The sequence below is a fragment of the Mytilus trossulus genome, chromosome 1 (genome assembly GCF_036588685.1).
Source record: "Mytilus trossulus isolate FHL-02 chromosome 1, PNRI_Mtr1.1.1.hap1, whole genome shotgun sequence".
In the NCBI taxonomy this organism is placed as follows: domain Eukaryota; kingdom Metazoa; phylum Mollusca; class Bivalvia; order Mytilida; family Mytilidae; genus Mytilus; species Mytilus trossulus.
This window is the reverse complement of record NC_086373.1, coordinates 111,071,608-111,187,893: the sequence shown is the minus strand read 5'-3', so window position 1 is coordinate 111,187,893 and position 116,286 is coordinate 111,071,608. Positions and strand designations below refer to the sequence as shown.

General features: G+C 32.4%; 2 protein-coding genes across 2 annotated transcripts; both read left to right on the top strand.

The window, feature by feature from the left end:
* The first annotated feature begins 35,287 nt into the window (after nucleotides 1-35,287).
* LOC134705939 (hemicentin-1-like) lies at nucleotides 35,288-97,588 on the top strand. Its single transcript, XM_063564655.1, has 31 exons — nucleotides 35,288-35,336; nucleotides 35,572-35,856; nucleotides 37,630-37,950; nucleotides 39,244-39,555; nucleotides 40,044-40,346; nucleotides 40,630-40,935; nucleotides 41,126-41,431; nucleotides 42,859-43,164; nucleotides 43,423-43,722; nucleotides 47,469-47,768; nucleotides 54,532-54,828; nucleotides 60,759-61,067; nucleotides 62,381-62,686; nucleotides 64,378-64,677; nucleotides 65,571-65,876; nucleotides 66,290-66,586; nucleotides 66,829-67,125; nucleotides 70,145-70,441; nucleotides 74,554-74,859; nucleotides 76,280-76,582; nucleotides 78,244-78,546; nucleotides 80,697-81,002; nucleotides 85,088-85,387; nucleotides 86,198-86,494; nucleotides 87,712-88,011; nucleotides 88,600-88,905; nucleotides 89,970-90,224; nucleotides 91,947-92,234; nucleotides 96,344-96,595; nucleotides 96,767-97,030; nucleotides 97,527-97,588. Exons 1-31 carry the CDS (start codon nucleotides 35,288-35,290, stop codon nucleotides 97,586-97,588), a joined length of 8,739 nt encoding a protein of 2,912 aa, XP_063420725.1.
* Nucleotides 97,589-104,888: 7,300 nt separating this feature from the next.
* LOC134697596 (uncharacterized) lies at nucleotides 104,889-112,914 on the top strand. Its single transcript, XM_063559882.1, has 5 exons — nucleotides 104,889-104,925; nucleotides 105,868-105,912; nucleotides 108,810-108,845; nucleotides 111,198-111,272; nucleotides 111,529-112,914. Exons 1-5 carry the CDS (start codon nucleotides 104,906-104,908, stop codon nucleotides 111,740-111,742), a joined length of 390 nt encoding a protein of 129 aa, XP_063415952.1. The 5' UTR covers nucleotides 104,889-104,905; the 3' UTR covers nucleotides 111,743-112,914.
* The last annotated feature ends 3,372 nt before the right edge of the window (nucleotides 112,915-116,286 follow it).

Here is a 116,286-nt window from a genome sequence, read left to right as displayed (position 1 = left end):
ATCTTTTTGTTTTTTATCATAATATGGTTTATAGTTATAATGAAAGAAAGATATTTAATAAATAACATATAAGATATGACTGTACAACTTCAATGTGTGATTGTACAGTCATATCTTATAGGTTATTTACATATGACTGTACAATCACACATTGAAGTTGTTCCACAAAAGAATTGTATATTAATTCCTAAGAATTATATATTTATGTCTTGGAATTTTGTATTCTTGGTGCAATGTATGTTTTGTTCGTGTAAAATGATCATTATACTCGATTGAGATACATGTAGTCGTTTATTCAGTATAAATGGCGGGGACTTGAAAAAAAGTTCAGATGTTTCCTCCAAGCCATGACTAATTTTAACTACACTCCATACCAGACTTAGTTTGAAAATGAATTAAATAAACCATCAGCCCTTTCTAATAATAAAAAAAAATACACCACTCTACTTCATAGATATAAGAAGATTTGGTATGAGTGCAAAGGAAACAACGCTCAACCAAAGTCACAATTTATAAAAGTAAACCATTACATGTATATTTCGTTTCTGAAATTATTTTTTTCGCTTATTTCAAAACAAGTGCTATTTAATCTTGACACTGGAATATTTGAATATACAGACTCACAGGACATAAATCAAATAAACTGCTCATAATTTGAAATATAAGGAAAGTTTTTACATTGAAAAAGTAAAATCACTAACATACTGAAATCTGAGGAAAATTCAAAACAGGAGTTCCATAATCAAATGGCAAAATCAAAAGCTCAAACACATCAAACGCATGGACAACGAATGTCATATTGCGGACTTGGTACAGGCATTTTCTTATGTAGAAATGGTGGTTTGAACCTGGTTTTATAGCTAGCTAAACCTCTTACTTGTATGGCAGTCGTATGAATCAAATTATATTGACAACGATGTTTTAACAAAACGTACAGACATAATACTAGTAGGTAAAAATGGCAAAAAAGGGGTACAGCAGTCAACGTTGTGTTTATAATCTTAATCACTATAAAACAAACAGATGTATAAACAAACATTTACCATGAAACAATAGCACAATGACGGGATGTATAAGTACAGAGCCACGTCACATGCTTGAAAAAAGAAAGACAAAAAGGCACACGGACAAAGCCCATTAGCAAAACGAAAGACAAGAATATACAGAAATAATCATAGAATGATACCACAATGCCGGGATTTTTAAGTACAGAGCCACGTCATATGCACCCAAGAAACCCAAAACAGAATTCAGAAAAAGCATAAAACAAAAATTAAAGCCTGACAAAAATACATATATTGAATGCAAACTTTATTAGGAATAACATTCCGTTTCTTTTCGTATGCATTGCATTTTATTAAAAAATGAAACTCGTCTTCCATATGTCTTATAGATAATAAGTAGTTTAATATTTCAAAAAAAGGGGTTGTAAAGCCTGCATTTATATAGTTTCCTATGATTAAAATCAAATTGCTGGAAGGCCCTTCTAAATAAATTGTTTTGACAGTTTTGATATTGAAATATAACTAAACATCCAGACCGCTTTAATATCAATTTCAAATCATATATAAGTAAAACCATATAAAACTGGGCAATGAACGAGCAAGAAGAAATCTAGAAAAATACACTAAAATCAGGATATTAATTTTTATTTGAACGACTAGCGGCCAGACAAACGTCAACTTCTAAAACCAATCAGAAAACTTTCATATCCACTTACATATTCATTCATATTAATTTACAATTTTTTTTAATTAAAAAATCAATGTATGTAAAGTTGACCTTGGAATGTCACATATTGACAATAATTGTTTTAAAGGTATAATCAGTTACATCAAAGATCGGAAAGACTAAGTAGTGATTATTGTGACTGATACCCTGTTTACTTCAAAGATCAGAAGAAAATAACAATAGATATTCGAAACACCTCGTAAAAACGTGGGTATGTGATGAAGTATTATCTGTCATCTGTGATATTTCGTTTGGCTTTGAGACAAAATTAAAATATCAGGTCACAACTTTTATAATTACTTTGTATCAAATATCAATGAACGGTAAACATGTCACATTTCCGGCTCACCTTATCCATTAAAATACTCCAGTTTACCCTCAAAAGACATCCATGTGTATGATTGTCAACGTTCAATAAGAACCCGGACTGTATATATAGTTTTAAGTTACCCAAAGTCTAGTCAAGCTGCCTATGTAAAATGTAAATACTAAGCATCAGATGTAGTCGGAAGGCTACCCCCGTTTGGGAAAAGTGAAAATACTGATCAGTTTAACTTGTTTGAATATTATCTTGATTACTTAGGTATCTGATATCAAACGCCTACCTTTCGAACTAGAAATACATATATAAAAAAGAAGATGTGGCATAATTGCCTATGAGACAAGAGACCAACATGACACAGACATTACAAACTGTAGGTCGCTATTGAACATATGCCTAGAAATAACCTGTCGGTATGAATTAATGTAAAATTGTGTATTTCCCTTTTAGTGCGGTTGCATGGTAATATCATGAAAAGGAGAGGAGAAAGACCTAAACCACAAAACACATGTAATAATATTTGAAAGATTGAAGGATGTTAGCCGAATTACCAATCTTAATATTTTTTATACATGTAGATGCATTTTGTATGAGCCATACACTTCTTCATATACAATTCACCAGTATGCAAAACTTTTTCAAAGAATTTGGAAAGTCTTAGAAATTCTACATAATGTTTATTTCCTTTCATATAAGTTCAGAATATATTTGCGCTTATATCTAATAGATTACAGGTTAGTTTGTAAACGGTTGAACATTTATTTGTTTATCTTCACACAACCAAGTGATATTGGTTTATTCATACGGTAATGGGGTTTTTCATATTTAATAATGCTGTATAGGCGCAATATTTCTTCTAAATTTGCATTATTATAATTTTTATCAAATATATTATCTTTTAAATTTAAATAAACTACACTTTTCTGGAGGTAAGTTTAAAGCATTGTATTGCCATCTCTTAGCGTCTCTTTCTAATTGCATTTTGAAAAAAAGAGATACATAATAATAGTTTTTCCCCTATCCTTATGCTTTCCAAATTGTTATAGAACTCGATAAATTATAAAGAAACTTTTTTCTATGGAGAAGTTATGACAACTTTATGGTCGTATGGAATTGAAAATCGAAAACCTAATAAACATCTACGGAACTCGGTTGGTCTCATACATGTAAAGAGTTGTCGATTTCAAAGTCCAGCTCTAGAATGTTAAATCAAGTACTGTAGATCAAAAGCCAAACGCTGCAAATGTACAGTTTAGCGTTGTACATACACCACAAATATAGCGGATTTTTAAATGTCTAGCATTGGAGATATAAAGTTGAATGTTTGTATAAGTTAAGCCAAGCACTGAAGATATAGAATCACGTGTTGGAGTCCAGCACTAGAGATGTACAATTCATGTTCATCTTGAATGTTCAGCGCTGTATGTGTTGATTATATCGTTATATGTAAAGCCAAGCCCTGTAGATATACAATGCAGGACTAGAGATGCAATGTCCAGCGTTGAAGATGTTGGATCTATCACAGACTCCATCGATACTAATATATACGTATGAATATCGCCGTAAATATATAAAAAATATAGCGCTGGAATATGAAGTCTTGAGTTGGAGATGTAAATGCATGCGTTGTAGAATGACTTTACAGTTCCAGCGCTACACTTTTAGATATACAGGTCTTTATATTTCAAGGACCTTGTATCTTTTGCGCTGAATTTTAAAGTAACAGCACTTGATTTTAAATCTACAGCCCTAGACTTTATATCTTCAGCGCTTGACTTTTATTACCACAACTCCTTACCAGTACGAGATCAAACAGAGATCAAGAACAAATCTATCAAATCGTTCAGCTGTTTAAAAATATGAATTTGTTTGACAGATATTTATATTTGTAAATATCATTTCTTACACAATTACTTAAGGGCTTTAAATGATCATAATTAAAATGTCAATACTAAAACATGTAAACTATGCAAATCATTTAAAATTAATGAACCACGACTGAAAGTGCACCTTGGTCGAAATTTAAAATGCTAATGCTGTTAAACTACAAAACTAATACCATCGCAATATACTTTAGATTAACATGTCTGCTTATATTAACATTCACTCGGAAAACATACTGTCCTGAACATGCATGAACTATTTGCCACTGGACTTTACGCAACCTTTACGTTACAAAATAGAAGTAATTTTACTAATCACACAGTATGTGCGTGTATGTGGTCCGAGATCACAACTATTTCGTAGTGCGTTTCATTTAGAACATAAACGAAAATTAAAGAAATCCCCATCTGCGCTTTCTCAATGAATTTTAGAGTATGTTGTACTACTTTTGGGACAAATTATATCAAAATAATAGAAAACTTCATCGGCTCTAACTCAAAATATGGACAACTTTATGTTTAGGGCGTCTTAAAATCTTTTGACAGCTTCCGAAGTGCTAATTTTTAACCTTTTTCAGCTGGACCAAATCACTACTTTCCTTTAAAATTCTTTTTCTACAGTGTAATGTCATCCCCCCTTTTCTTGCAATTTGAGGAATTAAACAGGGAGAAATAAATTTGGAAGGGGTGAAACAAAATTAATGGCAAGTACCCCGAACAACGAAAAATTGTGGTCTTGGACCATGTGGCGGTTTTTTGGGAGGGGGTGTTACGCGACATATTAGTTGAAAGTCTGAAAGTTTATGGTGAACCTATGATACCTCTGGCATGCAGATTAGTATGATCAGGTTATATTTAACTGGACAATATGGAGGTGTGGTATACTTTCCAATTAGACAACTATCCTCAAGGGACAAAATGACGTAGGTGATAGCAACCATAAGTCGCTGTAAAGCCTTCAACCGTTAGAAATTTTAAAACTCTTAAATTTATTGCATAGCACGTTAAAAAATACCTCGAACAAATCTTAAGTGGATTACTTTAGATGAGAAAACCACAGCTTGATTAATGTCCATAAAAACATACAAATTTAAAATAAGCACCAAACAACTATCTTTGAATTAAAAACTCCTGACATGAGACAAGCAAATATAGAATGTGATGGGGTTAAAGAAAGACAATCCATTTAAATAATGTAAATATACAAAAAAAAGCAGATGTGGTATGATTGCCAATGAGACAAGTCAACTGTCCACAAGAGACCAAAATGACACATAAATTATTAACTATAGGTCACCGTACGGCCATCAACAATAAGCAAAGCTCATACCGGCAATAAAAGGGCCCGAAATGACAATGTAAAACTATTCAAGCGAGAAAAACTAACAGCATTGTTTATGTACAAAAAATGAACAAAATAAACCAACATATATGCAACACATAAACAATCGACAACCACTGAATTACAGGCTCCTAACTTGGGACAGGCACATACATACAAAATGTGGTGGGATTAAACATGTTAGCGGGATCCCAACCCTCCTCCTAATCTGGGACAGTGGTATAAGAGTACAACATAAGAAGGAACTATAAATCAGTTAAAAAAGGCTTAACTCATCGAGTCCCCTATGAATTTTATTCACCCTCTATGGATCCGTAGGGGGTCAGTAGTTAACATTATAACGAATTTATCGGACGCTGGACTTTTTCTGCGGCGTTTTTTTAAAAAAAATAAACAATGAAACACAATAACATAAATAGATGACGTCGCCATTAACGCGTCACGAACCCCATATGAAACTTACTAACCCCATACGGTCTCATAGGGGGTCACCACGTGACGGCGTTTAACCAATCACAACGTGATAATTCATCTGTGGTCCGATAAATAGATATAGGAAGGTGTGGTATGAGTGCCAATGAGACAATTCTCCATCAAAATAACAATTAATAAAAGTAAACCATTATAGGTCAAGGTACGGCCTTCAACATGGAGCATTTGGTCACATCGAACAGCAAGCTATAAAGGCCCCCAAAAATTACTTATGTAAAATAATTACAACGGATAAACTAACGGTCTAATCAATATAAAAACGAGAAACGAGAATTACGTATGAACTACATAAACAGACGACAACTACTGTACATCAGATTCCTGAGTAAGTACAGGTGCAAACATTTGCAGCTGGATTAAACTTTTTAATGTTTCCAAATGTTTGTCTTGGTTGTTTGTTAAAATCTTGTTTTGGCTGAAAGTGATTGATGAAGCAGTTTCAAAGGAGAAGATGTTTTTAAATAAACAATCTATATGAACAAATTGTGAAAAATTGTCTTAAAAGGGCAATAACTTATTACGGTGTCAATTGAACATTTTTGTCACATGAATTTATTTGTAGATCTTACTTTGCTGAACATATTTGCTGTTTACAGTTTATCTTATTTATTAATAATATTCAAGATAATAACCAAACACAATAACAATCCTTAAAATTCCCAATTTAGTGGCAGCACATCAACACTGGGTTGTTCCATTCGTCTAAAAGTTCCAGGAATGAGACAACATTACCTAATGGACACTTAAACACCATGTCAGATTTGCTCAAAATGCGTTGTTTTTTCAGTTATTAGCCAAAAACTGCATTTTACCCTCTTTGTTCTGTGTTTAGCCATGAAGGCAATTTTTTTGAACAAAAAAAAAAACCCAGAAAATAAAGCAAAAACATTCATCTAGATATCATAAGGATTATTCTGATGAAGTTTGTAAGTTTCTGACATCCATATATAGTGAGAAAATTCACGAGCTTACTTAAGGGCATACGATACAGTTACAGGGAAGGTAATGACGTTGCTAACGTAATTTGTTATTTTCGCGAAGTCAAACTGTGACATATCGGGAAAAGATTCATTGTTCGACTGATTTTTATCATTCAAACTGATTTAATTTGAGAACGAGTTCATGGACCCCTATTTTTCAAAACGGCATTTTGTTTTATTTTGCAGGGAGATTATGTGACCAAAATTTATAAAACTGTAAATAGAGGATTTTTTTTAATTTTGATAAGCATGCAGTAAAAATAACGTTTTTTCCTCAATTCATGAACATTTGCACAATTCAAAATTTGGTGACTATGTGGATCACATCTATCCCATAGAGTTGGAGATAAAGGATACTACAGATGCAGTTAAGTCGGCTTCATATCTTGACTTACATCTAGAAATTGACAATGAGGGTCGGTTGAAGAAAAAATTTTACGACAAAAGAGATGATTTTAGCTTTCCAATTGTGAACTTTCCTTTTCTAAGTAGCAACATTCCAGCAGCACCTGCATACGGGCTATATATCTCCAAATTGATACGATATTCCCGACTTTTTAACCAAAAACAATTTGTGTTTATCTTTTGTAACAAAAAAGTTATGTCTTTCTTTCGAAAAAGAAATAACGGCCACAAATCTGAATTTTGAGCAAATATACAAAATTTTACGGAAGCCGATAAGGGCCATTCAAAAAAATTATTTTATGTCGTAATTACGACATAGCATGTCGTAATTTCGACATAACATGTCGTTATTACGACATCGCTTTGTCGTAATTTCGACATAACATGTCGTTGTAACGACATCGCTATGTCGTAATTTCGACATATCATGTAGTAATAACGACATAACTATGCCGTTTTAACGAACATAGCTATTTATAAAAGAATATGTATTATGATTGGCAAGAGATTAAATGACACAGAAATTAACAAATTTATGTCATCATAATGCCCCCAATAATAAGAAAAGCCCCCGCATAGTCAGCTATAAATTTTTAAAAGAGAGAGGAAAGATACCAGAGGAAAAGTCCCCGAAATGCTGTGTGGCAGACAGTGTTATTATTTAATTATTAGCTCCCTTGGTAAAACTCTAAATTTCATATTCAATTTATTTTTATTCAATTTACATGACGCTTAATAAGTATAATTATATTTGTTAATTGCATAGCTTTTTCAGTTTGAATTCATTGGTTAAAGATTTCTATTTATATTGTAAAGTTTAATATTTGCATCGTTGCAAAATCTTTGGTTACCTTCTATGGATACCTTCAGTGAGAAACTTATATATTTCATAGATTCTCTCTACAGTTTTGAAGAATAAGAATAGATTTTAAACTCTTGTAGAATAAAGATAAAAAAAAACCTCTTGTATACTAAAATCCAAACTATAGGAATGCTTTAAATGGGCTATAAAGTCAGACTAGGTCATAAACTTCTAAAATATTGTGTGGATTGATATAAAAAGAAGGGACTGAAATTGCAAGTCAAGCATCCTATCTTCCTGTAAATAAGCGCAAACTACGTGGCTTCTTGTAATAAGGGTGAATTGAAGTATTGATTGATCAATTTCTACTTTTAAACGTTGGGCACGATGTTCCTACAACACGTTACACTTAAAAAGCGGTGTCGAAGAGGGTTTTTGACTTCGATTAATTTTTGCAAATTTTTTTCGGTTTTTCATATTGTTGGTTGATTCTGGTTTTGTTCGTTTTGTGATGTCATTTTATCAAAAATTACCTTGAGTTGTGGAAATCGATTTTATTAAGTTTACCCTTTAAGTTATCTTAACTAAAAATGCAGTACTGTTGCAAGTAATGTAGGAAGGAAAGATGGGACGGAAGTACATGTATACGGTTTTCCATATATTTTTTTTAGCTTAGGATGTTTAACTTTCAAGGTGCATATCAGTCCCTGTGATATCATCTGTCATTTCAAACTTTCTATATCTAAATTCAACCCCGATTCAAATATATCTGACACTCTGCAAGTAAATCGAACATTTCTACCCTTGGTTAAATTTGAATAGAATTGTATTTTCCCTAGCACATATGTTGCAGGGACGGATCAAGCCATTTTAAAAGGGGATCCTAACCCAGGACAAAGGGGGGTTCCAACTATATGTCCCCATTCAAATGCATTGATCGTCCAACACCCCCTCCTCTGGATCCGCGCCTGTGTTGTCGAAATACACCCCTTCAATTACTTGAACCATAGCTTTAGAATAATTTCCCAAGTCATCGTCAGATATATACATTTTAAAATATAGTAATCTACTCCTGGATTGTCCGCGAAAACGGTAAATATAATCCCGGGTTTTTATTAATTCGATGAAACGGGTTTCGTCGCTGTTTAGGAGTCGTCTTTCAATTACCTCCATTTCATGCACAAGTTTATATTGACGAAAAGTTCCGGCTTCGCTAGTACAGGAATTACTTTCAGTACGACAATTATAACATGAATAGCAGGACAAATTGGGAAGTAAATCATTCCGTTAACTGGTATACAGTCTTTTAATATTAGTGATTGCACCTTTAAGTTACTGAAGTGACGACTTTAAATGATCTATTTCGGAGTACTTCCGTAACATAAATTTCAATTCGCATTTTACATTTAGAGGACTGTCTTGGTGTCTCCAATTTGTCTTTGAAAACGTTGGACGAAGTTCATGTAATGGGATTTTTCCCCGTTTCCAAATTCTTATATACGATTAATAAAATTTTCAAAATTTAACCTGTGTCGAACCTATGTTCCCGGGCGGAGTCTATATCAACATGCACTATTCTTTTTTTCGGCAACAACCATGAACCACTTTTTCCAAATTTCATAACACGATTTGTTTTAATTACAATGTATCATGAACATTTAATTCAAACTTTAGCACATGTAACGTCGGAATTTAGCGTCTTTAGGATTATAGACGTTTTCAGACGTTTGGACAAATTGGCTACCGTAATGTAATGTATGGAAGCATTCTATTCCTTTAAGACTCAAATGTGTAGTTAATAAGAAAAGAATCGTGGCATTTTTTACTCTTCGTGTATAACTTTTGTTTTGATCAATTATAAAAAATACGCGTTAATTGCTTTGAAAAATAAAATATCAACTTGGACAAAATGACTACCGTTTGAAAAACGACTGTGGAGAGACGATTTTTTTGAATCAGCAATATTTGAACTCACATGAGACAAATATTTGTACTTTTGTTAGATATTATTATAATTGTCTTACTCTTTTTATTCATTTTCTGTTATATCTACTTTCAGTCGTTGAGTTTACGAAAAACGTCGGACAGTTTTCTTATTCCAGCCTAATATGCAACCACCGAGTCAAATAAAATTTGGTAAAATAACGGCTTTAACGCCACAAAAAATCGACACATGTCGTTGTTCCTGCCAAAATCAAGAATATCAGAGAATGAGAAATAGGATCACTATACATAAGAGTTTAAAAAAGTTTTTTATAAATGTAAAGTTGGACATCCGTTTTTTCACATAGCTTTCTTATTTCAATCCTCAAATATACTAGTTATTACTTAGGATATGACCAATAGCTGTAAACACATAATTCAAAACATTTGTTTTAATATTGGTTAGTGTGTTCTAACATTTTTATTTTGTTTTGCGGACGAAATTGTGAAGATTCTGTTTAAAACCCTAGGGGTTGTAGAAACATCGTGGCCAACGTTTGAAAGTAGAAATAGAGCAATCAATACTTCAATTTACCCTTTTTACAAGAAGCCATATAGTTTGCGCTTATGTATAGGGAGGTAGAAAGAATGGCTTGCCTTGGTAGGATAAGTTCAGTTCTCTAATAATTTCACATATGAGGTTTATATCCATCATGATTTGCTAAACAGCTCTTATCGGTATCTTCCAATCATAACAACAAAAAAATGGAAGATTTTAACGACCTTGAATAACTCTACAGCCCTTGCACGGCCTGCCCTGGCTTGAACCACATTGGGTCATGTGAATATTGTTTAAATCTATATAGTTATTACCTTTTGATGACATCTATAGAATATAAAATTCTCACTGAAGGTATCCAAAGAAGGTACCCAAAGATTTTGCTACGATGCAAATATCAAACTTTACAATATAAATAGAAATCTTTAACCAATGAATTCAAACTGCAAAAGCTATGCAATTAACAAATATAATTATACTTATTAAGCTTTATGTATTTTATTTAACAATAAAATACATTACATATACAATTTGGAGTTTTACCAAGGGAGCTAATAATTTAATAATAACACTGTCTGCCACACAGCATTTCGGGTACTCTCCCTCTTATATATTTCCTTCCTCTTTTATAGGTGACTATGCGGGGCTTTTCTAACTATTGGGGGCATTATGATGACCTATAGTTGTTAATTTCTGTGTCATTTAGTCTTTTGCCAATCATAAAACATATTCTTATATATATATAGCGATGTCGTTATTACGACAACGCTATGTCGTTAAAACGACATAGTGATGTCGTTATTACGACATGATATGTCGAAATTACGACATAGCGATGTCGTTATAACGACATGTTATGTCGAAATTACGACATATCGATGTCGTAATAACGACATGTTATGTCGAAATTACGACATGCTATGTCGTAATTACGACATAAATTATTTTTTTTGAATGGCCCTTATCGGCTTCCGTAAAATTTCGACCTCATTTTAATCAAAAAGTAGCACATGAAGGTATATTTTTTTTTATTACATATTTGATTTAATCAGGTAAAAAATAGCCTATATGCAAATTTTCATGAACTTGTAAATACAGGATAAAAAATGTATCGTATGCCCTTAATGAAGACATGCAAACGCCATACGACATCGCAAAGGGTATGTTACTGTTGAGAAATAGAACGTTGACAATATGAAAGTTAAACTTATTTGTCAAAGGTACTATTTAGAAGTCGTTTATCTTTGTCAATAATGACGAAAGATCAAGACTCAGAAATGTAATTGTGCTGGTTAGTCTTTCATCCTGTTCATAGTTAAACGTTTGGGGTGGTCTAGAGCTTCGTTGTATATTGAGTTGTGATTCAATACATGGTATCTCAATGTCTGATTATTACTTCCAAGCGGCCATAGTATTACTTATTTTGTCGTCTGTAGCATCGACATTTTTATTTGTAAGCTTAGTTGGAGAATATGATTGTGTTGTAGAAAAGTAGAACCGTTTGTAAAATATAAATAATGAATACTTAAAATGATATTATACACAAACTTTTTAAGAAATAACCATAAATAAAGGCAACAGACTCAGTAGTATACCGCTGTTCAAAAGTCATAAATCGATAGAGAAAAAAACTAACCCGGTTAACAAACTAAAAATTAAGGGAAACACACCAACCAACGGAACAACAGAAACACTGAAGTGCAACAAAACATATCATATAAACTATGTATTTTTCATGATTGATGTTTAAATGTGTCCAGTTATCTCATTTTAACTAACTTGTAAGAAACAGGCGACACTTGAATTTTGGAAAAAAAGTTTGGAATACATAGCAGTGATGCAGATAGAAACTTGAAGTCTTACCTTGCTTATCACGACCAAATACTTGTTTACATAGAACGAGATGCAATACACAAGAGATATTACAGCAAAATCTGAGCATGAACTACTTGCCGCTGTATATATGTATTTTGAACAGATTATATATCATCATTTAAAACCATGTTTAAAAAATGTATAAAACCAATGGCACTTTAGAAATACTAAATTTGACTTTCTGATATATCACCATAGATTCATCTTTGTTATTGATGGAATACCACGATTAATTTCTCCTACTAGTGTTTTGTAAAATTTGAACTTGTCAAAAAATTGTGCAGACATTATCGTTGACTCAAATAAAGAAACCAGACCTGTCTAAAGTTTATCTTGTCCTGTACCATAGCAATGCATATAAGAACATAACCATAACTGGAAGTTACACAATCAATCGTTCACCATTTTTATACCTGTGTACAAGCTTTAGTAACCTTATAACCTCAAGTTTCCAAATTATTCGATAGAAATACCAAATGCATAAGTATTATGCTTTGAAACACCCAAGATATATGTATATGACCTAGAAATGTTTTACTGTAATGAAATGTTGGATGAGTTTCCTATTACTGTCAAATTCACAAGAATATATTTTTCTACCCTATTTCATATTAAACCATATGTGATCTTTGTATAAAAGTGAAACCTGATATACACGTATTTTAATATCAATCCGAATTCCAAAAGCAGAACATCTTAATCGGAAGACTCCGTATAATACTACAAAATTTATGTATTAGTATTTTATTATAATTATATTACAAAATATTGATTACATGATGTTAGTGTTCATAGACTTGCATTTGCTTTACATCAATCCTATGATTTGGAAGTATAACACATAAAAGCATGTTCAAAGCAGAAATCATTAAGCGAAAACAACAAAGAATATCATCTTTTCCCTTTTTCCTTTTGTACTACACTGCGACCTTGTAACACAATACATCATTTTGCAATTGTTGTTTGGTTATAAATATTTCACTTTGGGATACGTTACGAAATATTTTGTTAACAGTAAACGAAAAGAAAAGACATGCTACACAGAGGAACAAAAAGAGGGACGAAAGATACCAAAGGGACAGTCAAACTCATAAATCTAAAACAAACTGACAACGCCATGGCTAAAATTGAAAAAGACCAACAGAAAAACAATAGTTCACATGACACAACATAGAAAACTAAAGAATAAACAACACGAACAAGTTATAAGGATGCTGGAGTTTCTGATAGGCAACATAGTTGTTGAATTTGAAGGTAGACTTTTTCAACAAATTGCCGGCAATTCCATGGGAACGAACTATTTACCCCTCTTTGCCAACATCTTCTTTTTTTCGAATAACTCAGAGTTTTCTTTAGACATGTAAAAAACAAGAAGTTCTAAGAAGCCAGGTCAGAGAATTTCAAATTCAGATATATTGATGATGTTCTTTCCATTAACAATACAAACTTTTCTGATTGGGTTCCACTAATATTTCCTCCAGATCTAGAAACAACAGAAACAGTTACTTCTGCCTCATTTTTAGACTTATACCTCAAATATGATATACGCGGTCATCAAGTACTAGAATATATGACAAACCAGACGACTTTAATTTTAAATTATCAATTTCCCCCAACTTTGTAGTAATATATACCACTCTACGTGTATTTTGGATATACATTTCTGAACTAATTCGGAATTTGAGAGCTTGCATAATTATTATGCTAATCAGACACTATAAAACGTCATTAGTGTCTGAGCAAAAAATGATGATATGCCAGGGTTATTTCAATGAAAGTCGCGCGTTTTTCTACAAAAAGAGTTTATCGGCAGATACCAAGATCTGGATGATGTATATTCCGTTTCATTTTCAAAAAAAAAAAAAAACACACGATGAGGTTGAAGTATAGATTCTAGGTACTAACATTGTTTATCATCTAATTACGTGTTATGGTGTTTTTTTATTTGTTTTTGTTAATTATTTCACTTTACTGTGGAGTCTAGTTTTGGTGATATCTATTTGATGTGACTCGGAAATTGTACATTCGGTAATAACATTATTGTGCTGTGATAATGTTTGTATTCTTGTCTTTGTTTTTGTTTATGTGCTTTGTCTTCATGTCTTTTTTATGTCTATATTGGCATATATGTTTTTATAGTGATTAAGATTATAACACATTGTTGACTGCTGTACCCCAATATTTGACATTTTTACCTATTATATAGATATAAAAGTATGCGGCATATATGAGTGCCAATGATACAACTCTCCATCCATGTCACATATATATATATAATTTATGTCTGTTTGTTTTGTTCACACCTGTTGTCGATATTATGAAATTTCAAGCGACTGTCATACAAGTGAGAGGTTTAGTTAGCTATACAACCAGTTTGAATCCATCATATTCTACATCAGAAAATGTCTGTACTAAGTCAGAAATATGACAGTCGTTATTCATTTGTTTGAAGTGTTCGAGCTTTTGATTTTGCAAATTATTTTGGAACTCTCCGTCTGAATAAGCTATATTTTACACTCTCTAAAAAACAAAAACGATCAATGAACCATTAATCAATATTTGAGACACGTTACTATTTTAACATGTATATTCATAACCTGAAACATACCATATTTATACCATATTCAATCTAGATAGCAAATGTCGCTAAAATCGTTTTACAGTTTTGTTTTGATAAACGAATAGAAAGTTCTGAATCGTTAGGCTAGTTGGAATATAATACAAGCAAGAATAAAAATGAGCATTTGATTTACGGAGACAGCTCTGTTGTGAAGTGTGTTATCGTATTACTCAATATCATCGTCAAACATAGGCGATTGCCGATGAACTTGAAACTAGGTATCCTTGATCCGATCTTCATAGGTGAAACGTCAATTGCAAAACTTCACCTGACGATAACAGATCAGTTAGATTACTGCCCTGTGCCTTGAAAGTATTTTAAATCGTCATTAAAGCTCAGTTAAATGGTGTGTACTATATAATAAGACATTCCTAATCCCAATCAGCAAGGATTTCAAAAGTACCTTAGTTACGTAACTACATCATTTAATTTACATGAGGCAATTTATCATATACTTAAAATATTCAAAAAGATTTTTTTTTTTTTTTTAAACAGAAATAAAGCTGTTGATACATTAAAGAACACATTATATGGAATAGGTTTAACAATAAAATACTGTCAGTTAGAAAGGACTGTCATATTCATAGTATGAGTAAGGTTCTACTGAAGCAGTGTCAGTGTAAGTTCATATTTTGTTAAATGGGTTTGAACAAGGACGGGTATTTTTTGATAGAACATGAAAAAGTAATCAGAAAAACGGTTAATATCATGTGACTAGTTGCTCTCCTGATTTTACTGATAACTTTTAATTTATTAGCACAACCAATAGATTTCGAAAAAGAGTAGGCTAATGCCGCCACAAGGCAGCACTCGTACCCTCAAAGTGAAAAGGAATTAATATAAGTTGCAATAACTTGTTTCAAAATCCACTATCAATAAATATGTTTAAACAAAATATAATCCGTTCATAATTAGGTAAATCAGCCTTAGTATTTCAAAAATTCACAGATTTGTAAACAATTAATTCATAATTAAGAACCTTTAAATGATTACTCAAGTCAACATAGAAGTGTTGACTTTTCAGCTGGTGATACCATCGGGGAATGTAAACTCCAACATCGACACAGTGGTTGTAAATAAACTCATTATAGCTAACAGGATTGAAATTTTATATATGCACCACACGCGCGTTTCAGATACAAAAACTCATCAGTGATGCTCAAATCAAAATATATTAAAAGGCCAAATACAGAACGCAGTTGACGAGCATTGAGGACCAACAATTCCTAAAAATCTTGCCATATACAGCTACATCTTTTCGTGAAGTAAAAAAGCTTTTGCAATTCAAAAAGTCAAAGTTCTGTAAACAACAAAAAAATCGTTAGTGATGCAATTCCCAGAACCCAAGAGAAGTTCGATTACCATACGATTAGCATCTTGTGAACAGTGTTCTTCTGTTAGCTGAATATGATACCCTATCTAAATTAAGATCGACTGAAAGGAGCTAAAATGCATAAATGCTGGAATTAGTTTTGCTCTTAACAGTGCATACGAAAAAAATATATTTCTTGTGCATCTGTCACGACTCTTTCAAAGACACCGAGCGTAAACGTTTTGGGTTCATTTTAGTTTTTTTGGATAATTCGTACAAATATTATCTTTATGAATATATGATACCTCCCTCGATGTCATCTATTAATGTTGTTGTTTTTCATTGTTTATTTTTCAAGAAAAAGCAGCAGATAAAGGCCAGCGTGCGATAATTCGTTATACGGTTAACTACGGAACCCTTATTGATCATAGAGCATGAATAACATCCATTGGGGACTCGGCATCCAGTCTCACCCACTATAGATTTTACCCACCCTTTTCGGATCCGTATGGGATCTGTAGCGAACCATTTATCTTATAATAGACTAGGATGCGTTTTATTAGAAAAAACTGAATAGAATAGTAAACGTTAAATCGCTTAACAGGTTATTTTGCATACATTTTATATTTCCATGGGTCATAACGCTTTTGAAATAAAGACTATCGGCCACCATTATAAAAATTGACAGAGATATTGCTAAACACATATGTTTTTCTGTGATGATTCATTTTTTTGACATCAACAAACAATTCAGAATATGAACGTCTACAAACGAATCAGCATGGACACTTCTACAAATGAACCAAAATATACAGGTCTACAAAAGAACAAAAATATGAACGTCTACAAACGAATCAGCATAGACACTTCTACAAATGAACCAAAATATACAGGTCTACAAAAGAACAAAAATATGAACGTCTACAAACGAATCAGCATAGACACTTCTACAAATGAACCAAAATATACAGGTCTACAAAAGAACAAAAATATGAACGTCTACAAACGAATCAGCATAGACACTTCTACAAAAGAACAAAAATATGAACGTCTATAAATGAATAAGAATATGAACGTCTACACACAAATTTGCAGAGACACGTAGACGCAAACGAATCGGAATATGCATGTTTACAAATGTATCAGAATATGCATGTCTTCAAATGAATTAGAAGATTGACGTCTACTTATAAATCAGAATATTCACGTCTACAAACGAACCAGAAGATGCACGTCTACAAAAAGATCAGAATATGCACGTCTACAAATGATTCAAAATATGAACGTCTACAAACGAATGAGGATATTCAAGTCTATAAACGATTCGGAATATGCAGGTCTTCAAATGAAACAGAATATACAAGTCTACAAACGAATAAGTATATGAACGTGTACAAACGGATCAGAATATGAACGTCTACAAACGAATCAAAACATGCATGTTTACAAATGAATCCTGACATGCATGTCTACAAACGAATCGTACTAAAAAAGGCTACAAACGAATCGTAATATACACGGCTACAAACAAATCGTAATATACACGATAAAAGATTGAATGTATCCACGTCAAGAAATGAATCAGAACATGCACGTCTACAAAAAAATGAGAGTACGCATGTTTACAAATAAATTAGAATGTGCACGTCTACAAATGAAGCAACATATGCATGTTTACAAATGGAATGAAATATGCACGGCTTCAAGTGAATCAGAAGATTCACGTCTACAAATGAGTCAGAATATGCACGTCTACAAATGAGTCAGAATATGCACGTCTAAAAATGAATCCTAACATGCACGGCTACAAACGAATCGTACTATACTATGCTACAAAGATAGAATGTATCCACGTCAAAAAATGAATCAGAACATATACGTCTACAAAACTAGAGGCTCTAAAGAGCCTGTGTCGCTCACCTTGGTCTATGTTCATATTAAACAAAGGACACAAATGAATTCATTACAAAATTGTATTTTGGTGATGGTGATGTGTTTGAAGTTCTTACTTTACTGAACGTTTTTGCTTCTTACAATTATATCTATAATGAACTTTGCCCATTAGTAACAGAGAACTATATTTGGTAAAAATTTACATAAATTTACCAAATTAATGAAAATTGTTAAAAATTTACTATAAAGGGCAATAACTCCTGAAGGGGTCAATTGACCATTTAGGTCATGTTGACTTATTTGTAGATCTTACTTTGCTGAACATTATTGCTGTTTACAGTTTATCGCTATCTATAATAGTATTCAAGATAACCAAAAACGGCAAAATTCCTTTAAAAATTACAATTGGAGGGCAGTAACCCAAAAACCAGTTGTCCAATTCATCTGAAAAATTCAGGGCAGATAGATATTGCCTTGATTAACAATTAAACTCCTTGTCAGATTTGCTCTTAATGCTTTTGTTTCAGAGTTATAAGCCAAACACTGCATTTTACCCCTACGTTCTATGTTTCTTTGTCTAATATGTTCTCCTATTTATTTGTATTGTAGTCCTGTTATATTATGTTGTCATTTCAATGTTATATTTAACATTGCCATTTAAGTGCGAGGTTTGGCATGCCACAAAACCAGGTTCAACCCACCATTTTCCACCTTTAAAAATGTCCTGTACCAAGTCAGGAAGATGGCTATTGTTATAATATTGTTCGTTTCTGTGTGTGTTACATTTTTAACGTTGCGTCGTTTGTTTTCTCTTATTTTTTAGTGTAAATTCACATTGCGATAAGACGTGTCACGGTACTTGTCTATCCCAAATTCATGTATTTGGTTTTGATGTTATATTTGTTATTCTCGTGGGATTTTGTCTGATTCATGGTCCGTTTCTGTGTGTGTTACATTTCAGTGTTGTGTCGTTGTTCTCTTATATTTAATGCGTTTCCCTCGGTTTTAGTTTGTTACCCCGATTTTTGTTTTTTGTCCATGGATTTATGAGTTTTGAACAGCGGTATACTACTGTTGCCTTTATTTAGCCGTGGCGGCCATCTTGGTTGAATGGCCAGGTCATCGGACACATTTTTCAAACTAGATACCCCAAAGATGATTGTGGCCTAGTAGTTTCAGAGGAGATTTTTGTAAAAGATAACTTAGATTTATGAAAAATGATTAAAAATTGACTATAAAGGGCAATAACTCCTAAAGGGAACAACTGACCATTTCTGTCATGTTGACTTATTTGTAAATCTAAATTTGCTGAACATTATTGATGTTTACAGTTTATCTCTATCTATAATAATATTCAAGATAATAACCAAAAACAGCAAAATTTCCTCAAAATTACCAATTCAGGGGCAGCAACCCAACAACCAATTGACCGATTCATCTGAAAATGTCAGGGCAGATAGATCTTGAACGGATAAACATTTTTACCCCTTTTCAGATTTCCTCTAAATGCTTTGGTTTTTGAGTTATAAGCTAAAAACTGCATTTTACCCCTATGTTCTATTTTTAGCCGTAGCGGCCATCTTGGTTAGTTGACCGGGTCACGCCACACATTTTTTGAACTCGATACCCAAATGATGATTTAGGTCAAGTTTGGTTCAATTTGGCCCAGTAGTTTCAGAGGAGACGATTTTTGTAAAAGCTAACGACGACGGATGACGGACGACGACGACGACGGACGCCGGACGCCAAGTGATTAGACAGGCTCACATGGCCCTTTGGGCCAGGTGACCTAAATGAAAGTACGCATGTTTACAAATAAATTTGAATGTGCACGTCTACAGATGAAGCAAAATATGCAGGTCTACAAAACAACAAAAAGTTAACGTCTACAAACGAATCAATAAAGACACGTCTACAAATAAACCAAAATATGCAGGTCTACAAAAGAATAAAGATTTGATCATATACAAGCGAATCAGCAAAGACACGTCTACTAATAAAGCAGAATTTGCACGTCTACAAACGAATAAGAATATGCATGCCTACAAACGAATCAGAATATGCACGTCAACAAAAAGTTCAGAATATGCAAAATGTAAATAAGATGTTTAATTATGATAATATAACTTCTAATTTAATTAATATTTTCATTGTGTGCTTACATCTTTAGTATAAATGTGCGTTCGGCTGTGTCTTCAAGCTATAGTAACGAAGATTGGACATTTAAATTTGGTTTGTCTGGACTATCCATTGTTAGTACTCATTACGTTGATCTCTAAGATATGTGGCCTTGTATCATTATATAACGTTTTAACAGTTAGTCACAATTTAGTTATCTATTTTTCAATACGGAATACAATGTCCATAATACAAAGGTTTGTAAAATTGTATTTGAAAACTAATTTTATATTTTTAGTTTATTTATCTAACTAATTTCAGATTCTATTGTAAAAGTGATAAGATATACTACAAAAGCCAATGCCAATTAGAGCAACAGAGGGCATGGACAGACATTTAAGAATTGCAAAAAATAATTTGTGAATATGAAATACCTCTCTGATGATACAAACATTATTGCTATTGGTTACTTTCTAATAAAAAAATACCTACCGGTATCTAACGAAACGATAGCGGAGTTTCATGGTCTTAATCAATTTCAATGAAGGATTATAAGAAAACTATCGAATTGCATTTCATGAATTGATAAGTTTGTCTCCTTTTGAAAGTTCTGTAAATATTTTTGCATTAAATCACAAATTATAAATTTAGATTAAGCTTTCAGAATAAAAAAAAACGGACTTTAAAAATATGCAATCGTTTTAATAAACTCAGTATATCTATCACGATCAATTTGTATATCTGACGGACGCGCGGTTCGTCTACAAAAAAAACCCATCAGTGACGCTTAAATAAAAAATAAGAGTTAAACCAGCCAAACAAAATACAACAGTGAAAAGCATTGAGGACCGGGATCTGAACTCATGCTACTGAGATATCCTTGGACTAAATCAAATTGAACTGTGCCCCGACGCCCTAGACCACCTGACACCTAGTGCAGAGATAATCACTTATGAAAGGTTTTGGATAAGAAAATTTAAAACGTTGACAGAAAACGTTTTCAACGAAAAGGCGTAGTTTTAATTGTGCAGTGCAATTCATTTGGAAAGTATAACAAGTCAGTCTCTAATGTAACTTTTTTTAGATTCGACAACTCTTAAATTAAAAATTGATATCACTTCAATTCCACAGTGCTATCAATTTTTGATGAATAATTAAGCAGTCTCTGTTTTCTTTTTTAATATTTATGCATATTTTTTAGGCATATATATATATAAAGCAATGTAGTATACATTGAACACGAATAATTGATTAAGACAAAATATAAATATATCATAAATAATTATTAATAGTTAAGACATGTATACAGCTTCATTTGGAAAATAGGTGGACTGTTATGGTAGGACTTTATTTGCAAGAAATTAACTATTCTATCTAAACAGTAGTTAAAATAAGAAATATTGATTTTCTGGAAATTGATTATTAAATATTTAAAACAATGCACATGTGTTTCAAGATAAAAGATTAGTTAAATTTAAACATATTTAATTATTCAAATCAGACAAATGGAATAGACACAATTTTTTTCAACTGAGTGACGTCTTCTCTAGATAAAGGAACAAAAACAGTTCGGGAGAAAATATGATTGTTTTTTAATACAACCACTAGTATTCGTTCTAAGATTATTCATATAATAAGCAAACACACAATAAGACACTCACACATTTAAGTAACCAATCCTGTTGTCTTACAACATGGACATCAAAGTTCAAATTGCACATTGCTGTTTATTTTGAGTTTTAAAAGTCTTATCAACGCCACATCTGGAATAAAACTTAAAATATAACTAGTGCCAACTTCGATGTATATAATTGGTTCGGTTTCTAATTAATATTACGTTCAAGATTATTTTTGTAAAATCAAAATATTATGTTTTGATTTCTTATTACTTATTGACATTTGTTTTACTTTACCTGTATAAGATATTGAGTGTTCACTTTTACACTTCTATAGGGTATTTGTAATATATTCATTGTGTACAGTTAAGGTTTTAACCAGGATCTTATTCTTTCGTAAGAACTATCGTTAACTGATCTATGGTGCGTTCCAGATCTATAAAAAATAATCAATCAAAGATATATTTGACATGCGTTACCCGTCATACCTTTTTTTAGAAAGCTTTAAAAAATGAACATACCTCAAACAAGGTATAGAAGGCCTCGAAATGACAAATTTAAGAAAATTCCAATGATAAACTTCTAACGGTCTGATTTATATATAAAATTAACAAAACAAATTATTAAATTCAAAAAAGACAACCGATGTATAACATGCTCCTTACCTGGGACCGCCAAAGACAGAAAGTGGCGGGTTAAACAGGTTTTGTATAATAATTTCAAAACAAATCGCTCGTTTTGTTTTGTTTTGATTTGATTGTATTTATTTAAGAACTTTAGAATCCTCAGTTCTGTACGATTTTGTCGTTCATTTATCACTTTTTTTAAACACAACACATTAACATGATTAATGCACTTGGTCACGAACTACAGATTAATTATTCAAGCCCCAGAAATCACGATAGGAAGAGATATAAATGGTAAAATTGAGAATGCAAATGGGGAATGTGTCAAAGAGACAACAACCCGACCAGATAAAAAAACAACAGCAGAAGGTCACCAACAGGTCTTCAATGTAGCGAGAAACTCTCACACCCGGAGGCGTCCTTCAGCTGGCCCCTAAACAAATATATACTAGTTCAGTGATAATGAACGCCATACTAATTTCCAAACTGTACACAAGAAACTAAAATTAAAATAATACAAGACTAACAAAGGCCAGAGGCTCCTGACTTGGGACACTTGCGGCGGGGTTAAACATGTTTCTGAGATCCCAACCCTCCCCCTTTACCTCTAACCAATGTAGAAAAGTAAACGCATAACGATACGCACATTAAAATTCAGTTCAAGAGAAGTCCGAGTCTGATGTCAGAAGATGTAACAAAAGAAAATAAACAAAATGACAATGATACATAAATAACAACAGACTACTAGCAGTTAACTGACATGCCAGCGACAGACTTCAATTAAACTGACTGAAAGATTATGATTCATTATATGAACATCAGGCACAATCCTTCCCGTTAGGGGTTTAGTATCATACCATCATAACATATATGAGAAGAACATAACCCGTGTCATGCCAACAACTGTTTTAGAATAAATGTGTTTAGTTCCGACGCAAAGACCTTATCAGTGATTCAATATTAACGCCAAAATATGCAATCTTTAATGACTTGACAACAGTATCGTAATTATATCCCTTCCATATAAGTCTATTCAAAGGTTTCGCAAGTTTCTGAGGTGAATACTGACACCTTTGTGATTTATATAGAATATTTCCATAAAAAATTGGATGTGAAATACCTGAACGTATAAGAAGTCTGCATGTTGAGCTATATTTACGAATCATGTCTTTATACCGATGATAAAATTTAGTAAATTTTTTGACTAGTTTGTGATATCGAAAACCCTGGTGTAATAATTTTTCAGTAATACATAAATTTCTCTCGTTAAAATCTAAAACATTGTTACATACACGAGCGAATCGTACAAGTTGAGATATATAAACACCGTAGATGGTGGCAAGGGAACGTCACCATCTAAAACCGGATAATTAACGATAGGAAATGAAAATTCATCCCTTTTATAAATTTTAGTATTCAGCTTTCCGTTAGTGATATAGATATCAAGATCGAGGAAAGGGCAGTGGTCATTGTTAGTATTAGCTTTATTTAAATAAAGTAAGACTCTTTATATTCACTTTTAATACTGTCAACTTTTGTATGTACTAAAAAAAAAACAAGAGTGTCGGACAAATCATTATTAATAATTGCTGATGAAATTAACACAGCTTTGGTTCAATGCTTTAACATTGTTAGATGGATTTTTTTTATGATAACAAACATAATTCGATGCCATGTTTAATTTAACCGAAGCAGCAGAAAAATGTTTTACACATATTTATATTAACAAAACGTGAGGAAATAAAGAAAAGAATTGAGAAAGCGATTGGAAATAATATTGAAAAAAAAATGAGTAAAAATGAGCATAAGAGCCAACAAAATAGTTTTTTTTTTACAAAATAGTTTAAATCTTTTTAAAGAACTGAACACAGTTTAAAAGGCAATTGCTTAAGTGACCTCTCATTCCTGCTAGTGAGGTAGATGATGTAAATAATGGGTAGTTACCAAAAAAAAGACAGATAACAATAGTGACAAAAATAAAATCCGTTGACAATAAGATCAAATATATATTAATATATATTTATTTATGGATGTATACGTGTATGTTAGTTTTATTTGTAACAAAGTATCTGATTCATTGCTCTTTTTGACTATCAGGTCGTTTTATAAAACAAAAGGATAAAACACGAAATCGATATATCATCAGTGTCATACGTTGTAATATATCATTTAAGAGTATTATAGATAATATATTTAATGATTTATCAGATTTTTTTAAATAAAGAATACCAAAAGGTTTTTTGAATAGGGTCATATCATCTTAATAACGGGTTATAATTTTCTTAGATTTCTTAGATTTGTCTTTATTACTTTTTCTGTTTAGTCATATTGTGTACAAAAATACTTCTTTGACGAGGCTATGAACTTAAACATCCCGTCATTGGGTTATTGTGCTATCGTAAGTTTTTGTATTCTTGTCTTTTTTTTTGTCTGTATGCCATTTTTGTATTTCTTTGTTGGCATCTTTGTTTGTTTTAAAAGTTATTTACATAATAAAAAAAAGCTGATTACTGTTCCCCTAATTTTGACATTTTACCTATTTTGTCTTTATGTTTCTTCGGAGTTCGGTATTTTTACTTTTTATGCCCTCTTGTATAAATTTTTCAAAAAGTTTAAATGTTGCTTAGAATGTCTTGAACATGTTTCTGTTAAAGACACTTGACAAATGCGTTGAAACAAAATGTTGAACATAATATTTACTTTTAAGGTTGTTAACCAAATAGTCTCAGTTGAAAATATAACGAAGATGACATTGAAGTCGATACCGAATAAAAAGACTTTGAGTTATTATAGCAAAAAAGGCAATAAAAGGCCAATGAAAAGTCAGCTCGAACTATTCGATCATATAGCTAAACCTGGTTTACTATAGGCAGTGGCTATTCGTCCGGCCAAATAGTCAAAAATCTCTATTCATCTGGCAAGCCGGGCAAATAGCATGATTACGGTTTTTCGCTATTTGTCCGACCAAAAACATAATGATGAAGATATAGCTTTGTGTTTTGAATGTTTTAATTAAAACACGAGTCGTTTAAAAAAAACTTGTCTAACATCGTTTTATGAAAAATAACTCATTCTCATAAAAAAACAAACCAAAAAAAACTATACATTTGATTTAGATTTTTTTATTCTAATAATCTCAGTAAAGGAATTTTGAGTCTCTTTTGTAGTTCTGCCTATGAATTTCATGTAAGGTAAATAGTCGGGCCAATCATTATTGTCTATATCTAGATCTATGATTCCAAAAGATCCTGAATTTATTGTTTCTTTGAAGTTAGGTTAAAGGAAGCCCCCTATATGATTATGCACGATTCTTCATTTAAATTGTTTGGCGATTTTTAATTCATAGGAAATTAGGGAAAAGGACAGTCACGTGTAACTTTTCCTCAAAAGTAGGATTTTGTTTTCGATAAGATTGTTTTAGAAACAAAATGTGTATTAGATACAACAGAAAAAAATGGGGGTACCCCAACCCTAGTGTCCGTATTCACAGTCAAGGCATATCAGTATGTTCATATATCTCCGTTGTAGTAGAACTTGAAAATAATGCATCCGAGCAAGTTTGATATACTATTTTTCATTCAAGCAAGTTTGATATAGTATTTTTCATTTAAGCAAGTTTGATATAGTATATGTTTCTGAATGCGTTTTGCCTCCATAAGGTAAATGGGGATAAATCATCAATTTCACTTCGATTTCAGGCTTATTCCTCACAGTTAACATGTACACGCTATTGTTCTGGAATCACTCCTATATAAATTTGTTTAAAATCACATTCTCTCAGGTTTTCTCTATGACATCTTTAAATATAAGTAACGATCTCAAATTCTCAAAACGTCCATTGCATACGCGCGTGTGTTATCCGACACCTCATCCGGGACACTTTCCGCGTCACATGACACTTTTGTTGATATTGAAGATTTGTGCATCCGCAGACAGATGGCCGGAGGAATAGAGATTTTTAACTATTCGTCCGGCTAGACACTCCGTTTACTATACACCTGCGATTAAGGGGATTTAGGAATTACAGCATTCTAGAAATTATTCACTTGACATTTTCAAAACTATCCCACATCTTTGATCCAAAACAAATTGTCATAATACAAGGCAGTTACTAAGCTAGTTTTAAAACCAGATTCGAGCCACCATTATCATCGGATAAAGCAAATAATGTTCCGGATTTGGAAAATATAATCAAAAATTCGAATTTGATATCGACTTCAAAGTCATTTTCAATGTGATGTGTCTGTATGCCATTTTCTTTTCCTTTGCTGTCATGTTCGTTTGTTTTTATAGTGATTTAAATAATACAATAATGCGATAAAGATTTATCAGAGTTCTTGAATACTGACTCGAGTACTTAAAAGTATCATGACCGAGTATTTGAGTATCGAATTTCAGATCTTTTGTCATTCCTTATCAAAATCGAAAGATTGGGTTTCCTTGTTTAACAACTAATAATCTGACATTAACTGGTAACGTCTAAATGTATATTGTTATTTGTGTTTGTTTCACAATTATACTGTGTCTATTATGTTCTGTGCATCGTCAATTGTCTTGTTGTGTTATATTTGTTCGTTATATCTGTATACCTTTTGTAACAAGCGGAATATAAGATAGAACGCAATTTTAAAATTTTGCCATCATATAGATTTCATAAGCGATTTGTATTTGAATAATAACAATTATTGTTTCTTAAAATAGAAAAAAAAAAATTGTTATCCAAACGATAAAGTTTAGAACTAAGATATTGGATTTGAAATTGTTTCAGTTAATCGCATCCACACACAACAATTCCAAAGCAATTCAAAACCCATAGGCCAGTTATGTATTGAGCTAGTGCATGTAGTTTGAATATTTAAATAGTTTGGATGGATACGGAAATAACACATTGTCCTTATCAAAAAATCAGATATTATCTGGGTATGTACATACCTATCTTCATCATTATAACTGTCCTTTTAATCGTCCGTAACGTTAGTAGTTGAACTAATATGGTTTTCGGAAAATCAAGTTTGCTAGCTAACTTTAATATTTAAAACATGTGCTTGAAATGCTACACAAAGCTTGTTATATTGGATGAATTTTCGGTTGTCAAAATTTTATTGATAATCTATATTGCAGTAATTTTACATAAAACTGAAACTGTAAATACGGTTATATATATATAACTAAACTCATCAAAGATACCAGGACTAGATTTTCTATACACGCCAGACGCGCATTTCGTCTACAAAAGCCTCATCAGTGTCGCTCTAATCCTAAAAAGTAAAAAAAAAAAAAAAAGCCAAATAAAGTACGAAGATGTAAAGCATTGAGATCCAAAGGTTTGCCAAATACAGCTAAGGTAATCTATGCCTGAGGTGGAAAAGCCTTAGTATTTAAAAAAAAATCAAAATCAATAAAGGCTTGCTATACGGTATGGGGGTTTCTCGATGTTGAATACAGGGACTTAAGTTTTTAAAGTTCGACCTTTATAAGTGTCTAATGCACAGAGGCAACCATAGCGAATCTTCTTATATTTATATCAAAGTATTTTCCAAAGTTCAAAGCTAGTGAATTAATTTTAATAAAAAGAAATAAAACAGTAGTATATATATTGTGAATGTCGCCTTTACAAACCTCTCCTAATGTTTGTTTTCATGAACGTTTGCACATTTTTTTCTGGAAACGTGAAGATAAGTTTACAGAAAGATGTGAAAGTGTGCAACATCGCAGGGCCAAACCACGTGATGATAAGTCAGTCGGTTTTCTTAATTTTTAACAATGTCTTTGGGTCTAATTTTATTTATATCAGTGTTTTCTCTCCAAATATAACATCCTTAAAAAAGACAAAAAGGAAGCTGAACCATACAATGCAATCATATATCAAGACAAATATATTACTGTTTTATACAGGCATATATTACCTTAGCTGTATTTGGCATAACTTTTTGGAATGTTGAATCCTTAATGCTCTTCAACTTTGTACTTGTTTGGCATTATACATATTTTGATTTGAGCGTCACTGGTCTTTTGTAGACGAAATGCGCGTCTGGCGTACTAAATTATAATCCTGGTACCTTTGATTAGTAATTATACCACTCGGTCGATGCCACTGCTGGTGGATGTTTTGTTCCCGAAGGTAACACCAGCCCAGTAGTCAACACTTCGGTGTTGACATAAATATCAATAATGTGATCATTTTTATAAATTTCCTGTTTAAAAAACTTTGAATTTTTCAAAAAAATAAGGATTTTCTTATCCCAGGCAGAGATTACCTTACCCGTATTTGGCACAACTTTTTTAGAATGTTGAATCCTTAATGCTCTTCAACTTTGTACTTGTTTGGCTTTATAAATATTTTGATTTGAGCGTCACTGGTGAGTCTTGTGTAGACGAAACGCGCGTCTGGCGTACTAAATTATAATCCTGGTACCTTTGATTACTAATTACACTACTCGGTCGATGCCACTGCTGGTGGATGTTTCGTTTCCGAAGGTAACACCAGCCCAGTAGTCAACACTTCGGTGTTGACATGAATATCAATAATGTGATCATTTTTATAAATTTCCTGTTTAAAAAACTTTGAATTTTAAAAAAAAAACTAAGGATTTTCTTATCCCAGGCAGAGATTACCTTAGCCGTATTTGGCACAACTTTTTGGAATTTTGAATCCTTAATGCTTTTCACCTTTATACTTGTTTGGCTTTATAAATATTTTGATTTGAGCGTCACTGATGAGTCTTGTGTAGACGAAACGCGCGTCTGGCGTACTTAATTATAATCCTGGTACGTTTGCTAACTAATTATGTTCTTTTTTATGACCTAGATATTCACAATAAATTTGCATGTATACAATTTCATGTAATAACCAAGAAATTTCAAGAATATAATAACATACATAACAGACTAAATGATTTAAATGTTTATTAGATAACTATTCATTTGTTTAGCAATATGAAATAATATATCAAAGTTTTATCAATCATCAAAAAAGGTTGCTTGATAGTTTGGGATTACTATCGGATGAATTTGTTAAAGCACAATGAAGTTGTCGGCCTCAGCATTTTTACTACCTTTTGTCTTTTTGTTCTTAATTGGTTTTATGTTTGGATCGTTTGTATTGTTTGAACGATTTCACAGTTCAATGGAGGTTATGCAAGGTAAACAATCAAGACATGCGTGTAATTTTGTAAAGTCCGATGATATTTATTCACTGGGTTTATTATGCATATTAACTGCATTTGTGCTTGTATATATATTTATTTTTCGATTTTTTTTACCTCCGGTGAAATTCTTTTATATGAATTCACTGCGAAAAAGACAGTTCATCGTGTCAATCAATCAAAGGATTATGTTGATTGTATAATGTTTAAGTGTTGATTTCGGTTGTTCACAATCATAAATCTGTTGATACATATTTTGTTAAAGAGCACATCCCTGTTAATGAAATTCGTATAGTTTAAATAAATAAATAAATATGTTACGACAGACGATGAAGCAGAAGATCTATAACGGCTGGTAAAGACGACAATGTCAATTGTTAAGTTAGAATTTATCATTTATTATAATATGAAGTCGGCATTCTTTTTCCAAATCGAGATATTCTAATTCACTAATAGTTGTTAGCAATGCCCCTTAGTGGGACAACACTGACACTATTGTTCCACCATGTATTTTAATTTACCAATACAAACAGGGGATTTATTTTGTAAGAATTTGGGTACAAAATTTTGAATTCACTCAATTAGAATAAAAAAGTAAATCCTTTGTTGTTTTAGCTCTTGAACAAATATGATACGTGTAAATAAATTAAAATGCTATAGATCTTTTTCGAAAAGCATAAAGACAATATTTGTGTCCTTTTTCTATTATGTCTATTGTTCTGCAAAACTGATAATGTTTATTTTGAATAGTAAAACGACAGTTCTATAAAGTAGAAATAGAGAATGGTTGTCATGTGTTCGGCGTGGCATTTCGGCAACATTTTTTTTCAGGAGTATACGACAGCTATTTATATCTTTTCCACAGATGTTATCTATTCGTTTGATGTGTTTGGACTTTTGATTTTGACGTTTGATTTTTTATGGAATTTTCCTCGGGGTTTAGTATTTTTGTAATATTACTTTGTCCTTGTAATTAAACTGTGGCTGAATGTTTTGGCTTGTATTTATATGAACAATATGACGGGTGTCGAATGTAGAGCAGAATCTGTTTATCATTTGTATTTTGTAAACTGCTGTCTGTCATTTTGTGTTTTTAGATTTTGGTAATGGCGTTGTCAGTTTATTTTCCAATCATAAGTTTCACTATCCCTTTGGTATTATTTGCCACTCTTTTAAAAGAAACTATTAAGTGAAATGTAACAAAAAAAAAAAGAATAACTTGAAATGAAATAGTTTATAAGTTATTTTTTATGTTTTTTGACTAGCAATTTGTGAGTAGAAACTGAGATGTTTTGTTGCAGCAAGAGTTACAAATTTCTTTATGTATACTTATGTAGAAACAAGGTCCTTAATCTTCTTGAAGGGGCACGTTAATCCGTGCATTTCAATTCAATACCAAGTCATGGCAGGTGTTATTAAAAGTCCGTTTCTGTGTATATTGGTTGTGTTTTGTTTCTCTTTATCTTTCTGTTGTTCAGTTCTGTTCTTCTTATTGTTGATGTGTTTCCCTCGGCTTTGAGTTTGTAACCCGGAGGCGTTTTCTATCAATCGATTTATGACTATATGTTATTTTATGGCATCATGTGATCTGAGGTATAAATCATAATGTATTCAATTGAATTTAAGTATATGTACACATTGTGTTTCTTAATGTTATACATGACAATCGTCAGCCGTAATAAAATATACAAAACAACCTCAAAGAAAACGTATAGGACACAATACACTATGCATTATGTTTTTGTTAACGTTGTTGGCATATATATTTATTTGTGTCCGTATTTACCTTTCTGTCAATAGAAATCACTACAAATTATCTCTTACTTAAGAGTTCAGTTGTAAGACTGTTTTGACTTTTTATCCGTTTTTACTACTGTTGCCTTTATTTACATATAAATTGCTCTTTATTTAATGTTTATACTCTTTTCTCTTTCGGAATTCGTTAGAGGACATTACTAAAAACGAGGTGGTTTGTCACCACTTTGCCAGAAATGATGAGACTTCAGAGGACCCGTCACCGTTTTGTTCTACTTGTACTGATGCTTTTATCACTAACAGGAACATCATTTGGTCAAGGTTAGTGCCAACCACACAAAATAAAAAATCAAGACAGTGTATTAACGACATTGAAATATTGTATTTTGATCAAAAGTAATCACAACAATAAAGTAAACGTAAACACAGGGAATCGCATGACTTTCAAAAAGTTAATATATACATTCAAAGACAAGTTAAGGAAGTACAAATCATTGTCTACATTTATACGTTATATCACAAATATTTTAGCTTTGTAAAGTTTCAGGGGAAACACAATGAGATAACTAGTTAGTTGAGGTACCAGTACACCGTGTAGTTAATCAATTCATGATAGTGACTGTTTAATGTTTGTAATACTGGTTGCATGTGTTCTTCCTCGCAACTCTGTATTAGCGTTTTTGGGGTAAGAGCACAATTTTATTACCGAAGACCGTATACTAATGTAATCAGACAGAAGTGTAACATATGAACTCCTATTCGAAATAGGATGGTATCAATAAGTAAAATAACAAAAAATAACGGACTCGGCGGAAAATTTAAAACGGATGGTTCGAAATCAAATGAGAAAATCAAAAGCTAAAACACATCAACTGTCATATTCCTGAAATGCAAGAGAAATTTTCTACATGGTTTTAAAGCTATCTTTACCTCTCACTGGTATAACGGTTGCATTAAATTTCATTAAATTGACAACGATGCGTGAACAAAACTTACTTTTGTTAGATAGGAAGTTGTCGATTGAATTCGTGAAATCTTAACGCATGTCAAATACTGTTGTTTTAAAATAAAAGCTAGTAAATTCTAACGTATTTGTCTCACCCAATGCCATTTATACCCCATAACATTATAATCAAAACAACGTAAGGTAAATTGATATAGTTCTCATTTCTCCCAAAATCAGTGTTAATTTTTACTTTTTACATGATTAATGTTCAGCTTCATCGTATAGTAAATAATATAATACTACATGCCAACAAGAATTGAACGAATACATATGATCTCAAATGCGTATTGTTTTTTTTATTGATTCACCTTTATTTTCATTACAAAATAATGAAATAAAATAATGTACTTTGAAATTCCTATTTATGCTTTTAATTTATCTAGCAACGAATGCTGAACAGGGTAAATATATATTTTTACTTACTTACATTGTGTCTGCATTAACATTAAAGACACTGATAGACGTGGCGAAGCATGGGTTATGGGGGGGGGGTCGAATGTTCAGAGGACAGCTGGACATGAAGGGTTTCAATGAATATCCGATTTAAGGGATTGAGTAATGTAAACCCATGCTCTAAATTTAACAGAGCAGTAAACTTAAGGCAACTGGGTTAAAAAGTCAAGACAAGACACGTGACAAAATTTATCAATACTTGCGATAGACTGAGGACAGATAGTGGTTGTCAGGACAAAACAAGGGCAGGGTCTGATTACTGTAACAGATTAGTGACAAGGATGAAAATATCCTTGAAAATCACTTGCTCAGGTGTATGAATATTTTCAATAGGAAAGGTGCCGGGAAAAGACACTAATAATAGAACAGGACCAGAAGGAAGAATAGCATAAATAAAATAAGAACAGAAAGAAGAATTACTGGGATATACCTTGGACATGGGCCGGGAAATCGAAATGATTGCCTATGTGGTTACCTTAGTGTCATCTGATCTTATCGTGTCTCTTTAATTCTTTAAAAACGTTTACTAATGTGTATCTAACTTATGTTGTAAGTTGTTGTGGTAACTAGTTACTGTTCTCGTTTATACACTTGATTTTGTAAAAAACAAATACCTTTTTTCTTTGACTTTTGATTGCATATACATATTTTAGTTCACAAGCTAGTGATCATGTGTTATGATTATTTCATGCTTAGATATTTATATCAAATAATATAAAAACGAGGTGTGAAATGATAGCCGATGAGACAACTCTCCACAAGAGACCAACATGACACCGAAATTAACAAATATAAGTTACCGTACCGCCTTCAACAATGAGCAAAGCCCATACCGCATAGTCAGCTATAAAATACCCCGAGATGAAACTGTTAATAGTTATCAAAGGTACCAGGATTATAATTTAGTACTCCAGACGCGCGTTTCGTCTACATAAGACTCATCAGTAACGCTCATATCAAAATAACAATCCAAACGAGACAACTAACGCCCTAATTTTTTTTTTAAATCAACGAAAAAAAAATATGTAACACATAAAACAACGACAACTACTGAATTACAGGCTCCTCAATTTGGACAGGCACATAATACATAATGTGGCGGGTCCCCTCCCTTAACCTGCAACAGTGACATAAAAGTACAACATAAGAACAAATTATAAAAATCAATTTAAAAGGGTTAACTCATCAGATGGAAACAATATAAATGAACATGGCCGGGTATTTGTTCATCCTAACAACAAAATAAACTCATCATAAATACCAGGACTGAATTTTGTATATACGCAAGACGCGCGTTTCGTCTACAAAAGACTCATCAGTGACGCTCGAATCTAAAAGATGTAGAATGGTCACATAAAATATGAAGTTGAAGAGCATTGAGGACAGAAATTCCTTAAAGTTTTGCCAAAAAGACCCTAGGATCAGATCTGAGAGTACTCGCAGTTCACTGACAGCTAGTTTAAAGCTGCTAACAACTAATGAAAAAATCATGCATCTAAGATTAAATTACCAATCCGTATACAGCAAACATCTAATGAATTTAGGGTTAAGTAAATAAAACTATTCATATGTGTGCCTGTTCATTTGTTGTGGTTTCTTTTCCTAGAATCAACGCATTCTTAATCTGTCACGCAAATAGACTCACCAAAATGTATTTAAATGGTTTTTTTTATAATTTATTATTTTTCTTCATGAATCTACAAGTATCAACATATATAAATATTGTGGCACAACAAGCAGGCAAATGAAATAGAAATAAGCATTATAAGCATTCTATTTAAATATTAACATTTTGTACTTGACTAGATTGAAAATGATTTTGCTAATGAAATGATATCTGTTTGTAAATAAATGAATTTCAAATCTTCTGACAATTGACTTATAAAATAGTTATCTGTCTTCATCTGGAATTGAAATCCTCCTGTCTTTTATGATAGAAAATAGTAAACAAATCGATCACATGTTTCGGCGTCCAGTTGGTTGAAATTAGGAATTTCGTTTGTATTTACATAAATAAAAATGAATAGAAAACAAAAAAGAATAAAAAAGAAATGTAAATATTAAATAAAAGATAGGAAAGACAACAATAAATTAACATTTATTTATAGTATTGACTGAAATATAGCTCGTTTCTATGTATGTTGTATTCGCGTTAAACTTTGTGATTGTTGCACTTCAGAGTTTCTATTGTTCAGTTGTTTTTTCTCTTACAGTTTGTGTGTTTACCTCGGTTGTTGTGTATAACCCGGATTAAAAGAATCTATTTTGAAAAATTAAACCCGAGTGAAATTCAAAACGGCGATTCCCTAATCAAATGTCAAAATCAAAAGATTAAACACATTAAACTTTTTCATTGAACATTTATATTATATAATGACTTCCTTTTCCCATAATGGTCTTTTATTCATTGATGTTTTATACCCGCTCTCATGTCAGATGGAGTGGAATGTCCTTCTAATGTTAACAAGTATAACACTGGTATGAAGTATACAATTCGAAATTTTTTTTAAAATCAAATGATTATCCCGAGTTTAAATTCCAGACAATGGCTTTAAGGCGCATAACCTTTGTATAGTCAGATAAATTGTCAGGAACCTTTATTAGTTCAAAATAGAAAGATAAATATACCCGGATTTTTTTCCGAAAACAGGTAACTCAGTTTATTTCTACTTTGTTTAGTCTGGAAAATATTGATGTAATATATTTGTTTAAGCTCCTGGTACTCCAATAATCACAGGGCGGAATTCGACATTTCAAGGAAGTGCAGGAAGTCTGACGTGTACATCAATTGGTGGTAACCCGGTGCCAACAGTTACATGGTACCGGAACGACTCTCTGGTAGATGCTACAACAGACACACCAACAGTAACAAACATTACAAGTAACACATATAGCTATACAGCTGACATTGGATACCACCTGGCTGTGTTTGAATGTCGGGTTGATAATACAATTTTACAGAGCTATTTGAGTGCAACAATCTTCCTACAAGTATACAGTATGTGACATATTTCTTAGTTAATGCAAATTTCAAAAGAACACATTTGATTCCTAAAACAAATTCCTGTAATAAAGACAGTTCTGAATGATTACAGTGTATTTATAACGAACTATCAATCTCATTAGGACAAAGTATCAATGTGAATATTTAACTCGATTCGACAATTTTCTCTTATCGGTATGAACTACAGCTTTACATTTAAATATAACTCATGGTTATACATACACTGTGTTACTATATAGAATATTTCTTTCTAAGATACATTGTTCTACAGGTTGATCAGGATAAAGGTTCCCACAGTAACCTTAATTCAGACTGAGATTATTATTATAAAAGAAATCTCATAGGTATCAGCTTTTAAATGCGAACATTACTACAAATATTCAAGTATAACAAAAGTGATGTAATTTGAAATGATATTTGGGATATAAGTCCACGATCTTTCTTACTAGGGTGCCTGATCGTTATGAGTCAAGTACATGTACTCAATAGATAAATTATTTAAACGCCTAAAAAGTGTAAAACACATCACTAATTATAATAAAAAAGACATCTTAAACGTAATTATCTATAAAAATTTCGAATAAAAGAGGTTCTACAACAATTTATACTGATTGAACCATGACAATTTTGAAGTTATACAATTCAAACCGAACACCAAAAACGGTGGTAAATTCTAATATTTCAAAATTGACGTATAGGTATTTACAACAGAGACTGTATGGATATCCCTTAATAAAAAAAAAGTTCTGTGCGATATGAACTTGTGAATTTCAAAAATTTCAAATGTGACTACATTAAAAAGATAGGTTACAAAAAGACTGTATGGACATACTTTCTCAATGAGCAGCACTGATCAATCTCTTTTCTTTTGTAACCTACGACATTGTCAGTTTATTTTCGCCCGTCATTTACTCTTAAGAAGATGCCTAGAATTTGTGTTATTCAAATTAGCATGGCAAAACATGATGTATTCTGTAACAATGAAGTGACTGTTAACAATTTAGGTATTCAGATTTGGTTGCAATTCAAACATGGTTTGTTTTCGTTTATCGATAATGAGTATCATGATTTAGAGGGACAAATTAGCTTACACTATTTACCGGATTTGTTATCTTATAAGCAACACGACGGGTGCCAAGTATGGAGAAGGATCTGCCTACCCTTCTAGAACACCTGCGATCACCCCTAGTTTTTGGTGGGATTCGTGTTGTTTATTCTTTAGTTTCTATGTTGTGCCTGTACACTTTTGTTTGTCTGTTCGTCCATTCTAATTTTTAACCATGGCGATGTCAGTTTTGTTTTCGATTTATGAGTTTGACTGTCCCTCTGGTATCTGTCGTCCCTCTTTTACACGACTAAGTTTTAAAAAAAAACGTTTTCCTACGGAATAAGGCAACATAAGTTAACCGCTGTTATAAAGGCATAAATCGATTTAGAGCAAAAACTAACCGGGTAACAATAAGTACAGGTGACTCCGAAAAGATCTCAAAGGTTAAAAATGTTTTTCTATTTTTTTTTTTTATAACTATATCCCGGCCAGAGAACAACATTTTTTTCCTCGATTGAAATATTGCATTTTTGCTTCTTTCCTTAAATATATAGAATATAACTTAGATCAATTTTGTTGAAAATTAAAAGTTCAATGGATTGGTGTATGCTGATTTCATCAATCCTTTGCGAATATGTGTTTTCATAATTCATAATTAAAAAAAGTCTTGTTTTAAATTACTTTCCAGTTATTTCAAATGACAACTTAATATTTTACAGAAGAACCAGATCAACCAACGTTGAATGGACCATCAACTGTAATATCTGGCACTACTTACGAATGGACTTGTATCAGCAGGGGAGGGAGCCCCGAACCCATAATTACTATGACGTTAGGTGACATACAGTTAAGCACTGGTATCGAACAAACATCAGTACAGCTGTCAGATAACACTTTTACTGTTACTGTCGTACTATCCTGGGCACTAAACTTTAGTAGCACCAATAACAATGAGACGCTTAGTTGTAATGTAAAGCACGAGCAACCGCAACCGAGAGGTGATGTCGTCCAGAATGCCAGTCTCCAGTTAATAGTTTTACGTATGCTTCATTATATTTCAGATCTAATAACAATTACTTAGTATCAATATCATTTTAAGTGTTTATGTAAATTCATAATTCTAATTTTTATATTTCTTTTCCTTTCCTTTTTTCTATCAAACTTTATTTGTCGAAACGTCCGTGATGTTGTTTATATTTTGTAACTAATAATAGTTATCATCAAAATGCACGAATATAGTACGATACTTTTCGTTGCATGTATTCTGATTGTAACCGGATGCCATATATTTTGATAAAAAAATAAGTTACTGCTCAACATATGTTATTGTAATGTTTTTCTACTAATTGAAACCAATTACTTTTTTTTGCATATAACAGGGTATACAAAAATAGGATATATGTAACAATAACCGTCTTTGTTTGTAGTGGAAAAACTGTTTGTTCAATCACATGACTGTATCATTTTTCTCATTACCTCCTGTTATAACTTATTTCAGACCAGCACATATCTTATTCTTTTCTACGTTTTATTAAGATTAATACAAATACATAAGATGACGCTTCGAAAAAACTATAACCAAGGTAAACTGTCGAAAATTAGATTGGAAACCTTAAGCTTCACACTAATATAGGACAATATCGTTGATTGATAATTCTAAGATTTTGTTTTCTACGTAATTAATATAACCGATAACAAACACGTTCTGGGTTGAATCCGATGCCGATACTAATAGTATATGTTACCTAATCCGTCATCCTCCCTCTGTCAGGCGAATCTTAAAACGGAGCATTTGAAATTTGTTATACAAGGCATTGAAATTACTAAATTGAACAATGAGTATGTCTGCAATTAGGTTTTGGTTGTAGTTTGAAAACCAGGATGGACAGATTTCGAAATCAGAGAGAAAACGTATAATTAGCACGACTTATTCAAATAGCAAGTCGAATACTAAAATACGAAGGCTGCAATTAAGGCATACATACTTTAATTAAGTCACATACCTGCGGGTGTGTTCTTTTGGGACACTCAAAGTAGAAAACAACAGTTTTTTTGTGCTGAAATATTCACGTTTGTGTCATTTTGGTCTTTTGTAGATAGTTGTCTCATTGGCAATCAAACCACATATTCTATTTTGTACATATGTGCTTAAATTTGTTTAATTGATTAAAAAATGTACCCAAAACTTAATTGCGTTTGCTCAATAACATTTTATTAATAATTCATACAACAGATTGATTGTCAATGTTTAACGAACATTTGAACTATTTCATTTTCTTTTCTTTTCTTCTCTTTATCTTATTTTAATATTCATTGTTATATATTCATTAAAGCACGCATACCAGTAGTGACTAATCCTCAGTCTGCCTATTCAGAAACTAGAGGACAGTCTGTTACTTTACAATGTACAGTTTTTTCACCCGACACCGCACTTCAGTCTGTGTCTTGGATCTTTAATAATGGTGCTTCTACAAATAGCATTACACAGTCGAGCAATGCAACAAAATATACAGGAACAACAACTACTACGCCGTCTCTTACCATAACAAATCTGTCATCAACTGATGTAGGAACCTATACATGTACAGCTACGAATACTGGAGGAACCGGAATCAGTAATACAATCTCACTCAGCGTCACAGGAAGTAAGTGATGTAGATTAGGTAATGGACAATTGTTACACATTCTTTGTTTTAGTAATTGTTTAAAACAACGAAATTACTTATTTGACCTGCACAAAGTCGTGATTTTTCCACACTCTCAATGACGTTACGAAACAACGATTACTTTGAGAGGTTGTGAATAGTAAAATCACAAAAATAATGAACGCCGAGAAAAAAAAAAACAGAAAGTCCCTAACGATATGGTGGATTCAAATGTCAAATTTCCTATGCAGTTACTGCATGGATATCTGTCTAATAAATACACTGGGTGAATTTAAATTCTTAATATATATACTTTCTTTTTAGTTTAACAAAATTATAGTCACTACGAGTTCTTTTAAATCGGTATTTGTGCCTTTTGTCAACTATTTACGTTTGATACATAAGCTCTTTCTAACTATGCTTAATAATATTTTTCTCATTATATCTGTGGAAGTATTTAAAAAAAAACAATGAATGATAATTTTCAGACTTTCTTACTGTGACTATTCCACAATCATCCTACAGCGTTTTGATTGGTCAACATGTTACCATATCGTGTAATGTTACCGGAACTCCTACTCAGACTAACGTGTCCTGGATAAAGGTGGTCAATGGTGTTCCAACTGACGTAGTTATTAATGGTAGCAGTAGATATTCTGGAGGTACCATTGCAGCTCCATCATTGACAATAACAAACACACAATTTTCAGACGAAGGAACATACGTGTGCTATGCTACTAACATTGTTGGTACATCTAACAGTCAGAACACATTCTTAGACGTTACTGGAGGTAGGTAAACTAAAAGTTAAAAGAAATGTTAATGATACATTTCAAAAAGTCATTCTTTTATTTTTGAAAAAATTTGCTTTTGTAAATATATCTTTTAACTTTATACCAAGTTAAACAAGATCACTGTAGTACAACTTTCTTTTTTTTTCTTTTTTGCAATATGAATAAAAAAAAACATCATGAAACGAATCTTACTATGTTATAAATACCAATTATTGATGGAATGACATTTTTAATGTAATTTCCATGTAGTTCTTATATAAAAATTCTCTTTCTTTGCCAGGCGTCCCCAATGTGACAATTGGAGGATCTAACTTCCAAGTTGAGGTGGGCAATTCTATAACAATAGGGTGTACTGTTGCCGCCAATCCAGTTATGACGAGTTTGTCCTGGACCCATAATGTGAACGGTCTGATAACTAATATAGGACCATCATCGAATCCTAGTAAATATGGCGGATCTACTACCGTAACACCATCTCTAACTATATTTAACGCTGACTTTAGTGACGAAGGCACTTACAAGTGTTTCGCCACCAATTCCGTAGGAACTGGTGAAAGTCAAGAGATATCTCTTGATGTCCAAGGAGGTAAGAATATTATTCCTTCTCATGTTTTCCTTGCAGGAACTGATACCTCCAACCATATCTGCAGATAAACTTGTTATATGTTTTTTCTGGCCATGATGGCAATTCAAGGTTATTAAAATGGTTGATTGTTATGTTCAATCGTCCATTTTGGTATAGATGATGACAATTTATTGTATAATTTCTTTTGTAGCAATCCCAACAGTACAGGTTAGCTTTCCAAGCTACAATGTAAATTATTTTAGCTCGATCACTCTTATATGTTCCGTTGTTTCGCAACCTGCTGCACTACAAGTTTACTGGCGGAAGACGTTGGCTGGAACAACAACAAATATCGATGTCATTAATAGTGGCGGGAAATATTCTGGTTCTACGATTTCTACTCCATCACTAACTGTTATTAATGCAGCATCAAGCGATGAAGCAAACTACACCTGCTTTGCAACAAACAGTGTTGGAACTGGACAGAGTATATCAATCACATTATACGTTATCGGCAGTAAGTATTGATGATTGCTTTTACGTCATATTGTCCATAGAATTTAGATTTATTTTGATAAGTAAATGTTTTAATAATAAAGTAACTAGGGGGTATATCCACAATGTTTAGAAAAATAGAAAATGTAATTTTGTTAGATTATCATTTATTTTGTTTCATGATTTCTAATATAGAATTCTATTTCGAGTTGTTTACTGGGTCACTTACTATACATCTTTAAAGATACATGATACTTGTCTCCTTGAATAACAATATATTTAATTTTGTCGATATAACTGAACTATACACAATTATCACACAATCGTATAGCATAATCTCTGCAAAACCTGATTAATCTTTGATAATGCCTGTACTAAGTCAGGAATATGGCATTTTCCTTGGTCTTGTTCCGATGATTAAACGCGTTTGAATTTTGTCATTTTGTACGGACATCGTCATTTTGGATTTGTATTTTTATATTTGTATGTTTTTATTCAGATAATACAAAAAACAAAGACTGTTATGTCATTTTAAAATAATATTATTAATAGTCATATCATAATTTAAAACAAAAATGTAACGACACAAATACCGAACTATAAAATCAATTCAATTGGAAGATATCCATTAAACTTTTAAAAGCAATCCTCGAATATATCAACCAACATACTAACTAGAAAACAGTTCAAGTTTGTCAACTCCTGGTACAGGCTTTTTACGAACTATTCTGGGATAAATTTTTGATATCCTTTTACTTAGTACACACGAAAGTACACGGATGCCCCACGTACAGTGGAACGTGAAATTGGGGTGAAAATACTCTAATTTGGCATTAACATTGGAAAGATCATATTATAAGGAACATGTGTACTAAGTTTTAAGTTGATTGGATTACATTGACCAAAAACTTTAACCTGAAGTAGAACAGATGGACCCACAGACCAGAAAATGTAATGCTCTTCTGCTATCCAAGTTTGGGCATAACAACAAAACAACAAACATTCAAAATTCCAAGAAACGTTTTTACATACATTTAGTTGATATATTTTCCTTGTATCTTGTATTTTGACACTAATGTGTTCTGAAAACATGTGACATAGAGATACAAAAAGAAGATGTTGTGTTAGTGCAAATAAGACTACTTTACTATCCCACTCACAATCTGTAAAAGTAAAGCATTATAAGTCAAAGTACGGTCTTCCACAAGGAGCATTGGCTCACACCGAACAGCAAGCTATAAAGCCGCCTTCCCTAAATAAAATGACAAGTGTAAACCTTTTCACACTCGAAGTTTGAATTGAACATATGTTTACATCAAGCCGCCTTAAGTATTCCACATATAAGGAAAGAAACACCGCGTTGATAACATAAACTTTGTTTATTTTGTAAATTCTTTGTTAATCTCATTGCAACAAGTCAATTTACATATAATTTTTTATAAATTTTAGATATACCAAGTGTAAACATACAACAATTGATATATATTGTTAACTATGGCAGTACTGCTGTTCTTGTATGTGCCGTCATAGCAAATCCAACTCATATTAACGTCTACTGGCGAAAGATAAAGAATGGCGTAACGACAGATATAAATGTAGCTAACAGTAACAACAAGTATAGTGGTTCCACAGTCAATAACCCGTCTCTACAAATAAATAACGTTGATCTAAACGATGAAGCATACTATGTTTGCTTTGCTTCCAATAGTGTTGGTTCCGGACAAAGTTCGCAAACGTTTCTAGATGTCATCGGAGGTAAATTAGCAATGCGCTAATGCAAATATTATAAATTAATTGTGTCTTTTTGTCTTAAATCGTTATTTCAGTTTTAAAATTTTACCATCAAATATTGAATTGAAAATTATAATCTCAACATTTAAATTGGAGACAAAATTATATTTCTTTACAGTTTTAGTGTTGTTTTTTTTTATCTATATTTGACACATATTTGAGAACATGAATATAATTTGCATACATGATTTTTATAACGTCATACTACTCTTATTTCGGCAGCTATTCCTGTGGTTATCATATCTTCCAACATTTACTCGGTATTACTCGGCGATACAGTGACATTGCAATGCACAGTCTCCTCTAACCCAGCTCATACATCAGTCACGTGGCAAAGGATCATTAATGGTGTACTGACTACAGTGATAGTAGATGGATCCAGAATTATTGGTGGCACTGTTAATTCACCATCTATCACTATCAGTAATGCTGTATCTGGTGACGAAGGAAACTATATTTGTACTGCTACCAATGTTGTGGGAACTGGAAGCAGTCGACAAACATTCTTAGACGTCACAGGTGGTAAGTTTTTTATGTACAGATAAAACGTTTATTCAGGTATTTTGCTTAATTTATATTACAATTGATAAACGTGTTGCAATAACATTTGTCATGATGTTTAGGGAAGAAGGTACTACTACATTTTTCCAAGCACTTGTTTGGCCTTTTCTGTACCAAAGGCAGGTGAAGGAAGTCAATAGTTATCAAAGGTATCAGGATTATAATTTAGTACACTAGATGCGCATTTCGTCTACACAAGACTCATCATTGACGCTCAGACCCAAATAGTTATTAAGTCAAACAAGTGAAATTGAATAGAACTGATAACTTAAAATTCTAAAATATTGTGCCAAATACGACTAAAGTAATCTATAGATATAGGAAGATGTGGTGTGAGTGCCAATGAGACAACTCTCCATCCAAATAACAATTTGCCTGCGATAAGACAATCAATATGCATGGGATAAGAAAATCAACTTTGGAGCGCTGTGATTGTAAGCATTAGTACAATATCTGTTTTTTTTTATTATTATTATTCATCTATTAATACCTGCAGTGTGTATATTTATAATATAAAGAAACCTTCACAAACAAGCTCTGTTGGAAATGGTCATACTATTTAGCTTAAATGTTTCTAAACAGAATAATCAAGTTTTAACACACCCCTCCTGTGAAACTACTTTGACAACTGTCTCATCCAGTTTTGTTTATGCACAGTGATATACATTTAGAATGCTACTTTTGTCGCTCTTGGTAGAAAATAAACTTAGCATAGATACCAGAAATAAAATTTAATACTTACGTCAGACGCGCGTTTCGTCTCCAAAAGACTCATCGGTGACGCTTGAGTCCCAAAATGTTGAAGAGGCCAAATTAAGTATGCAGTTGAAGAGCATTGAGGTCCAAAAGAAGTTTGATCAAATACAGTTAAGGAATAATAAACTATAACGTTTTCCCGAAATTGAGATCAGGTTTAATAATACACCTGTTATGTAAAGATTTTGGTCGAACTCTCCACTAATTATCAGGGATTGAGATCAATTTAGTCATCTTTAGGTTTTGCTGTTTTGATATTTCGTTGTAAATTTCTTAAAGTGTTGATGTAATTGTTCTTGTTGTATTTGCACAGAAAAGTTTGGAATATGTAGTCATATTTTGGTTTTTATAACCAAACTCACTATTATGTGTAAACTAATCTCAACTAATGTGTAACATGCCTCCAAATTATTTCTAAACGGTTCTTGACAATTACATATCCTATATTTATCAAATTAAAATGGCACTAAAAGATATTCATAATTATAGGATTTTTATATCTCCCGATATGTTATATACGAAATTTAGACACAAATAAACCTCTTTTCAACATCACTACAAGAAAAACGTGCATGTTCTATGAAATGAAATAAAAGAAATGATGAACTTCAGAAGACAGTTTCAAAGCATATACTGTACTATTATGTATATCTCTTTCATATTCATTTGATAAAATTTACTGTTTGCAATAGCATGAATTGTTCTATATAATAAGAACGTTCTTATCCCGGGCATACAAGCAATGCCGTATATGGCAAAACTTTTTCAACTTTTGATCTTCGGTGCTGTACAACTTTGTACTTTTTTCACTTTCGATCTTTTATATCTGGGCGTCACTGGTGAGTCTTGTATGGACAAGACGCATTTTTGGCGTATTGAATTTTAAACTTGATGCTTTTTGTTATCTATTAATCATGTTTTTCTTTGTCTTATATGTTCTCCTATTTATTTGTATTGTAGTCCTGTAATATTATGTTGTCATTTCAATGTTATATTTAACTTTGCCATTAAAGTGCGAGGTTTGGCATGCCATAAAACCAGGTTCAACCCACCACTTTCATTCCCCTTTAAAAGTGTCCTGTACCAAGTCAGGAAGATTGCCATTGTTATAATATTGTTCGTTTCTGTGTGTGTTACATTTTAACGTTGAGTCGTTTGTGTTTTCTTTTATTTTTGAGATATTGAGATAAGACGTGGCACGGTACTTGTCTATCCCAAATTCATGTATTTGGTTTTGATATTATATTTGTTATTCTCGTGGTGTTTTGTCTGTTGCTTGGTCCGTTTCTGTGTGTGTTGCGTTTTGGTGTTGTGTTGTTTAATATTTAATGCGTTTCCCTCGGTTTTAGTTTGTTACCCCGATTTTGTTTTTTGTCCATGGATTTATTGGTTTTGAACAGCGGTATACTACTGCTGCCAAACTTTATCTATTCATTATTATATGAAATTATGAATTCTCTACAATCATAAACTTTAAAACTTCAATTTTAGTTCACTTTGCACAAAGGGCTAAGCTAACTTTTTCTCATTACTTAGCGACCGTCGTCGTTGTCGGCGTCGTTGTAAATTGTTTACAAACATCTTGCCCTTTGAAACTGTTGGGACGATTTAAACCAAACTTGGCCACAATCATGACTATGGTATCTAGTTTAAAACATGTTTCCGATGAACGCGATTACCAACCGAGGTGTAAATTTGTTTTTAGGTCAAGATATATTTGCCCTGAAATTTTAATACAAATTGAATAACACGTTGTGCTGCCCTTAATTTGTAATTTTAAGAACATTTTAAAGTTTTTCGTTGTTATGTTGAATATTCTTATGAATAGAGATACATTGTCAACAGCAATTATGTTCGACATCTACTATAAGTAAACATGACAAAAATTGTCAATTGACCCCTTCATGAGTTATTGTCCTTTATTGTAATTTTTTACAACTTTTCGTAAGTTGTTGTAATCTCCTGTGCAACTACAGTGCCAAATTCAAACAAGCTGGGCCAAAATCATTTTTTTGGTACTTTCTTTTAGGATGTAGTCGATGACCGGCATGTCAAACAAAAAAGCTGGCATGTATAAAAATAGTACATGGTGGTAAAAAGTAGTTTTTGGCTGTTATCTCTAAAAAAAAAAACCAAGCATTTAAAGCAAATTTCGTTTAGGTTAATTGTTCAAAAAGTTAAAATCTTTTTGTCCGGAAATTTCAGAAAAATCAGGCAACCCATTTTGATTTTTAGAAAGTTTTGGTTACTTACCTTCAATTGTATCATAGAAAGAGAAAAACTGTAAACATCAATAGTGTACAGCAAAGTAAGATCTACAAATAAGTCAACATGATCAAAGATTGTCAATTGACCCCATAAGCAGTTGTTGCTCTTTATTGTCAACTTCTGTCAATTTTGACATTTTCTAGTACATGTTTACCAAATATTTTGCTCTGAATGTACTTGGCAATGTTCACTATAGATAGAGATATTTATAAACAGCAATAATGTTCAGTAAAGTAAGATCTACAGACACATCATCATCACCATCACCAAAACCCAATTTTGTCATGAATCCATCTGTGTCCTTTGTTTAATATGCACATAGACCAAGGTAAGCGATACGGGGTCTTAAGAGCCTTTAATTGATATTAATGTTTGAATTTAAGTTAGTAAAATCCATGGTTCTAGGAGCTCCATTACATTAGTTCTAATGGATTGACAGTTATTCTGAATATACTATTTCCTGCACATTGAAAACAAAAGTATTGTTTATCATAATTATACATGACAAACTTACAATTTCGATGTTATTTTTGTATACTTTTATCACATGTTATGATTTCTGAAATTTTTGTTAGCCCGAACGTGTTGTGTTCCGTTTTACTCCAATGCAGTTACTCTTTTATTTTTTTTACTTATAACAATATTTAATTGTATTTTCATACAGTACTTGTATTTTTCCAAAGGTATTCCTATAGTTACTGTTGGCCAGAGTCAGTACACTGCTAATTACGGGCAAACTGTAACAATGATATGTACAATACAAGCTAATCCAATGGTAACAAGTGTTTACTGGAGAAAATTTGTAAATGGAAATGCAACAAGCATAAATATGAACAATTTGCGGTACACCGGATCTACTTTAGGTTCACCATCACTGACTATATCAGCTTTGGGGATATCTGATAAAGGACACTATGAATGTTCTGCACAGAATAGTGTGGGTACTGGTAGTAGTGGCCAGACATATTTAGATGTGATTGGAGGTAAGAAAGTAAACATTTTTTTAACTAAGCTCTTTTTTCGTAGTTTTGTATTAATTTGCGTATTTTGTATTTCTAAGTTTCAAAAAGTGTAAAAGTTAAATTCAATTTTTATTTGATCATTACATACCCATAATTGAGGCAATCCGATATCTGGGATCAATTTAAAGATGAACATAAATAATGCAGTTGCAAAAGTTCAATAATATAGTATTAATGCATTGACTTTTTCATATTTGCCCTATAACATGCCCTAGGTATAAATAATGTCCAAGGATTGTAATGGCCCTAAGGTAACGCTGAGTGCCATTACAACGGTCCGAGGCCATTATTTATACCAATGGTATGTGACAGGGCCAATATGAAAAAGTCAATGCATTCTATTTTATTAACCAACTATAAGGCAACTTCATTCATTACAAGTCCATTTAAGAACAGTCTTCCAGCCTTAATCCAAAAACAGCTATACATGAATTTATAAAAGGACCAATACAGAAAAATCCAGTTTTTAAGACTTTTATTACATGGTTTTAATATATCGATAAAAAAAACCCAGTAAGAATCTTACGGTAAAGAAGATTCATCATACAGGAATATTTCATAGCTGAACTTGTCTTTTCGCATTCACGAAGGATTTTTGGTCAACATTGTCAGATGTAATTTTTGATTTCTCATCCAAGTACTTAGCTATTACAATTCATTTCATCTAGCAAAAAAATTAAGTAGCTAGGAAGAATAAATCAGACGGTTAAACTATTCTTACTCTTTGACTTAGTCTGCGTTCTGATGATTGAACAAAGGAAATAAAACAGTGGTAAAAATCGAAAGTCGTACTCGAAAAGGCTGTGAAATATTTCCGTTTTAAGCCGTTACAAAATTAAACTTTTTATACATTAAGCTAAAAAACACCATTATAACAAAAAAAACAACATTTAAAAGATGTCCCGTTTCATCTGTTCATATTGCATGACTGTTCTTTCTAAATGCGTGACTGAGATTTCGTATGACTGGCTATGGCAATTTCTCTTTTCATAATGACCAGTTGTCAAAATTTATTAAGTATGGGCATTTCTATACATAGTGTAGTACGTCGGTTAAAAACAAGCTTTAAGGTCAAGGAACAGTAAATGGGCTATGTCACAGATTTCATTAAAATTTGGCATACAACTCTGGCTCGATGAACTTCAACTGAAAATCGAAAACATAATGCATTTATCTCAATTATCATTTGAAATATTACTGATTGAATTCTTACAAAATGGGTGAACATTTGTATAGAAAGCACATAAAATCGGCGAAAACCCTTTTAAAATTTGTCTTAAAATCGCCAAATCTGTAATTCTACTCCATAGATTTTTCTTAAAAAACTATATGTTGTTGATACATAAATTTCCGTTATAATGATGCAAAATAAAGATAGGGTCACCGACTTCGTTCTTACGGTATACATCATTTAAAGTTGAGTTCTATGTGGAAAAATCAAACAAAATGTCGAAATAATCGTAACGTTATCGCGTTGCAGGCCGTAAAACGTTGATTTTTGACGTTTTTCACTACAAACAAGGTTACAAATTGAGTATTAGACAAAAAACGAAGTCGGTGACGCTATGATTATTTTATATCATTAAAACATAAATGTATGTGTCAACAATATATAGTTTTTTAAGAAAAATCTATGGAGTAGAATTCGAGATTTGGCGTTTTCAAGACAAATTTTAGAAGGTTTTTCGACGATTTTATGTGCTTTCTATACAAATGTTCACCCATTTTGTAACATTTCAATCAGTAATATTTCAAATGATAATTGAGATAAATGCATTATTTTTTCGATTTTCAGTTGTAGTTCAACGAGCCAAGGTTGTATGCAAATTTTTAGCAAAATCTGCGACATAGCCCATTTACTGTTCCTTGACCTCAACACGAACTCCACTAAAACCCGGGAGTGAAATCAGGTGCTCCGGAAAGGCAAGCATTTCCTGCACCGTATACAGCACCCGTCGTGTTATTTCTTTGTTCAGTTCGGTAATGATGGAATGTAAAATGACATAACTATTGGTACATCACCCATCATTGAATTGAAATCTTAATCACTATAAAACAAGCAAATATACAAAAGAAGATGTGGTATGATTGCCAATGAGACAACTATCCACAAAAGACCAAAATGACACAAACATTAACAATTATAGGTCACCGTACGGCCTTCAACAATGAGCAAAGCCCATACCGCATATAGTCAGCTATAAAAGGCCCCGATAAGACAATGAAAAACAATTCAAGCGAGAAAACTAACGGCCTTATTTATGTAAAAAAAATGAATGAAAAACAAATATGTAACACATAAACAAACGACAACCACTGAATTACAGGCTCCTGACTTGGAACAGGCACATACATAAATAATGTGGCGGGGTTACACATGTTAGCGGGATCCCAACCTTCCCTCTAACCTGGGACAGTGGTATAACAGAGTTGAAAAAGGCTTAACTCATCAGATAGACAACAAAATAAAAGTGGACGTGACCGGGTACTTATACATCCCGACACAAAAAGACGCAATGAACAGATCTGAGAGTACTCGCAGTTATATGACAGCTAGTTCAAAGCCCTTAACAACTAAATATGTCAACAACGATTAACAAAAAAAAACATATTATAGACGGAAAACATATTCTCACTTGGTAAACAATTTCAAATTATCTTTTGTTGTTAATTGATGTTTTCAATCGATCGTAAACGTATATTTCTTTAGATAAATGTTAAAATATAAAATATAAAATCATTTTAGCATAAGCTAAATACATTAAGTTAACTATATGCTAAAATAAACTTGTATTTTGATATTTATGACCTTGATTCCGCGCCATCATTTATGTATAAGGTAACCAATTCAGCATATGCTAAATTGATTTTAGCTTTTGCAAAAATGAATTCAGCTTATGCTAAAATGAATTCAGCTTATGCTAAAATGAATTTACATTAAGCTAAAATGAATTTAGCTTAATATGCTAAATTAATTTTAGCGTATGCTAAATTATAATATAGTACTGCAACTGACATCGAAAATGACGCTTAGTTAACGAGTTTAATGGTCCGGAATAACACAAGGCTACAAATTGTTTTAAATGATAGAATAATATCTATATTTTAATTTCCGTCGGGTTAAAACATACGGAAGCATTTTTTTTAATGGCCCTTATCGGCTTCCGTTCTATGGTCTCATTTTTGTATTTTATCTCTTTAATGGGGGTACCCCTCAATGAACGGTTTTGGGTAGTTACCTTAAAATCCAAAAATATATTTTTGGCTAAACTTCCCTCTATTTTCGTAAATGTTTTCTATGCACATATCATCAAGGATCATTGGAGTGATGAAGACATAAATATAATACCATCTGCAAGTAAAACTTTCACACTTAAATTTGGCTGATTTTTAGATGGAAATTTAACGCGTTTTTCTTTGAATACGAGAAAACGTATGATTCAAAAACGTTGTTTGACATTTGAGAGGACAAAACATATTATGGCGATACCGTATGCAAATTGTGTTGGGCAAATTCCAAACAACTTGGTCAAAAACTCAAAAATAAAAACATCATTTGTACCTTTTTTTAATACGGAAATTTTCTATCCTTCAATCAACTGCAGCATTTATTTTTTCCTTCACAGTCAATTTGATATTTTCGATGTGATTATGTAGATTTTGCAGGAGAAGTTAATTTATTTTTGAGTGATTTTAATATATATAGTAGTTCTTTCGTGTATTTTCTGTAAATAAGTTATAGTTTGTTAAGGTTCATCAGAACAAATGGACAAATATAGCCGTATTTTTACCTCAAAAACTACTCTGTGTACATACTTACCTGTGCTGTTTGAAAAGTTGTAATGCCTAGCATCCACTAGATATATAAAAGTTAAATGCATTTTGTGTTTAAGAAAGATAAAATCTTTCTTGGTTTTTGCTGGGCATTTTTTTTCCTTCATGCAAAAGGTGTGAAAACTGACTAAGTTGTGGAACAACTATGAGATGCTCCCTCAGGTAAAAAACCGGTTTGTATTGTTTTCATTGTCCTTAATTGACATGGTCACCAGGTATCTTCACAACTATAGGTGAGTTAAAGAGTTTATCTGAGTCAGTGAGTGGACAGTATCAAAGTAATGCAGGTGTTTGTTTATTTTTGAACCTTCTGAAGAAAGGAAAAAAAATGCCCAGCAAAAACCAAAAAAAGATTTTATCTTTCTTAAACACAAAATGCATTTAACTTTTATATATCTTGTGGATGCTAGGCATTAAAATTTTCCAACTTTACAGGTAAGTCTGTACTCAGAGTAATTTTTGGCATGTAAATACAGCCATATATGTTCAGAATTTGAACTTGCTGTCAATAGATATAGGAAGATTTGGTGTGAGTGCCAATGAGACAACTCTCCATCCAAATAACAATTTAAAAAGTAAACCATTATAGGTTAAAGTACGGTCTTCAACACGGAGCCTTGGCTCACACCGAATTCATTCATTAATAACGATTGTTAGTGATGTGATTTGTTCTTCCATAAGAAAAAGCCTAGCACATACTCTGCATATACCGATCACTTTTACCCAAGATTGTCTTTGATGCTTACCACACTGCCTAACTCTAGAACTAACTTGATATTGTGACACCTTACAATTCAGACACAAAGGGACCAAGATATATGAAATATAGAGTTTAGTTCTGAATTCAATTTAGGGGATGCCATATCTGCTGCAGGAAAATTGTAGTCTATGTTAAAACTTTCAGAATTATACCAAGGTGTGTCTGAACAAATCAAGGAGACATTAAAAGAAGAATAATAACTTCACCCTGTCACCAGTGTTCTTATGAGCTATGTCCTCTTTTTGGTATTTCTATAGAAATGATGCCCGAATAGCTTCTTAATAGATATGGGAAGATGTGGTATGAGTGCCAATGATACAACATACCATTCCAGTCACAATTTTTTAAAAGTAAATCATTATAGATCACGGTCCGGTCCTCAACACGGAGCCTAGGCTCAAAAATTCATTTGTTAGTTAATTGATGAAAAAATAACACATATGCGCTTCTGAACCGTATACTGTCCCTAAAGATAACAAAAATTCGTCAATGTATGGCTATTACAAAGTCAATCGTTTCTGTAGCAACATTCGCTCCATTCAATTGGGATTGGCAGTGCATATATATCATGCATATGCATATTGGAATATGTGTCACGAACATTCAACGAAACTTTGTTCTCACATTGCTTTTGTGTTTCATATGCAAAGGTTAGACTGTATACGACGAGTTTGACCGAATCATGACGGTATTTACGCTCAATTTAGCATCTGTACTCAAAAACTGGGTTTGATTTGAACAAATGTGCCTGTCCCAAGTCAGGAGCCTGTAATTCAGTGGTTGTTGTTTGTTTATGTGTTATTTTTTTTTACTTAAATAAGGCCGTTAGTTTTCTCGTTTGAATTGTTTTACATTGTCTTATCGGGGCCTTTTAAAGCTGACTATGCGGTATGGGCTTTGCTCATTGTTGAAGGCCGTACGGTGACCTATAGTTGTTAATATTTGTGTTATTTTGGTCTTTTGTGGATAGTTGTCTCATTGGCAATCATACCACATCTTCTTTTTTATAAACTCTGTCCTGCGCCGATCTTACTCTTATAAAAAAGGGAAGTGTCTTGTAATGCTTATACGCATACTGAATCCGCATATGATGACTAAGAGATTGATTCATGTCCCTATGTAATGAATACTTGTCGCTTTTAAAAGTTAAATAAGGTTCATGACTGATTTTGATTTACAACATTAGAAAATTGGCATTGCATTAATATTGTATATTTTTTCTTCCTTCCCTTGAAAAAATAATGAGTTAACTTTTTTACCAGGATTTTCCCACTAAAATATGTGCATGCACTAAACTGACTTTGTTTTACACTAATGTTTTTAAACTTCGCATTCGCCTCGTGTGACTATAGTATTTTTGTGTTATAACTGGTCTGTCCAGGCTTTGAAAATACACAATATGTATTTATATATAACTAGATACCAATTTTTACAAAATACACACCCTTTACAAAGCAAAATTAAAAAAAACAACTGTTTCAGCGCATGAATTTGTTTTTTTTCAAAGATAGAAAAAAAATGGAAATAGTTTGATAAACTGGTGTTTTATAGTTTATAAAATAATTCTGTAATATACTATAGTGAAACACTATATACAATATGAAATTTTATGGATGTGAGGTCAAGGTAACTTCTTTTTTTGCTAGATTTCAAATCAACGCTATTTTGTAATGGCAGCTCTTCGTATAAGTAGTCAAAGTTGTCGTTTTAATATCGTTTATAGCATATGCTTACAATTGAATCATTTTTGTAGCATTCTATTGAATAAATATCAGAATATTTCGACTTTTTGTCTTTGTGGTTGAAATATTGATATTTTTAGGTCTGACCTTTGACCTGAATTTCACAAAATTGTGACCACTCTGGATTCTTACAACCAAACTTTTCTTATTGTACACGTTTTCCTTTTTCCATCGATATATAATTTAGGTGTGTGTTCTTCAGGACCATTAAAGTTTAAAAAAAGAAACAACTCTGGTTTCAGTACTAATATAGTATAGGCTAAAATTATTTATGCATATGCTAAATTCGATGTTTATGACCCTAATTCCGCGTTATAGATATCCTTTATATTAAGATGTTGAAATGTTTTTTCTGAAGTAAACAACGAATAAACCTTACTTTTTTCAGATATCCCATCAGTACAGATATTGTCTAACTACTATTCCGTGATTTTTGGAAACACTGTTGTACTTGATTGTCAAGTAAATTCCAATCCATTGGTTACTACAGTATTTTGGCAAATGCCAAATCGAACAATTGATATGACTGCAAATAACTTTAGCATGTACAGTGGATCTACAGTACAATCACCATCTTTGACGATCATTAGTACTACACATGCAGATATAGGGGACTACGTCTGTTTTGCTACTAACGCTGTAGGAACAGGGAGCAGCAGTCAGACTTTTTTGGATGTTATAGGCAGTATGTTATATTAAAACAATAGATTTTGAAGAAGAAAAAAAAATGATATAAATCACAAAATATTTACTTAATGTACAAAATGCACACTAAGTTATAAAAATAAATGCCTTAACATTTATATTTATGACGAAGGTAAAAGCAAAATGCAACATTACATATGGTAGACATAGCTGATCAACTAAGGCCGTGTTCACATTGAACTAAATTCGGTGTTGTGTTAGTGTTACTCACACGTAAACTAAACACAATTGCGTTCCCATTGATAAAACTCAATGTGTACATGTAGTTTAAATCATGTTTTATCTACACACAGTCGATAGTCAATGTAGGTCTTGTGTAGGTTAAGTGTACAAAAAACTAGACATTTAGGACATTAGTTTTACCGTGTATATATTTAAGGAGGAAACTATTGTTGAGTAAAATTGATATCTTTGATAATTATAAGTATAGTTCAATCCCGAAATTATTGTCTATAAAATTTCAAAGATTTTTTTTTGGTTAAAAAAAAATAAACGTACTTTATTAACCACTGATCAAGACTCAAAGCAGCATCATTGCCAAACCCATAAAACAGCAACCAATTGATTTTCGGGGGGGGGGGGGGGGCTATTATAGTTGAGTATAAAACATAAAGGCAAGGGGGTGGGGGTACTGAGCTATTGATTTTGTTTTGGAAACAAAAAATGATTCCAGTTTTTGGCCCTGAAAAAAAGTTTGTTTGTTTCACCCTCAGCTGCCACTATATATAATGCTAAAATTGATTTCGACTTGTTACCAAAATTTGTCCTGAAAAAAATCAATAGCCCACGCCCCCTCCCCCCGCTCCCCCTCCATCTTTTCAAAAAATGAAGTAAATAGTTGCTGCCTAATTCATTTTGAAAAGGTCTTCCCGAATCGGCTTGACGTACACATAAATATTCGCCACTGGTCTTTACTCAAACAACGATTCACGCATAAATGCATGACTAAAAAAAGTGTGAGGTAAATGATTTGTCTAGTATCTCAGATCCGTTAAATAACACTTAAAATAAATAAAAAAACGTTACCCTATTCCTTTACCAAATACTCCTTGTAGAAGAAATACCATTTGAAACAAACAGAAAAGATAAAAATGTAGTGATCCCTAATATCTCAATCCTTTTTTCCGGCTGTAAGCACGATGCTGCAGCTAAAGTTTTCTAATGCGTAATCGAGACATCTCTACTATATTCAAACTACTGCAAATTGTAAAAATGGCTTTCATAAAGTAGCAACCACTAAACTTAAAAAAAAGGGGGAGTTTTTCTTGTTTTTTTTTATCGGAGTCAGATTTTTTTTCGCGCGAACGTTTTTATTCCTTTTTTTTTCGATGCTGGTGATCAAATACTTTTTTTTCAATATTTAACATTATAATGTATGGGGAAACTCTTGATTCAGAATATCTTTTTTATCATCTGTATGACCATTTTTTTTTATCAAGTTTTGGATCGGAAATTTCCATTTCCACCCCACCCCCCCCCTTTTTTTAGTCAAATGGTTGTTCCCTTACCGGAAGAAAAATTGTCCAAAAATTTTGAATTCAGTTCTACGTAATGAACATTTAAATGACATATAGTTTACATGTGTGAACAAATCTTATGTACAGGTAGCTAAACAAGGTGTATAGATGTGAACAAATGTAATGTGAAACCAGTGTACACTACACTGAACTAATTGTAAACATGTTTACTCTACACGGCGTTTGGTGTGAACACGGCCTAATACGTTTTTTCAATGTTTGTATAGACGAAAGTACCCATCACTTATAAAGGTTAGTAGTTTAATACGATAATAGTATTTTTTTTAAGGAAAAGTAACTCAAGACACTGTCGCTTTTTTGTTGCAATAACTGTCAAGCTTAATTGTGAAAACACAAAAAACTTTTTATTAAAACCTCCCTCAAAGATAATAATATTCTGTTTTACAAGACTAAATCAAACATTTTTTTTTATTAAAGAAAACCTTAATTCGCATTGCTTTAGTAACTATTGTGCTCTTGTCGCTGTTATAAAGAACACCTAAATGTCAAATTAACTCAATCTATATCTTCCCCCTCCAACTGCAAGTTATTACAAGCATAACAATTAATTTTTGTCTCAGTCAGAGCTTCATTTTTCAGAGAAAATCACTATTAATTTAGGACATATCAGTCTTCGAAAAATTCTTATTTCAGTGTACCATTATAAAATGCAGTGTTGACAAATCTCTGATCATATTCTCATGATTTATGCATTCCAAAAATTAAATAGAATACAAAAGACAACTTTAACATGATAAAAAAAATTATTGCACCTTTTAGAGTTCATTTGGAGGTCTTTTTTGGTCTTTTTTGGTCAATTTTTCTTTCTTCCTTCTTTTTTTCATCAAAACTTGATATCTTTTGTCTAAAAAATAAAACAAATGTGATTATTTTCCAAAAAAATTGAAATGAATGTAATGTTAAATCAATAATTAAAGTGTTTTAGCTGAAAGAATTGTCTCTATAAATGTTAACACTCTACACGGAACATTCTATAATCCCTTATGTGTAACTTGAGTTTTTGGTCTGTTCCCCTAGTGTGACAAATGACGGTTCCCTTTCAGTCAATCATTTATTGTTACTGGTATTAAAGTCTTTTTATTTATTCATAACAGTATATTTCTAATGGATTTGCACAAAAAGTATTTTACATTAGAAAATGGAGAGAAAGAGTAATAAAAAAATTACCTCAAAATGTTTTTAAAAAGAGTTATGTCCCTTGAAATGCTGGTAAAAAAATTAAATTGTTAAGAATTATAAAGACTGGAATCTGATGTGTATAAATCCAGGGCGAATAAGTTTTTAGATGATTTGTTGTCAGTGCAAAATGCAGACCGCACAATGACAAATTGTAAACTTTTGCGACCAAAAAAACCCAAAACATGACATTAGTTGATACATGTTTACTTTAATGCTGGAGTGTCATCTGCAGACTAATAAGATTTTTCGACAGAATGCTCTTCAGAACATGGTTAAAACTGAAATGAAAATTCCCATGTTGTGTAAACAAAACTGTAAGGGAAATTTAAAATTTAACACAGTAAACTAAATACAGCTTCGTCTGTCCACCCATTTGACTTAGCAAACACCCGTTAACCCCCATTTCAAGACAATTTTTACATCAAACATGCTTTCTGTGTCTAAATCCATTCCGAATAGTCAATGTTTACAATGTATGAACTGGTCTATTAATTATCTTTAAAAATGAAAGTACAATAAGGTCACGAGTGCACATTAAGTGAGTGACAGTTTCACAAAAGACGCTTAGTTAGTTACGTTAATGCACCCACTTTTATGTGTGGACAAAATGCACTTCTAGCGTATTAAAATTTTGAAAATGTTGCCTTTTGTTGGCTGTTGTTCGTGTGATTCTTTGTCAATGGTGTTCTCCAATTTGTTTATATTGTAGTCCTGCGCTATGCGCTGTCATTTTGTTGTTATATTTCACATTGGCATAAAAGTGCGAGGTTTGGCATGCCCACCATTTTTCCTTTAAAAATGCCACGGTACTTGTCTATCCCAAATTTATTTATTTGGTTTTGATGTTATTTATATGTTATATTTCGTAGGATTTTGTCTATGTGTTTTACATTTTAGTGTTATGTCGTTGTTCTCCTCTTATATTTAATGGGTTTCCCTCGGTTTTAGTTTGTTACCCCGATTTTGTTTTTTGTCCATAGATTTATGAGTTTTTAACAACGTTATACTGCTATTGCCTTTATCTAATACACAGTTGATTTTTTTTACATGTTATAGTATAGTATCTGAACTTGCTTTTTTGGTCGGTCGTGAAACAATCGTACGGTGCAATTTTTTGTAAAAATTGAATTAAATTCGGGAAATAATTCCAAACTGAAAAATGACCAATAGTGTTGAAGCGTAAAACATGTAAAAATAAACATGAAGCTTTATTTTCTGTATGTCACAATGCAAAAATTATGTAAGTAAACATGTCAATGTATAAAAAATACTTTTCAAAAATAAAACAAGTAATATTTGCGATAAAAAACAGATTTTCGTAACATTTTTGATTTTTTTATGGTGCCAATTTTCATATTTTTTTTTTTTCATTTCTTAGATATTTTCTGCTAGAAACACATTTTATGATGTTCGTACTATTCAAAAGTTCATTACTTGTTTAATACATATCGTTATCACTGTATTATTCTGGATTTTATACACTTTTACACACTCCCCCTTTCAATCAAATTTCAAAAATCACTTTCTCTGTTAATTTCCCTCAAGTAAACGGACCTAAACGCTTCGAAAAAATGTATAAATAACCATGAAGGTATATTTGTTTGGTAGAAATATCACACAAAGAATAAAAAAATAAATTAAAAGAACTATAGACCTTGTAGAAGCTGAGATGTCAACGTTGTTTCTTGATAGAAAACCAATATCGTATTTTTCTAAGTCATTTTGCACTTACAAAAGGCAGAAATAATGAATAACTGTTAAAAAATTCTTTCTCAATTGCATTGGAGCAATGCACACTTAAGTTTTAAATTGCAACTAAAAGTACGCAAAAATGTGTCAAATCTGATAATTTCGCCATGAACTTGAACGTGAGATATATCCCACTTTTAACTTTGCTATCGTTTTGGCAACTTTTAGCCAATGAAAAAACTTGTTACATCAAAATTGCATTAGAATTGTTATTATACGTCGTTTTTGTAGAAAGTACCGTTTTACCTATAGCAGAGTGAAAACATCAAAATGACTTTAATTTTCGCAAAACCATGAACGATATGCAACTAAGAATCAGTGAGATGTTAGCAAAGTATCGTGTTAAGTAAAATTTGAATCAATATATTACCAGCTGCTTCAAATAAGACAATAATGCTACAAAAGTGCTATTTTTTCAACTTTTTATGAATGACCTTTAAAAAAATTGCATCATATTTCACTTTTACGACCGGGAAAAATGGAATCTACACATGTTTTCCTTTCGATTGATATATAATATAGCTGTGTGCTAAATAGGTGCATTACAAATATTTTTTTAGGTTTGAATCTCACTCGCCTACATCTAGTTTCCCTAAATAGGTGTTAGGCAGCAACTATTTGATTTTCTGGGGGGGTGGAGTGGGATGGGGTGGCGGTTTGACCCTGAGAATAAAAATGTTTGTTTCACCCTCAGCTGCCACTATATGTAATGCTTAAATGGAAAGAAATAAAATTGTTTATGACTTGTCGCCAAAAAAAAAGATTGCTTTTCGCTGAAGGCGAAACAAAAAAGTTTGTTCAGAAAAAAAATCCATAGCCCCCTCCCCCTCCCCCTGAAAATCAAATGGTTGCTGCCTAATAGCACCATTGATTTTTCCCAATTAGTTCTTGTTAATTGTCACTTTTAAAAAAGAATGTACAGTATTTACGTTTATTTCAACCAAAGAAATACTTTGCATGTATAAAGTTTAATTCTTTCCAGTGCTACAGTGAAAATTTCACACTAAATTTCATTGCATATAAAAAAGTAACCAGGACCGGAAATAAACAAACCAAATTTTACTCTGTTAATAACTGGTTACCTGCTGTGGTAACTATGTAACCTTAAGGTTCCAAAATATTTTATAAGACAATCAAATAAAAAAATGATGCTTTCAGACACCCAACATACATACTTATGACTCAGAAAAAATTAAGTGCATTGAAATGCTTGGTTAATTTTCTACAGCTGTCAAATTCAAGGGAATATTTGTTTAGGCCTATTTTTGTATACAACCGGATGTGACGTACCATGATTTTGTGATATTAAACCTATAGCAATGTTATATTATAAATTATATAGTATATATTATATAACAAGGGACAAGTCAAAAGGTCATATGACTATTTTAAAAGTGATACTAACGCAAACATTTAATGATATGTACACAATTTTTTTTTTTAGACATACCCACATTAAATATAACCCAGAGTGCTTACAGCGTAAACGTTGGTAGTCAAATTACAATTCCTTGTACTGTATCAGCCATTCCCAAAGAGACCATTATCTACTGGACTGTGAAAGTTGACAACAATACAGAACAGACAATATCCATCATGAAGAATACCCAGAAGTATCAAGGATCTTCTGTAAACTCCCCTTCATTGATCATTCTCAGTACGACTCAGAGTGACTCTGGTGTTTACAGATGTCATGCTACAAATAATGTTGGTACTGGACACAGTAATCCGACAACACTTCATGTTGTGGGAAGTAAGTATAGACCATTTAAAGCTTAATGGTTAAGATGGATATGATGAAAATGCTTTTATGAATTTAAACGGCTAAGTGTAAATATAAACCATATTGCCATGGACCTTTAAAAAGAAAACCATTATCCTTTCATAATCGTCAGAAATAAATTCCATCTAAATTACTGACTTCGTACATAAATTCAATTGAATTATGATAGCGAATTATTTTTCTTATATTTTCGTCCAAAGCTCTTTTCGTACACAAAAGACTCATCAATAAAAGTTAAAAAGACAACATAAAGTACAAAGTTGAAGAGCATATGAGACAAAAATTCCTAAACGTCTTGCAAAATACAGTATTTATAATTATTCCTGCGGTAGTAAAACCTTCGTATTAAAACAGTTTGGTAAACAGGTAATTTATTATAATTACCATATCAATGGTAATTCATGTCAACACAGAAGTGCTAACTACTGGGCTGGTGATATCGTCAGAGAATACTATCTCAACCAACAGTTGCATCGACGCAGTGGTTGTAAATGAATTCGTGATAGATAACCATGAGATCTATCGTAATTTCGTTGACAGCCGCTCAGTTAGATGGAGTAACTATGGTTATAAAAAAAAGATTTAATGCATCACCAAATCATTTAAAATAAAATGTTATGACAAAGTTTAATTACTTATAAAGCGTTTTAAAATTACTTGGAAAACAAAGAAAGAAAGAGCTCTCATGTATGTCTTACTTCAATGATTATGAAGTGATGTTTAGTAGGGGACCGTTCAATAAAATTCGAGAATGAAACGCAAAAGTTAGTTAACAAATAATCCTCTAGCAAGAAAATCATGAAAAGAAATACGATGTAAAATCACAAAAATACTGAACCCAGAGGAAAATTGAAAAAAGGAAAGGCACTACTTAACAACTGCCGTATTCATGTTTGGGTACAGACATTTCCTTTTCTTTGCATACTGAATCAACATGGAGATATATATTCAGTCTGCAGCCGCTGTTGTATTATTGCTACATAGAAAGTGGACGTTGACAATTGGGAAACTGAAATCATGTCTTTTTTATAAGTTCCAATGAAGTAAAGCTATATTATCTAGATTCTCTACATTATATTATATTTTCCAAACTATTATCAAATATATCTAAGGAAGACATGAAACTAAGAAAATTTGGTATGATGTCAAATGAGATAACTCTTCACCGGAAATTAAGTAGATGTTTACCATTATAAGTCACCATACGGTCTGGATTTCGTATAATGTGTAGTGTATTCTGTATTATATGATTGATGCACTGGTGATTAGGTTCTTTGTTGCAGATAAACCAACAGTCACTGTTGCACGAACTTATTACCTTGTTGATTACGGAAATTCTGTGGAGCTAATATGTACTGTTAGTGCCGCACCCATCCACACAGATGTTTACTGGACTAGAATCCAGAACGGACTGCCAGTGACCATTTCTACAGTTAACACAGCCAAATATAGCGGTTCTACCGTCATTAATCCATCTCTTACAATCAGTAATGTGGATCAAAATGATGAAACTTATTATACTTGTTATGCAACAAATACAGTAGGAACTGGACAGAGTCTTCATCAGATCTTTGTAGATGTAGTCGGGAGTACGTATAACGTAATTTTATTAGTTATCATAAAGTTTATGACTATTCATTCATAATTATCTATATGCATTAAATTTGTTACTTGACTCATTAAAATGAAAGAAATACAAAAAAAAAAATGAGAACATGAATTGAAACGGCTTTATGTTAAAAATGCAAAAAATTAAAATTTGCATTTGATGGAAACAATACAGTTAGTGGGCAAAGGTATCAGTATTATTATTCAATACGCTAGACGCGCGTTTCATGTACACAAGACTCATCAGTGACGCTCAGATCAAAATAGTTCAATAGCCAAACAAGTACAAAATTGAAGAGCATTGATGAACCAAAATACCAAAATGTTGTGACAAGGACGGCTATTCCTGGGATATGAAAATCCTTAGTTTTTCAAACAATTCAAAGTTTTGTAACAGGAAATTTACAAAACTGACTTTACAATTGATATTCATGTCAACACCAAAATGATGACTACTAGCCTGGTGATACCTCGGGAACGAAACGTCCACCAGCAGTGGCATCGACCCAGTGGTGTAAACAGTTATCGTTTGCTATAAAATCTTTTTACGAGACTACTTTTTTGTTAAATGGTTATCTTTTTATAATGTGTAAAATGTATGCAATGGGTACTTATTCATGATATTATTATTCTGTATTTTGGTACATTTTATAGATGTAATAATTGTAAGCTTAATCAAGTTACTCGCAGTTCGTCTATTTTCGTTTTGATTTATGTTGTTATTTTCAAGTGCGTTTACAGTTTGGTTTTACATTATCGTAAATTACAGCTGTTATTTTTATTTTATTTCCGTACGTATTTTAAGGTTATGAATGACAGAGAAGCGAAAGATAACAGAGGGACTTTCCAACTCATAGATAGACAATCAACTTACAACACCATGGCTAAAATAAGAAAATGACAAACCGAAAAATAATCGTACACAAGACACAACGTAGAAAATTTAAGACTTGCAAACGCGACCCCCACCAAAAATTGGAGTGATATCAGGTGTTCCGCAATAACTCAACTATTTCTTTGGTACGATTTTATGTTGAAAACTACTATATGTATATGCAAAGGTTTCATTTTGTTTTTATACACTGTTTTGATGTATTAAAAAATACAAGATGGCATGCAAATACAAATACATATACAATTATAAAATAACTAAGACAATTCCATTTTAATAGTCTTGTCAGTTAAAAAATGACACCATTATAAACTAATCCAAATTTTTATATTCGTGTACATGTTAACAAAAGAACAAATCTATTCTATTTTTTCGAAATTTCCATGTGATACTAATTAAAAGTAAAATCTCACATATACTGAAATTACAAGAAAATTCAAAACGGAAAATCCCAAATATCACAAACAAATGAATATGACATTGGTTATTAGTAGCTCGTTTCTATCTTTGTTTGCTGACTTTTTGTTGCAGTTCAGTTTTTCTGTTGTCACATTTCCTTGTTTTGGTTGACGTGTTTCCCTCGGATACGTTTGATTTCAGATGTGTTTACGCTTAATCGTTTCATGACTATTGAACAGCAGTATACTACTGTTGCCTATATATAAATATAATCCTGGTACCTTTGATAACTATAACTAAAGACAACTATAAATATGTGAATGTGTTTCCATAGATATAAATGATTATTATGAAGATGCCTCTCTTATTTATGTTTTTAAGGTGTTCCTGCAATGTCTATTCAGTCAAATAGTTACAGCGTACTACTTGGACAGACAGCTACTCTAGTCTGCACAATATCCGCTGACCCACAAGCCACAAGTGTACAGTGGTATAAATATATAAATGGATTACAAACTTCTCTCCCAAACAATGCTATGAAATATAACACACCAACTGTTAACAGTCCTAATCTAATTATCAACAGCGCTGCTCAGAGTGATGACGGCTACTATGTCTGTACAGCAACTAACATTGTCGGAACCGGAAATTCATCTCAGATTTATTTAACTGTTACAGGAAGTAAGTGTTTTCAAGCAAAAATAAAAATTATCAGCAACTGAGCAAATTTGAAACGTTGAAATTCGAAACAATCGGGATCCGTGTATGTTTCAAATGAGAACAAAAGTACTGAAATGATTAAAAAAAAATAAGTTAAGGATTTGCTAGCTTTACATATAATCTGGTTTTTTGTGAGAAACATAGAAAAAAACACCAATCTTAATATAATTGCAATTAGCAATTATATAAGATAGTTGTTATCAAAGGAGGTACATTCAGTGTCTGTGTTTGTTTTTTAACCGAACAACACTGTAATGATTTGCTATTACTTAATTTGGATTGTAATATAACATGATCGAAATCCAGTAAACTTTTTTGTAAATGCGTATATTTACTGCCGCAGAAAAATTAATTTGATCATTTTAGTCTTGGCATGCACTGAATATATTTCATTAACTTGAAACACTTTCAAACTCTAAAAAGATGCATATGTTGTTTCTAAAATCTTCTATTATTACTACAATGTGTCTAATTTGCAATTTTCATATTTGATCTAGATACGACAACGTTCATGCTTGCTGTTCAGAATCCCTCCCTCTGAAAAAATCCAACATAATCCAACGAACAGGAAGGTCCATTGAAGATCCTACACAAACTCTCCACATTATACTTATTTGACATAGAACTTATCTTAATTGTCCTTATCAGAATCGAAATAATTGATGCGAGCAATACTTAACCATAGTTTTTTTCATGAGTAGGCATTATTTTCGTCGTATTCTAGCCCGCACTATCGCTCGGGTGAAAACAATCACGAATATAGTGCCTACCGATATTAAAACTACGCTAAAGTATAAGTTGCTATATTTCCATTTTTTGCGAAATCATTTGAGTGAATGAAATTTGTTTTACAGATTTGCCAATTGTTACTGTGATTTTACCAAATTATAACACTAACATTGGTGCGACTGTAACTCTTGGTTGTACTATAGATGCTACCCCTGCTGCCACCAATGTATACTGGCAACGAATTGTTAACAATCTACAACAACCTATTAATACAACCTCCTCCAACTCACGATACAGCGGTTCTACAGTCCTTAATCCGTCACTTGTTATCACTGACGTTCAACCTTTGGATGAGGGAAACTATATATGTTATGCTACAAATATAATTGGAACTGGTCACAGCCAACACACGTATATTAATGTCATTGGAAGTAAGTTTTGTACGGAACGAAACATATTATGTTTCGAGAAATAATGTTTTTAAAACAGTTATCCTGTATAATTAGCTCAAAATACTGCGTATTTATTCATTTTTTTTAATCGTAATAAATTATAATTTGAATAATATTACTAAAAATATATGCTTCGAGTCAAGAATATGACATTTGTTTCTAATTGTTAGATGTATTTGAGCTTTTGATTTTCAAATTTTACAGCTGTATGAATTAATCTCACAGTTTGCAATATTTTAATAACATTATTTTTCAGCTTTATTGGGAAACAAATTGGAATTTTGGAACAACATCTACTTAAATTTGGTCTTTCTAATAAATTGTATATTCTTCCTTCACAATGGATATTTGATAACCTTTTTTTTTTCTTTTCTTTTTTTTAAATTTTACAGATATACCCATAGTGACAACTCAAGAACGTGTCTACTCTGTCAGCATCGGGGGTAACATAAATCTTGTGTGTACAATACAATCCAACCCTCCTCATACTGTAGTCACGTGGCAGAAAATAAATAAGGGAGTCAGAACAACGGTGACAATATCTGGGAGATTTTCCGGCGCTACAGTAAACAGTCCAACCCTTACAATATCAAATGTAACACTTGACGATGAAAGCTACTATGTATGTTTTGCAACCAATAGTGTTGGAAACGGCCAAAGTCCGCAATGCTTTTTAGATGTCATTGGAAGTAAGTAAAACAATTATAGTTAATAACAAAAAGAAAAATACACTGAAAACAAACTTTGTTATCATGATAATAATTGTCCCCTTTTTTAACTGTTATATAGATCAATCACTTACAAGTACACAATTAAATTTTCTGTATTCAAGAAAAGATTGGCTGTAAGATAGAATAACTGATACAATTAAATCAATTTGTTCTATTAGTATTGATTATGTAAAAAAAACGATAAATCAACTATTCCATAGGTATCCCTACAGTAATTATAGCGTCGGACTACTACCGAGTAAACTACGAACAAAACGCTACCATTGAATGCAATGTTGTTGCTACACCAGCAGAAACAAGTATATCGTGGCAGAAAATACAAAATACTGTACCTTCAACAGTAGTTATAACAGGGCGATACCAGGGTGGTACCGTGTCTTCCCCTAATTTGATTATTATTGATGTCGACAATACAGATGAGGCATTCTACATATGTTCTGCTACTAACAGTTTAGGAACAGGATACAGTTCTCAGACATACCTCGATGTACAAGGAGGTTTGTATTTATATAAGATCGATAATTTAAAAGTACATTTTAACATGTAACACAATTATATATTGATATGCTTGTAATAGTGAGTTAATACTTAAAAAAACCCAAAGTAACTAATTTTATACCAATCTTATATTCTATTTCTATAAGTTTACTTGTAACGCCACTTTTTGTGGCGTTGATACATTCATGTAAAGTACAGATCATTATTATATTGGGATAATCGGTCTACTGTTATCACTTGCCAGTCAATACTGAGGTTGTGAGTTCGAACTCCGTTCGTGTGGATCGACGCATTCGACTCGAATCGTAATTGACTATGATGGTCAGTTTTCTAATCGAAGGTTGGTGGGTTGGTGGGTTTCGTCTGGCACTACGGTTTCTCTCACCCATAATAACTAACATCATTATTCTATTGTGCTGTGTTTGTGTTCTGAAGTAAATTGATGATTTTATATGTCCGTTTCTATTGCAGTTTAACATGTTGAAATGTACTTTTTTGTTATTTATTTATGTGTTTCCCTGCCCTGAGTATATACTTGCATTTATTTGTAATGTATTTCTATCATTAAATGTTATTAAATAGTATATATGCCCTTAGCATTGGCATATAAGCGTGAGGTGTGGCTAGCCACAGAACAACGTTCAACGCACCATGTTTTCTTAAAATGTCCTTTAACAAGTCATGAATGTTGCAGTTGTTTTCACATTGTCGGTTTAAATAGCGTAGTGTTTCTGTTGCTACTTTGTGTTCTTTTGTCACATCTATGTCTGTGCGTTTGCTCGTTTGTTTGTTTGTTTGTCCACTTTTCATTCATTCATTCAAGAGTTCGTCCTGATTCAAGTTACAGTTTTTGGTCAAGGTAGTTTTTGATGAAGTAAAAGATTAACGTAAAACTTGCAACATGTTTCCTTCTTCGTGATCTTTCTACTTGTTATACCAAATTAGATTTTTATCCCAAATTTTACTGTTTACTGAACATAGAAAATGATAATGCGAGTGAGGCATCCGTGTACTATGAACACATACGAGTATTTTTCTTTTAAAAAATTTCATCTTGTGCTTTATGTGTTCCTAGCGATTTGTCATTATTAAACAGCAGTATACTATGATTGCTTTTGAAGTATTTAAAGTAAATAGAAATGTCAAAAATAGGGGAGTATCGATTAAAATTGTGATATTTTCCAAAAAATACTAGAGGGACAGTCAAACTCATAAATTATTATACACATGACACAAGATAGGAACTAAACAACATGAACCCCACCAAAAACTATGGGTGAATTCGGATGCTCCGGAAGGGTAAATCGATCCTACTCCACATGTGGCACCCGTTGTGATGCTTATGAGATAACAAATTCGGCAAATAGTCTAATTCGGTAGGTCATTTTTATGAAACGAAAGGAGAATGTAGTTACGACGTAAGGAACATATCCGATATCATTTGTGAAACATTTATTCCATAATGGTCATCAAAAGCGTCCGTAAAAATTATGAGGCGATGATTTCAACTTAAAATTGAGAAAGGAAATGGTGAATATGTCAAAGCGACAACCACCCGACCATAGAGCAGACAACAGCCGAAGAACTTCACCATTTGTAACTCTTGATTTAATAGCTTCCTTGTGAGCATTAACTTTCTATCAAGAAAATCATGATAGGAAATGCAAGCACGGGAATATCGTATCAATTGGGAGCTATATACACCGTATGCAGGTGCTGCTTGAAAGTTGCTACTTAGAAATGAAAAGTTCACAATTTGAAATCTGAAATCATCTCTTTTGTTTTCAATCGATCCTAATTGTCAATTTCTAGATGTTAGTCAAGATATGAGGCAGAAATAACTGTATCTGTTATATCCTTTATCTATAGTTTAAAAGAGGGACGAAAGATACCAAAGCGACAGTTTTACTCATGGGCACCTTCAACTTTGTACTTGTTTGGTTTTTATAAATATTTTGATATGACCGTCACTGATAAGTGTTATGTAGACGAAACGCTCGTCTGGCATACTAAATTATGATCCTGGTACCTTTGCTAACTAATTAATGGGATAGATCCGTTCAACATATATAGTCACCAAATTTTGAACTATTTAGTAAAAGAACATCATCTTTTTAGCGGTAAGTAGAGTTTATGGATATTGCTTTCTTCCTAAGAAATTTCTGTATGGAGTCAGCCTCAGATTGTATGTTGCTTCTTAGGTCTGCGAAATCAATAATGACAAGCGTCTCGTTTATCAAAGATTCTGGTTCTGAAATAAACACTTATATAAATCAGATTCAACCCACCATTTCTTCCTTTAAAAATGTCCTGTACCAAGTCAGGAATATGGCCATCGTTATAATATAGTTCGTTTCTGTGTGTTTTACATTTCAACGTTGTGTTTCCGTTCTGTCGTTTGCTTTCTCTTATTTTAAAGTGTGAATTCACATTACTATAAGACGTGTCACGGTACTTATCTATCCCAAATTCATGTATTTGATTTTGATGTTATATGTGTTATTCTAATAGGATATTTTCAAATGCTTAGTCCGTTTCTGTGTGTGTGTAACATTTTAATGTTGTGTCGTTGTTCTCCTCTTATATTTAATGCGTTTCCATTAGTTTTAGTTTGTTTCCCCGATTTTGTTTTTTTGTCCATGTATTTATGAGCTTTGAACATGCAGCGATATACTACTGTTGCCTTTATATATCAAATTCGAAGCCTAACTCAAAAATGTGGCCGAGTAAGTTGTGCCTGAATGAACTCTAAGTCAAGAAGGTGGACAGTTTGTTCCCGTAGGAATGTCAAACTATCTGATAAGTGTAAACACATGCAATTTGTATTAAAGGGCGAAAAGGTCAGTATGATTATTTTATAAAAAAATCTGACATTTCACCTCGGTTTCTCCGTTGATTTCAAAACAGGTGAAATATACCGCCAGGACACTCAAGCTCAAAAATCGAAAACAAACTTAGAACGCTATGGCTAAAATGGAAAATGAACAACTTTTTTAAACATCATCTTAATGTTTGCAGATGCTCCTTCCGTACAGGTATCATCCAACTATTACTCAGTGGAAATTGGTATGTCTGTCACGCTCCAGTGCACCGTGACAGCTAATCCATCTCATACAAACGTGACATGGAACAAGATAGACAACGGACAGCAAACAGATATAGGATCAAACAGTAGATACACAGGGGGAAGCATTGTTACACCATGGTTGACCATTGCTGACGCTGTTGACTCCGATGAAGGATTTTACATATGTACCGCAGTAAATGTAGTTGGAGAAGGTCAAAGTTCACAGACTTTTTTGGACGTTATCGGAGGTAGGTGTTTAGCTATTACTATTAATATGGATCTTGTCATATACCAGCTTTGATTATTTGGAATATCTTCTTATTTTCACTTCTTCTTACTACATTTGTATAAACTTAAAGATTTACCTGTCTTATTGAAATCGTTTTTTTTTCAAAAGTGATTATTTAAATATTTCGCAGTGGTGTCTTACCATGGCGTTGTTGGGACTTATTGTTTACCTTTTGGCCTTCAATGTTTTCCCTAATATTTTATAAACTGTGCACGGGCATTCAGATATCGCAGATCAAATTTATTTGTTCATAGTGTATTCATTTACGTTTTTTGATTGAGTTAAGTCTGCCAATTGATATTTTATCGTGTGTTTTTCTATGTTGTTAGGTTATACTATTGTTTCAGAAAAAAGGAGAATGTTTGGTACCATTAAAACGTTTAATCCCGCTGCAAATATTTGCACCTGTCCTAAGTCAGGAATCTGATGTACAGTCGTTTGTTTATGTAATTGATACATGTTTCTAATTTCTCGTTGTTTTATATAGACAAGACCGTTTGATTTCCCGTTTGAATGGTTTAACACTAGTAATGTTGGGGCCCTTCATAGCTTTTTGTTCGGTGTGAGCTAAGGCTCCGTGTTGGAGGCCGTACCTTGACCTATAATGGTTTACTTTTTTAAATTGTTATTTGGATAAAGAGTTGTCTCATTGGCACTCACACCACTTCGTCCTATATCTAGTCACTCCTCACTTGGTGTCTGTCGTCTGCCATTGTTGTCGTCGTCCGTCTCTCGCTGTTGTTCGTCGCCCGTCGTCGTCTGTTGACTGTTACAAAAATATTCTCCTCTGAAACTACTGGACTTATTTAACCAATTTTGCCACAACCATTTTTTCTCTTGTTTAAAAAAGTGTGACCTTCCAATCAACGTGGCCGCCATGGCAAAAGATAACACATAATCTAAAAAAATTGTCTATTATTTTGAAAACCGTTGTGAATAGAGAAAATCAGAGAATTGCAAAAAAAAAATAGAATTACAAACCCTACATTTTGTTCATATAATTCAAAATTGACAGACGACTCCTGTTTAAGGGACAAATTATATTATTTTTTTTTCATTTTCTATAATCCTGAAAGTTATAAAAGACGAGGAGAAATATCATATTGCAAACATGATCAGATAGTGTTCTTTTTGTTTTTTAAAAAGGATCAATTGTCGAAATCGTCAGCCGACTCCTTTTTATAGTTATTGTTCTTTGATGATGATTTTAAGCAATTGTGAAGCGTTTTTGCCTTATATCTTATTGGGAGTTTGGCCTAACATGATAAAATTTATAATAGATAAATAAACACTTTAAATCACAAAATTACCAGTTAGGCAAGGTCTACTAGCAAATCACAAGGTAGTAGGCTGTCCCGCTTTTTATAAGAGTGATTGCCAAGTCCCTGGAATAAGGATTTTTTCAATATTTTTTTTGTTTTTGAGTGAAAACTAAAGACGATATAGATAAACTTAATAGACTACATGATTAGCATTACAAGATCAACAAAACAGAGATTTTTGTCATGAATTCTATTCACAACTACAAATTTCGAGAGTGCCCTTTGTTGAGTATGCCATTAAATATAAGCGAGAGACACAAAGCCTCTAGTTTTTTTTAAATTTATCTTATTTTATGCATGTTCTATGAAGAAAATATTATGATCAAAATTACGGATCTTAAAATTATTTTGGATTGTTTGGCAAGACTTCCGTTAATTATATTCGAAACCATGGTATATTGTCGCTTGTGTGAGTTCATGTACACATATTTCATTTCTATTATATAAAAAAAAGTATCAGTGATATAGTCATTCGCAATAAATACGAAGTTTTAGGCCCTACCATACTTTGTAAAGTATTCAAAGAAAGTATACAAATACCTATAAGTAAAAAAAATAGTCCTTCGTCAAAATAATTCTTCACCTTATTTCTTAAGTATAATGAAGGAATGACTGTAATATTTTTCTGTCTATGAAAAAATAACATAATAATTAGGTGCACACTGAATAATTCGCGTAGCGGGTTATTTTACAGTCTGTACCTCATTTATTTCGAATATACAGAAAAAATATTACAGTCATTTTTTTATAATTTAATTCTAAATTCCATTTTAGACCGTAGAAAACGTTGATGACGTTTCGTTCACATGGCTGAAATATGGCTATGGGCTCATAACAACATAACATCAGCCAATCAGAAGACGCATTACATCTAAAATTTCATTAAATAAAGATATCAGTAGTATACCACTGTTTGAAACTAATAAATCGATTAAAAAAAAACCAAATTTGGGTTACAAACTAAAACTAAGGGAAGCGCATAAAATATTATTAAAGAAATTATAAATAAAATAAAATTATGAATGGATAAAAAAAAAAAACACGATGTTTTTATAGGTCACAACATTCATTTATTCAAATTAAATAGAAACAAGAAGATGTGGTATAATGCAATTGAGACAACTCTCCAAATTACAATTTGTAAAAGTAAACCATTAAAGGTGAACGAAAAAACGAGAAACCCTCATGAATGCAGCAGGTTCAAACGTTTAAACTATCGATAACCTTTACCTTAAAATAAAGTAGTAGTATACCATCACAACGTAGAAGACTTACTATTAAATATCAATTGAAAGAAAGAAATTAACCATGTTTTTACTAGTTATCAAAATGAGTTAATCAATAGGAATGTATTTCGTATTACGATTGTTTGTGTACTGAAATATACGTGGAAGGTATCAATCTACAACTAGTATTATTTTTACATATATTATATAAAAGGAGGGACCCACAACAGTCTTGCAGACACTTATTGAACGGATTACGCAAGTAAAATTGAAGTAATAATTTAATTTATAAAAAAAGGACTTCGATCATTGATTAAAACGACATAATTAACAGCTAAAAAACACCTTTGGTTAAGAGTTAGTGATCTTGTCTTATTAAAAAGCAAGATAGCAAGTTCATACACTATTGACGATTATTGAAATAGGGGGATTAACGGTAACATAATGTTATGACAGATCATTAGAGAAAATAGATTCCATATCATATAATTTTGATGCAGGGGTATAGTATATGTATATCTAAATTGAGCTTTAAGGCTTTCAAATTTCTTACATCTGAGCATAGTTTTGTCACTGATGGTGGACGTTTCGTCCCCGAGGGTATCACCAGCCAAGTAGTCAGCACTTCGGTGTTGACATGAATATCAATTATGTCATCATTTTTATAAATTTTCTGCTTCAAAACTTTGAATTGTTTTAGGATTTTCTTATCCCATGAATTGATTACCTTAGCCGCATTTGGCACATCTTTTTGGAATTTTGGGTCCTGAATGCTCTTCAATTTTGTACGTGTTTGGCTTTACAACTATTTTTATCTGAGCGTCACCGATGAGTCTTATGTAGACGAAACACGCGTCTGGCGTGATAAATTATAATCCTGGTACCTACCTACTAACTATTTGTGTTGACGCAGCGCGCGTCTGGTGTATACAAATAGTTTAACCTGTTACCTTTGGGTGGCTATTATTTGTTTGTTTCTCTGTGCTATATTTTCTGTATTTATCTGTTTATTTATTGTAACCCTGTCGTGTACATTTGTCATGTTAATGTTATAATTAACACTGCCATTAAAGCGGGAGGTTTGACATGCCACACAACCAGGTTAACCCCACCATTCTTTTCTTTAAAAATGTCCTGTACCAAGTCAGGAATATGGCCATTGTTATGTTATAGTTCTTTTCTGTGTGTGTGTCTCATTTCAACGTTTTGTTACCGTTGTATCGTTTGTTTTCTCTTGTGTTTGAATGTGAATTCACATTTCTATAAGACGTGTCACGGTACTTTTTTTATTAAAAATTCGTGTAATTGGTTTTGATGTTATATTTGTAATTCTCATCGGATTTTGTCTAATGCTCAGTCTTTTTCTGTGTGTGTTACAATTTTATGTTGTGTCGTTGTTCTCCCCTTGTATTTTATGCGTTTCCCTCAGTTTTAATTTGTTAGCCCGATTTTGTTTTTTGTCAACAGATTTACGTGTTTTGAACAGCGGTATACTACTGTTGCCTTAATTTATCGCTTTTCAGGTATATTAACAGTCACTGTACCACAGGTATCATATAGTGTGAATTATGGGCAGTCAGTACAGTTGGTATGTATTGTAACCGGAACTCCTGCAGTACAAACTGTGTTCTGGCAAAAGATCACAAATGGCGTTCAGATATATATTAATTCTACCACTGATCCAAACAAATATTCTGGATCCACGATAGGAACCCCGTCTCTGACAATTCTTAATGCTGACAGTAATGACATAGGATCGTACTCATGTTGCGCTACAAACGTTGTTGGAACTGGAGAGAGCCAACCAACGCAGCTTTCTGTAGTTGGCAGTAAGTTTGTTTTAAACTTTTGAACATGTTTTATAAATTAATAACTTACATTCTAAAAATATCGATAAAAATTGATAGAAATGTCAAAAGAGATTAGAAAGAAAACAAAATACTACAAAATACTACATAATCAACAAAAACAAACAAAAACAAATACAAACAAACGATATAAAGGCTATGGTTCGACAAAGTCATGTCGTCACGAGATAACTGAATAATTTTATTCAAGTAGCCCAGAAATGCTCTTTTAATAACTTCTCTTTATAAATACATCTCATCTGAAAATACGAACTGTATCAATACTATTAAACGAGGAGATCTCATTTTGTGTGTCGCTTCTCTTCCTTCTCTTCCTTCCACGAAAAATTAATCCTCATGCCTCTGTGCTCTATAGGTAACTTGCATAGTTGCATTTGTCATCCATTTTTTTAATTATTCAGATTGGGTTATTTTTTATGAAAACGACAAAAAAAAGAGTCTAGGTATTGATTCCGTCTGCAGACTGACTTTCATTAAAAGTCAGAGATAAGACTTCTGGTTTGAAATATGCACAAGTACAACCAATCGTATAATAGATAACAAAAATAAAAAATAAATTAGCCCATCAGTGCGTTTTCCATGTCATGGTGTTTAGTAACAAGAACCACAACTATTAAACCTCCTAGAGAGGATTTTTTTCGCGTAAAACATGTGGAAGCAAGAATTTGTCTTTAGTACATAGCCACTATGTTTACTAAGTTCTGAGTTGATCCAACTACCTCGACCCAAAACTTTAACCAGAAGTGGGACAGACGGACGGACGGAAGGAATCACTCACGCACGGATACACAGACATAATGTCCATATATGGGGCACGCACATTTATTGTTGAAAGTGAAAGTAATTAGATTCGGCAATAATGAAAGTAGGGTAGATATTAAAGAGAGGCAGGACCTTTTTCAAGACGTCGAGATCGGGTGTTTCAGTTAAGCTCGGGATTTAGGAATTGATCCTTACGGGATCCGGGAATATATTTTTCAAATTTCTTTTAGTTCTGCATCTCGGGATTTTTCAAGCCCGGGATCAGGACTCTCCAACCTTAAATAAGCCTAAGTCGGTCTTAGTCATTTATATTAGATTCATATCCTACAAATGGCATGTTTATAAGGCTCTCAAAAAGGGAGAGGGCTTTTGATACCTTTTATGAAATCTCTATACATAATATGTTTTTAAAAAAAATATTCTACAGCAGTTTACAAGCTGTATACTAGTATGCCCAGCTTTTATTTGACATTACCCATAGACAATAACACATCAGTATCCATCGATGGCTCAAAATCAGTTAAAGTACAGCAAAAACATAAAAAGAAAAAAAGAACAGTGCCTTTGTTGATATCCACATTAAAAGGCTGCACGTAATAGAATGTTTAATCTTTTGTAGATGTTCCATCAGTAGCTGTCGGACACCGATATATAATTGATATTGGAAATTCTATTAATTTGACATGTATTATATTTTCCACCCCATCAGCCTCAAACGTTCAATGGAATAGAATAAGAAACAATGTACCTTTTGCTATAAACGTTGCCAGTAACCCAACTAAATATTCAGGTGCTACTATCAGTACGCCATCTTTGACAATTTCTAACACTGTTGAAGGCGATGAAGGATACTATACTTGTGAAGCAACTAACTCGGTCGGAACAGGAACTAGTACCCAGACATTCCTAATCGTGCAAGGAAGTAAGTAAATGAATATTTCACCTTCTATCTCACTGTTCAGAATGCATTTCAGTTATTTCAGATCATGTTATTTCCATATGTCACATATCATGCGGCGAAAACTGTGACATTTTTACTATGAAGTTTCGTGAAAAATATTATCCCAGAATTGATAGTTGATATGATATACACTACAAAATAAAGGGCTGTGCGGCATATTTTCAACATCTATATGCCCTCAACTTTTAAGAGTTTAAATTCATACTAAAATTCTATACTACTCTAACCTCCATAATTGAACCTTCTTAGAATTGAAATTAAGCCGCTACTATGTTTTCCTATATGGTTAAATTCCAAAGTGATGTCTCTACGAGTAAAAAACGCACAGATCATCAATGTGTCCCAGTACGTTTTCAAATTAGCATACCTATGGATATAAAATATCTCCCCATGTAAGGCGTGGTTTGAGAAACAGCTTTATTCACACAGTGATGGATTGATTGATTGTTGGTTGCTAAACGTCCAATGGCAAATATTTCACGCATGTTCAGGCCGAGAACAAGTTAACAATAAATACAATATGCAGGTCTTGTCATAATAGAGGCTATTCGAAATGATGGTCGGGGAAATTTGGACTGCCACTGCCAAATAAGGTTATATTGGACAGGGAAATAGTTGTGACAAGGGATCTTATTAAATGTGCAGAGAACGTGACACTCTCTTTATATGATGCATCGGATTTAACGTACCCATTCTTACCGGACGTGACTGCAAACTTGAAACACCCCGCACAGCCAAACGGACGCCCAAATGCGGCAAGCGTTTTACTGCCGTTCAGGAGAAGACCACGAGACAATATTTCAATTCCACAGTCAAAAATAAAGTGCAACCTACAAATCATGAAGTTTGTATTGTTATTTTTAAAATAATATTATAATAATACTAATTTGGTATATATATATTCATTATTACTTACACATGTACATTGTAAAGCAAACAGGTCTCTAAGAGTCATTCGAAGATATATTTCCCATGACACATATCACGTTACTGTTGATGATGGGGTACCGGTAATGCCTACTCTTATATTTTAATTGGACGGTATAAAGTGTAAAAGTGAGTGTTGAGTCCGATATACTATCTGTTAGACTATCAATACAACTATCAGTAACTGCCCGTCCTATTGTCCTTCTTACCTATCCGTATACGTCCAGTTGAATAAAAAACTAAGTATTACTAATAAGTCTAGCCTAAATGTCTAACAATTTTGTTTTACATTATAGCTAGAATAGATGGACAACCAGGTTTGTAAAAGATATTTTGAATTTGATAAAGTGTATCCTTTCCGATTATAAAAAAGGATGTTGTATGATAGCCAATGCGACAACTTTCCACAGGAGACCAAAGTAAAATTGAAAAAGGTAATGGGGAATGTGTTAAAGCAACAACAACCCGACCACAGAGAAGACAACAGCCAACGGCCACCAATGGGACTTCAATGTAGCGAAAGACTCAGAACTTTTGGTCACTCATAGCACATCCTTCAACAATGCAAACAAGAAAACTAACGAACTAATTTATGTCCAAAAACGAAAGTAAAACAATTATTTATCAACAAACGACAACCACTGAATTACAGTCTCTTAACTTATTATTAATTTTCTATATGGTTATCTTTTAAGCGATACCAGTGGTAACTATTGCCCAATCACAGTATAATGTTACTGTGGGTTCTTCCGTTACCATGGACTGCACTGTATCAGCCAATCCTGTTCATACCTTAGTTTCTTGGCAAAAAGTTCTAAATGGAGATGCAGCAAATATCAATCTCCATCAAACGAATAAATACTCAGGATTTAACATCACATCACCATCTTTGACTATTATCAACTCTGTCATTGCTGACCAAGGATGTTACACATGTAGTGCCCAGAATAGTGTCGGGACAGGTACCAGTTCACAGACATGCCTTGAAGTATTGGGAAGTAAGTAAAGCTGATACATAAAGGGGAGAGAAATATAATGTTAATATTAAAGAATGTAACAAAGATACGTTTAACACGTGTTAAGTATGTTGTATCACTAAGCCATTTTTAGATCACCGGAGCCGATGTGTTTACTGTGAGCTTATTCTGTCATTTGGCGTTCGTCGTCGTCTTAATATCTATCGGCCTTGGTATAATCAGTCGAATCGAACAACTATTTTTTAGGTTACTGCCATCGAATTGTTAGTTTTTACAAAAGTTTGCAATTTTTGGTATTATCTTATTTTAGATGGATATGAATATTAATGTTAAGCAGCAATAATATTCAACAAAATGGCATGTACAAAAAGGTTAATGCAATCAAATTTGTCAATTGATCCCTTAGGCCGAAAAATAAATTATTGTTTGTTTCCATTCCCCCGACCGACCCGGTAAAATTGCCGCGACCTGAAAAAAATTATTGGCCGTTCGTGATCAATATTTATTTTTCATTTTGGTTTTTGGGGCTACCTTCCCGATGCTGTCATCCACGAGCGATTTAATTCAGGGCATTTTTGCATTATAGCGCCTAAGTGATAAGTAGACAAGACAAATAAACACGGCTGGTCACACTATTTGTGTATCAGCAAGCAGGGTTCAAATAAGCAGTGGTCCGAGGTCCGCGACCTTCCAGTTTTGCAATCGGACTTTTAACTTAGTTATTAGCTACGTCCAACATACCTAAGGAAATAACAAAAAAAAAAAAAACTTTGCAAACCTTTTTACCAAAGTCTCTAAATAAACTTATTCTGAAACTTTTTTTTTTAAATTTTTCATGACAACGTTGTTCATTTTATTCAACCGCTAGTTTTATACAGAAAGTCGCCAACAAGGAATGTGTAAATTCCAGTAAAACCGTATCTGACTGACAAAAACAATATTGAAAAACAACGAAAGCCGTGAACAATATAGCAGGTCCGATTCCGATAAGGGTAACTCCGGGTTTTGGCGATCATCAGAAAAAGCAAAAAGAATCCAAAGAGAGGTGACAAAATACATCTATGGTTATGAATTATAAAAAAGCAGAAAATATTTTATACAGAAACTAAAAATTACTTTTAATTTGACAAATTTTAATGTCCTATCCAATACAATGTGACAGTATAAATGTTCTTGTTATAATCTATATTTTACGGACGACCTCACAAGTTGGTTGACTGGCATACATTTATCCGTTTCACTGCTGGTGGAGTTCTAATTCCCTGCGGCTATTACCAGCCCAATAGTCAGCACTTATGTGTTTACTTATATTTATCTTAAATTAACTGTTAACCAAACTTTAATTTTTGAAAGACATTTGAAGGCTTTTCTACCTCGGGAAAAAAATTACCTTAGCTGTATTTCGCAAAACTTTAAGGAATATTTGGTCCTCAATACTCTTCAATTTTGTACTTTATTTGGCCTTTTTGAATTGTTTGATCCGAGAGTCACTAATGATCACCTATTATCTATGATGAGTTTATTCATGAATGTGCCTTATGTCATAACTACGACGCTGTTTCCTGTACACGAATGTGAACTACCGAATTAGACATGTTACTGGATTTATACTCAAAACGACTCATCCTTTCAAACACCCAATAATATCCCTAGTTTCTTGTGGGTTCGTGTAGTTCAGTCTAAAGTTGTATATGTTGTGTCATGTTTACTATTGTTTGTATGTTTGCCTGTGCCGTTTTACTACGACGTTGTCAGTTTGTTTTCTTTTTATGAGTTTGAATGTCGCTCTACTATTGCCGTCCCTCTTTGATCTTTGATACTAAACTAGGCAATTTTGGTATATGCAGAAATCTATTAAAATTCCATAGTAATGAATACGTCCATTTGATAAAAAAAATAAGGGTTCACCTTCATCTTAACGATCTTCCATTAATATTTTTCAATTATGATAAAGGGAGACATTGCAGGAAAGGCGTCAAGAAGTTGTTTTTGTAAACGATGTTTTTCACCATACTTTGAACAGCAATCTTTGTTTAACTCTAACTGGATATCAGTCTGTACTGATTTTATTTTGGTACTTCTACAAACATATATCAATGAAACACTTCCTGAAAATGAATCAATTCGATCCTGATATTATTTACGTTTGTTTGTCTATCTATTTGTTTTAGGCGTTCCTGTAGTAACCGTACAACCCACCAATTATTCTGTCAATGTTGGTTATCCAATCACATTAAATTGTAGTGTGGATGCCTATCCAACAACGATACATGTCAAATGGACGCGTTACATCAATGATATAGCAATGCATATGCATATTGCCATGTCAAACGGTCGTTACGGCGGAAGTTCAGTGGCTTCACCGTCATTGGTCATAAGTGATACAGTCATGTCAGACGAGGGGTTCTATATATGTACAGCTACTAATGTTGTTGGATCTTTTGAGAGTCGACCGATATTCTTGGATGTTATTGGAAGTAAGTAAAACTATACACATTGTTTTTTACATTTTTTTTTTGAAGTATTACTTTTATTTCCAATGTTGTCAATTTTTATGGCGACACGCCCACTCTGATGTTGTGTATTTATACGCCAACATGTATATACATTTTTACTCATTACCATTCAGTCACGTCTCAGTCATTACAGCTGAACGGACGTGCTGGGCCAGCTCTCCTTTACCCGCTATCTTCGATGAGGGTTTACAGTTAGATATCAACGACTTACTACTTAAGATGACAGAAACCAATCCATGCCGTACAGATAGACATAGTAGTTGGCGTACCCGCGTTAACATGCCTCCAAAACCATTGTATATTATGGGGAGTGTCATGTCGATTAACGTCCGAGGGCTGTATCCTAGGCTGTTGGGTGATACGACCTACTTTTCACTGCCTCACGGCTTTGGTCCTGATAATGCTTCCTGTCATCTTTTGAACTACGTCCGAGATCATCTAACAGTACTCCGTCATCGAAGCTAGCGGGCTGCCAAGCTGACCAAACTGGCCCTGAAAGCAGCCGTTAGTGAAGAAGTAACACCAAATTAGTAAAAAACAAAATCAACTCAACAAAACCAAGATGGCGGCCTCCATTCGGCGTCCTTTGCTACCCGTTCCTGACCCACGGCACAAAATATTCAAACGCTCACCAATCGCCTTCGGGCACCGAGCCGACCGTGCGAGGGCTGAAAAGCCAGTCAAGGTCGTTAAAAACTTCCATATATATACATTTTTACTGTTAAGGTGGTACAGAACACCTAGGAAAGATAACTCGTACAGATAGTCTAATTCATTACTGCGTTTTAAAATCACTAGCAATATATTTGCTGTATATAATTAAATGTTTTCTTATTCTTTAGGTGTAATATACTATATAGGGTAGCGATTTTAGTTTGACTGTATAATTAATCATTATGATGTCTTTCTTTTAAATACGTTTGGGTTAAATTACATGTGTATAGGGCAATGAACAGTATTCTTATTTATTTGAACGGTGTCTATATCATTTAAATCCACCGCCCGGTATGTAAAGAACCGCCCGGTACCCCATCTTTGGAACCGTCGGGGCACCTTCCGGAAGCCCATCTTTGAAACTGTCAGGATACTGCCCGGTAGCCTATCTTTAGAACCGTTCAGGTACCGCACGGTATTTACAGAACTGTCCGGTATCCCATCTTTGGGACTGTTTGTGAACCGCCTGTAATTATATATATAAGGGGATGTGAGAGAGATCAGAGGGAGAAGATATATAATTGCGATTGTTAGTTAGAAGTGTTGAGAGTAATATTGTGTTGGTGAATTAGGATTATTGTTCTACTGTTTTATTATGTCAAACTGAAAAACATTTTAACAGATCACATAGTGATTTGAATTGTCACTGTGTGTTGTGGTTTGTTTTCTTTGTGCCATTTGAATATTGATTTTACGTAATTTACGCTTCCAAAATAACACATCGAAAAACAAGAATCCATACAAAAACGACAACGCTACAATAGTTGCTAAAACTATACCCTTTGGCTAGTACTCCACAATTAATGGAGGAATATAGAAGAAGTTAAACTGAACTATGCAATATTTTAGAAGCTGTTCATTCAAGTTTTTAATTGGGGGGGGGGGGATTTTTTAACTAGAACTCTTGTCCTGCCTATTTTTCAGATTTCATCAAAGACCCCCCTCATATAACAGCTCTTTCACAGTAAAATGTCGAACAAAAATATAAATAAAAAATGGACATGGAAAAACACACGTGGAAGTACATGATTTACATGTCGAGGGACAAAGACCACAAAACAAAAAAAAAAACAATATATCAAATTCAGTTTAAAAAACCACTACACATAATTTAGCACTTTAATATGTATCTCTTTATCTCAAGAAGAACAAAATATATATGTCTGGTCCCTGTTTTCAACCTTTATCCGACAGTTGTAGAAAATAAACAGGTGTCTTCTATTCCGTCTGCAATTGTACGGGAAAGTAAAGTCGTAATTTAGAATTATGATTAAAACTGACACTACATATGAAGGATATAAATAGAACAGGTTGCTTTGTCAAACTCTAATTTAATGTGATAGCAAAACATTTGTTTTGTTGTTGTGCTTTTGTCTTAATTGTGTTTTCTTTTCGAGATATGAATACAATTTTGAAGTAAATAAATAAACGAAACGTGGTGTGATTGACAATAGGCTATGTGAAAACTTTTTTTCTCAAGTTTAGATTTAAGATCATTTAAGATTATGACTGAATATAGTTACTGTATAATAAAATGAAAACAAAAATGTGAAATATGCCAAAGACGTAAGGTCTAGGCCAAAAGACGGAAGAAGTTACGGCCTGGTTGTACTTCGTAAGGGAAAATAACAACATTAAGTTGACCTTGATGTCAACTTTGAAGGTCACATGAATGTCATCATGATGCAAAACAATTAATCTCATTATGATACATCAACGTGTCAAACATCTAAGGCCTAGTTCAATAGACAAAAAAGTTGTGATCATTATGTACTATAAGAATAGATTTTGACCACTTTTTAAATACTTGAGTGTCTATTTTATTTGAATAAATTCGTGTATGTGAAGAAAGATTTTAACTGATTTAGTCTTAAAAAACGCACCGATTCAAGCTGAAATATGAAAAATCTACCAAATATGCCGAAAAATGTCACTTTTCAGATGTTTTTTGTCAAAAATAAAAGTAGCCGCATCTGTGTTCATCCTCAACCTTTATACATGTTATGTATTATCATAAAATACAACTTACATTTAAATATTAAGGATGAACACGAATGCGGTCACTTTCGTTTTACACAAAAACCGTCTAAATTTTAACTAAAATGCTAGAATTGTGAAGATTTCAGTAATTTAGCATGACTAAATGGTGCTAGTACCCGATGTATATGCATTGTATTGTCAAAAACAGCCAATATTTATGTAGCAGAATCATTTTACTGTCCAATAAATGACTAAAAGTTTACATTTTAATTTTGTAAAACTGCTATATTTTGGGGCCAAAAAGGGGTCTTACTGGACCTACTCCTTTCAATTTCAAATAGAAGAACCATCGAACTCACTTTTTTGGCTGACTCTGATACCCGTTTTTTAAAGTTCGAACACAAAATTTAAATCAAGAATAAAAGAAATACAAGCAAAGGTTATCAGTGTACTGATAGTCATCTCAGTTATCATTTTCAACTATGATATATATATATGTATACCAATGTATATGAAACTTCCAAATTTGGTCGATACATGTAAATAAACTCATCATTGCTACATGTTCCAGGACTAATTTAGTTTATACACCATTTATATAGTAAAAGATGCCAAATTGGGTTGCAAAATCTTTTAAACCTATTGTTCAAATTTTTAAAAATTTTATCAAGATGTTAAGCTTGGCCTGTAAAAAAGAAAATGTGGTATGATTGCCAATGAGACACTGTCTACAATTAAGAGACCAAAATGACACAGACATTAACAACTATAGGTCACCGTACGGCCTTCAACAATGAGCAAAGTCCATACCGCATAGTCAGCTATAAAAGGCCCCGAAAAGACAATGTAAAACAATTCAAACGAGAAAACTAACGGCCTAGGTTATGTAAAAAAAATAAAGAAAAATAAATATGTTACACAAAAACAAACGACAACCACTGAATTATAAGCTCCTGACTTGGGACAGGCACATACATAAATAATGTGGCGGGGTTAAACATGTTAGCGGGATCCCAACCTTCCCCCTAACCTAGTTTATCAATGTGAGAAAAACAAGACGAATTAAACGACAGGTTTTTTTTAGGAGGGGGGGGGGGTACAGTTACAGGTACCCCTTAATATAAATAATATAAAACGTTCTGTAAGCCTTACTTTTGATAGAAATTTATTTTTAATGAATGGAAATAATTTATTTTGAACTTATTGAACCATAAGATTAGTTTTTGAATTCTTCAATGTGAACAGTCAAAATTAAATTTAATGGTTCGATAATTTCAAAATAAATGATTGCCGTTCAGTAATTGAAAAATAAAAATTAGCAAGTCACAAATTTACTACATTGATTTTCTTAGGTGTTCCGAATGTCACTGTTCCACAACCTAGATACACAGTCAACATAGGATCATCTGTTACATTACAATGTATCTATATAGCTAATCCAGAAGCTACCAGTGTTATCTGGGAAAGGACGGTAGCCAATCAGGTCATAATTATATCTTCAGCCTTCAGTAAATACGATGGTTCCACAACTCAGTCACCATCTTTGATAATAAATAACGCTGACGAATCCGACGAGGCCAATTATGTTTGTAAAGTAACCAACAGTGTCGGAACTGGAATCAGCGCTTCTACTATACTTGTTGTATTAGGCAGTAAGTATGTTTTCCATATAATATAGCATCGTGTATTGTTTGATTCTGACCATTATTTTTTTAATTACAAGCATGTTATACCATACATTTAAATCAGCACATTTCTATGATGATTAAATGCTTGGATCGCCAATTAAAAAAAAAGCAAAACATCATACGATATTTACGTATCTTTAGTACCATCACTTTTTGAATCATTTTGCATCGTTTCTGTTTCAACAGTTAAACAATTAGGATTTTTTGTTCTGGACAAACTTTTTTTTTCGCCACCGAAAAGCAATCTATTTGTGTTGGCGATAAGTCTAAGTCGACAACAATTTATCTTTCAATTTTAGCATTACAAATAATGGCAGCTGAGGATGAAACAATTTTTTTTTCTTCTCAGGGTTGAAAACAAATTATTTTTTTCTACAAAAATTGGAAACAAACTTTTTTTCCAAGAAAATCCATAGCCCCCACAGAAAATCAAATGGTTGCTGCCTTAACCATATTTGAATGAGATAGTCACTATGGACATCATTACCCCTAAACATATAGAAATACAAAATAAAACGTAACTGTATAACTAGTTATTCACCGGTGACGTCGTACAAAGAGTTGTGTGTCGACAATACGTTTCCCAACACTTTTAATCACATACAACATTTTACACCGATTGTGGGTTTTCTTTTCGTTCAATTGAGGGAATCGCTAGAATAATAAAAAGCAGGACATGCCTATGTCGACAGAGACAGCATCCTCAACTATTATAGATCAATTGATTATCAGAATCGATCAAACTAGTATTTTATATATTTATATTCCTATCAGATATACCTATTATTATAACGTCTACACCAGCATATACCGTAACTATTGGGGAGTCTGTTACCTTAACATGTACCGTGACAGCTACCCCACAACACACTAGCGTATACTGGACGTTTACATCTGGAGGTTCAACAATTAATGTAAACATTGGAGGCAGATTTAGTGGATCATCAGTGAACGCATCATCCCTAACAATATCAAATGTACAGTTATCAGACCAGGGAACATATGTTTGCTATGCTACCAACAGTGTAGGAACAGGAGGGGGTTTAAATGTTATACTGGTTGTTATTGGCAGTAAGTATAAAATAATTTGAATAGTATTTTAGAAAGTGACAATCCATTTAAATTGCTTGTAGGAATATGCAGCTTTTGACATTCTGAACCAAATATATTTCTAATATATCTACCGTATAAACGGCTATTGTAAAATTGTATCATTTAAAAAGAATAAATTTTCAGATTTCAGTTTGTCCGGTCGTAAAAGTGAAATAGGATACACGTTTAAATCTGGTTTACAACAAAACATGAAAATTTACACTAATTGAGTATTCTGACGGATTTGAAGGTTTGGTTATATATTGTTTTTTTTTTCGTCACCTTCTAATACAAAATAATTATGTATCATTATACATTTCTTTCACTGTGACATCCCGTCATGAACTATTTTAAAAAAAAGGTGGACTGCCCTGCAATTATAGCATACACTAGTCTTGTTTGTGTTTGTGTTACAGGTTTGCCTTCTTATAGTAAAGGTGTCTGTTTTATGTATGTATGAATGGCAATAAACTTGAATGATATATGTACATCGAACGATGTCTTGTTATTGACAAAGTTTTTGTTATACGTGTACATCAGATATTGTACAATAACAAATACGCGTGAAGTATGCTTAGGTTAAAATTGATATACGTCAGACAAGGTTCTTGGCTTTGACAGTAAATTATTAATTGCCGGGGTTAAACATGTAAGCCTTCTCCTGAACCTTGGACAGTGATGTAACAGTAAAGTATAAGAATTTATCAAAATCAAATGGCAAAGTATATTTTTTTAAACTGCCCGTTGTATTGACATTGACTACATTAACAACTATAGGTCACCGTACGGCCTTTAACAATGAGCAAAACGTATTTTCGATTCATGAGTTTGACTATCCCTCTGGTATCTTTCGTTCCTCTTTTATAAAAGTCTACTCCTGAAACTGAGATAAATGTAACAATACTAAGCCACAAATAGGCATTAGGGAATATTTTTTAAAATTTTTCCAATGAACCCACCTGCAACCCAACATGGTAGACAAGGATAAGAAAAACTATAGACGGAAAATGTTTAGCGAAACAGAACTCTTAGAGCCTTATGTTTTAACCATGCAATAAATCAGGAAATTCGGGTAGACATCGACTCAAGTCTACCCTTTCTTTGTTTCTTAAAATATCCTGTTTGTAAGATGTTGAATGATAAATAAAAAACATCAACAAAGAATCGTTTTTCAAAATGTAACTTATATTTTATAGATGTTCCTAGTGTGAGTCTTTTACGGACATTTTTTATTGGTAATTATGGTCAAACAATTATACTTGGCTGCACGGTTTCTGCTTATCCTACTGTTACATCTGTTTACTGGCATAAAGTTTCGGGTAGTACAACTTCTACTGTAAACATGTCTAGCGCCAGATATAATGGATCATCTGTCGATACACCATCCATTACTATAACTAATCTCAATAGTAATGATGCGGGAAATTATACATGTCTAGCAGCTAATTCTGTTGGAACTGGTCAGAGTAGACAAGGACCTTTAACAGTTATCGGAAGTGAGTATATATTTATATAAGAAAAACAATTTTGGTTCAGGTAAGCAATGCAATCATTAGTTTTAAAACTAAAAAAGAGTATATTTAAACCAAAATTATAGCTCATGAGTTTTCATAAGATATAGTATCAGATATGTTAAACCACGATGAAAACATATTGCGTTTGGAAATATGTTGGCCTATAATCAGTCTTCAGAACAACAAATATGGAGATTCGCAATGGCACATCTTTATCTGAGTTAAAACAAAGTGAATGTTATCAACATTGTGTCCCGTTACGACCGTTAATGATACACAATACCAAAATAGTCTATTCAGCTATAAAGTGCCCGACACTCAGATCAGAAACAATTCAAGCCCACATGCTTATTTTGCTTTACATTCATATGAATATGATATAAATAATTTTATACAAATTTTGATTATTATAAATCAAATATATTTAACTTGAACACATTAAAAAATGTATACTTTCTTATAGATTGTAGTTGCTTAATCCTATTTGTGTTATTGTATAATGTAAATAGATAAATTTGACATCTTTGATAATGTGTAGCCTGTGACAGCCCCTTTTTATTATTGTTATAGGCCTCCCTAAAGTATCGATACAGCAACCAACGTATTCAACAAAGATTGGAAATACCATCACACTAGTTTGTGAAGTGTTTGCAGATCCTACTCACACTGCTGTTTACTGGACACGGCAGAGCAACAACGGCAATACAGAAACGCTAAACCCTGCTTCCTCTACTAAATATTCTGGTTCAACTATACAGTCACCGTCGCTGACTATCTTTAATGTAGTCTTATCTGATGAAGGCAATTATACATGTTATGCAACTAATCTGGTTGGTACAGGTCAAAGCTTAAAGACGTTCTTTCATGTTATCGGAAGTAAGTATACAAAGGTGATACAGTATCAAATACATATTTGTGATAAATGAAATCACGACAAAGTGCACGATAAAATGAGCAATTTGACTGCTGCATCGTAATGGCTGCATCTTCTCTTGCATATTTTCTTTCCATTACATTATATGATAGTAAGCTTTGCTTCAAAAATATCTAGAAGCTATATGGATTCCATTTTTATATACCGATTTTAACAAAACACGTCTATACATTGATCATGTTAATATAGCACTGATGAACCGGATTCAAATTGCATCTGTGTGCCTCCTGCCTTTGTTAGTCTTGAATTTTTTTTTTTTAATTTCTTGTGTATAATTTGGAGTTAAGTATGATGTCAAATATTACAGAACTAGTATATATGTGTGTCTAAGGGAAAGCTGAATAAACCTCCGGGTGTGGGAGTTTTTCGCAGCATTGAAGACCTATTTGATAGATTCCCCATTTCCATTCAATTTTACTTTAGATAGTGAATTTTATTGATCTTTTGATCTGAAAGCAAATTCAATAAAAGTGACAAGGTCAGCGGATACTACAAATATGTGACATTATTCTTACAAATCGCAGGTTGTTGCTTTGTGATTGGTTTAACACCGACACGTGGTGACTCTCTATGGATTTGAAGGGTGTAATTTATCTACAAAACACATCCGAAAAAGTTCCACATGCGATAAATTTATCATTATACGGTTTATATCACTATCAACAATGTAAAGGAAAGCGATCAATGACAGTATGTCTGTCAAGCTTCAAATAGCGAGGTAATAGGAACGAGTTATAATGTCACATTGACTGTAACTGGAGGTACTAGATATATATTTTGAAAGAAATGATTGCACTAGTATTTCAGTTTTAAAATACCCCCGCGTAGCAATAGTTCTTTTCTGTATTCAGAGAAAACATCTTTTATTTTCTGAAAAGAAGATAGCATAAACTAGCAAATCTTTGAGTTATACAGATATTTCCAATATAAATAGTAAATAATGCATTACATTTTGGGTTATATGATTTTTATACTAATTTTCTATTATTTTTTTTTTAATTTTTAGATGCACCTTTTTCCATTGTAATAAGACCAAGTACAATATCAGTTAATGCAGGCCAGTCTATAACAGCTACATGTACAGCCGAAGGCAGTCCAATAATAACATTCACCTGGTTTAAGGGAAATTCAACTTCACAGTTTTCAAATGGTTCTATCCTTAACATAACATCCGTAAACCGATCTCATGCTGAAACATACCAATGTAGAGCTGCGAACGCCTTTGGAAATTCAACCGCAACTGTTTCCGTGGACGTTAAATGTAAATATTTATCTATCATTTATTAATCACAGAAAATCCTCATAAGTAAAACAAATTTAAAAAAAATCCATGTTTATGAGTTGGTGTGACAAACGCGCTCTTTGTCCACAAAAAACTCAATAAAACCAAAAACAGCTGGAATGCAAATAAGTTAGAATGTTTTAGAACACTAATTGATAAAACAAAACAAACATTGAACCGATCAGCAAATACGTCTATCTGTGTACATTACTGACGACTTTTAAAAAAATTCGGTAACGAATCCTTTTCTAGCGATGGGTTCGACCTTGTTGTTTTTAGACATCTTTATGGATATCAACGTATTATTTGCTACGCCAAACACTAATTTTTGCCACGAAACCTTCTGACTCCAGTATTGCACTAAAAACATAACAGTTGAAGGAACGAAATACGAAGTTGAAAAGCATAAAAAAATCTATTCCCAGATGTGCAGAATACAAACAAATTAGAGAAACAACTTTAGTGTCTAGATGTGTTCATTATGACTTGAACGATTCATTAACAGAACATGAACACATAATTTTAAACTATGTCATTACCTTGGTGCTGTTAAAATTTATATAATGTACTTTTCTTGCATATTGGTTTGTCATGTGTGCATTCCTTTACAAAAGATATCAATTGCAAACAAGTCGGAACAGTCAAAATTTAACACAAAAAGCTAAAATAAGAGAAAAAAAAGTATAAATGAATCTTTTCACCTAAACAAATACGCTATGACAAATATCAGATAACTAGTATTTCTTTTGATATATCACATTTTGATTAATTACTTTGCATACTGAAGTGGCTAACAAACGAATTTAAGTGTTTAACGAAATAAACCAACTGTGTCCAAAATCAAGACAAGAACATTTCCCAATTTTCTTGTTCTCTTTTGGTCGGGTTGTTGACCTTTACATACATCCACATTTTCATTTTGAGGTTTATATAATTATCTTTTTTTAACATCGAATTACAATAATCGCACTTTGAACTCTATTTACAACGTAATACAAGGTTTTTACCTATTTCTTAATCTTAAAAAAAACCTCTACACTGTACCACTTTGAATAATTGAATTCACATTAGAAGAGTATATACGACGGCGAAGTGTTAATTTATCTCCTTTAATAATTCTCAACACAACATTTCGTATGTGGATTGCTTATGTATTCACAAGTATGATTTATTTAAAGTACTTGTGTTGCATTAATTGTGTAAGTGACATGCTTATAGCTTAATTAACACTTTTTAAATTTTCAATTTCTCAATTAGCAAAAACGAATCATTACTTCTAAGTACACATGTACAACAATTAAAATACTTACATTGCAATTTCCTTCTATCGAGATAGTTTGTAAGTATAGATGTTTATTTCCGAAAGCAAATGTTTTCTTAAAGATTTGAATACAGTTGTCACTAAAAAAAAACAACAATGAACACCTTCTTTTTTTTTGTCCCACTATAATTCTAAAACAAGTTATGAGTTTGTTTAGAATCTCCTTGTCTGATGGCTTCAAATTCTTCATTACATTGTTTTTTTAAAATAGTGTGCCTAAAATAAGGAATTGCTGTTTTTGTTCATTTTCGTTTCCGTTACATATAAAATAACAGGCTACATATGCTTTAAAATGTCTGAATAACTAAGCTAAAACCATAATTTAAAAAAAAAATAGATGCATAGAATTACAAACCAGTTAAATCTTTTTTTGTTAACAGATATACCAGATGTAACTATCACACAGCCGTCTCAAGGCGCTATTAGACAGAATATTACAATACAGTGCTCTTACGTTTCTAACCCTGATTCTACTAATGTTACATGGAGTAAAGGAAACCAAGGCATTACTCTTGATGGTAGCAAATACGTAGGGGGTAGCTTGTCAAATCCTAGCCTTACAATCACTAATCTGACTGCTTCTGATGAGGGGCCATATAGATGTTCAGTGGTGAACACCGTTGGCCAGGGAAATTCACCATTTGTCATTCTGTCAGTTGATACATCAGGTAAGTGAAAAAAATCATAATAAACACTTTTATATTTTGAATAATCATATGTCATCATATTTAGTGATAGTAGTAGGGTGTATTTCATATTCAGATTTGGAGCTAATTCATGGGGGCTTTAATATATCGTGATTTTACCACGGGTTGGCCCTTTATGACAAATATTTTACCCTGAGCGATAGCGAGGGGTAAAATATCGGCATAAAGGGACAACCCGTGGTTAAATCTAGATATATTCAAGCCTCCATGAATTATTTCGATTCTTATAGGACAAATACGGCAATTCTTTTGGATTGAAGCGCTCTAGGTGGAGGCTAATATTTGCCGTTCCCATAAATACACGCACTATTGAATTGGCGTAAAAGAACGGAACAAACTGAATTAGTGACATGCTTAAACTATTTAAAATAATGTATTTAGATAGTTTTGGATAAATTTAAAAAAAAATTACTTATATGTCTTGTATGTTTAAAAAAATTGGTTAATATCACATTTTAGCATCGTTTGTTAACGTTTTCTTGTTGTGATAAATTTCAGTTTCACAAGCGTGTATTTTCCCGTAAAATGCTAATATTCTGACGTCGTTGTTCTATGACGTCGGATAGCTCGTTCATCAAAATACATATGACCTGGAGGTACAATAGGAACAGCCCTAACAATATATTCATATTTTACCACGGGTGTGTACTCAAAGCGTTTGAAGGACGTCATGTTAGAATTTGAAATGAAATCAATTGTTCTTGATATATGATTTGTCGAAATACAACTCTTTAATTACTTGAACCCCAGATTATAACTTTTTCCTGCTGTCAACTAATGTTGCTTGCGTAGGTCTAATGATCATTTTAAAGTGTAATTAACTTTTCCTCTTTTCCTCTTACAACAGCAAATTCAGCTTGATTTTATCAACCGTCCAGCGGCATTAGGCACTCGAAGTAGTTTCTAACTTTTGAATACCTCAAATCCCGGAAACAGTGCCTTTATTTTTAATGCGATGCGCAACTGTCAATAAAATTGTGTATGATTTTGACATCATAGTTAATTCTTCAGTTGATCCTGTATATGCCATGCGCCTCGAGTGAAAAATTATGATCATGAACCTTTTCAGAACTTATAACAAAGAACTATTCGTTAATTTATCCATCACTAACCTCAGGATCGGACGGACCGTCAACATATTTATTTGGATGCTAATAAATCGCGAATACATCCACTATCAAACAATGAGTTTTCTGTATACAGCTGAATTGGATTTCAATGTTTTTTTTTCACTCGAATAGGTTTCAGAAAAATTAATAATTGCCTCTTATTTCAATTGTTTTGTTTACCATTTTTGATATACTCCAGGGTTTTCTATCTCAGGCATATATTACTTTAGCTGTATTAGACAAACTATTTGGGAAATTTGGTTCTCAATGCTCTCCAACTTCGTATTTTATTTGGCCTATTTAACTTTCTTGGAATCGAGCGTCACTGATGAGTCTTTTGTAGACGAAACGCGCGTCTGGCGTATATACAGCATTTAGTGCTGGTATCTATGATGAGTTTATTTCCACATAACGTGTCACATAAGACAGCTTCCGCCATTTTTATGCTCCTGACATGAATTATTTTACAAACTTATGAATTATTGCAATTGTTTGATATTTTGAATAATTTAAAAAAAAAAGCAAATTTAAAGTCGCTTTATCTTCGTGAAGTATGTGCAACTTTCGTTGTACCAGATGTAAAAACTGAAAAAAGATAAGGTTTATGTAACGATATATTATTTTTATCATTGCATTATTCTTTGAAATAAATCCCACAACACTAAGAAATGATTAAAAAAGATTACAAAATGTAAGCTGTGTCGAAATTATGATTAAGTCTAGTCAGTCTAGTTCGTGTACTACCGGTTTTGTATTGAACTCACGAAGAATGAGGCAAGTATTTGTACTTATCGTAAATGTTATTAGAATCTTAGTTTTTTTATATATGCTTACTGATAATTATAGATTATCGTTGATCATCTCAACGAGATTGATTTTTCTCGCTTGAGCTGGTACAGCGAAAGTGAGAAAAGCAAGCGAGTTGAGATGACCAATGATAATCTATTTATCGCTATTTTACCTATGACGACGTTGTCAATTTCATCATGTTCATGTCAATTTCGTTAGCAACGCCACGTGGCCTCCTTAGTTTCTAGTGATAATTATTCCATCTCAAGCGAGTAGCATGATATGAAAATTATCACAAAAAAAGATCAAACGAAAAATGCACAAAATAGCGATAATGAAATTTAATAATAAAAAAAACGTCTATAAAGGCACAAAAAACGACACACGTAGCTTTGCTTTGTTCTATTACTCCGCAAATATACTAGATTATACTAGGCACATTATGGCCAAGAGCTATAAGAACATAATTGAAAGCATCTACTAAAATTTGGGTTTTATATTGGTAAATGTTTGCAAACTTTTTTGTCTTATTGATTTGTATGCGGAAGAAATTATGAAGTTTCTGTCTTTCGTCCTAGTGTTTGTAGGGACAGCGTGCGTAACATCTATCGAAACATTATTCCCTGTCTTTTAGAAATGGGATTTTATTTGAATTAAAAAACATGTTCCTGGTATTCTATTTTGTAGCGTTCAGATTTAAGTATAAATAACATCAAAATTTCATACGGGTTACCTAAAGGTCTGTTGGTCTTACTTTTGAATCTGCCTTCAACTGGAGGCCTTATACAATCTATACATGTTTATGGTCGAGCCTTCGACTTTAGTCGAAAAAGCGAGACTAAGCGATCCTTCATTCCGTCGTCGTCGTCGGCGGCGGCATCGGCGGCCTACACAAATATTCACTATGTGGTTAAAATTTTTGAAATTTTAATAACTTTCTTAAACCATACTGGATTTCTACCAAACTAGGACAGAAGCTTGTTTATGATCATAAGAGAGTATCCAGAAATAAATTTTGTGAAAATAAAATTCAATTTTTTTTCCGTATTTTACTTATAAATGGACTTAGTTTTCTGCGGGAAAACATAACATTCACTCTGTGGTTAAAGTTTTTTTTAAATTTTAATAACTTTCTTAAACTATCCTGGGTTTGTACCAAACTTGGACAGAAGCTTGTTTATGATCATAAGATAGTATACAGAAGTTAATTTTGTGAAAGTAATTTTTTCGTATTTTACTCATAAATGGACTTAGTTTTTCCGCGGGAAAACATTACATTTTTGGTTCTTCTGTAGATCAGTGAAGGATATATATATTATAATATCAAGTGACCGAATTTAAGTTGTAAATCATTGAAATCTAAAATATATCTAGGTATTTGGAATGAAGTGACATTGTATTGAATAATAAAAAAAAATATAAATGACAAGAAATTTTCAATTTCTAACAACATTCTTCAATAGACATAGGAAGATGTGGTGTGATTGCCAATTAGACAACTCTCCATCCAAATAACAATTTAAGAAAAGTAAACCATTATAGGTCAATGTACGGGCTTCAACACGGAGCTTTAATGTTTATATAGAGCACTTTTTGAAATAATATAAAAGTTCTTAACGTTATTTTTCTGCCGTTTATATGTATCCAGGAAAAACGCCCCTCATTCATAGTTTATTTTACAAAAGTTGGATACTGATGTCGTTTTTTTTCTATAACTAGAGAGTACTTCAGTTCAGTTGTCTATGTCTTGACACCGGTATGAGTTTAAATTTCTGTTTAAAAAGTTCTGTTTGGAATATCTTTGGCACAGTTTGTCTGTTTTGTTTTGATATCATTTAGTTTTATGCCTCATCTACAAATTATACTTTTCTCAGCATCAAATTTCTTTTTAAATTTGAGAGATCCTGATGATGATGATGGTGATGATGATGATGATGATGATGATGATGATGATGATATCACTCCGGGTATACATAATTTATTACGCTTCATTTGCAATGTGGAAGAGTGTACCAATGTATGAAGGGTTTTTATCTGCCTTTTTCTAAGAAAAGTAAAAATCGGTTATACTAGTATATCTTAAACCATTTCCATCAATTAATGTTTACAGAAAATCTTGATGTTTCTATAAATGCTTTGAAAACAGAAATTTTCAATACAATGTTTTTACAGTTGCGCCATATAACATAAGAATAGTACCAAAAGGTATTGTAGTACAAGAAGGTAAAAATTTCACCCTTACTTGTGAGGCTGATGGTGATCCTGCTCCAACCTACCGATGGTATCAAAATGACAATATTGTACGTGAAGGAGCTGTTTATACCATACGTATTGCCAATTCGACTGAACACGATGGTTCAATTCTGTGTGAAGCTTTCAATTCTTTGGGAAGAATAGCTGCAAATGAAGATGTTGTTGTTCAATGTGAGTTATATTTATTCATTTAAACAATTAAATTATCGAAACAAATTTCATTTATATATGAGGAAATAGTTTGTTTTATCTATGTTGAGCAAGACTAGTTATGTGTATAACCACATTTTTCCCATCGATCATTCTAACATTTTCATTAACTTTTTTTTTTATAATTGGCAGATAGACCAGTGAGTACCGTTACACAGATAAGTATTACACAAATTGATGCTATTACTGTCCGTCTGAGCTGTGACACACGTGCCAACCCATCGGCTACTGTATGGCAATGGTTTAATAACGGTATCACCATGCAAGAAACCAGCAAGGTGATATTGGTTGCTATGGATGTGACTAATGCAGCTAGAACGTTTACCTGTAAAGCTACAAACATTATAGGACTATCCCCTTTAATCCCCTTCAATATTCCTGTAGTAACGACGACAGGTATGCTTATTTTTCTATAAATAAGACATAATTGTACATACTAATTTATGAACGTGAGTCCGGTGCACTTTTTTATTTTAACCGTCATAAAGAAAACTAAAACCAAACAATGAAGCGAAAGCGTGAAAAATTAGATATGTCCAAAGAAGAGCGACAACTTATCTAATGATACCGTGATACTTCAACAAGTTTGACTAGGGCTGATCGTAGGATTTGCACAATTCTATTTTGTTAGTTTGATTAGGGACATTCCGTTTTGAATTTTCCTTGTAGTTCAGTGATTTTACCTTTAAGCTATAACATCATGTATAATCCACCATTTTCTACATACCCCAACTCCTGTACCAAGACAGTAATAAATTTTAAACTATTTATTAAAAATTGTTGACTAGTTGCAGTACCCTCCCCTATATATATAGCCAATGAAGATGAACAGACCAACAGCGGTACGCAGAATATAGTTATTTGGTGCAAATGTGTTTGTATGTTATTTCAGGGGTCTATTGGATCAGTGCATACAGCTATATAATTAATGATATAAATTCATCTAAAGCATAATGACACAGGTCTTTATACTTATTTTTTCTGCTTACATTTTTTAGTGTTTTTTTTTATTAAGATATTAAAATTTTGATCGTATGAAATGCTAATGTAAATTTTATTTTACAATTTAACACCTGCAATAATCATATTATTTCGACATTCCTTTACAGCAATTCCAACAGGTAAGCAGAATAAGATTTCTAGGCTTAATAAGCTTTTCTCATATTTTGTATTAAATCTATTCAAGTACATTGGATAAATGCCCCTGTGGGGGCGGGTGAGGGACTGTTCGACCTTCAACAATGATACATACTCATACCGCATAATCGGGTATAGACAACCATGATAATAATATAAAAACAAAGGACAACAATCTTCAAAATACGTGTGAGCACAGTAAATAAAAACTTGTTTAGTGCAATTAAGTCTAGGAAGAAACCCTCAGACTTAAATCCTAACCAGTGCATATTTCACAAAAAAGTCATATACAATCAAAGAAAAATTAGTACATAACCATGGCAATAAATTTAAACAGTACAAATGTGGTCGGCCGTAACTACTTTTGGCATTTAGTAAATATGTTTAGTCATATCCGTTCAATTAAGGTTGTGGAATATATATAATCGACCCCTTACTATTTAAGTAAACAGTACTGCAATGATATTAGATGATGAGTCCAATACACATACGGATATATCGTTAGTTATGTTTTAATTTTTCATGAAAAAAATCAATGTTAGTTCCAATACAAACAATATAAACTCACTTCATATCCTATATTATAAAACATAAATATAGTTACTGATTGTAATCAAACATTAGCATTGAATACTAATTTAATATAAAGTAGATTCATAAATTATGTGGTTCCAATTTTCTGATTCAATACCACCAAAACAATTAATATTCTAGTATATTTTATGCTAAAGGTTTACTGTGATGTATTTACCTTATAGTTCCTGAGTATATTTTATGCTAAAGGTTTACTGTGATGTATTTACTTTATAGTTCCTGAGTATATTTTATGCTAAATGTTTACTGTGATGTATTTACTTTATAGTTCCTGAGTATATTTTATGCTAAAGGTTTACTGTGATGTATTTACTTTATAGTTCCTGAGTATATTTTATGCTAAAGGTTTACTGTGATGTATTTACTTTATAGTTCTTGAGTATACTTTATGCTAAATGTTTACTGTGATGTATTTACTTTATAGTTCCTGAGTATATTTTATGCTAAAGGTTTACTGTGGTGTATTTACTTTATAGTTCCTGAGTATATTTTATGCTAAAGGTTTACTGTGATGTATTTACTTTATAGTTCCTGATCCTCCAAATACACTGGATGACGGTGAAATAGTTGCAATCATCCTTGCATGTGTGTTTGTTGTACTGTTAGTGGTCGGAGGCGTTGTGTGTTGCAAGTGTCAAGGTACGGATTACTTAACTGATACTGTATTCACAAATTATAGACATTTGAATAATGAAACGTATCCCTTTTCTTTCATCAAAATGAATTTCAAATATGGCAATCATTCTGAAATCTCGAAAAGAGTTAAAAAATAGAAAATGTTTATATACATGTTATTTTAATATGCTTTCAACTTTTTATCAGATTCATGTTTACTGATTTAACTTAAATTTTCATATTCTATTTATAAGATAATAAAATGTATGTTCAAACTACAATAAGTTAGTTAACACAACATGAACAAAATAATACATATCTCAATTGTGTATTTTTTAGTCAAGAAGCTATCTAGTTATCTTTCGACATAACCACCAGAGACTACCGATTGTCAAATAACCCGATATAAACATACATATTGCCGTTTGAACTGTTTTATACTAGTAATGTTTTGGGCCCTTCATAGTTTGCTGTTCGGTCTGAGCCTCTGTGTTGAAGACCATATCTTGACCTATAATGGTTTACTTTTATGAATTGTTAGTTGGAAGGAAAGTTGTCTGACTGGCACTCATACCACTTCTTCTTATATCTACATAGATTTAAATAAGTGCAATTGAATTGTATAGGTCTGTTTGATTTCATGTTATGTTTAATTGAAATAACAAAGTAGTATTTCGGAATAAGAAGCCAATAACTGAAAACTTGTGGTATTTTGATAACAGATTCTCAATTTACTAGCAAATTAACTAAAACGTCCTATTCTACTAGAAGTTATGATAATATGAATTTGAAATCTAAGAAGGTGATCTACAGAGTATAATGTAACCTATGCGGACTGATATGCATCGGTGAAACGAAAGGAAGGCTTAACAAATGTATGAGCGGCCATAGATCAAACATCAACAACATTGCTAGCGACATTCTTTACAATCATTTTTATTATTCAAACCAATACAAACTTGCACCTATAATATCGCAAGTCACAGACTTTTTAAAGTCATAAGAAACGTGTGAGAGGTGACAAGAAATGTATATCCAATTCTTGAACCAATGCATTTATATATCATAAACTTATTCCTCTGTGCGCGATTTTATCATTGTTAACGCAAATTAAAAAGGCTAAATAAAGTACGAAGTTGTATTCCTAAAACAAATTGCCAAATCCAGCTAATGTTATCTATGCCTGAGGTAGAAAAGCTTTAGTTTTTTTCAAAATTTCAAAATTTCGCTCTTGTAACCAAATATTGCGCTTTATACGATATCCTCAGAATGTATCGTTATAAGTTTTTGAATACGAATAAGTCAAATAATCATTTTTAGCAAGATTTAATATTATAATTTGGCATCAATTAAATTTAATGATGCCAGTACTGTTAGAAATTTATACCCTGCTTGAGAGCTTCTTAAACAAGGTTAGGTATGCTATTTACAGCAAAATTGACATATAAGTGCATTCAAATACCTAAAAGTTGTATAATTTGTCCTCTTTTAATGTAGTTTTATGATTTAAAATAGAAAAAAAAAGATTTTTTTTTGTAATATTACCCAACAAATGAGACAGACTTGAAGTTTTTCACTATGATCCAGCATTTATTTTTAAATCACCTTTTGTCGCGTTTCAACATCAACTGCTAACCTTCATAAAATCTTTATTACTGAACCAATTTTAAAAACTAAGGTACCATTTTAGTCGTAACAGCTATTAGAACATAGAAAATATACTAAAAGTTGAGGCTGGAGGGGGAAAATTTCACCTTAAGGTAGCACTCTACATTTAGGTGTGTAGTTTCGCATTTTGGCCCCTGTGAATTTTTAAAATATGAGAGCTAGTGTGAAATAAAATTAATTTTTGGATAGCTGAGTACTAAATAGCCTTCGTATTGGGTTTATATGAACATAGGGATTATGTAATGCATGTAATATAGGCTGTTTTCTGTATGACAGTCCGTATTTGCATGCCCATACCATACATTGGTCCTGCAATTATTGTAATGTTTTTTTCCAACTTTTTGTGGCACGAACTTTGTGATTAGATTTTACGAAAACATGAGGCGAAAGACACCCATTTTTTTATTTGACCATTATGAAGATCTATGCAAACCGTTTCTAAAAACATTAAGGGCCATTCTTAAGAATCAAAGGCTTTGGAAAAGTCTATGAACAATAACACCCCATCTATTTAATTTTTTTCTGTGTAGTATATTATATCTTGAATCTTGAACCAGGTTCAACCCACCACTTTTTTTCCCCTTTTGAAATATTGAGATAAGACGTGGCACGGTACTTGTCTATCCCAATTAATGTATTTGGTTTTCATGTTATACTTGTTATTCTCGTGGTGTTTTGTCTAATGATTGGTCCGTTTCTGTGTGTGTTACGTTTCAGTGTTATGTCGTTGTTCTCCTCTTATATTCAATGCGTTTCCCTCGGTTTTAGTTTTATACCCCGATTTTGTTTTTTGTCCATGGATTTATGAGTTTTGAACAGCGGTATACTACTGTTGCCTTTATATATCTTGAATCTGCCGATTTTTTATTTATCCATTCTGATCGCTATGAATAATTGTGGACAACACTACCTTTAACCGCTGCGTTAAGGCAAAGGCCATTAGCTTAGTGTCTACAATTAATAAGGTGATTCGCTTATAGTTAACTTATGATAATGGATCATTTTGTTTTATATAGTAAGGAAATAACACCTTTTTTTTGGAGTGTTGTTATTTCTTCTGTATTAAACACGTTCACTGCAGATTCATTTATGTATGACCTCAAATACGATCAAATTCTACACTGAAACCATCTATTCAAGGGGTTTATTTAGTTTCATATTAAATATAGCATTTGTACATTCCTCTACTGTTAGGTTGCCACCCAAGAGTTCACTTTCAGTATTGGATAGTGAGTGATTTATCTTTCTTTCACTGATACAATTTATTTCGAAAGGCCCTGGTTCAGTAATTTATACAAATTATGATAAAAATTTTCCCAAGAATAATAATATCGGTTGCAGATATAGTTTTCTTAGTTTGTCTTGATTTTTCAACACCCAAAACATATTTTGAGTTTTTCCCTTCTTCTGTCCATCTGATTCGGGATCTGATTTGTGCACCTCTTTTTTCCTTTACATATAAGTTTTGTAAATTGTTCTCTACATTTTTTATTTTTATTTTAAAATGCCGAGAATTACTTGATTTTTCAGACAAGAATTTTAACTTATTTTCTAAGTGATTAATTTTGGAAACCTAACATATACTCTCACAAAACTTACCAATGGAAAAATTCTGGATAATCATAGTTCTGCTCTATTTTTCTTCGCAATTTCAACCAAATATGCAGAAATGAATCTTTAATCATTGTATTAAATACCAAAACTACATTAGTGTCCTTACAAACAATGGCATATTGCTTGATCTTTCAAGTGATCCTTCTTACATTATTAACATCTATTTTATTAACAAGAAAAGCCGGACTTAAAAGTTTTCTTTAATCTGCCTATTCTAGAGGTGGCGTGAATCAGAAACGGATAATATAGAATTTCAAAAATCTTTAAGAGTATAAACATTCAAAGCCTCTGTCATCGTACAATGCAATTGTATTAAAATATTGACTTTTCAACACTTCACAAAAGTATTCCTCATTCCAAACTAAAAGGCAGATTGAAAAAGTTGGTATTGCTTTACTAATAATGACCAACTTCGACACAAGTATCTTGCCTAGTCTATAGTTTTATTCATTGTGTTTTATGTTAATATATTTGTGTGTTTGTCTTTTTCTTTTTTAAGACATGTTATTGTGAGTTTATTTTCGATCTATAAGTTGGACTCTCTCTAAGGTACCTTTCGCCCCACTTTTAAATAAAAAATAGTTATTTTTGTTTTTACCTGCATAAGAATGATTTTTTGTGTAGATCGAATCAGTCAAAGAAATTGCTGACCTTTGTTTCACTTTTAATGTTTTTTCTTTAAAATCTGCAGCTTTGGTGTTAATTTGAAGGTCACATACATACTGATTCAATTAAATGGAATTATTCTCTTGCAAGTGATTAATTCATTTATATAAAGGATTGAACAAACTAAATCATATGTTTTGTTTTTATATACCTCGTGACTAGTGCCCATTGAAAGATAAGCAACGTTTATCAATTAATGATTTCAGCTGAATGTGCTTCCTTGTGTGGGGGAAAGAAGGAAAGAATTAGTCCACAACCAGAACCGAAGAGAGTAGAAATACCTGTGTACTATGAAGAACCGGATGAATCGGTTATTTCACTGCGTAAATTAGAAATACCAAAATTCAAGAAGGTTAAGTAAGTAAATCAAATATGTGTAAATAACTGCATATTTTAAAGAATATAGGTGCAATTTTTCAACTTGAGTAATGGAATATTTCCCGTTAAAATTCTAGTAAACATTTAAATCACCCGTAACATTTGATGGATGGTAATAACTCAATATAGAATCAAAACGAAATTATTAGTTAGAAATTCAAAATTCATTAAATCCTTGGAAATCATTAAATTTTATAAAATCTACAACAAAGCAATTTACAACAAAAACTTGTTTTTACAAAAAGAAGCAAAAACACAAAAATACTGAATTCAGAGGACAATTCTAAAAGGAAAGTCCCAATGCAAATGACAAAATTAATATTTCCAACAAAGCAAACAAATGGGTAACAATTAACAGTTACTAAAACCAGCAACATATATATTGACACAGTTAGATATACTGTTCCAAGCTAAATCCAACTTAAAAAACTAGAAAAAATAAATACATCATAAGGCGAAATATTTACAAGCGCTATTACGAATTGGCTGACCATTATGGAATATTTTCTTATTGACGTTACCATAATCCCGTCCCCTTTTTGCCGAATTTGATCTACAGAATTAGACTTATTAATGCAATTGTTCTTAGAAAAGCATCACGACGGGATATGAAGATGGGAGCTTTCAAAACACCAAAGACCACTCTCGGGTTTTGCACTATTTTTAGTATTTGTAACATGCCGCTGTCGATTGTTTTTCAACTGATGCCAAATAATTTTTTGTGAGAAGGGCATAACATATTTGTTTGTATATATTTACACTGTCATTCGCAATTAAAGATAGTGCATTGAAAAACTAATAACTGTTTGATAATTCTTTAATCGAAACAAATAAGACATTAAACATTTTTTTTCAGCTAATCAGCATGTTAATTTGTTTTTGTTTTATATTGCAGCGCGTAGTATAAAAATACTTTTTATTTATCTCCGTGTAGAATGGAATGGAATGCTATTACCATCCGGCTAGTTTGTAATCAGATTGCAATCTCCTCCATACAAAACAAGAGGGGCTCGGAAGTGTTTAATCCGTGAATTCCGGGGTTAAAGCAATGAAATCCTGAGGTTCCCGAATTAAAAGAAATTGAAATACCGACATCCGAAATTCATTAAAAAAGAATTCCCGTAATCCGAAAGGGTTAATCCCGAAATCCCAAGCTTAGAAACACCCGATCTCGACGTCCCGAAAAAGGTCCTGCACCCTAAAAAATAATATTGATCTATCTATATCAATGCTTCGAGGTAAACTTCCAGATAGGTCCATCAATAACAAAAAAATAAACAAAGCATAATATTTACAGAAGATAATATTACAAGGTTGAATTGGTGACTTTTATTCTCGAGATCGTTTTCTTGGATTGTTTCTAAATCTACGTTGTATGTTTATATAACAAATTTAAACACTACTGTAAAAGGGAAGTCATTTCCCGTTTCTAACCACGCTTCTGAATATAGAGAAACAAACAAACCAAATTATTGTTATTAAATTTAGTAATGTTTTAAAGCAACACCAGAAGGCAAAAAAAATATATGCTAACAAGATAATTTTACCGTTTTTGATACATTTTTATTTTTATTACAACCTTATAGAACACCCGATTCCATGAAACACAAGAAGGACAGGTGAGTTAAATTTCTGTCCGACGACTTGTGATTTGGGCCATATTTTAAACTTTAAAATTACATATGATTTTTTATATTAATATTTTGGTTCTAGTAAAAGTAGTTTCGGGGTAATGTCGATGAGACAGATATTAAATTAAAAAAAAACAGTTAAAGGTCAACGTACATTAACAATGATTGTATCACTTAGGTAAACATCAATCAAGAAATATATATAAAAGTATCATGAACTATTGATGAACGAGATGTGAAATACAAATGGACAAGAATGTTCATCTGTATATGTATTTCGTAAGGTATGAATATCCGCAAGCATAAAATACCAGCTTAAATAACACCATACGATGGTAGAGAGGGTATTGTACTGTTTGGAAACGAGAAATTAATTGTCGTGGAGTTTATATCGTCCCATTTGGTGGGTTTCGTGTTGTTTATTCTTTAGTTTTCTATGTTGTGTCATGTGTACCATTTGTAGCCATGGCGTTGTCAGTTTATTTTAGATTTATGAGTTTGACTGTCCCTAAGGTATCTTTTGTCCCTCTTTTGTCATAAACCTTTGTAAAAGTCTCAGGACTCTCAATTAGATATTCTTAAATATCTATGTATCTCGATGCTTCGAGGAAAACTTTCAGATATTTTCATTAAAAAAAGAAATACTATTTACAGAAGATAATATTACAAGGTTGAATTGGTGACTTTTATTATCGAAATCGATATGTTTTCTTGGATTGTCTCTAAATCTACCTCGAATGTTTATATAATTAAAACTTCTGTAAAAATAAGGAAGTTATCTCTTCTTTCTAATCACGCTTCCAGATCTAGAGAAACAGTCAAACCAAATCGATAATATTGAATTTAGTAATGTTTTAGTTCAACACTAGTAGGGAAACCAATATGTTTACTAAATAAATTCTACCGTTTTTTATTTATTTTTTGTTGCAGAGAAGAATCTTATAGTACACTCGATTCCAAGAAACACAAGAAAAAGTAAGTGATGTTTGCTGTCGGAAGACTTGTGATTCGGGCCATAATTTTTTTTAATTACGTATAATTTTTTATTGATATTTGGTTCTAGAAAAAGTAGTTTCGGGGTTATTTCGATGAGATAGATACCAAATTTATAAAAAAATATTTAAAGTCAATGTACGTTAACAATGATTTTGTATCGCCCAGGTAAACAGAAATCAAGAATTATTTATAGAAAATTCACGAACTATTGATGAACAGGATATGAAATACAAATGAACAAGAGTATTCATAAACCAGTGACTGAGGATTTTTCAACAAACACAGAGTTTTCATGAATATTCATTATGCAATAGTTCATGAACATGCTTTTCCGTTTGGTGATCTTTTGTCCAACAACCAATTCAGTTTGTCCAATGACTATTGCGTTGACGGACTGTTCGTCAGTAATTAAGTTAATGTAACTTGTTTGTCCACTTTCAATCCACTTCTTATTTCAGGTTTTAAATATAATGCAATGATAACGTAAGCGTATATTATTCTTTGGCAAATATCATTGTAATTTGCGGGCAATGACAAAGCATAAATTACTGTAAGAACACGCAGAAATGATCAAGGTCTCCTATTGGTAAAACATTTTTTGTCGGAATAATAACCCATTCAATGATTATGAATATCTTCGTTATAACGTTTGAACTCTCAGTATGGATCTTCAGAGTCACACACGTTCCAAACACTGAGCCTATCATATAAACTGTATACTTTTAACTATAAGTTGAATTAAGTATTTTAGTTTTGTAGTCTAAACATGGCAACAGTAGTATACTGCTGTAAAATTTTAGGATTACACAATAACTATTTTTTTCACAAACCAAAACCCGAGGAAAACACATCAGATATGAAGAACAACAACAGAACAACAGTAAAACTGAACTGCGACAAAACAGACTCCAACATACATACAAACGAACTATTTGATCACAACTGTTATATCCCAGATTTGGAACAGAATATTTGAACATTAACTGAAGAGTTGAACCTGGTGTTTGGCTAGCCAAAATGTCGCTGATATGGCAATGTTGAAAATGCCACTACAATGACTTGGTTCAGAAATACAGTCCAAATTAAAACAAGACCACTTACAACAGAGAAGTTAATAAAAAAAATAAGACATAACAACATGTAAACTCAGGAATAAAAACGGACACTTCCCAACTATTAACGAAAGTGAACCACTACAATATGACTACTAAATATGCGTCACACGAAGGTTTCACTGCAACCTTTGTTCCAGAACAAGTACATTTCTAAAACGAGAATGTACAACTGGAATTGAATTGTAAAGGTGTTTTTTTATTTTTTTTTAAACCATTACTAGAATAATCATATATAGATGTATTCATAATGGTGTTATATTTTGTTTTAACTAGCCATGTCGAGTTATTTTTATTCCCACACACAACCTGTGTAAAAACAAATAACTTTTAACTTAAAATTATATAAATGGACTGGTTGATAAATTATTTTAAATTTTCCAAATATTTCGAAAATTATATAAATAAAGGCAACAGTAGTATACCGCTGTTCAAAACTCGTAAATCTATGGACAAAAAACAAAATAAATTACACACATGATAAGACATAATGCAATACCATGGCAAACATGCAAAGAAACATCATGACTAAATACATCTTTTGGTTTCAGTTGACAACCCATGTCCTATGATAAAGATCGTATTCGCTCTCTGTATTTTATATCGTTATGATTTTCAATATTCGTATTTGATATGTATATCAACCAACACCAGCGGGTGTGTCATTCTTGTTATGTTGATATTGTTTTAAAAAAAAAGATAGTAACGGGTGTTAAATGAATGAACACTCTATAACATTTTGTTAACCACACAATTGTCAATGTTTTTTTACAACAAGCACGCTAACCCGTATTTATGTTCAGCTGTTTTGGTTTATTCATTCAGACTTAGATCTAAAAGTTAACAATGAGAATCGGTTGAAAGGAGCTTAATTCTAGCAGCGCCTGCATACGGAGAATATATCTTCCAATTGAAACGATATTCCCTTGCTTGTATTTTTTATCATGATTTCCTTGATAGAGAGTTTCTATTCACAAGGAAGATATTAAACCAAGAGTTCCAAATGGTGAAGTTGAAATCATCCCTTCGTCTATTTTACGGACGCCATCACGAGTTGACCGTTATGGGATAACTGTTTCACAAATAATATATATATTAATAAGGCCGTTTCTTCAATCCCTTTCCTTTTTCAAGAATGTGATCTACCGAATTCGAATATTTAACGAGCTTGTAATTACATGAGCAATACGACGTGTATTCCTATGGAGCAGGATCTGCGTAATCTTACGGAGCACCTGCGATCACCCACTGTTTAAGAGGAGGTTTGTGTAGCTAACCTTTAGTTTTTAAGGTTGTGTAATGTACTTTTATTTGTCTTTTTTAGCCAATCTGTCAGTTCAATTTTCGAACTTAAAGTTTGACTGTCCCTCTTATATCTTTTGTTCCTCTGTTACCCCTATTTTTAAAATATTGTTATTAGCAGTCACATGAACGTCTTGTTATTCTAAAATTAAGGAAGCGAACCTCCTCAGGTTTCTGTGAAAAATAAAGGCAACAGTAGTATACCGCTGTTCAAAACTCATAAATTCAAGGACAAAACACAAAATCGGGGTAATAAACTTAAACCGAGGGAAACGCATTAAATATAAGAGGAGAACAACGACAAAACACCGAAACGCAACACACACAGAAACGGACCAAGCATCGAGTATTTAAAATCCAATATTTTAATTTAGTTGTTAGTATCTTCAACGGTAGAGGAAAACAATGTTAGTGTTTAACATCGAACTGTATCATTTTTTCAGTTTACGCTTTTTTTTTCAGACGTGCAAAACATCGCAGGAATAGTAATGTTTACAGGTAATTATATTTTCTGTTGGAATCTATTGATGTGTGAGAGTTTTACATAACATGTTTGTTTATTATCCCGTCGCTGGTAGAATTAGTTTCAGGGTATTGTCAATACGACAAAAGACAAAGAGAAGTAAACAAAAAGAAACTTGTGAGATAGCCCATCTACTGTAACTTTCCCTTTTTTATTTTGTTTTATCGAAAATAACTTTTTTTTAAAATCTTCCGTTACTTTAAATACATTTTTAGACATTGTAAACAATGTCGAAACTGGTAGTTATGAACACACATTCAGACGGAACATTGAAATAAGTGTTATCTTTCATATTTTGACTTCGTACCAATTTTTTCCGTACTCGGAGATTTTAATTTGCTTGCCCAGAAGTATAAAGTTGAATACTAGTTTATTTAATCTTATTTAAGACTTGATGTAAAACAATATAAGTGAACTAAAATTAAATAAACATGCAAAACTAACGAAATAAAGGGGCTCCTCACTCGGGACAGACTACAAAATACAGCGGAGTTTACCATGTTTTGTTAGATCTCAACCCTCTCCAATACCGCTAGCCAATGTAGTTTTTCAGAAACAACAGAGGCCACGAATGAGTCTGCTCCATACCTCAAATAAACTGATTCCTTCTAATTAAAGTAAATTAAAATCGCTCTCGTAAGTATCATACCATCATGAAATATATCAGCAGAACATTACTCGTATCCTGCGAACAACTTTTTTTTTATATAGGATAGACGATTATATTTCCGATACTAAGACACAATGAGTGAATCAACATTAATATTAAAAATATGCGGTTTATAAATGGCCGGACAACAGCATATATCGTAACAATATTCTTTCCAATTAGTTCTGTTTAAAGGTTTGGTTACCTTTTGAGATTAAAGCTAGCATGTTTGTGCTTTGTAAAGAATATTACTATAAAATATTGGATTTTAAATACTTGAAATTATAAAATATCTGATTATTGATTTATATTTACACCTGTTCCATGTACCGATGACATCATTAAGTAAATGGTTTGACCAGTTTGTGATATAGAGGACCCCGGTGTAAGGACCTTTTTTAGTAGTACAGAGATTTATTTCGTATAATTTAAACCCGTTGTTACATACACGAGTGAATCGAACATGCTGAAATATATAAACATCATAAAGAGAATTTCACAATCTTAAAATGGATATCTTGCATCCTTCATCGTAAATGTTGGTATTAAGCTTTCAACTAAAAAGTAAAACCCAAAAAATACTGAACTCTGGGAAAAAATCAAAACGGAAGGTTCGTAATCAAATGGCAAAATCAAAAGCACAAACACCTTAAACTAATTTCATAACAACTATCATATTCCTGACCTTTCTTATGTAAAAAATGTGAACCTAGTTTAATAGCTAGCTACACCTTTCACTAGTATGACAGCCGCATCAAATTCTATTATATTGACAACGATTAACGAACAAAAAAAAACCCAATCATAATAGGTAAACATGTCAAAGAGAAAAGGTTACATTAGAAAATAATGTGTTTTAATGCAAATCACTAAAAAACGACAAACAAATATGTATAAAAGAAGTACAAAACTGCTATATAGACGTTGTATTAAAAAAATTACAGATATTAAAATCAAGATCCAGGAGAGGGGAGTGTTCATTGCTATCAATTTGTCCGAATAAATCTCTTTAGCGTACATACTAAAGTCTTCATTATTGAGTGCTAATATATCATCTAGTATATATATAAAAATGTGTTAAATAAACTCATCATAGATACCAGGACTAAATTAAATGTTTGTATCAGTCATAAATTGTAACTCATACTATCATTGAACAGAAACAAGTTCGCAATTAATAGTTCACAGTTAATGCCCATTTAATCGGGTGTGAGAATTGAGCCTACACTTAGTTATAACTTAGTTATAACATTAACGGTACCAATCCTCCTGCACCTGATGCGCATTTCGACAATTAATGTCTCTTCAGTGGTGTCCAAAGCCAATGTATTGGAAAATCGAAAGCTCATAAAAAGATGAAGAACATAAAACGAACGAAAAGTATAGCAAAATCCATGCATTGAATCATAACTTTGTGTTTGCATCGTGAGCATCGTGTAACAGCTTCACTTTGAGTATGCATCCTTTCCTGACAAGCAATTACATTAGCACCCTTTCTTTGTCTAACCTTCAGATATTATTCTTTTGTATGACAACTTTAGCATATTTTTTTAGTTTGACCTTAGTATCTTTTCTGAACATGACTTTCGGTAGGAATATAATCATAATTGACAGTCCTAACATCTGATTCCTAGTTAATACAAGTTTGTTAATTAATTTTAAATTTTATATTTTCTAGTCGATACTCTGAAAAGTCTTTTGACTTTGAGATTAACAAATTTGAGGTCCTTCAGCCTGAAGATTTCAAACAACCGTAAGTATAGCTTTAATTCTAAGTCACAAATATAATTTGTTTTAAACAAAGGTGTTTTATTTACTACACAATGCATTATTCAAGAAAATCTTGCCTCCACTGACATCGTCATCCTTCGTTTATTCTACACATATGTTGAATATGGATTAGTGTTATGTTATGTTGTTTTGGTTATATAACATATTTTCACAAATTATTGCTCAGTCTCATATCAACTCAATGATATCATAGAACTCATTACTTCATCTTCTTACAGTGATGAAAGACAACTAGCAAGTGAAACCATATATTCTGATACAACTTGCACATATGATGATGAAGAACAGCGTAGAAGACGATGGCGTAGAAAGAAAAAGAAGAACAAGCGTCTTCAAGATCAGCAGATGCGTGACAATGAATATATTTTAGAAGATAAAAATGACAATGTGAGGTATTACGTTCCTCGGTTAGGTCAAGACATGAGAACATGATACTTTGAGGGTATTTTGTGATTCTGAGAATGTTATAATGACCGGTGAATAAGTATTATTTGGAACATGAAAGGTTGACATATGAGATATTGTTTGTATTAATGTTACCGAACACTTTGATAAAGCGTTGTTATAGTAAGAATGACATACAATTTTTTCATACTAGTTGTGAATTATTTGGCACTAGAGTAACATACTGTTTGACGGAATATGATTGTATCTATTCAGAGAGAAAAAAAAGGTGTTAATCTTATTGTGTTTGAAACTATCTTCACATAAAGGCTTTTATTTTGTGTGATAGATAAGGTCGTTAGTTTATTTTTTTGAATTAGTCTACATTTTACACAGTTGACTACGCGGTATGGCCGTGCGGTAACCTATAACTGTTACTTTTTGCGTAATTGTGGTCTCTTGTGGAGATATTTCTCATTGGCAAACGTACCACATCTTCTTTTTTACGTTTAGGTTGTAGAGAAATAGAGAAAGATGTTTTAGAAATGTGTGTTGTCAGAACTATCAATTTTGTATACTTTTAGTACAAGGATATCGAGGCAATGTTTTATAGAAAAAACAACCATCAGTAATAGTTTTCATTAACCGCAAGGTACTTTAAATTTTACGAGACATAATATTCATTTTGTTTAAAACATTTATCAAAGTGGAGTTGCGAAAGGAAAGGTCAATTTCCGCAGTCATTTTGTCAAAATATGCTCACAAAGATTCCTTATAAGCTTGACTGATTTTGCACAAATACATACATTGAAATATCGATGATTTACAATCCTTTTAACCGATAGCATTATACGGTTTCACGTGCTTGCTTTATATTTATGTTCGCATCAGTTCATTTTCCATACAAATGTCTAAGAGATCAACATAATTTTGAACTATTTGGCGTCTATTCTAAAATTCCTATGAACTTGATACATTATAACGAGTCCATGCATTGCTAATTGTTTCTTTAGTACGTTATGTAATTTAATATATTTTATTTTGAGTCAAAATAATGAACATGTATTTGGCAGTTAATGATTCTGCAATTATAGTGTTTATTGTGTGTGGATTTAATAATGTGTTGTTTGGTTATCTTTAGTCGCATTTTTTATTGTGTGTTTGGGTGTTTGAGAGCATTGGTGCATGTTGTTTCTTTTTTAGTTTATTTTAACATTTTGCGTAAATGTTAACTTTCAAATTCATATAAGATATATTTTAATAAATCTATTCAGTTGTATATGTTTTCATGAGTTTTAATTAATTCATTGCAAACACAGACAATCCATTTCTATCTCATCATTACTCAAGATGAACATGTTCAAATGAAATGTTTGGCCTCTAGTATAACTTTCTCTGGTGAATAAACAATATGAACAAATATTGTTCATGTACAAAAGATGAAGGAACCTTCACTGACAACGTTGTCGATGGTTTTACATTGTCATTTTGGGGCAATCAATAGCTGACTATGCGGTATGTGTTTTTATCATTGTTGAAGGCTGTACGGTGACCTATAGTTCTTGTTAATTTCCCATTGGCAATCATACCACATCTTCTCTTTTTATAAGATAGACTCGATTTGAACAAGCGTTTAGTTCAGCTCAACAATCTTCATATTGATAGAAATATGAATTAAGATAAAACGTATAATAACAAATTCAAAATTAAAAAAAAGTCCGTGGGAATCTGATCGGGAAGTCCATAAACAAATGGCACATTAAAAAGCTCAAACACATCCAACGAATGGAGGAAACTGTCAATTTCCTCACTACATACAGACATTTTTGTATATGGAAAATGAATCCTGGATTGATAGCTAGCTAGACCTCTACTTGAATGATAGTTGAACAAAATTCGATGATACTGAGAACATTTGTGTACAACACAAACAGACATAATAGGTAAAAATGTCAACAGTAAGGGTACAGCAGTCAACAGTGTGTTTATAAAAATAATAAAAAAAATATGTCAGTATTGAAAAAAGGGCGTATGAAAAGTATCACATAACCACAAATGAAAGACAAGAATACACACATTTAACATAGCACAACTACACAATTTAAACGGAACCTACCACGTTGAACGGATAAAACAATGACAAATGGATATAAAATGTTTTTCCTCAATGCTCTTCAACTTTGTATTTGTTTGGCTTTTTAACTATTTTGATCTGAGCGTCACTGATGAGTCTTATTTGGTCGAAACGCGCGTCTGGCGTATAACATTATAATCCTGGTAATTTTGATAACTATTTCATGTTTCTATGCCTTAGAGATACAGAGAAAAACAGTAAATTCAACTCATTAGTCAACTCGACGGCGAGCTTTTAAGTCATTAATTTTGCCAATGTGACATTTGCTGCTCACAAGGAAGCTATTAAACCAAGAGTTCAAAATGGTGAAGTTGAAATAATCCCTTTGTAGATTTACGGGTGCCATCACGAGTTAGTGGACCTCTATTGAGTAACCGTTTCACAAATGATATCGTATATGCTCCTTACGTTGTAACTACAATACCTTCTCTTTCTTAAATGTGACCTATCGAATCAGACTATTTACCGGATTTGTAATCACGTAAGCAACTCCACGGGTGACACATGTTGAGCAGGATCTGCCTACCCTTCCGGAGCACCTGCGATCCCCTTAGTTTTTGCTGGGGTTCGTGTTGCTTATTCTTTAGTTTTCTATGTTGTGTCATGTCAACTATTGTTTGTCTGTTTGTCGTTTTCATTTTTGGCCATTGAGTTGTCAGTTAAATTTCGATTAATGAGTTTGACTATCCCTCTGGTATCGTTCGTCCCTCTTTTGTATCCCAACTAGATAATAAGTTGACACTAATTTTAACACAAGATTTCCTAATTATAAAATAAGTTGACCCTTGTTGTAAAATAAGTAAACCTTCAATATAAAACAACTTTACTCTAATTATAAAACAAGTTGACACCCATGCTTTTCGTGCTTACAAGTATTTGTTTGTTTTTGTTCTAATTGACATTGTACATTTAACACAGTAAAGACTGTTGTACCCCTGTTTTCACAATTTTATCTTTTCTGTTTTGTTCACCCATCGTTGTAGATATTATAGAGTTTGATGCGACTGTCATACAAGTGAGAGATTTAAAACCAGGTTCAATCTACCATCATTTTCTACATTTTAAAAGCCTGTATCTAGTCAGGATTATAATAGTTGTCGTCCATTCCTTTGATGCATTTTATCATTCGATTTTGTCGTTTGATTATAGACTCGCCGTTCGAAGTTATTTTTTTTTTGGTAATTTTACTTTTGATTATAAAGCAAGTTGATTCTCATAATAAAACAAGTTTACTCTCATTATAAAACTAGACTAAGTTTACTCTCGTTATATAACAAGTGTTTATATGAATCTAAATATTTAAGTTGACTCTTATTCTAAAACAAGCTCGCCCTGATTGTAAAATAACTTGACCAATATTATGATACAAAGTGGCCCTTATTATGAAACTTGGAAAACGGATCGTAAAACAATTTAAATCTTTCTTAAATAAGTTGACCCTCAATATAAATTGGTTGATCTTCATTATACAACAAGAAGACTCTAATACTAAATAAGGTGAACCTCATTATGAAACAATTTGACCCATATTGTATGTTCAAGCTTTATAGTTGTATTGCTATGTATCACTTTTCACTTACATGCCGTTACGTCCACCAGTACATTTCACTGATTACAGTTATGAGAGTAATAAATACAATTGTTTCCATTAAATTGATAACGGGAATGGGGAATTTGTTAAAGAGAAAACAACCAGACCAAAGTCAGACCAATATATATAGGATGATGTGGAGTGAGTGCCAATGAGACAACTCTCCATTCAAGTAATAATTAATAAAAGTAAACCATTGTTGGTCAATGTACAGCCTTCAGCATGGAGCTATCAAGGGTTCAACAATTACTAAAGTAATACCAGTCAAACGGGAACACCAAATTCTAATCTATATCAAAATCAGAAACGAGAAACAAGTTAAAGTTACATAAGCAAACGACAACTACTGTACATCAGATTCTTGACTTAGAACATGTGCAAACATTTGCAGCGGGATTAAACGTTTTAATGGTACCAAACCTTCTTCCTTTTTCTGAAACAATAGCATAATATCACAGCATAGAAAAACACACGATAAAATATCAATTGGAAAGCTTAACTCAATCATGACCCGTGAATTAACACACTATGACAAGTGCAAAAATGCCGGATTCACAAATGTAACAATGCCGGATTCACAAATGCAACAATGCCGGTTCACAATTTCAACAATGCTGGATTCACAAGTTAAAGTTTAACTCGTTCTTAATATATAGACCACATATATTGCATACAGAATCTATGACACAATAAAACATCGCCAAGCTTGATTCATTAAAGAATGTAATGATTACCTTAATGTTTTATGATAACCATTTTGTATAGAAAACTAATATATTTGAACATGTAACAATAAATAAGAAGATGTGGCATGAGTGACAATTCTTGAGATCTGTATGTATACAAACAATGTCTATGTTTTTCCAC

Bases quoted from the DNA above. Each gene is read 5' to 3' on its own strand.
- LOC134705939 (XM_063564655.1), top strand. From the start codon at position 35,288: ATGTCAGATGGAGTGGAATGTCCTTCTAATGTTAACAAGTATAACACT. The intron at 81,003-85,087 runs GTAAGTAAAACT...TGATTTTCTTAG, and splicing joins ATTCTTGGATGTTATTGGAA to GTGTTCCGAATGTCACTGTT. The intron at 88,906-89,969 runs GTAAGTATACAA...TTTAATTTTTAG, and splicing joins GTTCTTTCATGTTATCGGAA to ATGCACCTTTTTCCATTGTA.
- LOC134697596 (XM_063559882.1), top strand. From the start codon at position 104,906: ATGAAACACAAGAAGGACAG. The intron at 105,913-108,809 runs GTAAGTGATGTT...TTTTTTTTTCAG, and splicing joins TCCAAGAAACACAAGAAAAA to ACGTGCAAAACATCGCAGGA. The intron at 111,273-111,528 runs GTAAGTATAGCT...ATCTTCTTACAG, and splicing joins CCTGAAGATTTCAAACAACC to TGATGAAAGACAACTAGCAA.